General features: G+C 41.6%; 2 protein-coding genes across 3 annotated transcripts; one reads left to right on the top strand and one right to left on the bottom strand.

Moving 5' to 3' along the window:
* Positions 1-310: 310 nt before the first annotated feature.
* NCALD (neurocalcin delta) lies at positions 311-90108 on the bottom strand. Of its 2 annotated transcripts, none has more exons than XM_067537330.1 (4): positions 89806-90108; positions 32864-33260; positions 17524-17629; positions 311-10997 (listed from the first exon to the last, which is right to left on the bottom strand). In XM_067537330.1, the coding sequence occupies exons 2-4, from the start codon at positions 33239-33241 to the stop codon at positions 10900-10902; spliced, it is 582 nt and encodes a 193-aa protein (XP_067393431.1). In that variant the 5' UTR covers positions 33242-33260; positions 89806-90108; the 3' UTR covers positions 311-10899. The 2 variants fall into 2 exon arrangements, with proteins under 2 accessions (XP_067393431.1, XP_067393432.1); XM_067537331.1 differs by lacking the exon at positions 89806-90108 and adding an exon at positions 57267-57453.
* An 11314-nt stretch (positions 90109-101422) lies between these two features.
* On the top strand, positions 101423-101884 carry LOC137145315 (prefoldin subunit 2-like). Its single transcript, XM_067536009.1, has one exon. It carries the CDS (start codon positions 101438-101440, stop codon positions 101882-101884), a length of 447 nt encoding a protein of 148 aa, XP_067392110.1. The 5' UTR covers positions 101423-101437.
* The last annotated feature ends 42295 nt before the right edge of the window (positions 101885-144179 follow it).

Genomic DNA, 144179 nt, shown 5'->3' on the forward strand with positions numbered 1-144179 from the left:
GTGAGGGAGCGTGAGTTTCTGTGGCGGGATTTTTTTAACACTGATCATAGGTCATCTTATCATATTTCTTCCAGGGTGTGAGTAAGAAACAGTGTTTCTAATGGCAGTGCAATATTGATTCAGTACTTTGAACTAGTGCTAGTTCCAACTAGAATGGACAGACACTTGTGAAAAGTGAAGACAGAGACATTATTAGGAAAAGAATTCAGCGTAGATCTGGACACTGAGGTTTTTTTCTCTAAGCTTTATGGATAACTCTCTTCCATTTTTTCATCAGGAGCGATACAATAGCACTTTCCAGAAAACTGGCTGCAGCAGAATATTTATTAGTAGGCAGGAACATTTAGGGGCTTCAATGGGGAAATTTGTTTGTGAATCTTGGTATTCACCATACACTGATGTTCATAAAGATTATTCAAAGTTATGCATTTATATCAGAAAAACGTAAGTCAGAGTTCGGTGCAATCAGTAATTCCAGTATGAAAAAGCACCATGTCACAAAACAGTTTACATTACAAAATTCTTCAAAATCTAACATTTAAAAAACAATATTTGTTCAACAATAACAATATAATAAAAAACTCTTAATTCCCTTCAAACAATACTGTTTGGCACTGAAAAAGAAACTGTCAGAAATGTATCTTTTTTAACCACACTGCTGTTTTGTGCATTTGTATAACAAGGAAAACTATTTGCTAAATTTGTCATTTTTGCCAGGTGCATTTTACACTGCTTTCTCATAAAAACATCCATAAGATGCAGTGGCACGGTGTGCAAAATGGATCCATATTCCTCTCAGAAAATTTGTTAAATGTATAGATTGGCCCATGCCAAAATCCTGGATCCAAGCATCCTCCCAAAGTTTAAAGGAATGTAGAACTAAACATCATAACTGGTCTCATTTGGGTAATGGGCTGTATCTAAACCCTAGCTTGATCCAAACACCCTGATTAGAATTCAGACCCAGAGTTAGCAGTTCGGGCTCGCTCATTCTTATTTAAATTATACAGTTTTTAAGTCAGTTACCCCCATCAGCATGAAAAAAGGACTATGCGACTATGCTAGACTAAGCTGAAGTTGTGACCAATCAATTTTGTTTTGACATAGTCAATTAAAATATGACGGGAAAATGATAGCAAAAGTGTGACTGACTCATCACTCTGCCCTGTGGGGGTAAAAAGGCCTGAGTGATCTAGTCATGGCATCATGCCTGAAAAGATGAGCCAGCTGAACACTGCTCCCTGCTATTTCATCACAAGTGTTACATGGAGGACTATAGGTCTATAGCGGAGACTTCTGTGTCTCGCCCTCATGCAGACCTGGCCACAGCCATGTAGCACTGGGAGCAGCATAGTGTGTGTGATCAAAAAAGCTTGAAGCTAAGAGATAAATACACAAAATAAACTTTTCAGGAAGAGTTTGTGTGAGTTTTAAACTAACCCTTATTAAAACAAAGGATGCAGATTTTGTACACTATGTAAACTAATTGCATCATTATAATGACTGTTTGTAGCTGCACAAAGGAAAGGGTTGATTCTAGGGAACAGGAACATGCATGTCTTAATGCTGTTTCTATGAACAATAACAAAAGAAGTCAGTTTAAATAGTCTTTACATCTTACAACAAAGATGCCGGTTCTAAAAACACATTACCACACATTAGTACAGTTTTAAAAAAATGCAAACTAATGCTGCTAAGACTTCCATAGAACTGCATGTCATATATACAAAAGAAAATGTCTGACAGATTGGAAAGGATAGTCAATAAAGAAATAATCATTTTCTGAATAAGTCGCATAATACAGGTACATTAGCGGAATAAGAAAAGTTTAATCCTTTTACACTAAAAATTCCAGAAATGTCCTAAAAGTTTATAAAACAGCAAACAGTTATCATGCTTAGAGACACAGACTACATACACTGGTGCCTGTCAAACTGCTTCTCACTTTTAATTTAATTGTCTGGTTACCGGTTTGGTTTCATCATTGACTCTGGGCATTTCTAACACATACATATGAATAATACCCAGGGCCCAAATCCTGAAGTCTTTCCACAGGCCAAGCTCCCACTGACTTCACTTTCATTGAGTTTTGTCTGTGTAAGAACGGAGTAAAGTCTCACAAAATGACCAAATGAGTTTGCAGTAGAAACAGACAAAATGTGATCCACAACATTCTGATGTGTATATACATAGGAGACCAATGATTTCAGACATCTGTAATAAAACACTGCAGATTGAGCTAGTTTAATTAACATAGGCCCTTCTTTCGGAATTTAACATTTCTTCCTTGGGTTACAGAGATTAGTTTACAAAAGGTTAATCCAAGGGGTATTAAATGTTCCAACCTAAGAGACTGAAAATGCAAGTGCTCAACTTGTGGAAAGCTATTGACTTCAATGGGAGGTATATTTGTAGAGTGCATACATGACTGTGCCTTAAATTATTACCCTACCTCAAGATGTAGACCTGTGTGTTCCCTACTGGTAATGTTATTAACCTGATCAACCACAAGTGCTTTTGCCAAAGTGCAATACTGATCACCTGTTTACAGTTAAAGTTACAGTTAAATAGGATTGAATCTACAGAAACATAAAAGGGAAAAGTGAGAAACCCAGAGAGAGGTTGGCAGGGTGAATGGAAGAATTAGCAAGTGCTAATGCAAGAAACAAGTCAAACCAATCACAAATCCAATATTGCTAATATTGTGCAAACAAAAACCAAAAAACACAATCCCTTCCTCAGTTAAGAACTCCATTTCCACAACACCCTTTTGTTATTCAGGCAAAGCTACCACTGGGATGAATGTAAGTTTTGCAGGAGTAAGAAATAAAAATAAGAATAGCAGGACTGGGTCTAGTAAAGTGGATTTCATTCTCTTTCAAAATAACTGTGAGAAAAACATCACAATAAACTGCAATGTCAATAAGGAAATAATATTAAAAAAAAGAACACAGTCTTCTTAAGCATTAAAATGGGGTGCATGAGATGCAAAATATTTCATTGGCCTCTTTAGATCTTTATCAGCTTGAACCTCTGTTGTTGTTTTCTTCCAAGCACTTTCCTAAAAAGGGTTTGGCTGTAATGGAAATGCTAACAGTTTAATTGCAGGGGATACATGAGAAAATAAAAAAGCAAAATCTCCCAACAAATGATTGTGTAGGGATCCACTAATTGACCCACAGTGGGCATCCAGTTTGTAGGGCAAACACAATTTAGCTTTAAAGAGGATTTTCTCAAGCAATTTTACTAATCAACCTCATCCACCCCTTCAGTGTTCAAGGCAAACAGCAATCCAACAAAGTGACCAAAGAGCAAATAGGATGAGAATTCTCTGAAGTGCTCAATGTTGGCCTAACTCTGCCTTTGTTAAAATCATGAGTAAACTCCATCAAACTTCAACAGGAGTAGCGCTAGGCCCTGGCTGAGTACATTTGAAAATGCCATCCACCATCTTCACGTCAATGTTCTTCGGGGGGGAGGGGGGCGGGGAGAAAAGCAAAGAATAAATCTGTAATATGCAGCCTTGAGTTTGTGTCAAAGTAAATATTAGCATGTAATAATTACTGAAGGCTCTGAAGATGCAGTCACCATGCGGGCTCTCTTGCACTAGATGCTGACACTACAGCTATGCAACTAACTTTTTTTTTTTTTTTGGTTTGGTGTCTGAACTGAAAAATTAAAAAAAAAATGGTTTGGGTCAAACAAGCTGTTTTGTTTCAGCTTTGAGTTTATTTAGAGTAATGAAATTGTAGAGTCAAAATGAAAAGGCATTTTACACCCAAAAATCTAAATGGTTTGTTTCAAAAATGTCAAAACAAAACATAACATTTAGATTTTTTCAGATTTTTTTGTTGCTGTTTTTTGGCCTGAAACAGTTTGGCATAAACAGGTGAAATGTTTCAGTCATCCCAAATCTGTATTTTTCAGTGGAAAAAGTTGCTGATGAAAAATTTTGCTCAGCTCTAGCTGACACATAGGAAGCCACTGTCCCTCCCCTGAAGAAATTAATAATCTATAAGCCATAGGAATGGCTTACAAAACTGATTGGCTTCAGTTTGCAGCAGATTAATAGAAACATAAAGTAATCTAAACCACAATTTTTTTCAGATGATGAGAGTTTGTTGAAATATTTAATAACATTAGCTCCTAAACCTGTGTCTGCACAACAAAAACCCACCCCTAGAGATGCAGCAGTACCTGCACTTCCAGATGTCAAGGGGCACAGGGTTAGTGCCTCATATTCACTGCCAGGATGGGGGAGATTTTTCATACGGTTAATGGTAATTAAGTACTGTATATAGGTGAGAGCCCACACCCAGTGATTTGACACAGCCTAATATAGTTAATACTCTGAGTGCCTATGCTGAGGAACCTTATTTGGGATTACATGAAGTGGACAAGGGAATAGCCGTTTACTTCACAGTTAATGAACACAACCAAAAGATGGGCACAACTTTACCTCAGAATACAGAAATAACTAACTGACTCGAAAATTCTCCGATGTAAAGCTTTGTTGAGGGACACAGAATTATCACTTTTTGTACATTGAAAGACCCAGGAAAATCAGTCTGTACCTCACAGGGTGAAATTCATCCCTGGGCAAATGCTAGAGTTTAACTGGGACTGAAGCGATGCAAATGTTTGCCATCTGTCGTCAATTCAAGCCTTGAAAGGCAAAATTAGTATCAGTTCATTTTTCTGATCTTTTCATATTGTTCACTCTGTCTCACCACCAGCCTCAGCTCCAAAACTACCTCCACCTCAATCTCTTAGAAACCCAGCATCAACCAAAGTCACACTGAAAGGGATACTAAGTGAAATAGTCATATGTAGTATCGTCAGATACAATCTCATAGGGTGGGAGTGGTGGAAAGACACAAATCCACCTTTCAAAATGATCCAAATACATATAGAACATCTCCTGCAATATTCTTTTCTAATGTGTGAATGTATTTCATACTGATTTGCAGACCCTTCTTCACTTTTTTCCTTATGTTTTCAAAAATAGCTGTTCACTTACTTTAAGTGCAATATTTCTCTGAAATGTTTCTGTAAAATAGGCATCACAGGGTTTCATGTCTATTGCCTCACAATAATTTTATATCAAATGTTCTCAATTTACAATTAAAGATTTTGTCACATTGCCAGCCCTGAAAATTAAACCTGGCCTTCAAGCGTCAAGCTGGCTTCTTCCCATCTTGTGTATCATGACAGGGAACAAAGTTCTGCAGGCCAAATTATGCCCTCAATTACACCTGTGAAATGCCATTATCTTCCAATTACGCCCTTAGTGACATCTGCTAACCTGGCTGGAGTTCTAATTGGAGCACAGTAAACAACTCTGTTGATGATGCACATGAAGAAACAGAATCTACCTCCCTCACCGAAGAAAAAGGTATTAAAAACTTATTTATATCACTGCAATCAGTAGCTCTGACTCTGAATACACATGGGGAACAGATCTGTTCAGTTGGAAAGTACTACTTTTTACATAGTAATATCTAGGGTTGGAAGGATTTGATTTAAAATATATATATATATATATTTATATCAATAAGGAAAACTTAAAATAGGCAAAGTAAGAAAAATGCTGCTTGAGAATGTATTAGAGTTTGATTTAAAGATATTTACTTTTGACATGTGATGTTGACAATTTGTGTTTTTAACAGTTATAAAGCTTTAGCTTTTTGATTGTCAACATCTGCTCTCATTAAATAATTATTGCCTGGTCACCCATATTGTCTGATTCTCCCCTAATTTCCCACAACTGTAAAAATTTAAATAGATAGAAAAAAAATTGAAAAAAATGCTTAAAAATAAGCATTGATCAGTCAAAATTATTTAAAAAAATCAAAATTCTGCCAAGCCTAATTCCATCTCAATGCAAGACCACATTTTGGCCCTGATTCTCCACTGCTTTGCATCTTGGGTAGTCATTTACAGATGTGCAAAGTGAATGGAGAACTATACCATTCTGATCTGTTAGTAGTGTACACCCAGTTTGCACAGGTGTAAATGACAACACAATATTCAAGGCAGGGCCCTTTGTCTGTAAAATATCTTGTAAACAACCACACAAATATACCAAAAATGTGCCAGTGCACCATGGGAAAAATATTAGTGAAGCAGAACCAATTATCTCACTCTTCTCATGAGCACCTGCTGTGACCCTGTAGCTTGTTGGAAATACACTTGGTTTTGGTGTTGAAGACTATAAGGTTCCAACCTATTGTTCTACCTTTGTCCCTCTGCCCTTGAGTGTTGTTTGTCCAATGTTTGTAAAGCTTCTTTATGCTTTTATAATTATATAGTGTCCTTAACATTCATGAAAACCAATTTCCTCCTCTTTAAATATGTTAAATAATGTGTAAATGTACAGTGAAACACAGAGCAAAGAAAGATCCAGGGTACTTGGTAAACAGTGGGTAAAATACTTCTTTCAACAGGTCTTGTGCCTGTCACCTGACACTTCATCTTGCAGCGAAAAGACCAACCCACCAGAGGTACCAGCTGAATCAGCAGAGTTATGTTGAAAAGGTGGTTCTGTAACAGTGATTCATTAGAAAAATTACCCCAGCCTCAAGCTCATACTTCCACCAGCATAGATGTAGCTGTGTAGTGTTAGCACACTGGGCTGCAATATGAAACATCTAGGAATTATGGCTGGCTGGTGGCCTCTGCTACTAGTGTTTCCCTTACCCTGGTGTGCTGCTCTGCTCATGTTGCTGTGCTTTTTCTTGAGTTTATAAAATAAACATTGATTTTAAAAAAGGGAGACAACTCAGAGCTTACAAAGTTAGCTTTGAATGTAGAGGTTTACCTCAGAGACTTTAAGGTCAGAAGGGATCATTGTGATCAAAGTAGAGATTTACATTATAGACTTTAAGGTCCGAAGGGATCATTGTGATCATCTAGTCTGACCTCCTGCACATTGCAGGCCACAGAACCTCACCAAGTCCCACCTTAGCAAGTACACCACACTTGCAAGTACAAATGTACTGAGAAAGTGTGGGGGAAAAATTATGTTCTTAGATCATCATAGTATAATTGTCTCCAGGTGCACATCCTAAGGTGCACTTATTATACATCTTCCATTTAAAATAGTTATAGATGTAGTTTGCTGTTGTTTTACAACAACAGTAATGTTTAGGATATTTAAACATATGAGAGTAGAGAGGTCAATTGTCATAACTGAAAATATGGCAACTCAACAATGATGGTGAGGAATGTTCAAAAGTCATAAGTTTAGTAGGACGTATACTAAGACTTTACCTGAAGGCCTCCGGGGACCCCTAAATCCTTTGGATACATGGGATTTCGGATGTTGGAAAAGGGTTGTGCTTCAGTTCCCCTGAACCCAGAATGCCCCCAAAAGTCTGCCAACTGGCCTTATAGGGGCTGTGTTTCAAGTTCCCAATCTCAGAACTCAGTAAAGTGAACACTGAATGGCTTTATAGCTTGGCACCTGTAGTTTTTGTGCACAGTAGTCTGCACAGATGACTGGTACTCTCATTCAAGGGCGTGGCATCTGTACAGCCCTCAGCCAGGAACTACCGCTACTTTTGTTCACTATGAATTCAATGTAAATAAATAGAGTTCTAATTTATGTACTTTTACAGGTTAGGTCTACATGCTAGACACAAAACACTAAACATATTGGGATACCAGATCAGTCAAGTTTACCTATCAAACATATTCACACAAGTATTATTGAAAAATATATCCACAAAGTTACAATAAGTGGCATCAATCAGTCTGTGCTGTCTACAGTTCTTTGGACTCAGATATTTTAATTAATTCCCTTTACAATGGCTAAGCTGCTGTCACATTTTGTTTTGGTCATTCTTTTTTCGAGAGATCACTGAAGATAATAATGACAATTAGCAAGACAATGAAGAAATGCATACCGGTATTCAAAGTTGGTTTTTTTTAACCCATAAGCTGCAGATATTAATTTAACAAATTCAATTATAGATCATTTAAAAAAATATCTTAAAGTTTTTACTGTCAGAGTAAGAAAGGGATAGTTAATATTCTGAAACAAAATAAATTATCAAAGGCAGGTAAAGGAATAATCTTAATGCATTCTGTAAATGTTTATACAGTAACCATATCTCCAGTTATTTATGTCCTCTGCAGCTGTGGGTCACGTTCCTAGTCTTTCAGTGGAAAGAATTACAAATCCACTGGCCAGGGGTCGTATCACAGGTTGCATTTTCAAGCACTTAGTTTGAAGTATTAATACACAAACTGACTCTGTCAAAAAACAACCAAACACCAAACTGAGGAACTAGGTTCTGGGCCAAAGGATTCTCATAATACAAAAAAAGAGATGGAACACAGCTGCTTAAAAAAGGCAACATTTTAATAGTTTCAGTCACATGCAACTGCTTTCACTGTCTTTAAAACAAACTAATTGTAGGAGCTATCCACTTTGCATACTTTACTTCAACATTAATAAATGTCAGTTTTTCTGCTTTTGATCCACAAGCCTGCAATGGTATCTGGGATTGGAATTTTTCAATGTGTATTAGGATTTCTAAGAAAATTTACATTCCAATTTATTTTCCTATATAGTGGATGTGATGAAGTGACCCACAGAAGGGCTTTTGATACAGTGGCACTGATTGTTTATGTTTGATGAAGGAGCAAATCTTCAGTGGGTGTAAATCAGTGTAGACCTGTTAACCTTAATACAGAAATTTACAACAACCAAGGATCTAGCCATATTTGTCCAAATGAAAAATGACCTTCCAGGAAATAAGGAGAGCATTGACCTTTGACTCGGCATGAGGAGATCTCTACAGACTTCTTCTAGTGTCAGGGCCTCTGTAGGATCTATTTCTGGCGAACCAAGAAAATTATCTTGAAGAGCACAAGTTCTTTAAAGGTTCTGTTTTGTGCATAGTATCTCCAATAGGGTGAGGAAAGGATAAGACATGGATGGGAAATAGACAAAAATCATTTCAGCCAACCAGAAAATTTCGCTGTATGATTTCCAGTGACTATGCTAAAAGCTTCAATAGTTATGTATTGAAGCTTGCATCTGTGTATGTCTCACTCACACCACTCTGTCTAGTCTTTTAATTCATCTAGCAAGAGAATAACATCAATGGCATTTCTCTAACCACTTTAAATTGACTCAGGATAAGCCCTTTAGGTCATCTGAGACAAAGAAATGGGCCTGATGACCTTTTATTCAGGATTGCTTTGCCAGTTATAGTAAATTTAATAGAACTGATTAACTATGTTATCTATAATTAATTTTCATTGTGCTCCATATGTTAAGCATGACAGAGCAAAATGGTATTGAGAATGAAGTCAAGGATCTTTTTCCTTCCTAAATTATTGTATATATGTTCTCCTAGCTACTGAACAGCAAAAAACATTTTAATATATTTCACTGCTTTTTCCTGATTGCTAATCAGCATTTAACTAGTTTGCAGCAGCAGATATAACCTATTTTACTCAGTTTATTTTAAATTAAGGCTAGTTGGGGGTTAGCATCTACAAGGTCACTTAACATAATATCAACCTCACCTCTCATACGATTATAGTATAGCAGTCTCACAAATTCCTGATACTGGACAGTGACTGTAGTGATATCTTACCTACCATATCACAAAGCAGTCTCAACCAATGACAGGTTATCTCAAACTCAGCCAGCATAATACCTCCCGTTGCTAAGCTTTTTTGCTGAAGCAGTGCTTGCAAAATTCTTAAGAGATCCCAAATGTACACACTGCTTTGAATATAGTGACCCTGACCAAACGAAAGAATTTTGCAGCAGCAAGTTTCAGAAATCCTTTTGTATCCAAGTGAAAAGATAAACATTCAACAGTTCTCTCTTACATCTAATTTTTAAAAACATTTCATATATATAAATATATCATTAAGCGTACCATTTCCTTGTTTCAGTACAGATCTTTCAACCCTACTAAAGTAAATTCTACTATTCTATCTTTAAAACAGTTTGTGATAGTAGCTCTCCAACCTTTAGAAGCAGACACAGGAACTGCATTATCTATGTGGAGAGAGAGAGAGAAAAAAGTCCAACCTAGACAAAAACATTCATAACATTGGGTTTGTCTCAGTGTCAGCTGCTTAAGGTTGCATAATGTTATTTCTTAGCTCAACACCCAGTCTTCTGCAGAAGAAACTGCTTTATTACTAATCTGAAAAATCTTTCATTCAACACATATCTCCTTTAAATTTGTGTTCAAAACCCAATTTGTAATATACACAACTGCATTTACTGATCCCAAATGGCAAAAGGAACCATGTTAAATCAACCAGCATACACCTGGAAAAACAGCTGATCCTTTTTCCCCCTTCTCTACACACCTTAAAAAATGTTCACAATATTGAAACAATGTGGCATTGTAGGGGGATTGAAGTGGGCTAGCACTTGCTAATTTACTGTATTAACACTTCTTATTCATCCTGCCTGTAGTTTAACTTGTGCCTGTTGGATAAAAAAAGATTGTACAAATCAAATCCTGCACCTGTTGTACCACTTTGCACTTCAACCACTATTGTGCTTCAGATCCTGTCGGTGAATTTTTAGGTATTAAAGCAGCATTCTAAAATCTGGCAGTAATGTGTTGCTGCAGGTTTCTTCTCTCTTGTTGTTTACTTTTGAGAACAGACAAGTTAAACAAAACAAAATCTTCTAAACAGTTAACACCACAATGTCCATTTAAAACAGTATTCTGTCTGTGTTCTGGAAAATTGTTAAGAGCATTCAGCATTCTTATAATTAATCCACAACAAAAGAAGCTAAAAGATGCCACAAAAGAAGGCATAATTGGTCATGCAGAGGCAACACCACCATGAATGTTGTTTGGCAAAAACAAAACAAAACGAAAAGCAGATACACATTTCATCCAAAGAACGGTTTTAGAATTGCCCAGCACTGCTAGGATCACACTGAAGGAGACGGACTATGGATGGATCACTCTTAGCCCCTCGGATGAACTCTTCCAGAGAGAGTTTTCCTAATAAAAAAAAAAATGTGTTTAGCGTTATAAAATGCACTAATCAATCACAACACATATGCAAAGTTTTAACACTTTCCATAAGGAAATTTACAAATTGTCACTACAAGGAAAGCCTGGGAAAATGGTTAGGCTTTGCAGCCTCCCTGAAAGTAGTGAAATCTAGGCTCTGGTGGATCATCATTGTCTGGAGGGATTTTCAGATCTGAGGAAAATGCTCCCTCCGTTTAAACGTGAGGGCTCTTGGCACAAGTGCCTTGGCTGGTTGCAATAGTTACAGAATCACAGGAGGAGACAGACAGGCTCTAAACACTATGGGATTGCTCTGAGTACCTTTTCCAAATGAATGTTTGACTGAAGGACCCACATCTATCTATTCACCTGCGGTTTCTTTAGAGTGCCCATTATACTAGTAACTAGGTGCTGAGCAGGAAATTTGTAACTGCACGTTTTATCACTATGGGGCAGCCTCTATCTGAGAAGCTTAATTGCATTAGAGCAGATAGGAAATTTTTTCACTGGAATGGAGAATTGGTCTGAATTCAAGAATTCAGTGACGACAAATACAAAGTACTTCACTTAGGAAGGAAAAAAATGAAATGCACAACTACAAAATGGGGAATAGCTGGGTAGGTGGTAGTACTGCTGAAAAAGATCTGGGGGGTATAGTGGATCACAAATTGATTATGAGTTAACACTGATGCAATTTCAAAAAGGCATTGATGGGGCCTCATCTAGAATGTTATGTCCAATTCTGGGTGCCATTCTTTGGGAAAAATGTGGACAAATAGGAGAAAGTCCAAAGGAAGAGCAAAAAAAAAAAAAAGATAAAGAGTTTAGAAAACCTGACCTATGAGGAAAGGTTAAGAAAACCGGGCATGTTTATTCTTGAGAAAAGAAGATTGAGGGGGACCCGATAAGTCTTCAAATATGGAAAGTGCTGTTATAAAGAGGACAGTGATCAATTGTTCTCCATGTATCCCCTGAAGGTAGGATAAGTAGCAATGGGCTTAAGCTGTAGCAAGGGAGATTTAGGTTAGCTATTAGGAAAAAGCTTTCTAACTATAAAGGTAGTTGAGTTCTGTAATAGGCTTCCAAGAGAAGTTGGGGAATCCCCATCATTGGAGGTTTTTAAAAACAGGTTGGACAAACTCTTATCGTGCCCTCATTGCTAAGAAGGCTAATGGCATATTGGGCTGCATTGCCAATATTAGGAGCATTGCCAGCAGATCGAGGGAAGTGATTATTCCCCTCTATTCAGCATTGGTGAGACCATATTTGGAGTAATGTGTCCAGTTTTGGTCCCCCACTACAGGAAAGATGTGGACAAATTGGAGAGAGTCCAGCGGAGGGCAATGGAAATGATTAAGGGGCTGGAGAAAATGACTTATGAAAAGAGGCTGAAGGAACTAGGCTTGTTTAGTCTGCAGAAGAGAAGAATGCGGGGGAGGGGAGGATTTGATAGCAGCCTTCAACTACTTGAAAGGGGGTTCCAGGAAGGATGAAGCTAAGATGTTCTTAGTAGTAGTAGGTGAAAGAAGAAGGAGAAATGGTCTCAAGTTGCAGTGCGGGAGGTCTAGGTTGGACATCAGGAAAACTTTTTCACTAGGAGGATGGTGAAGCACTGGAATGGGTTACCTAGGGAGGTGGTGGAATCTTCATCCTTAGAGGTTTTTAAGCTGCAGCTTGACAAAGCCCTGGCTGGGATGGTTTAGCTGGGGTTGGTCCTGCTTTGAGCAGAGGGTTGGACTAGATGAGGTCCCTTCCAACCCTAATCTTCTATGATTCTATGATGATTCTATGAACTCCTGTCAAGGATGGTCTAGGTTTACTTTGTCTTGCCACAGCACAGGGGACTAGGCTTGATGACTTCTTGAGGTTCTTTCCAGCCTCACATTTCTATGATTCTGTGTCATTCTGGAAAAAAGATCAGTTTCTGCAAAATCAAAATTCTTTATGGAAGAATCTTGATTTTGCTGAAAAATTGACTTTCCATTGTGAAAAACTGAAATAAAATATTTCGGTTTGGGTTGAGTCAACCTGAATCAGATATTTTGTTTTGTTGAACTGACCCATAATGTTTTCTTTTGTTTAATAAAACATTGAACTGCATTTCCGTATCAGCACATTGCCTTATGGAATTTGTAGTTTGAGCCTCCATTGTCTCTTATGGACAGAGCTCCCGGTAGGAATACATCTCCCATAATTAGGCCCCTACCAATTTCACTACCCAGCCCTGGAGCTTTTTGCAGCAGGGAGAGGTACTGGAGGTGAGTCTGATCTCCTCCAGGGTGCTGTGAGCGCCCCAGCCAGGGGTCCATAGCTGCTAGTCCTGGCCGGGCTGGGGCACTCCCAGCAGCACAGGGAAGATCAGACTCACCTCCCTGCTGCCTTCAAAGCCCAGCTCTGAAGGCAGCTCAGAAGTTAGCATGGCAATCCTGCACCCTCCCTACACCAGGTTTTCAATCCCCCCTCCCACACAATCCCATTTTGGGTCGGGACCCTCACCATTACAACACCGTGAAATTTCAGATGAAAACGTGAAACTTCCCAATTTTCAAATCCTAAGACTGTGAAATTGACTAGAATGGACTGCAAATTTGGTAGGGCCCTACCCATAATATAATGTAGATTTATCTCTCACCTGAACTCTCGCAAGCAATATGCCACAATGAGAAATGCAATTTAGTGTTGAACTGACTTCAAACAAAGTATTACAATTTGGGGAATGTCAAAAAGTTTCATTTGGACTGAAAATGTCAAGAAGAAACATTTCTACATTTCCAAATCAAAACACTTCAAGCATTTTTATAGGAGACTATAGGGAGATAGTGATTTAGCTCCTACCAAACTTCCTTCAGCTACTCTGAATCCCCTAGTCCTGAGGAACCAGATACTCCTGGGTTCTAAACCCATCTCTCACCCTAGAAGTCTGCACACTAAGGAGCACCAGTACAAAATACTGCAATAGATAGTCTTCCCATCTGAAAAACAGTGATAGTATTTACTTTAGATTAACTTTACTAGATTTTGTGGGGATTCATAGTCAATGTTTGTAAAGTGCTATAAAGATGACGAAAGCTAAGCTGTCTAAGCCCTATGTATTGTTTTAAAAGAACCTCTTAAACACCGCACCTCTCTTCATGAAATGTTGTGTACATGATTTCCCTTTTGTAAACATTTCTGCAAATTAATTGAAAGAAAAATCACAACACAGGTTTCTAAGCAACAGTTCTCCAACATCAAGTCCCTTTTAAAAGTCTGACCAATTTTAGAACTGTTTTACTTCAGTTTAATGCGGTTACTTTTCCATAGCTATGGTACTCTGTGAATTTCCTTTCTTTAAAACAAAATCAAACCCTGAAGTCCTGAAATATGAAACATAAGATAAGGTCTGCACAGAGCCTCTTGGTTAGCTGTATAATTAGCAAAGAAGAACAAAATCTTTTCTTTGGCTCCTTGCAAGATGGATGTTGTAGGACTTCCTGAAAGCCGTAGCTGTCTGATAAGCAAGCACCATACAGAGAAAGTAAACATTAATATTATATTTACAATAAGGCAATGACATGAGTTAAATAGAAAAGGCTTTAGAAGTGACACTTTTCCAATAAGTAATGGCTTTCCATTCTTTATTACTTTCCTGACTTTGTAATGATTTTTTTTAACCTCAACTGCTAACATTTTAACACAACATGCATAGGATTATTTTAGCATAAAGAGACAGCATAGACTGATGTGATAGATATGCTCAAGAGATTTCATAACGTGATTCTTCACTTTCCTTCACCTTGCACAATTATTTATACCAGTGGAAAGTGGGTGTAAAATGCTACCATCCTGATATGGTAATGATTTACACTCACTTTCTGCTAGTATAAATGACTGCACATTGCTATATGGCTGTGGAGAATCAAGTCTCTGAACTCCATTCCCTATTCTAGTTTGAGGTGAGTTTGTGCTAGCAGCACAAGAATGGATTGATTTGTATTGATGTGCACCATGCCTCCGAGTTTAGAATCTGATCTATATATTTCATTAGGGACAGATATAACCAGAGTGAGATAGAGGGACAGACAGAGTGGTGGACTAAGAGAATGAATTACTGGCCTTTAAATTATATACAGCCCTGGTTAACATCTAGCCCAAAGACAATCAAGAACCCTTCTAAACAGATGCTTATAAAAGCCTTAAATGAAATAAATTTGCCTAAATCCTCATAACAAAATCCACTGCATATTTGGTATGATTCCCAAGGCTTCTTAGAGAAGACACTCAGAATTTGCTGCACAGAATTCTCTCTAGTCCATTAGAAAACGTCCCTCCAAGTTAGCCAGGGTAATGAGAAGTCTGCTCACCTGGACTTGCTAGGTGGGGTATGCCCTCAGTTCCTCACCCTTCACAGGCTTTGATACATAATCTATGTTTAACCAGTTTTGGAATGAGGTTTGGAACCCAAGTTACTTTGAAAATGAAATTCCTGCCTGCCCTGGCCGTACAAGACAAATATATGCTACTCGGCAATTACTGATCCATATATTCAGTTATGGCTGAGGACTGCACTGAAGTTTTCGGACTAATGCCCTTTGTGCTAGATAAGGAGGCTGTGTTTTGCTGTGCTGGTTTTCCAGCATAACATAGAAGGTTTGAAGACTGTTTCTAAATTACTGCAGCTACCAGTGGCCCCAAAAAGCACACAGGGTGTCCCAGACATGTCCTTTTTCTTCTGGCCATACCCATCAGCTGACAACAGGTTAGGGGTGATAGCATATGAGCGTCATTATTAGCTCTATGCCACTGTAGGATCCCCATATGCTGGGGCAAACTGCTCTAGCTATTATGTCCCAAATCTGCCAGAAGTGCAATGCCAAGCAACGACATCATACCCCTAGATCAGGGTCATTTATGGCTAGCTTCACAAAAGTACTAGGCAATAACGATCTCTTTAGGCACATTTCCAACATTTTAGGCATCACTGACATTCTTGAAACCACTGCTCAGCTGCTGCCTAATCTTGCGGACGCCTAAGTTTTGCCTGGCAGGCACACACAAAGCTGCCGAAGTCCTGACACTACCCCATAGCTCACACCAAAGCTCTACTGAGATTCTCAAACTAAACACCCCCTAATCTTGCCTATGTGGGACCTGATCCAGTTCTTCCAGGATGCTGACTGGATTGAGCCTCATGTAAAAGACAGCTGGGGGCGAGGACGTTGGGAATTTTTCATGTGTGTCTAGGATACCCAATAGCTCAGAGCACTCACACATGATGTGGGAAACCCTCTGCCTAACTTGAACCCACAACACCCACATTCTAGAAGAGTGCCCTAACCACTAGGCTATTGGAACTCAGGAAGTTTGCTCATCTCTCCTGCTGAAGTGTTGTACAAATAATGAACTACTGATTGGGTCAGAGAGAAAACCAGCCAGTGATTGACTTTAGACTATGGGTTAGGGTGCCCCCCTGGGCTGCGGGAGTGTCAGTTTCATGTCCCTGCTCTATTATTTATACAAAGTAGAACAGCTTCAACAGGAGAGACAGAGTGAGAAATGCCCCAGAATACCCTGCAGCCTGATGGTTAGGTCCTTCTCCAAAGAATCTGAGTCTCCCACATCCCAGGTGGGTGACCTGGCTACTGGCTATAACTGAGTGGGTTTCTTTCTCTCTCTGTGTTTTCACAAGAAAGGGCTGACCTGGTTTAGGCACCTAACCCCTAGAGAGGCTTTTAGGGCCAAAAATCCCAAGCAGCGAGAGGCATCTCCCTCCAGCTCATCAGTCAGGTGCCTAGAGGCCCTAAACCCTGCCCCTTTCTTCTGCATTTCACTCCAGGGTAGTTTAGGCAGCTCCCTGCTCAGCTTTCTGGCTTCAAAAGATCCCTCTGTCATGTGTTAAACTTTCCCCATGCACTGTATGGGGCGCCGGGGCACCTAATCTGGAGTGAGGGTTCCACCAATTAGCCTAGGAGTTAGGTTTTGCAGCGCCCAAGTCCCTTTGTGGATCTAGCCCTTAGTGTTTTCATCTTCAAGGAATTTTATAAATATTAACTAATAAACCTTCCTCAAACCTCTGTGAGTTAGGTCAGTGGAGAAACTGCGGCAGAGAGGTGAAACGACCAAGTTCTGCTTTCAGTTGCACTGGTAGAACCCAGGGAATCTTTGCTCTGAAGTCAGCAGAGCTGATAGCACATAATCAGGCAGAGGTGTGGGAACAATTTATACAGTGCGGGTGCTGACAGCCATTGAACTGTAAGGCCTGTATATAATGGAATCCACTTCAAGCTAGGTGCAGCAGCAACCCCAGCATCCCTAGTTCCAGCACCTATGTAATCAGGTCCTAAGTGACTTCCCCAAGGCAATAGAAGGAGTCACAGCTTTAAAAATCCTTAGGGGAGAGATTGAGCCTAGTGACTGTCTTGACATCAAAGTGATAGCTCTCTATTTACTCACTCAGCCTAGCTCTTTGATGGAGAGTGATCTGTCAATAACTGCAGAGTAGAGAGTGTTAAAGGGAAATGCGGACGATTCCTACCATCTCGATTGGTGTCCATCTGACGGAAGATTTTCTCAGTTCTTTTCTCTGGTGTTGACTCATCTTCTGGCATCTTCATTACCGAAGACACCATCTTATAGATTGCCTAAGTGATGCGACAGAAGCAAAGTGTTGATAATAGATATCTGATCTGTATAGGATGTGGTAATTATTAGATGCTGAAAATAACAAACATAGCATCACATAAACACCTCAGCCTGGATTCACATTACAGATTCCTAATGGGAATGATCGTGCACAGATCTACATACATTTGCTTTTCTACACTGGAGATTTTCTGATACATTTTGTTTCCTTGGCTAGTTGCTGTTGAATATAGTTCTGGCTTTGGACTGAGGGTGTATTTTTCCCCATTACAATATACTTCAGAACAACTTATCATACTTATAGCACATTAGAGATTTAGCAACATTTCTAAAAATCATCAAAACACATTAGATCAGTAAACTAATGAACGGATGGCTACAGATATAACATGATGCACACTGGACCACTTAGGCAACCCTTTAATCTTTTTGCAGCTCCCTTCCTCACCCTCCCACACCATTCCCATTCCCCATTAGTTACTTTGGCTATGTCTACACTGCCGCAGGAAGTCAACTTTGTTTAATTTGACTTTCAGCAGCTGATTTTTAGAAATCGCAGCAGCATGTACACACTACGCTGTTTGAACTGGCCTCTTGCGTTTACACTGACCAGCCTTAATTCAAATTGCAAAGCAGTTCAATATGGGTAGCTATCCCACAGTGCAACTAGCCATGGTGGCTGTTGGGACAAGTGTCATTGTCCCAGCATGCAATGCTGCTCCCCCACCCTTCTTCCCCCCCAAACAAACAGGAAAAGTATTTTTGCACTGTTTTTTTACTCCCTGCGATCGCCATTGCTGCAGAGACATGGAGCCAGCTCAACTCTGCACTATAATTGTGAGCGTGACAAATACATCGCGGCTTATCATTGATTATTTTAGAAATAGAGCAAGAAGCCGAAGCACAGACAACACCGATGCCACCGAGGCTGCCCTGCTACAAGCCATTGAGCAGAACAATTCCCGATTGCTGCAGGCTGTAACGAATCATCTGCATTCTGTGGAGCGCCGGTTCTGGTGCAGGGAAACAAGCACAGACTGCAGCTGTGGGATGATGATCAGTGGCTGCAAAACTTTCGTATGCAGAAGGCAACTTTCCTCGAACTATGCTCGGGGCTGGCCCCGTCCCCGAAGCCCGTGAATACTTGCTTGAGACAAGCTGTGACAATGGAGAAGAGAGTCGCCATTGCTCTGTGGAAGCTGGAAACCCCCGACTGTTACCACTCTGTTGGGAATCAACTCAGAGTTGGTAAACCTACAGTGGGCACCGCCATGATTCAAGTATGCAGTGCCATAAATAGACTTCTGCTACGAAGGATAGTGACTTTGGGAAATGTGCAGGTCATAGTGGAGGGGTTTGGCATGATGGGGTTCCCAAACTGCAGGGGGGCCATTGATGGGATGCAAATCCCTATCTTAGCGCCTGCCCACCTACCAACCGAGTACATAAACCGCAAGGGGTACTCTTCCATGGTCCTGCAGGGCTTTGTGGATCACAGGGGTTGTTTCACAGACATCTGTGTGGGATGGTCTGGGAAGATGCATGACGTGCGTGTATTTCATAACTCAGGGCTGTTCTCTAACATGCAGGCAGGCACCTTCTTCCCTGACCAAAAAATTCACATCAGGGGTGTGGAAATGCCAATAGTGATCCTGGGGGATCCTGCTTACCCCTTGCTCCCTTGGCTAATGAAGCCATACACCGGTCACCTTGACAGTGACAAGGAGTGTTTTAATAAGAGGTTAAGCAGTTGCAGAATGGTTGTAGAATGTGCCTTTGGGCGTTTAAAGGGTAGATGGAGGAGTCTCCTCACTAGGCTGGACATGACTGAGAAATACCTCCCTTCTGTGATATCTGCGTGCTGTGTTCTTCATAATGTGTGTGAAGTGACGAGTGAGAGGTTCCCCCAGGGTTGGTCTGCGGAGGCAGAAAGACTGGCTGCCAATTATGACCAGCCAGATGCCAGCACTACACTGAGAGCTAACCGCGGAGCGCTTTGCATTACAGAAGCTTTGAAAACCAGGTTCTGCAATGAGATGCAGGACTGATTTCTGTTCCTGTATGTTGTTTGCCTTTGCTGAAACCCCACCCCTCATCGATATCTCTGCCCGATAAATCACTCCTGAACAAGATATGATTTAATAAAGAAACGTGTTGAAATGATGCAAAACTTTATTTCTTAACATTCAAGTCATGGGGGAAGGAGGGGAAATGTTCATTCACTTTCTCAAGGGGTAGGGCGGTAGCTTGCTGGCCAGCTGTCAGCATGGCTGCCACTGCTTTCTGCTGGCCTCCACTGGGGTGGAGACAAGCACGTACTGCAGCCTGGACAATCTCCTCCGAGACCTCTTGGGGGCGGGAGAGGAGGAGGATGGCAAAGCCCTCGGTTGAGGAGCATTATGGAAGGGCTGCAGCAGGACTCTGTCCTGCCTCCGCTCCTCCTGAAGCTCCACAAGCTACTGGAGCATGTCTGCCTGGTCCCGCATGATTCACAGCATCTCCTGCGTGGTACTGCCATCATGTTCCATCATTTCTCGGCAACTCTCCCTGTCCCTGTCCATATTCTGGGACAAGATCAGTCTCCATGATCTTTGCTCTGTCTCTGTGGCAGCTGAGGCGTTCATGAGCTCGCCAAACATGTCATCTCTGCTTTTTTCCCCCTGAGACAGTCTGATCTGAGACAGTCTTTCCACAGCACTTCTTGAGGGTCGATCCAGTGCCGAGGTGTCTACAGAATGAAAGAAAAATAACAAAGTAGCCACTGTTAGCATAGTGAAGAAAATGATACAACTGTAACAATGTAGAAAATGAACCCTTGATACAATGTAGAAAATGATCGCCATGCAGTGCACAGGGCAACCACAGTATAGTCATCGAAACGCCTGAAATCCACTTCGAGCCCCCCCCCCCCCCCCCCCCCCCCCCCCCGCGCAACCAATGTAAAGCGAGAGAAATGCAAATAAGAAAAAAAACTCACCAGATGTGCCTTCCCCAGGATCATTAGTGCTGTCCTATGTGCTGCTGGACTGCTCAGGGTTCAAGAATAAGTCCTGATTTTCAGGGAGAACGGACAGCATGCTCTCATGCACCCTGCTCTCCTCAGCCTCCTCCTCATCCACGGAGTCCTCATCATTGTCCATGGACTGTGACCTACCGGAGGTATCGATGCTGCGGGGAGGCACCGTGGTGGGATCGCCACCGAGAATTGCATGCACCTCATCATGGAAGCAGCATGTTTTGTTCGGGGAGCCAGAATGGCTGTTATCTTCCCTGGCTTTCTGATATGACTGGTGCAGCTCCTTGATCTTAACACGGCACTGCTGAGCATCCCTCTTGTGTCCCTTCTCCAGCATGCCCTGGGATATCTTCCCATAAATGTCCAAATTCCTTTTGTTGGCTCTGAGTTGAGCCAGAACGGACTCCACGCCCCACAGCCCCATGAGATCTAAGACCTCTGGTCAACTCCATGCTGGAGCGCGTTTGGGCTTTGCAGTAACCATGCGGAGAACAGTGGCAAAGCTCTCTCCATGCTGGCAGCACAGGAAATGAAAATTCAAATCTTCCCGGGGCTTGAGGGGAGGGGACTTTTCCTGCTAGCGTGACCACTGAGCACCACAGCGCGACTGTCCAGAGCGGTCAAAAGAGGGCATTGTGGGATACATTCTGGAGGCCAATTAATTCGACTTAAGAAACATTGTGTCTACACTGACACTAAATCAATTTAAGAAATTCGATTTATGCGCTGTGCCACTTGCAGAGGTGGTCTTATTAAGTCAATTTTCCAGGCACCTTAATTCGAATTAACAGTGGTGCCAGTGTAGACGTGGGTGTAAGTAAGTCGACTTAAGTGACTTTAAGTCTACCTAAGTTGCCAGTGTAGACCAGGCCTTTGTCCCAATTCTGTTTCCTTTCCTCAATCTTTTGTCAGTTATTTTATCTGTTTATATCGTATCCTTTTCAGGGCAGGAGGACTCAACTTATTGCATGCCTGTGAAGTGCCTAGCACATTATAAATCAGATATTTTCCCCCACCAAGTTTTACATGTGAATATACTGATTTAGATAAAATAACCTCCTTTGGGTCATGCCACAGAGAAGCGAAGCCCTGGTGCCACACCAAAACTATATCTGTTTTCAACGTATTTTATGTATTATGTTACTCTGTCATTCCTCCTAGTAAGAGAGAGAGATTTAAGAATTTGAATCTAATGACAAAAAGAGTCATATTTCCTAAACTGGCTCCCTGAATTGTGCCTACAAAATGTGGGCATACTGATTGTGCATGCAAACCCTGCATTTGCACATGCAAACTGGTATTTTTGTGTGCAAAGCAGGTAATTGTGCACCTAAGTCCCTATTTCCACATGCACAAATACATGTTTTCCAGGTACCACGGGAGTGCATGCAAAATTTGTGACAGCCATTTTATAAATTTGGCCCCAGGCATCACCACTTTGGTTATTTCCTCTCCCCCATCTGGGAGTTTTTCATCCTGAGTGTAGGCCCAAGCTCACTTAATTTTATTCCACTTTCTAGCTTGCCATCTGTCCCTTCATGACCTTGAGGATCTAACCATCAAGTCAAGGGGGATTCACGGAACTGCTTCTGGAGCACAGCAACATAGCTTCATCACCTGGAGGATCCTGTTAAGCAATATGAGACACTTCCTTCCCAGTATTCACAAATACTTCTCTTTTGCCCGTTTAATTAAATATTAATCTGTTTGATGAATGCAATCAAACATCTGTCCCCTAGATTACATCACTAATATTATGGCAACAGACTGCACTGTGTGACCGCTAATAATTCCATGACTCAAGTTATAAAAATGACGGGAGTATCAGAAAAGGACTGTTCAATATTAACATTTGACCACTGAATGGGAAAAGTGATCAGCACCTGAGTCATTATCATCATGTATTATTAAAGTGCCCAACAGCCTGAATCAGGTTTGGAGTACCACAGTGCTGGGCAATGTCTAAACACAGAAAAAGACACAGTGCCTATCCCAGAGAGGTTACAATCTAACAGCCACAAGAACCGATGAAGGGATGAGAACAGGGGGATAACACACAAATGGAACATGGTGTCGTCAGGAATGGGGGCGTGAGGAGGAAAAGGAAAGAAGGCAAAGAAGGACAGTCACAGCTTACCTAGTTCTGGTCAGCGGGCAAGGTTTGCAGAGCTCACAGCAGCTCTGAGTCTTAGAAATCTGTCATTCATTAAATGGCTAAACTTTTATTTAGAGGTGAGGTCAGTCCATCCCAGCATGCTAGAGCACCATGTAGCATAAAGTAGACATTAGCTGGGATCACAACCACAGTTATGCTCATCAAAGTAACCATAGTAAGAAAATGAAGATTTTTAGAACAAAGTTGTTTAAAGATGTCCTCATCCTACAGGATCCTTTTAACTGCAGAGTGTTAAGATATTCTAGGAGCACCAGAGCATGATGGAAATAATATAGTTAATGTTCTTTTTGTGCTGAAAATGGTTACTCTGGTCAAATCCTTATGGCCTTACTCATTTGTTCAATGGGAAGCTTTCCTATGTAAAGGTCAAGTGGAAACAGATTAAGAAGCTCAGGATTTGCCCCTGTATTAATGGCATGTAACTATACTGGGCTTTTAAATGAGGAAGCTCTCAAAGGAAGCAGTTTTCTGTAATAACGTGAACATTTTAGGATAGTCTCTAACCCAGGGCCAAATGCTGCTCAAACCTCTACATGGGCACACAGCAGAGGTACAAGGAGCCTTCTCCAACCCCTTTGCCCTCTGTATGGGTCAGAGCCTACCAGGCGTCCATGGGCTCACGACACGGTATATTTAGCACCATCACTGGTACTAATCACTGCTGATGGCTGACTATACACAAAGGGGAGCACAGAAACTTTGTGCCATTGCAACCTCCGTCAGCGCAGACTGTCCCTCACAGGCCCCCGGTGCTTGTTATGGCAGCTAAAGTTTGTGTAAGCATGGAGTGAAGAAAATCATATTGGGGACCAAACTGAGTCCTGAGAGAAGCAGGTGCAGCTCTCTGTGAGATCAATGGGACATAGGCCAGGTATGTATTTTATAGCCTCATAGATTTTAAAAGCCAGAAGGTCCCATCACGATCATCTAGTCTGATCTCCTACATAACACAGCCCTTAGACCTTCACCCAGTAATCCCTGTATCAGGATGTGGGGCTGGTGTGCGAGGGGAGTGGAGGGGGAGGCACACCAGCTTTTTCTTACTCTGCTGTTGGCTGATTTTCCTGCCGAACTCTCTCCCTCATCTTTCCACATTTGCGTACACATTGCCGGGTGACACATGGGTGCACATTTCACTGCTTTGACACTTACCCACCTGTTTCTGACCAACTGACGCCCAGCATGCAACTGAGGCCACCGTTTGCTTCATTGCTGAATTTGACACAAAGCAACGTTCCTGGGGGCTGCACCTGCTTCCTGCATTTGACTAAGAGCCAGTGGTGGAGGTAGTGATGATAGCATGAATTTCTAGGGAATGTTTTTAACTGGTCTAAAATCAAAGCGAAAGCTATTCTTTCTATCTGCTGTTAGTGCAGCTTTAGTGCAGGGGGTCTAATGAAGAGAACAAGGGCAAGATCCACTCCCCACTGACGTCCCATTGGAAGTGTTGCTACATCTTTAAAGGGGGTCACATCAAACCCAGTTTCTCCCCGGCTTACAGATCAGTTAGCTCCGTAAGAGAGATGGCCAATCCCACGTCTTTTGTTTTTGTATTCAAGTTGGAAGTGCTACCCTAGTCCTTTGGGTAGGTATAGAGAAGGTGCCCTAATGGTTCCACAGGGTACATTGTGCTAAAGTTTTGCACTTACACCAAGGTTTAAATCTCTTCACTTAAACCCTTAATTTTAAACAGATCCTCAGCAAACTTGTACTAACTTGACAAACTCGAACTCTTTCGCTAGATTTCAGCTGTGGCTTGGCTGGAGTTGTATGTACTGTGGGTGGACTGGACACACACTGGAAGCGAAAAGGCGTTTGTTATGGAGGTGAGGAGTCTGAGAGAGCATTTGGCATTATAACATTTGTCTAGTCAAGCACTGTGATCCCGGTGGGAAGCTGGGATGGAAGGAACTTTTCCACAAAGCTTTGTGGCTGGCTCCATGCCTGCAACTGCACCCACGAGGCTTCGGCAGCCCAGAAACTTGCTGCGATCCTGCTGCAGGGTGGGGAATAGTTACCCCATCCATCAGCCCAGCCCCCAGCCCCAGCCCAGCCATGACATGCTGCCAACCTGCCATGCAGGGCTGGTGCGCCCCAGATGGGGTCCTCCAGATCATGCCACCACCTTAGAGGAAATTCAATCCAAAATTTCTTTGGGGGAACAAATGTTATGGGGATGTCAGTGACTGACAGAAGTTGTGACACTCAAGATTATGCCTCCAACTCCATCTTTAAAGCAAAAAAAAAAAAAAAAGAAGAAGAAGAAGCACTGCATCTTCTTAGTCTGAGACCACTAAAGGAATTCTCACTTACAAAGTTTATAGATTAAAACACGGCATTTTCAAAATATTCTTTAGAAACATCCGTCTGGTTTAATAACTCTATAGCTGTGGCGACTTCCAGAGTCTCTCAAAACAGGGCTTCATTGAGTCTCATGGAGGCGCTTTGTACAGGGGTGAATTTCCCCCTGTGTGAATCACTTGCTGTGTGCTCCAAGCAGCATGCGATAAATAGGGTTCAAAATGAGAAAATAGCTTTGCCAGCCAACCCAGTCGCCTGATGGGAATATGGAGTTTGACAGGCTGAACTGCACCACTAGCAGTGTTCACCACTTGGTGGATGGCCGCACAAAGGCTCCTTATGGCATGGGAGCCCCACACTGCCCCCAGGACAGGGCTGAACAGGAGTATCATGGGATTTCTGTGTCTAGTGGGAACCAAGGTGTAAGGGCACGCAAGAATATTGTAATGCGGATTCAGTTTAGCATGACAAGGCAAGACCCTAAAATCTATAACAGGCTTCATAAGTACTAACAGGCCCTTTATGGACCAGGCTTGAAAATATCCTTTACAGGCTAAGAGGAACTACCTTCCCTGGGTCTGGAGGGGCCCCGGCTGGTATCAGTAGCAGATGTCTGACCACAAGGTGTGCCTTGGAGATCAGCTTCTGCTAAATGCCTAACCATACAGCCAGGTTTAGACTAATTGTAGGGCAGCTTCTGCTAAATAAGCTAACCACATAAACCAGTTACAGGTCAGCTTCTGCTATGGGGTATTAATGTCAGCTTGTTGGGATGGTCCTTAGCCAGCTACCAATAGATTAATAGTAACCAAATGTCAAGGCCCAATCCCTAAATGGATTAAGATATACGTCATTTATTGCTGGGTAAAGCTCACTGTAGGGCTTAGAGGACAAGGGGTATATCAGGGCCCCGCCAGGCACCGCCCTGTTGAGACTCTCCGTGGATCCGTTGAGGTGCTAGCGGATGCCTCGGGTGGGCCAGTTCCCTGGTTGCAACTTGCTTCATAGGGCAGAGTATGGGTCTCCTCACCCTCGTGCTGGTAAGCGCCTAGATCCCTGATTTGTACTCCTAGCAGCCTGGATGTTGTAATAATAGCCTAAGATTTGTAACCCTCATAACTTGGGTGCTGCTTAAATAAACTGCTTGTTTGGGCACGTCCTGACCGCCTGTCTCTTCACCACTGAGATCTAAAAATAAGAACCTTTCGCCTTGGCGGAACACACAAGGTCAGAGAGTCCATGGTGGCTCTGAATAGGCTGAAACACATGGAATCACAGGCTTGTGGCAGGGCCATGAGATCAACGCTTATAGATCCAGCAGCCAGGAGCCTCCTCATTGGGGTGGTATATCAAGGAAGTGGCTTCTACTGCAGCACCAAGGCTGGAGTAGCAGCAGTGCTGGGGCTGCAGTATCGATTTTATTCTCCCTCCAATCCTGCATAGCTCCGCACAGAGCCTGCTAAATTAGGCATTTGCAAGGCTGGGGAGAGGAAAATGTCATCCCAAGATAACTGGCAACTGGCCACAGATGCTATTTACTTAGGAATTTATCATAACCAGACATACACTGTAGCTAAAATTATACCCCTCTCTTTCCCTGCTGGGTGTCACTTCAGTTTCAGCTCTGCTGCTGCTATTGGTAAATGCCTTCTTACAGAGCTTGTGCAAGAGCATGCATATGAGCGCCCTATCTCTCCACCCCAAGCACTGCACAAGACTGATGTCAAACAATACCACCACTGAGCACTTTTCACCAGTAGTTCTCAAAGCACGTCACACTCCAGGCCACATGGCTATTTCTACTCCCGCTAACTCGATGAGAGCTAGTGCGAGTATGTGTACACAGGCAGGGGAATCACACCCCAACATTATAGTGCAGACCCAGCCTAAAAGGCAGGTGTTGCAGCACGTAAGTCCCTCTGTGGATTTGCGCCAAAGGGATCTATCATGCACAAAGTCACCAGACTGAAAAAAAAGAGAAACTAAAGGGTTTGCCTCTACTTGATTTCACTTATAATCTATCCTGGGGCTCCTCGTAACAACAGTAGGGGAGGAAATTTCCAACGAAATGATTTTCAAATTGACGGTGTCCTTTTAAGGATTAATTTGATGCATTGTCACATGTAGAAAATCAGCCTAGAATATAATAAATCCTACTATATCAATATGCAAATGTATCACGGATAAGAGACTAGTAATAGGTTTCTGAAGGATATATCAATGATGCAAGCATAGCTCTTTTTTTCTTCCCACAAACAGAACGATCCTGATGACGTATATCCCATTTGATACAGTATCCTCTAGTCCCACATTAAAAAAAAACAAAACCCACAACTTTGCTGAATTACAGTTCAGAGTGTTAAAGTACATTTCTTATCAGCTCAACCACTAAAAATAAATCTCCAGTAAAACAACAAAACATCCACATCAATCTCAGTTTCACATACCGTTACCACTCAACACACTCACAGAGCCCTCCCCATCAAGTCTCAGCCCTCTGAAATATACAGATGAGAAGTGCTATATAAGTATTATTATTATTAAAGATGAGGCATGAAGCAAACTAGGGAAATGTAACTAGATTTAAATTACTATAAGGTGGGTGCACAACTGGCAGAAAGACCATACTCAAAATGTAGTTATCGATGGTTTGCTGTCAGATTGGAAGGATGTATCTAGTAGAGTCCCACAAGCAGCTATTCTGGTTCGGTACTTTTAAACATATTCATTAATGACTGGGATAATGGAGTGGAAAGAATGTTGATAACATTTGCAGATGACACCAAACTCGGAGGGGTCGCAAGCACTTCGGAGGACAGGATTAGAATTCAAAAGGAATTTGATAACTTGAAGAATTGGTCTGAAATCAACAAAATGAAATTCAATATAGACAAATGTGAAGTACTTCGCTTTGGGAAGAAAAATCAAATGCACATCTACAAAATGGGGAATAACTGGCTAGGCAGTAGTATTGCTGAAAAGGCTCTGGGGGTTATAGTGGATCACAAAATTAATTATAAGATAATAATGTGATGCAGTTGCAAAAAAGGCTAACATCATTTTGGGGTCCATTAATAGGAGTGTCCTATGTAAGACATAGGAGATAATTGTCCTGCTCTATTCTGCACTGGTGAGGCATCCGCTGAAGTACTGTGTTCAGTTTTGGACACCACACTTTAAAAAATATGTGGACAAATTGGAGAGAGTCCAGAGGAGAGCAACAAAAATGATAAAAGGTTCAGAAAACCTGACCTATTAGGAAAAGTTAAAAAAACTGGGTGTGTTTAGTCTTGAGAAAAACAACTGAGGAGGGACCTGATAGTCTCTAATATGTTAAGGACGGTTATAAAGAGCACAGTGATCAGTTGTTTTCAAAGTCCACTGAAGGTAGGACAAGAAACTGTTTTTAAGAACTGATTAGAGAAGCTCTTGTCAGGGATGGTTTTGATGTATTTGATCACTTCAACTTGAGTGCAGGGGGCTGGACTAGATGACCTCTCAAAGTTCTTTCCAGCCCAACAGTTGTATTGTTCCATGAATTGGAATGGACAAGGGGATACTTGCAGGCAAAGCTGCCAACCAAGCAGAATTTGTAGCTCCATTATATAGCAGGCCGCTTCTCTGTATGGTAGGCTTTCTTTAGTCTGTAACAGGGGAGCAGCTTTCAAACAAAATGTATTGGTTTTATTAGATTGGGACTCCCGCTGTCAAACCTTAGAAAGTCCCTCAAAATTTGGCAGGCGGGGGAGAGTTGGAAGCATAGAGACAGGTAGAATGAGGCGCAATCAAGATCTATACACAGGGGAACCAGATCATCAGGGCAAGGTGCCAATATTGAAAGGTTGCTGAATACATTAATTAATGGAATTTGTCCCCAAAAATCCAGTACTTTGTTGGTCTATGTGAGGAAAAACAACACAGATATGAGGAAGTAGTATCATATTTTAATGCATTTAATTTTTTTTCCACCAGTAATCTGATGTTGTGTCTTGTAGCAAAATTTTAAGTCTATGTGTTGCTACTGTAGGAGTCTGAAAGAAAAGAGAGGGGCCAGTCTGTAAAGTTACAAAGTAGGTCTGTGTAGCAAGGCGCTGTGGCCTTCCTCGGAGCCTGGGCCTGAGGAAGGGTCGCTCAGCCCCCGCTGGAGAGAACCAGGCCCTGCAGGCCCAGCCACCCAGAAGCAGAGGTGTGGAGCCAGGCCCAAGGCTGGCAGTATAAAAGACAGGTCCAGCAGCTCAGTTGGGGGAAGGCTGCTGTGGGAGGCAGATGTGTCTTCCCAGAGGGTGCAGCCTAGGCCTGATCCAGGCCCTGTGGCTGTTTGGCAGAGATGCCCCGCTGACCGGAGCCTCCAACCCTGGCTGGACCTGCCAGGCCTGAGTGACTGAAGGGGGCTATCCGACCCTGTTGACTGGATAGGGCCGCCCGGCCCAGAGGACTGGAGAGAGCTGCCGGACCCTGTTGACGGGGAAGGGCTGCCGGACTCTTGTAGCTGGGAAAAGCTACCCCCGCCTGATGAATGGGAGAAGCCCCCTGAGGCCGGCCCTGACCAGGAGGCCTGGTGTGGAGGACCCACCGGTGTGACCGACCCTAGCAGATCAGAGGAGCTCCTGTGACCTGGAGGAGCTACTGCTCACCGACGACCCCCAGGTGTTTCTGGACCGCCGCCAATCGATCATGAGGGATCGTCGGATGCCCGCTCACCACCTTCCCCAGTGACCTGGAGGGAAATATGTGGGCACAGATACTGAGGGACCAAGGGGAGGAAGTGGCCCAGGGACAGCCATAAACAGTGGCTGAGTCAGGGGCAAGACCCCTGTTGGCGTGTTGTGGCGGGAGCCCCGCCGACTCAGTGGCAAACGCCTTTGCCACTGCTGGGCCCTGGGCTGGGACGCAGTGGAGATGGGTGGGCCTGTATCCTCCTCCCCACTTCCCTAGCCACCCCGGGAGAAAGTGATCTCTCCTGCCATTGCAACCAACCAGCGGCCTAAGGGCCAATAGACTGCTTGCTCGCCCACCCCGCCTAAGGGCCGGGGCAATAGACTGCTAAACTGGCTGCTAATTCCCCTCAGTAGAGGCGCTGTGGCCTTCCTCGGAGCCTGGGACCAAGGAAGGATTGCGATGCCCCAGCTGGACTGTGCCAACTGCTTCTACAGTCTGATATTCAGTTCCCTCTGGTTTTAAAGGTAGGACGGTTGGATTCTGACACTGATTCTTGTGTGGTCATCTTGGCCACTTTCTACCCTATTCGTCAGTTTTTATTTGATTTACTGTTTTTTTTGTGTTTTGTTTATTTTGCCTTGTGGGCCACATTTTTTTTCAAAAGGAGTGAGGTGACCCCCAGGAGGAAAAAAGGTGTGCAGTCACAGGTATATGTAAAATTACTAGGTTGTACGTGCACCACACACAAGGGGTGGCAAACAGCCAGCCCAATTCTCCATCTAGCAGGTAGTCCATGAGTTTTCTTTAATTGTGGTTGCACAGTTGTACAAATTGATATGCACAAATGGGCTGCTGCTCTTTGGCCTTAAATGACCTGGTTTTACAAATGTTACATGAAGAGACACTCTTCAGCCAATATTCCTTCAGGTTTTGAAGTATAAATGGATAAAATCTGATCTCAGTTTCATCCCTGCACTGCCCCTTGATTTCAGTGGGGGTTTCCTGTGTGTAAATAGACCAGAATTTGCTGCCTATGTGACTAAAGAGGACCCTAAATAAGTCGGTGTCTAAGCAATCTGATTAGCAGATCTGTGGCAACTGAAAAAACAGTAGTTTCCTTAACAAGAAAACTACAAATAAATCCTGTAGTTAACAATCTTATTAGATTTGGCATGAACACATTTTGTGAACTACATTCTCCATATTTTTAAATCTATCTTTTAGAGTTTTATATTGTTGCTTATCATAATAGTGCCTGAGAGCCTTCCATGTCTAAGATTGGCAACTGTTAAGTCCCTAGTGTGCTTTATGGTGTTTCTTTGTCTTTTTTCCATTTTGAAGGATAGAAAATCTGTTTGGGTGAGGGACAATTTTTATTTATTTAGGATTTTTTTTGTTTTGTTCGTTTTTGGATTTTCATTATTTTACATAAGCAGGGGAAAATTTGTAAGGGGGACAATATCTTCTCACTAGAATATTTCATATTGTTTATTATGGCACATAGGCAAGGTTACGTATGTCTTTGAATGAAATAGTAGTGATTATCTTGGCTAAGGAAAGCATGTTTTATTGGTCCAATGAAGTGTAATGCCATAGTCCAATTTCAAAATAATCTTAGCAGTTAGTCAAATTCAGAAGAAGTGGCATATTGGTAAGCTGGTTAAAGTGACTATAATTGGTTCCAATTACACACTGAGGGCATGTAAAGAGAGGTGGAACCAGTCAACATCTCATAAGAGATGTAAGAAGCTGCAAGATAAAGCAGCATCCCTGCATCCACTTTTACGCTTTCCTATTAGTTGCTTTTCCTGCTACAGCTCTGCCTTTCTGTCCCCTCATCATGTATTTCTGTCCACTTGCCACTATTCATACCTCTTCTGAATGTCCCCTGTAAACACATGCAACTCCACTGGTGGTGGTGGTGCTGTATCATTTATACCAGGGCTGAATTTGGCACACAGTATTAAGATATTCATTCATATCCCTCCGAGTTAGCTACATGCAGTCCTGGGTTTTAACTCTTATACAAGAATACAAAATACAAAAAATAAAAGACAAAGATGTTTGGAGTCATGTATACAGTCTGATTGGAACAGAATGAGTACCATCATTGGTTACTATTGGGAAGATGTTCTAAGACAAACTAATAAAGAAGAGCGGGATGGCACACATTTGAATGATTTTTAACATATGCAATTAGCTATCATAAATTGTAATTTATGTACATTCCATTCCCTCCATTTCTGTCAGATCTTTAAATATGAATACTACTATATCTAATTAGCGCTTCAATATCTCCAGTGATGAGGAGGCAGAAGTGGATTACACAGATTAAAACTATGCAAGTACACTACAGTCAAAAAAAAACTTTCAATGGATGTGATGTGCTTTCAAGGGGAAAGATACATTAGAGAAAGATGAAAATGGGGAAAAACTCATAAGTGCAACACTAGAAAATATACCCGAAGAAGCCAGGCATGGAATCACAATAGAGAATCTTCGGGCTTATCTTCACTGGAAAATTATATTAACTAACACAATGTTAAGCACTTGGGCCATGCCTGTTTTAGGAAAAAGTTTTCAAACATTTTAGCTATTTCTTCTTACCCAATATGATTTTAAAGAGGACTTTACTCTTAGGTAGACAGGTCCAATCCTGTTTAAAAATGTGTTAGCAGGTCTTGATCAACTCAAAGGTCCCCACTAGGGTCACCCACTAGCAGCTGATACGTTGTTAAATATGACAGCCCTTGTCTACATGGAGTACTTTGTAATATTTATCTTCAGGTTAGTTAACATGTTCGAACTCAAGGTAATTTTCCAGTGTGAGGAAGTCCACGGAGAAGCAGCACGGCTTTTCAGTAAAGCTTTTAGTAGCTATAAACATCTCCCTTTTGACTCTGATATTAAACCTTTGCCAAATTTAACAGTACCTTTTTATATATAAGCAAACATACGGTAGATCAAGAACATGGGAGAAGATATCACAATAATTTCTATTAGAAATTCCACCAAAATTCACAATACTGCCCTACAATTTATTCAGAATGAAAAAGTAAAACCTTTCTGAACAGTACATACCTGCACTATCTCCAGCATTTCTGACTTACTGATGTATCCATTTCCATCCAGATCATACATGCTGAATGCCCACTTCAGCTTTTGCTCCAGCTTACCTCTAGACGTTACACTCAAGGCTATGATAAATTCTCTAAAGTCTATTGTTCCATCACCGTTAGCATCGAAAGTGCGGAATACGTGTTCCGCAAATTTAGAAGCGTCCCCATAAGGAAAAAAGTTCCCATATATTTTCTTAAACTCCTCCATAGATAAATGTCCACTTGGACAGTCTCTCAAGAAGCCTTTGTACCACTCCTGGATCTCGTGTTCTGTAAAGTCTGTACTTTCTAGCAAATCTTGCATGACCTCAGGGCGTAGTTTGCTGTTCTGTTTTCCCATCTTGGTGTCAAAATTTTATCTGCAGAGGAAAAAGAAAAACATAAATTAATTTTGTTTTATTAATAAATTTAGGGGAGGGAGGAAGAAGAACAAAGTGGGCCTGATTCTGAGTTTTCTGGCACTCTTTGACTTCAGTGCAATTACTCTAAACTTGCCAATTTAGAGTAGATCAAAATGTGAGGCTGTAAGTGTATTTATCTTTCCCCGGTTGAAGAATGCCAGTAAATACTGACCTATATGCTGATTTCAGAGCCTTTTCATAGGAATGACAGTGAAATCAAATTCAATTCTGACATCTTTTAATGCTAGTTCGCTCTAGAAGGAAATTCTGCTCTTGAGGTGGGATACCAGCCACGTTGCTGATAGATATCTCATAAACAGCTATCTTGCTGGGTATGGAAGATCTGGATAAGTCCCTTTTTTCTAGTTAACATTAAAATTATGGGGGGCGGGTGTGGAATTTAAACAGAAGCCAGGGTGGATTCTTTTGCATAAACTATTAAATGTATTTTTGATGCTCCTTTGTACCCAGGAATCACAGGTATGAGATAATCCTAAACTGATTTAGCTAAGGCCCTTTGAAAATCTCTTGGGGGGGGGGAAGGGAGGAGAGGGGAATCTATTGTCATCATTGGAAACTCATTTCCCTTAAATTAACAAAGAAGAAATATTCCTGAATACAACTCATATATCTAGTTTTTCAATTAAATCACCTTTGTTATGTTTTGTTAAAAGTAAATTGCTATGTACTGTATCATGTTATAGGTCCAGGAAGGATGAATGGCCTTTGGTTTTTAAATACTGTTTCAGAGCTTGATCATGCTACTCCAAAGGACAGCATCATTAATTTTACTGGAAGCTTAAAGTACATCTCCAAAAGAGAACTCACCTCATTTTCATGGTTAAAAGCTGTAATTGCTATGCATTAATAGCCAGGTTGCCCATCTCTGACTAAATTCCAGTGTATGACTGAACTGTGGGAAGTCATTCTTTACAAACAAAAATTAACACAAATGATCAGATTTGTTATGCAAATGAAAGCCATAAAACACAATTTATGAAAATGTAACTTAAGTGGATCATGGCTATTTGTAAAAGCCTTCAATATGGTTATGCCATAGTAGATTCACTATTTCATGGGGTAAAATTTGTGAAATTTATCTGTAATGGCTAATGGACTCCTAACAAAATATCCCTGCAGATTCAAGATACACATTTCTTCTTCAGTATTTAAAATTTATAGCAATAGTCAGTGGGAAATGTAATACTCGGTGGAGTTTACAACCTGCCTCTCCCCCTTCATCAGTGGAAAAAGGAGGTGAAAATTTAGGACCTGTCCTTGTTGGTGCTGAGTGTTTTCTGTGTGCTGCTGAGCATTTGCAATGCCTTCTGAAGTTAATGGGAGATACTTTTCAGGATTGGGTCCTTAAAATCCAATGTTGATAGACATGAATAACAAAAACAAACTGGCCTTTAAAAGAGAAAATGTCTGTAAAGCACTTTGAATATGGAGAATGCCATGTTAATGGTAAATATTGCTATCACCTTTCCTCACTCACCCTTGTCAAGTGCTGCATTATAAAGACCTAAAAGGATCCAAGGCCTTAATTCCTTGGAGATGGTGCAAAGGCTGTTGATTTAAGGGCCAGAGCTAATACTCATGAGGTCAGTGGAAGGACTCTCATTGATTTCAAATGGACGATGGGATTGGGTCCATAATGAACAACTTGGGAGTTTTCAGAGCAAATGGATTACATGAAAGCAACCAGACCTTTTCAGTCTTGCAAACTAGAGTTTATAGCAGGAAAAATGGCACATGCAGGTTTTGGTAGCAGCATGGAGGATGAAACAGCCAGGTGAAATGGTGTAGGTCAGTTTAAAGCAGTACTGGTTTAATTAAAAAACAAACCCACATACCCCTTTGGTGATTTAACACCATTCATTATTTAGCACCACCATTATTACCCAGTTGTGCAGGTTCTGCTACTTTCAGGACATTACACTGGAGATGTAAGTGCTACTCGCATTGGAGCTACGAGAACACTACACAAGAGAGCTGCAGGAAAGCATGTGTTCACATTTTCATTATAATCCCTAATTTGTGATATTAAATTATCTCTACCACTTGACTGAAACTTGGAAGGAACATTGTCACTCCAAAGGCTTTATGAAATCAAATGTTAATAAATGTAGAGAGTGGCCTTCAACAGATGGCTTTTATGACTATGCCTCATTGTGGGATTACAGACGTTCAAACATTATACTTTTATACATCTATATTAAGATGCATGTGAAATGGATTTACACCAGACAATAAAAAAAATAGCATAAAAGAGCACCCACGGAAAAAAGTTATAACAGTAATAGCTGAGCATCATGATTAGAACAACTAGCATTCTTCTGCAGGAGGCATGCTAAGTGAGTTTACTTGCTGAATCTTATTATAGAATAGAAAATGGGATGAAATCTATAGCTGATATGAGAGAGGACAATGTTGTTAAAGTCCATGGGATTCCACTGGATTATGTTTATAGTGAATGTGGACCAATGTTCTTTGCCCCAAAAGTTGCTTGCCTAAATAGGTCACCTCTAGAAATTAGTAATATTGGGATGAATCCTCCCTGTTTTATCAACAGGTGATAAAATCCCAGTCTGAGTACAGAATACACACTTGAAGATCCTTACAATTACTTCATATATTGCTGCCTACCTCTTCATAATGTCTGTTTGGCTCATCTTAGATTAATGCTAGAGTCACTGAGCTAAAACAATTTTTACAACAAGCAGCAAAAACAAAGATGTGGACCTGGTTGTATATATTTCTCCACACCTTCCCCCAAGGGTAGACCCCTTTAAATAATAAAACATTGCAAGGAATTAATGAACTAGGATCACTGTGACATTTGTAAAATAGTAAAATATATAATATATTGAAAAATAAATGCTGAGCCGGTACACATCAAAGAAGTTAAGAAAATTCTGATAATTATTTTTTCATAACATTTCTGCAGCAATAGTGATTCCTTTATCAGATACTATGGTGAATGGCATGGTATAAACAAACAGTCTCTTGAACGGGACAGCATAATAGACTTATGATATCGACATACTCTAAAAGTCTATGCAGATGATGTTGTGAGGTTAAAATAATACATCAATGACACATGGATGCCTGAAGAGTGGATATTGCTACAACCAGTAGCTCCTGCAGATCAAGAACGAAATATCATTACACGTGCTTATTGTGTTGTGTCAGACTATAAATGGTATGCACAGAGAGAAGAGATAAAGGAATGGAAGTTACGTCAAGCAGTGCTTGCTATGGAAAGAATCTGCATTTAATGACTATTATAATAAATATTCATAGGAAGTACAATATAAAGTGTATGTTTAGAGCTAGCCCTAAACAGATCCAGATGATGAATTTTTAAGATCAGATTTCTCTCTGATTAACAATAGTCTGTGACAATTCAGCACCCTAATAGTAGAGCAAATGATGGCAAAACTGACACCAAAAACTTAATGATGTTTGCTTTATGCAACATAGTGTGTGCAGATAGGATAGTAACACCTGGACGTATAGCAGCATCACACTCATGGGGGAAGAAGCTGGAAACGATGACAATGACCCTTTCTTATTTTATTTATACTCCTTTGTGGGTGTTAATTTACTGTAGCCAAGAGATGTGGCCTCCCTCTGAGATTGACATCAAGGGAGAGCCAAGGGAACCCAGGAAGGCAACAGCTGACCGGAAGCAGGTAGGCGGGGCTAGGCCTATTAAACCCAGGCCTGCCCACTCAGTCAGAAGCCAGCGGCCAAGGGAGAAGGACGCCTCTCCCTTGGTGCTCCCTTGGTTGGCCACATCCAACCGCGATGACCTGGAGGAGAAGCTGCCGGGTCTACCCACTGCGTGGGGCCCTGAGGAACTGGATGAGCTGCCTGAGCCAGATGAGCTGAAGGAGAACCCTGGATCCTACGACCTGGCGAAGGACCTGCCAGAGCTGCCTGAGGACCTGGAGGAGCTGCCTGAGCTACCAACCCCTGGTGAGCCAGAAGGGACACACAGACCCTGGGACCTAGAGCTGCCCTCCGCAGAGGACCCCAAACAGTTTCCGGACCTGTTGACGGTGAGGGACTCATGGGACTCCCACACGCCGTCTACTCCAGCGACCCAGAGGGAGACGACTGGCCACAGCTACTCTAGGGACAGAGGGGGAGGAAGCAGCCCAGGGAAGCCGACTACAGTCCGGCTGAGCTGACACTCGCTGTGAGTCAGCGTGTTTCGATTGGAGCCTCGCTGACCCAGTGACAGGACACCCCGTCACTGACAGGGCCCTGGGCTGGGACGCAGTGGAGATGGGTAGGCCTGCATCCCCCTACCCCGACCAGGGGTGCACACCCATTGAAGGCCAAAGTCTGTCCCTTACTTCCAGCCATGCCCTGCCAAAGGGCTGGGCACAGACTACTTACCCGCCCTGCTAAAGGCTAGAGACTGCTGCCCTGCCCTGCCCTGCCCTGCTTGAGGGCCAGGGCCTTGGACCATTTCCTCACCCACTTGGGCTATTGTCTGCTACTTGCCCTGCCAAGGGCTCGAGACTGCTTCCTCCCCTTGCTAACCTACCCTGCTAGAGGCTAGCCCGGAGATTATTGCCTCGCTCCGCTAAGGGCTGAAGGCTGCTTCCCGCTGCCGACCCGTCCCTGGCTGAGGGCCAGGCCATAGAGTGTTTGCCTTCCCTGTGAGGGCAAGAGACAATTACCCACTACTAAGGGCCGGAGGCAGCCCCTTTAAGGGGGACACCCTGAAGGACGTAGGTGCCGGGAGGCGTGGCCTCCCTCTGAGTTGACCTCGAGGGAGGGCCACCGGCGCCGCCCCCTACAGGGGATCCTCTACACTTACGGCCTAGTTCTGAAATATCCAGATAACAGAGTCCACACATGTATAGGCTGCATAATTTCCAGACATCAAGGAGTGGGGTTAGCTGCCTGACAAATTAAGCAGCTAAGAACATGCCACTGAACTGAAGCCAATCTATTGCCAATGAACAAGTTAATCCAAACATATTTCCCTTAATAGAATTCCAGGTTTGGAGAGGACAGAGGTAGTTAATGTATGCAAACAGATATGCCATGACTCCAATGACGTCTGTGACATCAGAGGGACAAAGGACATCACATGTGCATTTACCTGTCAGTGCTCATGACTCTCCACCTTCATGGCCATTATAAGGATGTTCCTTCCCCTTCTGCTAATATCATTCTAGTGGGTACAGAGGAACAGAGCCATGACCCCCTAAATTTTAAGGAGGGTAACTTAAAACTGGAGGAAAGGATAACGATGAAAGAGAGAAGGCAGAATATAATGAGGGATGGATTACTGGACTAAAGAGGAGAGATGGGATGCAGGCAGAATGGAGAGACAGGATCAGTGGGCACTGGGCATCTGACAAGGGAGATGTAAGTGCCTACAAATTTTTAAAGATGTGAAGAGCCAGTCTTGAGACAGGAACTCCTTGGAGTGTTTAAAGTGGGTATAACAAGGCAAATCATAAGAAAATTGAGACTTGATGAATAAGCCCACATTTGTAACAGCAAGGACTATTAGACTGTGGAAAACCTTCCAAAGAGTTTATGTAAGCGCCATTTCCCAATATACTTAAAACCAGAATGCACGAAACAAGTGAGAATATACTTTAGGGAACAATCCTTGCACCAATGGTGGGATGAACAACATAAATTAATGGGCTTTTTACAGCTTTAATTTCTACAATGCTTTGAATACAGGCTTTACGTACTGAGAGTTTCTGGTATGTGAAGGTGGAAAGTTTCAGTAACATGGTGCTGTGAAGAACATTTCCCCACCATATCTGAGCTGAAGGCATCTTATACAGAGGCCAGCAGCAATCATGGGATGGAACCACCTGAGTAAAAGAACTTGACCAGTATCATCCCAACTCAAAATCTTGTGGAAAATAATCATGAATCATTTCTCTTTTTATTATCATTTGCCTTCAGAAACCACTAACTCATGGTCTCTTAGGTACAATCTGATCTGTGTCCAAGGAAAATCCATTTGTGGGACAAGCTCTGTCTTTGGCTTGTCTAAGTTATATAATTTGAGAGGCTCACTGAGAAAAGCAGCCTGGTAAGAATACAATCTACTGCTAACCAATTGAATAAGATCCCGACAACCCCTGAAATGGGCCAAAGCTTAAGAGATACAACAGCATAATAACTCTTACAGGAGAATGCTATCTACCATCTCAAGCAAGCAGCACTCAGGCACCCAAGTCAGCCTCCTAGACCTGAGATTTGTCTATAACTGGATTGTTTTATTCAATATATATGGTTCTCCACTCACTTTCCCTTCTACTCCTTTTTCTCCACAGTATTAGTGAGGATTTGAGAAGCCAAGAGTTACAAGAATGGAGCCATGAGAAGTAGAATTTTCTAAGTTGCCTGTAACTTGGATTATCTGTGAAGTTGGAGGTGGATTTCTATTTCTCTCAAGTCTTGCAAGTAAGGAGACATTCACAGAAATTATTGAAAAGCCTATGAAGCCACCTAATCCATCCTTCTGTCACTGCTGCATGGCCCTCTGGTCTCTGTAATATAGTATAAAACACTTTCTCACCCCACAATTCCTTCTGTCTCTCATTACTTCTAGTAATAGCCCCATTTATCACCCTATAGCAGTGTTTCTCAATTGGTGTTCCGCGGAACCCCAGGGGTTCCGAGGAACACTGTTAGGGTTCCATGATCAGCTGTTCTCCGCGCCGCCGATCAGCTGTTCTCCGCGCCGCCGATCTGCTGTTCTCCGCGCCGCCGAAAAAGGGAAGATGTCTCGGATTTTCCGGTGGAGGGTATCCAGTGTAAGTGTAATTTAAGTGTAATTTAATTGAGAAATGCTGACCTTTGCTTATTTCGACATTTGAAGACTGTTAAGAGTTTGGGGGAGGTTCTGCAATTATTTTTGGAGTTCAAAAGGGTTCCGTGGCCAAATTTAATTGAGAAACACTGCCCTATAGAATTCCTTTCTTTCTATGACGCGAGATCCAAAGGAGGGTCTTTGTCCTGTTCTGGCCTAACCCATCCCTACAGGATGGGGCTTAGCAACAGGGGGGCTCAGTGTGAGCAACTCCCTCACCCCAAAAAACCCCAGGACGTGGATAATGAGAATTGAGAAGTGTCTGCAGCACTCTGTGGCTTTCCCACTGTCCACTTCCTCTCTTTGGAACAGAGGGGTGTCTTAGGGCTGCTGGCCTTATGTTTGACAGCTTCATGGCACAGGTATCAGCAGGTGCTGGGGAGAGAAGTGGAAATGTTTAGCCCCTTCATTGTTTGTCTGCCTTGTTTAGCTTGCCTACCTGGGTATACTGGGGAAGCACAACCTCCTTGTGGTGTCATTTTCCAGGGATCTCATTGCCATGCAAAGTGTGGCTGGGAATTCTGACCCTATTCCAGGGGAAGGGTGGCAATGGGGCACTCATGGACCAGGTCTGTAAGAACAATGCACAGCCAGGTTATGGCATTCTGCCTGGGGGCTCCATTTCCATGGAGCCATGGGGTCAGGATTTGTCTCTTGCGATCAACACCCTTCAGATATTTGTTATTACCCCTCACCCACACCTTCCCCAATTGCTGTCACTGCTCAGTGAAATTCTACATAGCTAATTCTTCCACTCTTTCTTCATGCTGTGTGTCAGGTCTCCAGTCCCTGATCCATTTTGTTGATCACATGCATGCATGTCTCTCTTCCGTTCCTCCTAAAATCCCTTGCAGGACACAGGAAGGTGAGTATTTATGTAAGCCAACCTATTAACACACACACACTTCTGTAAGACATGATTTCCTTGTAGCATCAGTTATTCATTTAGACCTTAATACATTTAACTACTAGCCAAGCTTTAGAATAATCAGGCTTCTCTCTTCAAAGAAGCATCTAGCTAAAATAACACATTTTCTTTCCATCTGCGTATTTTGTTTCTCTCTGTGCTCCCCATCGCTGATGGCTGGAATGTTGGTGTTGCCATGGTCTGATAATTAATGCAAATCCAACAGTAAATATGACAGTATGTGGGCTATGCGCTGTGTGTTATCTTGTAAATCACACACACGTCACAAGAGGCACCAGTTGCCAAGATAAGAGCCTGTGATCAGTAATTACCGCACTGCAGTCACAGAGAGCTCTGTAAATATTCACTGGTCTCTCCACAACAGATTACCCCGGAGCACTTTTCTTCCTCAACCACTCTCAAATTTCTCCATTTTTATCTTTGTGTCATTCACAACCTTGTGCCACCCTCTCCTCTTTCAGGTGCAGTTGGACTAAGGGGATGTCTACACTGCAATAAGACACCCACATCTGGCCCATGTCAACTGACAGGCTCATGGAGCTACAAAATTGCAGTGTAGCTGTTTGGGCCCAGGCTGGAGTTCTAACTCTGGGACCCCATGAGGAGGGAAGGTCTCAGAGCCAGGGCTCTAGCCTAAGTCCAAATACCTACACTGCAATTTTTTCATCCCTGCAGCCCAAGCCAGCTGACACAGGCCAGCTACAGGTGGTTTATTGCAGTGTAAACATACTGAAAGTGAACAAACTGTGAGTGAATACCATACACACTCCCAGCCTTGATGGACCAAATTACATTCTCAGTTCGAGGGATTTCACTTCTTCAGTAAATCCATTGGAATCAATGGAACTACTCAGACTTTATCCGCCTACATTTAAGAGCAAAATTTGGTTGGGTCAAGGTTTTTTCCACTTCACAATTCAAGGGAAAGGAGCCCCATAACCTCTTGGAAGCTTGTAATTTGTTTCCTTACTACCATTTCCATTTTGCATTCATACTGTTTGTCTAACTACTGCAGCAATACTCAGAAGTGCTGGGCAACAGGGTTTTCTTTTCTTTTCTTTTCTTTTTTAAAGCGGCATCTCTACAGCATTCATTTTGAAGGAAAAAACAACTTACTGGAAACTACACATGCTTTGCAAACAGCATGGGAAAAAAGAGATTCAGAAGTAAGATTTGGGCCTAGTTACCCTGACTATCTCCCTTTAAACTGTCAAAGTGCAAAACCTGCAAAATTCATAGGAAGGATTCATTAAAAAAATCTGATTCTTTTAAAGAATATCTATAAGCAAACAGAACTGCAATATAATAAAAAAGGCCACTATACAAAGAAGTATAATATGCAGAAATATGCTAGATAACACTAAATTGTATAATGACCAGGAAGTAAAAAACAGTGCATGAAGGAGGAGCAAAAAGATCTGCATACAGGAGCATTATTAAAATTTATTGTCCTTTGCTACTTAATAATCTATTCCCTCTTACAAAGCTCTTATAAAGCTGGTTTAGTGAGTGGTATCATTCTTTCATGGTAGCTTTGTAGTTTTATTCCAATGCCCTACATTTTTTGTTGTTGTGGAGTTTTTTGCAATCATATTTACCGTACTACACATAAGAAGCCTTCCCAAATACCAGGTGTCTGTCCTTCATTGTTATTTTGACAACAGTAGATTATGTGCTCTTCCTTCATATCACAGAAAGGCTGCAAAAGGTAAAGACAAAATTCCAAACCTTGCAGCAGTGTCCTGTGAGAGAGCTGGGCAGCCCAATAGGAACAGCAGCCGTACAAAGTTAATGTCTTAGGACTTCAGAGGCTCTTATGGTATATCAAACATCAAAAGAAGAGGCAGCCCCTAGTCCCTTTAGACGTATTCTGGCACAGAAATACTGCAGCTGCCCCCTGTTTCTCTTTGTCATAATTCCTTTGTACCACCTCTACCACGGCCGCTGGAGGGGAGCGGGGGGAGGAGAGGAAGTGGGGAGCGGTGGCACAAGGAGGCACTGCTCCTGTCAATACATTCTAATTTATTATCAGGATAGTCAGCATCAAGGGCAGAGATGCCAGAATGAAGTTGCCCTGATTCCATTGCGTTTCATGTAAGGATGATGGTTTGCACTGATAAAATATGACCAAACATGAATACTTATAGCACTGGAAGGAGGGGGACAAATCCGTATGATGCAGATTCATGCTCTGCAGAGCTGCATGTTCTACAGTGACTCCACTCTAATGCATGGTCTGCCACCCAGCCCATTCCAAAACCTGGTATCTGGGAGGTTATAGCTTGGTCATAAAAATACTGCCCAGGTGATACTTGGCATCTATCTATTGACCATTCGGAGACACTTACATTAACCCCACCTTACTATCTGACAGCATGTAAAATGGGAGACATTTAGGATGCAATACAGCTAGGTACAGAGTGCCCTGGGAGTGCCTTCTACATCACTTAAGGCCAAAATTCCTCTCCATAAGGAGCAGTAGATACCTGGGACCTACTGCATCACCCTGAATAGGCCTGGCAAAAAGGGCTGATGATGCACGTCTGGGAATGGGTTACTCGATCTGTACATACACCAATCCAGTGCCTCAAAATCCCACAACCGGGCCATCTGAGGCTGAAAGAGCAGATGTAGTTATTCAGTCTGTGACCTGCCCATACACTGGGAGTATGGATCCGATCTTGTCCCTCCAGTTTTATAGAGCCTAATTATTTTGGTTTTGGGTGTTTGGATGTGTGTAATTTTCACTCTATGAACATATAAGAAAAATTATGAAAAAAATGTTAGTTAAGCATTACCCAGATCATTTACTCCATGCCTAGTGGGAAGAGCTTCAGAGACATTGCACACCTAAGACATAATATTTTCCCCTGTTAGTTAAAAATAGTAAGATAAAATAAAAGCTAAAGGAAAATCAAAAAACAGAGAAAGCCCATGTTGCTAAAATCTGAGGTTAACTCACAAAAGCGGAGTCTGGCTGATATACCAAACCTGCCACTTGGGCATGTTATTTCATATCACCTTTCCCTCTTTTTCAAGAGTATAGTGAAGTCAAAATAATGTCAGTCTTCAGACTGCTTTTTGTTCTTTAATTATTCCAGTACAACACTGTTGAAGAACAATATTTTACCATAGGCTTTATTAATAAATGTGGTACAATATTCATTTAACTTATTAGAACCATCCATGGTCTTTAAAGCAGCTAACTACTTGTCCCAGAAGACTTTAAATAAGTCCTGTAGGAATGAGAGATGTTTTTCTACCTTTTGTGGGGTTGCATTTTGGAAAACAATAATTCTATAAAAAATTTATTTGCTGCCTCCTAACAATTATCGATCAAAATGGGAATAAAGAGTTTGCTAACACTGCACATTAGGATAGCCTTTATTCTAAGGGAAATTTTCCAGACTCCATTGCATTCAACTGTTTCACTGAGCATAGGGCATTCATAGTATTTATCAACACTGGTGTTAAGTGAACAGCAGAGGAGCTGGCAAAATCTCTCAACTGGTTCCAGCTGGGGGTGACTTTATCTAGTGGCATTCTTTCAGAAGGAGACCATATATTAAGAACATGATGACAGACGTTTTCTGCAGTGACCCTGGCTTCTATTATGAGAGTAACTTGGGAGCCTAAAGTTTCTTTGTTCAAAAAGCTCTGTATGGGCCAGATTTTCAAGTGCTCAGCATCCACAACTAGAGTCAGATTTCTCAAAAAGACACTCAGCTCTAATTAGGCACCTAAGTAAGGTCCAGCGTTTCATTAGCACCCAACATGCTGACATCCTCTGAACATCTCACTATTTATTTCTGTGCCTAAAGTGGGAGCTGAGCACGTTCGAAAGTCTGGCCCTACTAACATGTCTCTTATTTGAGATTTGTTCTAATATTCACATATCTAATTATATTAAACCCCTATCCTGAGACTTTTTTCTTTTATACAAGGAACCCTCTGATGGCAACAAAAACTACCCAAGCACACAAAAACATACCAGTCATTGGATGCATTTAGCAACAACTTGATCAGGCTTCTAATCTGACCTTCATCTAATTCCGTTCTCTTTGTAACCATGTATGCAATGAACTTGTTGAACAATGGTGGAGATTGAAACAGAATGTGCAGCAGAAACTGCCTGGCCCCAAGTAATATGAGAAGTCAATATTCCAGTGTGAATTCATGATCTCTTTTCTGTATAAATAAATAGCATGTGATTCTCACAAAGAGCAACATTTCTGCTTAGACTATCCCTTAAAAAATTGTTAACAGATGCTCTCTCCTTCCATAGCTGTGAATTAGTGTTGGAAAGTTACAACAAAAGCATGATATTGTAACAACTGAGACATTAATTGGCAAATTAAATATTTTAAAGAACGCTCTTACAATGAAAAAAGGTGTGAATTCTGAGGTTGCTACCTGGAGAGTAATGGATTGTCTTGCAGAAAATCTAGTGAAACTTTCTCATGAAAAGCAGACAACAAAAGAGTGATGTGTTGAGAGGTTTTGGAAGCCAGGATGAAAATCCTGCATGGGGGATATAGGCAAGATTCACTAATACGACACTGGAAGTTATAAATTCATGAACTTAAGCTCTCTGTGCCAGGAACTACATTTGTACAGATCAGTGGATTCTGACAAGAGCAATACTGTAATGTAAAATATTCAATAATAAGACAAGAATTTTAAAATAGTTTTCGGAAAGCAATTATTATAAAATATAGAAATACTATATGTAATACATGCATACTGAAAAACTATTTCCAAGAATTCTTAGCACCTTGAACTTACAAGCTGAGAATATTATATCGCTGGATCCTCAACAACTGATTGAAAATTTTGAATGGAACCAATTTTCAATCGGAAAATGCAGTTTCACTGAAATCAAATCATGTTTGCAGGAATGAGTTGATTTTAACAAAAAAGTCCCAAATAATGTTGAAATGAATCATTTCAACTTTATTATTGCACTCTGATAATGTCAAAATATTTTGGTTTTGATTTTACCATTTCAGTTTATTTTGTTTCAACTACTATATTAAAATATTATTTTGCATATATTATATTTCAACATGATCAAAACCAAAACAGTTTAACATTATTGAAATGATCTGCTGATTCAAACTCAAATTGTGGGAATTTTTATTCTACCAGAGAGTTTGAAAACATTTACTTTTTGCTCTGATTCAAAATGAAAACAAATTTCAAAATATTGGACTTTCCCACAGAAAGGAAATTCCAGTCTATGACCAGTTCTACTCATTAATAAAGTCAACTGCTTTCTATTAATGAGTTAGGGCAATATTCTGGACTGGCTGATATGCAGTGCAGCTTAAAGTCAATGCCATCTAGCAAGCCTCCAGCTCTTAGTAGTCTAGGTGAAGTTCAAGGTCACCCATTCTGATTGTACATACAGAAGTGCCAGATCATGACACAGAAGTCACATGTCAAATCCAAAACTCTGCTGAGAGTCTATGGGAAAATATCCTTCCAATAACTTGTGGCACAACCTACAGCTTGTAATAGTCTACTCCAGACAGAACAGCTGTCCATCCATCTATATAAAACATTCAGAGTCCCCAAACCATATGTACAATTAGTCACCATTATCTATAATTTTTACTCCACAAAAATATTAAAGTCAACCAATATTAAAAGACAATTTATCTGTCTATTACAAATTGTCACTTTTGTGCAGTAACTGCTGAATGACATTAAAATGGAAGATAAACCTATTTATAACATTTAATCTTATGACTGTCGAAATTATTAATTTACTCAAATGACATTCAGAATTGTGTATTTAAGCTGGTACATCATATTGACATAATGGAACATATGGCTAAAATGTGAATGATAGAATATAATAGAAATTAATTTAACACTATAGACTGTATGTCATATCCTGTCTGAATACTCTTTGCTGTCTTTTGAGATATGATCTATGTAAAGTTTACACAGAGCACGTAATTCACACTGTGAATTCAAGTACATATAGGAGACTTCACAAGAACATCAGCTTTTTTATCCTTCTACATCAGAATTAACTGACATACAACAATAGTTTGATTTTGTCCTGCTAACGTGTTTCACTAGGTCAACGCTTTAAGTGAGGCATAGTAATTAGTCTTTCTAATAATGAAATAGACGACTCATTCCTGAAAAATGCTAACACAAGATTTTTGTAATGTAAAAATGTTTTTTAAATTAAGTAGCAATTTCTTTTATCTATTAATTTTGAAAATAATGACATCCAGTTCTGATTTCACACACAAGGACAGGCACAGCCATGCATGTGCACGAGGGAAATACCTGATTTCAAAAGATATGCAGAGATATCTACCTGTGTGAATTGAGGTTTGGACAACATCCTGTGAGTGAATATGCAGATACTTGCAAAAAAGAGTTAATGACATTTTTACAAATTACTTGCTGTGCCTCTCTTTCTCTCTCTCTGTATGCAGTGTGCAGTGGTTTCTCTCTCTTTTACTTTTTACCATTAGATAATGGAATGCCAACACGCACGTGGGCGTGGGCAGTGAGGATCAAACCTGGGAGCTCTTGAGCTTAATGCGTGAGCTAAGAGACACATGTCTGTTAGCTAGGGATGTAGCAAGCTCATCAATCACTTAGCCACCACTAGAGGGGGATAGAGTGCTGCCTCTGAGCAAGCAGGGGTTACATACTGCCCCTGGGCAGGGAAACGTCCTCCAGCTTCAGAGACTTCCCAGATGAATTGCCTGAAATCCGAATATGGGCTACCACTCATAAACACTGACCCACACGCGGGCATTGGCAGGAGGGATCAAACCTGGGATCTCTTGAGCTTAATTCATGAACCTCTACTGCATGAGTTAAAAGATACATACATGTCCGTTAGCCAAGGCTGGTGCAGGCTCATTAACCTCTAGCTGGCTTTAATCACCACAAGAGGGGGACAAAGTGCCACTCCGAGCCAGCAGGAGTTTATAAGGTACTGACAGAATTCACCGGTCTAGGCACAGGGTATAGCTGCTCACACAGATTAATATTGTTTTACCTAATAGTATGAAGGTAAAATGAAACTTTCTAACTGCACCCATTCATAATTTAGACTAGTAAAACAAAGTATGGGTGATGTTTCAGACAAGAAACATTTACATATTGATAGCCGAGAGACAATGTGGGTGAGGTAATATCTTTTATTGGACCAACTTCTGTTAGTGGAAAGTACAAGCTTTCAATTATGAACTTAACAGGGACACTGGTTTCATGGCTCATTACAGTAATTTGTAACACACACACACACACACACTTTCCTGTTAACCTTTAAGGGCCCACTTCAAACCCCTGCTGCATAACAATCTGACCCTGACTACTCACATTGTTTCAGGTGGCCTCCTACAACGTTACCACTTATGCATAACTATCTGTCCCAACTTGGGTTTATCTCAGGCTATGGCTACACTAGCGAGCTTACAGTGGCATAGCTCCGCCAATGCAGTTGCGCCACTGTAAATAAGCTCTCTCATGTACCCACTCTAAACTGACAGGAGACTTAATTAATCCACCCCCAACGAGCAGCGGCAGCTATGTTGGCGGGAAAAGCTCTCCCACTGACATAGCACTGGCCACACGGGCACTTAGGTCGATGTAATTTATGTCCCTGAGGAGGATGACTTATTGACACCCTTGAGCGACATACATTATACCAACATAAGTGGAAGTGTAGCTATAGCCTCAGACTTTCTTCTGCCTTCCTCAGACCTGAAGAAGAGCTCCGGGTAGCTCAAAAGCATGTAGCTTCCACAAGCAGAGACAGTCCAATAAAAAATATGACCTCACCTTGTCCGTCTTTCCTATCCTGGGACCAACACAACTACAGCAATGCTGCTAACCATATTCAGAGCTGCTCAGATAGCATAATGATGGAAGCAGACAAAAATCTAGATTGACTATCTGATGTTTGCTCAGTCTTCATTGAATATTATTATTTTCCTCTAAACCAACCAGGATGCACTCATTTGCATTTGGTGGGTTAACATCATTTTAGTGTTCATTATTACTGACCTCTGAGGAAATGAACAGAAATGCATCAGATAACTGTTTTCAGACAAGCAATCCATGTGTTTCTCATGTAAGTAAACAATTTTTATTGTTGGTGAAAGTTTAAGTGGGAGAGCCAGAAAACGTTCTGACCCTTAATTCCAGGGTTTAGCTTTAGAAATGCCAGAATTTATTCAACATGACATAACAAATCTCATGTTTCATAACTCTCTAGCAGTCCTAAATAAATAAAAATGCTAATTCCAGTTATATTTTTGGTGCCTGTTTACTTTTTGCCTCCTTCCTGTGCTCCATGTGGCAGCTTCTCTGAAATTTCAGTTTGCTATTCTCCTTTTCTGTATCTGGATTTCTCCAGTTCTCCCCTATCTTTTCATTTCCCAGGGACTTTATGTCATTCTGTATTTTTATTAAACTCAAAACAGCTAACCCTGTTCTTTCTTTCATTCTTTATTCTCTCAACTTCTGTTTTTTGCTTCGTTTTCCTGCTCTCTCTCTCTTTTCCTAATCCTTTAGACCTAATCTCTTTTTTTTCCTTTGGCCATGTCCACTTTACTTTTTTCTTCTCCTCATTTTTTCTTTATTTTCTAACTCAGAATCTCAGTGTATGGTCTGTGAAGCTCCATTACTCTGCAGTGCCAGTTATGGTCATCCAAACAATGAAATATTTTGATAACCAAGCAACAGGATATTGGAAACTTTGGAGGAGAGTTCTTCTGTGGTAGCATCTCTCTTTAATGAAATGGTCTGCAGAAAAAAATTAGTGAAAGAACCCCTGCTCTGGAAGTCTTCTCTTTCCTCCCAACTACTTCCCTCTCAGTTATTTCTTGCTTCACTTCTATTCTGCTGCCATTGTCTTGCTTTTAAGTGGATTGCTGACTGGCTGGCAGTGGAAACAGTTCCCTATGATGGTTTTCACAGCATTATCAGTAGGGCTGCATGAAAGAATCAACCACTGCCGATCTGGTCTGTTTTCACTGGAAACCACAGGTGCCAAAGTTGTGTAACCCTTCTGCCAGTCAAAGTCAGCAGAAACAAGGGCCAAGTTCAACATCTAGGGTTTCTCTTCAACAATACAACACAAAACCAGCTTGAGCTCCCACCCAGTAACCTGGGACAATTGCATATCACCTCTTCGCTGCTTCTAGAGGCAATACTTCCCGCTCTTGCAAGCAAAGGGACTGAGTGTAGAAAAAAGACTTAATAAAAAGGGGAGAAGTAACCCAGTCTTAACTTGGGAAAACATCACAGGCAGGATTCACATGAATAAAACCATGAACAAAACATGCACCCCAGAGTACATTGGGCAGTTTCCTTTTGCTTCAGGTTCTTAAGTCCAGCAACAAGAAGTTGCTTTAATGTACCCCTCCCTTCACAGCATCCCACTCACAGGTGTTGCCCTTAGTCAGGGCAGACCCAGAGTCTAGAGATGCAGCTGCAGAGTTCACCTCCGAAGCTAGTTGTGGAGAGGGGAAAGAGGGCAACTTGCTTGCTCCACTGTCCCGCTGCTACCCTTCAATCGCCCTACTGGCCACCCTGCCACCCACTCCGCTCTGCTGCCCACCATCATCTTCTGCTACCACCTGCTTCTCCACAATGACCCCTGCAGGTCAGTCTCTTGAGGTTTCACTCAGCTCTCAGGGATTGTCAGCTCTTAGCAAGTGAACCTCAGTGCTGAAGCTGGGCAGGAGAGCTGCCCTGCACTAGATGATTTCGGCTTTAGCAAGCACTTAACAAAAAAAAAAGATTCTTAACTAGCTCTAACAACTTGAGTTCTGTAGCACTTTAAAGACTAACCATTTTAATTTCAGTAGGCATAAGCTTTCGTGAGCCTCAGCTCACTTCCTCAGATGCAGTTGGTAAAAATGATACAGCAAAATAAGAAACATAGAAAATATATAGAAGGCCACATTTATATATCAAAGGGCATAGATAACAATGGGGAAGCCGGGTACTTGAGGCTTGATGACAACCATTGAGTAGGAGGTGAGAATGGGTCATCAGAGCAAATTACTTGTTTAATGAGATAGCCATTCCAAATCCCTGTTTAAACCCAGTCTGAATGTGTCAAGTTTGCAGATAATTTCTAACTCAGCAGTTTCTCTTTCAAGCCTGTTTTTGAAGTTTTTTTGGAGACGTACAGCAACTTTCAGGTCAGCGACAGAGTGCCCTGGGAGACTGAAGTGTTCTCCGACTGGTTTATGGATGTTATTATTTTTTATGTCTGATTTGTGTCCATTTATCCTTTTGCGTAGCGATAGTCCAGTTTGGCCAATGTACATGGCAGAGGGGCATTGCTGGCCCATGATGGCATATATAACATTAGTGGATGTGCAGGTGAATGAGCCCCTTATGGTGTGATTGATGTGGTTAAGACCAGTGATGCTGTCATTAGAGTCGATGTGTGGGCAGAGTTGGCAGCGGGGTTTGTTGCAGGGATAGGTTCCTGGATTGGATTTTTTGTTGGGTGTATGCTTGCTGGTGAGTATTTGCTTCAGGTTGGGGGGCTGTCTGTAAGCCAGGATGGGTCTGCCGCCCACTGCCTGAGCGAGAGACAGATCATCTGGTTGTAGATCTTTAATGATGTGTTGAAGAGATTTTAGCTGGGGACTGTAAAATACCATCCTAGCCACTATGGATGTAGAAGCTCTCTACACCAACATTCCACACAAAGATGGACTTCAAGCCATCAAGAACATTTTCCCTGATGATCATATGTCACACCTGGCAGCTGAACTTTGTGATTTTGTCCTGACCCACAACTACTTCAGATTTGGAGCCAATCTATACCTCCAAGTCAGTGGCACAGTTATGGGCACCCGCATGGCCCCACAGTATGCCAATATTTTTATGGCTGACCTAGAACAACGCTTCCTCAAAACTTGTCCTCAAATACCTCTTCTTTACCTACGCTACATTGATGATATTTTCATCATCTGGACCCACAGGAAAGAGTCCCTCGAAGAATTTCACTGGGATTTCAATAATTTCCATCCCACTATCAACCTCAGCCTGGACCAGTCCACACAAGAAATCTACTTCCTGGACACTACAATAAAAATAAAGGATGGTCACATTAATACCACCTTATACTGAAAACTAACTGACCACAATACGTATCTTCATGCCTCCAGCTTCCACCCTGGACACATTACACGATCCATTGTCTACAGCCAAGCCTTAAGATACAACCGGATTTGCTCCGATCCCTCAGACAGAGATAAACACCTATGGGATCTCTATAAAACATTCTTAAAACTACAAGTGAAGAAGTGAAGAAACAAATTGACAGAGCCAGACAGAACCAGAGCCAGACGGATACCCAGAAGTCACCTGCTACAGGACAGACCCAACAAAGAAAACAACAGAACACCACTGGTCACCACCTAAAGTCCCCAGCTAAAATCTCTCCAACACATCATTAAAGATCCACAACCTATCCTAGCAGATGATCTCCGTTTCTCGCTCAGGCAGTGGGCGGCAGACCCATCCTGGCTTACAGACAGCCCCCCAACCTGAAGCAAATACTCACCAGCAAGCATACACCCAACAAAAAATCCAATCCAGGAACCTATCCCTGCAACAAACCCCGCTGCCAACTCTGCCCACACATCGACTCTAATGACAGCATCACTGGTCTTAACCACATCAATCACACCATAAGGGGCTCATTCACCTGCACATCCACTAATGTTATATATGCCATCATGGGCCAGCAATGCCCCTCTGCCATGTACATTGGCCAAACTGGACTATCGCTACGCAAAAGGATAAATGGACACAAATCAGACATAAAAAATAATAACATCCATAAACCAGTCGGAGAACACTTCAGTCTCCCAGGGCACTCTGTCGCTGACCTGAAAGTTGCTGTACGTCTCCAAAAAAACTTCAAAAACAGGCTTGAAAGAGAAACTGCTGAGTTAGAAATTATTTGCAAACTTGACACATTCAGACTGGGTTTAAACAGGGATTTGGAATGGCTCTCATTACAAGAAGTAATTTGCTCTGATGACCCATTCTCACCTCCTACTCAATGGTTGTCATCAAGCCTCAAGTACCCGGCTTCCCCATTGTTATCTATGCCCTTTGATATATAAATGTGGCCTTCTATATATTTTCTATGTTTCTTATTTTGCTGTATCATTTTTACCAACTGCATTTGAGGAAATGAGCTGAGGCTCACGAAAGCTTATGCCTACTGAAATTAAAATGGTTAGTCTTTAAGGTGCTACAGAACTCAAGTTGTTTTTGCTGTATACAGACTAACACAGCTACCCCTCTGGAACTTTTAATTAGCTCTATCTTTAAACAGTGCAATGGGGTGATTAAACCATTCCTGGGGCTTGTAAGAAGACCCCCCCACTTCCAGGCAGAAATACTTGTCCCCACACCTTATCAACCTTCACAAGCCTCTAGCATCCGAGCCCCTGGCTTAGCCAGTTTGGTTCAGATGATAGTGACCTTCAATCAGAACAGGCTAAGCGCAGTTCTGCTGCCCTTTGCTCATAGAATAATGGGAACAACATTTCATTATCCCTGTATTTAACACTGGAGTGATCTGTAACTCAACACCAGCCCAAGGGATCATTTGGGCAAAGCACTCCCATCATGCTGAGCACCTATGTAGGATGGGTGTGCTCATGCAAATGCAGTCTGGCCCTGATGCCTGTTCTCCTCCCCGCAGCCAGCTCTAAAGGGAAGAGCTCGTTCAGACCCTGCTTACAGTTGGAATATGGTGTGTGTGTGTTCATTTCATGAGTTACAGACTGGTGAACACTTCAGATACATTCAGCAAATGTACATAATCATAATCTCACCTACATCTGATCTTATTTCCTCCCTCTTCCTTTCTTGCTCTCTGTGCTACTCACAATCCTCTCTCTTTACTGGTCTCAATCTTCTTGTATTCTCAGCTTTACATCTTCAGCACTGCAGACCCCTTTTATTGGAACAATCTCTCATGCCTTGTCTGCCAGATACCCCCTAAAAACCTACTTTTTAGCAACTCTTCCTTGTTATTCTCACCACTAGTTTCTCCTTAGTGTCCCCTACCTGAACGTCCCATAACTTGTCTGGTGTCCGTGCCTTTTGTTGTAAGATTTTGGGGCAGAAAATGTTTTTTAATCTCTGATCCTGCTTCTCCACTATGTAACACCAATTTTATGCCAATGGAACTATTGAAATCAGTGGAGTTATGTCTGTTCTATACTGGTGTAACAGACTGGAGAATTGGCCCAATATTTGTAAAGGGCAATGTAAATTTACATCACTCTATAAATGACTTGCTAAATATTAGAAATAATAGATGCATATACTGTTCAACAGAACTCATCTGATGTTTTATGCCCTAACATTTTGATGACTTCTGTGAAAAGTCATATAAATCAGCAAGGAACACAGGACTGCCAAGGGAATCCAGCAAGAGAGAGAAAGATATGCGTAACAATTTCAAAAGAAAAGTAGACTTCTAGTTTTCTATGTACTTTTATTTATTAAAAAGCATTATTAATTAGGAACTTACTCATGAGACTAACCACTTCTGATGAACACCCATTCATACACAAAATACACAAGGAGTTTTGTACCATACATTAAGAAAAATACATTAAGGAAAAATACACAAGGAGTATACCATACATTAAAAAGCAATATACCTTTTACACATCAGTTATATACCACAGTCCATCTCTTTGTTAGTTTAAAAAGGGGAATGTGTCTACATTTTTTCACATTGTTCCTTCACTGAGGACATTCATTCATTTTTCAACCATTTACCAGTAGGCGTTCAGTTTAATCTCTAGATAGGTTAAAGATTTGTCTAATCTGCATCATCCCTCATCATGCAACATGCACAATTCACACTCATGTGATGTTCAATCATTCATGCTCAGATGAGCAGTTGTTTCAATGAACTGCTAATGATTTGTGAAATCAAATGTCACTAAATCTCGTTTGGGAAAGGTGAGTTAATGTGAAACTTCTGCTCTTCCTCATGTCATGGTCCAGTATTAAGTAACGTCTTAAATGTTTGTCCAAAAGTACAAGCCTCAAAGTAAAAATTAACATCAGAATGGATGCTTGCAATTGTGTTTGATCATTGCTCCTATAAAAATATTGTACAGATCACAATGCCTTATTCAGAACAGCATTTGTTACTATTTCCTATTTGTGTTAAAAATTTCAAAAAATTTCCTACCAAGTATTACACTCAAAGTAGAATCTAACATCTATGACTCATTCAACAACATCAGTATGAGTGAGGCCAAAGTTCAGCTAAAAGTAACTGATTTAAAATTATGTGATCCCCTCTAATCTGAGTTTTGTGCACAAAAGAAACCTAATGCCCTTTTGTAAATGCCTGCCAAATGACAGAGAACCTGAGTACATAAGAGGGTTGGATACATGCGTACCCATATGAGCAGAAATTAGTTAACAAGCCTTTTCTATTAGTGATGCAAAGTTTGTGTACCACTATCCAGTACCTCAGAGACAATTTTAAAGACAGAAGAGTTAATCACCATTGTCACATACTACCTATGTCTTCTTTATGCACTTTCTGATATATCATAGTGAAGTCGAGTGTGTTCATGAAGGAACCACGAAAAAAACCCATGGCTTCTATAGTGGTTCTGAATGTGGACATTTAACAACTGATGCCTGACTCAATTTGGAGGGGTCTTACTATTGCCAGCAGCTTGACAGGTTCAAGGTGTTTTTCTACATGCATATTTAACGGAAAGATTCCTCCGCTGCTTCACACGCAAGTCAGCCAAAATTTGCACATTTATGCTATCTGCCCCAAAAGCTTTTGGGGCCATAGCTCTGTTTCTTCCAAACCAAATGGCAGACCCATAAGCAGAGCACATAATGCATCTCAAAACAGGAGTCACTCCTCAATATTAGAGGCATTTTTGAAGTGTCCCAATTTCTCAGTATTTGACAGTCATCACATTATCCAGTTTTATTACTACAGTGTGTCCATCTTCAAAATCAAAATTCTCTGATGCAAGGCTTATGTTTGTCAATGGAAACAACTGGCACGTCCAGAAGATCAAACAGCCCATAATTATTACCAATTAATTTGTTTTCCAGAAGACTATAATATTCTGAGAGGTAGAAGCCTCAATGCTTGATAACTTGACTGGAGAAAGTACAAAAGAATATACTATAGGGAAAAATCCTACATTAGTAAGGGGCTGGACTAGATGACCTATTTGGGCTTTTTCATCTCTAATTTCTATGATTCACTCCATAGGCACATACTGCATTACTGACACACATTAATGACCATAGATTTAAAAAGATTAGTTTGTTTTAAATCTGTGTAATACCCTACTTTATTACACGTACACATACACTTTATACAAGGCCATAAGATGACCAATTTTTCCAACAGTGTTTCCAAATCTAATCTTTGGTTGTAAGCAAAGCAATGAAACAAAAAGCAAACCAAAACTCATCATTAAACTCAGTGTTATGCAATAAATGTGCTTTGAAAATAATTCCATACAAAAGAAAAATATTTGTTTTTCTTCAGAAGTATATCTAGGTAGATTACCTTCCTGCTACTAGGATATGACCAGATGAGAAAGATCTGAATCAAGAAGTCTTACACACACATTAGTCAGTGATTTAGTACATTCCAAAATCATTTACAAAATCAAAATCAGCTGATAACTCCCAAATAAATCCAGTTAAAATATATGGAAAGTGTTAATGCAAAACGTAGGAAGATGCTAAGGGCTACATCCATTAAGGAATTTAGGCACCTAACTGCCACTTTAGGCACCTAAGTCAAAACTTTAGATCCTCAAAACCCGAGCTCAGCTGCTGCCTAACCCTGCAGGTGCCTAAAGTTCCTTGTCACACAAGTTACTACAAGTAAAGTCCTCTAGGCACCTAAACTTCTACTGATGGGCATTCACAGAGCCACCTAAGGCCTGCTGGTGCCAAGATGCTCAGTGACTAAGTCCCAGAGGGATCCTCAAACTAGGTTTCACTCTGCCTATCTCACTGGTGGGACCCAATCTGGTAGGCATTCTCAGAGGACAGCTAAGAGCATGCCTACAAGATAGCTTCCCACACAAAACAGAGCCAAGGAGGAGGTTGTTCCCCTTCCCCCCTTGCATACCCAATATCCCAGTGGTTCAAGCATTCAACTGGAATGTAGGAGACCCAGGTTGAAATCTTCAGCCTGCCTGGCTCTAAGCAGGAATTTAAATAGAGACCTCTCAGACGAGTGCCCTATTCTGGGTCTGGTAGCTCTCAATATCTCCTTTTGAAACTATTCCACTTTGTCTAAAATACTTAGTGGCAGATGCATCTTGTTAAATCTAACCAGGAGAGAGCACTGGAGAAACTTTCAGTTATATAAAAGGTTTTACAGGTGTGTTTTGCTATTTAAGTTACTTATAGAATCAGCCTCCCCCCACGCAAAAAAAAAAAAAAAAAAAAAAAAAAAAGAGTACTTTTGGAATATATATAATGTATGTATATTCTCTTCAAAGCAAAGTGGGGAATTTTACCTGTTTACAGTTACACAATCTTTCATATTCTGAAGAGAAGATGACTGGTGATCTGTTGAGGTGTATAGCTTCAAAGAACAAGAATTACAAGTGAAAAAGTTCAATTGTCTTACCCAAAAAGACCCATCTAATTGAGGTCCCACTTGGAAACTTCCTATAAAAGCTTAAGGGATATGTCAAAAAGAAAGCAGAACTGAAAAACTGCCCAATTCTGTAGCAGTAAAAGATAAGCAAGACTAATAGAATTCAAAAGATGAAAGCACAGGCAATCTTAGTTCTGGCATTTCCTAACTTTTGAGTGCGTGACTCTGAAACCTTAATGTTAACTTATTTAAAGTAATAACATGCATAGATAGCACTCAGTGTATGGGGAATGCGAAGGTACTTTCACAAGCTGAGAAAACAGAATCCCAAACAGAATAAAAATCTAAAGTGCAAGAGAGTATGAATAACTTGGGTGAGAAATAGGTTCTGTAAATGCAACCTGGATTCCTGACTAGATGCCAAAACTAAGCAATAATGCTTTACATGTGTGTGAGGAGAAGCCTATGTGGCTTCTTTGCAAATCTCCTGGATAGGGGCAGATCTGAGGTTAGCAGCCAAAGCTGCTTTGAACAGAATTTATTGAGCCTTGACACGACCTTGAAGCTGCAGGACTGCAAAACTGCTGCAGTGAGGTGCAATCAGAAAGCCATTGCAATCAGACACTGTGACTTAATAATTTGCCTTGAGTAACAGGCAGCACAATATCTGTTCCATGGGTGGTGCAGCTATTTCCTCCTTACCCCAGGAAGCCATAATCTGATATTGGTCTATGCCAGGAGTAGATAGATTATTTCCCTCTCTGCAGCAATTCAGCTGTGCTGGAAGTCACTAGAGCTGATAAAGTTAGCATTTCCATTCTGCAGAACTCCTGAAATTATTAACATTTTGTTCCAAAACAGCACTAATAGAAGCATTTCAAAATTTCACATGGAAGAAAAATACACCCCCCTCCCCCCAAATTGTTTTGAAATAATTGTTTCATTTTTAAAAAATTGAAAGTAAATTGACTCTGGGGGTATTTCTACACTGCAATTAGATATCTGTGGCTGGCCTGTGCCAACTGACTTGGGCTTGCGGGGCTCAGGCTAAGGGGCTGTTTAATGCATTGTAGATGTTTGGGCTCAGTCTGGAGAACGGGCTCTGGGACCCTGGAAGATGGGAAGATCCCAGAGCTCAGGCAAAAGCCAAGCCTGAATGTCAGCACTGCCATTAAACAGCCCCTTAGCCTGAGCCCAAGCCAGCTGGCATGGACCAGCCATAAGTGTTTCTAATTGCAGTGTAGACATACCCTTCGAACCCATGTAGCAAGGCTCCCAGCTCAGCCAAAGACTGAACTGGGGTTAACTGAAACATTATGTGAATTCATGTCGAGTTCATTGATCTGTTTTGGACAATGGGGCGAAAAAATCCTGAAAAAGTAAAAAAAACAAACTGATTTTTTAAATTTGAAACAACTTTTCGTTTAGAATTTTCCTTCAGTTTTATTTTAAAAAGGCAAAAACCTCAAATGAGCTTTTTTCTTTCTTTTTTTTTTTTTCCAATTTACACTTTCATTTTGCCAAAAAAAGTTTTAAAAAAAAGTTGTGGGTTGACCTGAAATTTTTTTTTTTCCAATTTAGCCGCCAAACAGAGCGATCAATTATTCGCCCATCTCCTCCTGAGGGTCCCCAGGCTTTCCAGAAGCCCAGCTCCATGGCAGGAAACCTAGAAGTGCTGGGAGCCCCAGGTTTCCATGCTGCAGAGCTGGGAGCGAGCCCCAACTAGAGTCGGTGCCACTGGAGTCTCCCAGGGCTTTCAGGCTCCCACTCTTCAGTAAGAACCCTGGAAGCTCTAAGGTCCCTGGCTCCGGGGCAGGCCGCATGGTGGGGCTGCCACACACTCTGGAATTCCTGGGGACCCCAGCAACCCACCTGGTGAGCTGGCAGGAAACCAGGTTGGTCAGAACGATGTTGAATCAAATGTTTCCGAGAAGCATTTTGGTTTAAACTAATTGGAATTTTTCAGTGAAACTGTGCTCTAGCCCAACCAACCAGCTCTAGCCACCACACTTTCGAGGCACAATTCTGTAGCATCGCCTAATCCATATAAAATACAGTACAGAGAGGACCAGTCACTAGAGCCTGAAGCTCATTCACCTCTATGGGCTGAATTCACTGCTACTGGGAAAATGACCCTTCTAAGATGCTTCTGCATGGAATCAAGATGGGAAACTAGTGAATGGTTCAAGTATTATAAGTAGATAGTGCCATACTGAAAGGAGACTTTACCTACATTACCTAAAGTATATGCACAAAAGAAGGCTTTGCAGTACCAATGTATTACAACTTCAAGAGCTAGATATTATCAACCAAAATAAGGGAGAAAAAAGATATTAGGTCTCTGTGGATGATAACAGAATCAGAGACCTGAAGATCAAGCCAGACTAAATCCATACATGACAAAATGAAGCAGATGCTAGCTAGCCACTCCCCTTCCCTCTATTACTGTAAAGTTTACTGTCTGCCTGGCTACTGCTTTTCCCACCCAGAGGTGGCTCTGTTTCCGTGATGTTGTATGAACTATGTAACAGTTTGCAAAATGCTTTAATTTGCAAGTTGATATATACTGAGCACAACTCTGTTGTCATGGAATTTGCCACAGAATCCAGCCTTTACCAGGGAGTTATAAAGTTATAAAAACAAATAAAGAAATAAATAAAAATCACATCCACCTTGGGAGGTCCAAAACCCAAATCAATTCCTATGCCTTGCCCCAGATGTCCCTGATTCAGCTGTCAATAACCCTGGCTCCTCCTTCCTCTCTCAACAACTTCCAAAATGCAACCAGTACAAAAATATGTAATGCTCTAAACACTGAAAATATAGGGGCAATGGGAGCTCTTTGGGGCAGGGGCTGGGCCTTCCATTATGTTTTAAAATGCTTAGTATATTATAGGTACTACCAGGAATGCAAAATAGCAAACTATAATAATAGAATTACTCCAGATTTATGGTGGACTTATTGAACAGAATTTGCCCCATTGGGTTTAATATAAGAATAAATAAGAAATGGTGTTGTTTGAGCAGGAAGTTAAAAGAAACAACCCTAATTAAACAGAAGCTTCAAGATACGTGAATCACTTACTGAAAAAGAACAATGCGATTTCATTTTACTAATGTAACTTTGTCCTTCTACTTTCCCCACCCTTTTTGTTTGGTTAGATGTCCCTCATTTGCCTGGTTTAGTCTGCTATTAGATGGAAGGTCTCTGGTGTAGAGTCCATATCCCTCCTTATTTCCATTAAGTGCCTAACCACTTATGGATCCTCAAAAATAAGTAATAATAATGAATAATTATTTAATTCAGTAAAACCCTCTGTTTTGAGTGCACTTGAAGCTGTAACAGAATTTTCAGTTTGCTGCAAGGACCCAGCAGCAGAGCACTGCAGAAACAAGGGCCTTGTTGCAAAATTCAAGGTTCAGCTTCCTGCATAATACACAGGGCTATGGTTTGTAATATGAAAACTATTGTTAGATGAAGAATGACAGTTATCTGCAGTAGGACAAATTTCTTTGTTTTGTCATAAGGAGTTCCCACATTATTTCTCTATTTGTCTTCCCCTTTCTTGTGTGATTTATGTCTATGGTATGAGGGGACAGCCTAATTTGGCAATTAACTGATCTTTGACTACTAGCAGTAAATATGCCCAATGGCCCATGATGGGATGTTAGATGGGGTGGGTTCTGAGTTACTACAGAGAATTCTTTCTTGGTGTCTGGCTGGTGAGTCTTGCCCACATGCTCAGGGTTTAGCTGATCACCATATTTGGAGTTAGGAAGGAATTTTCCCCCAGGGCAGATTGGCAGAGGCGCTATGGGTTTTTCACTTTCCTCTGCAGCATGGGGCACGGGTCACTTGCTTGTGAATTCTCTGTACCTTGAAGTCTTTAAACCATGATTTGAGGATTTCAATAACTCAGTCGTAGGTTAGGGGTCTATTACTGGAGTGGGTGGGTGGCTTGCATTGTGGAGGAGTCAGACTAGATGATCATAATGGTCCCTTCTGACCTTAAAGTCCATGAGTAACTACTCTGTCAAAACCACCATCTGCTACATTTGATCATTTATGGGTATTGTCTGGGTTGATCTTCAGGTCACTATCATCTGATTTTTGTAGCTTATATCTGCCTCAGTGACCTGATATTATCTTTATTTTTATTTCGTTGACTGTTCTAATATTGCACTGAATGCTTTAATATACTGGTATTGTAGAGCCCTTTTGAGCGCATACTCTTTATATAAAGATAGGTTAAGTATCCTATTTTGCTTCTCTTGCTCTGTGTGCACTTTCTGTCTTTAAACTTCAGTGTAATAATTGTATTGTATAGCGGTTGTGCAGAAGTTACATAGTCTTTTAAAAAACAGTGCAAATAAATTATTTTTACCAAACCTTTCAGTATCACTTTTCAATAGTACTTCCTTTACTCTGGAATACTTAGCCAATTAAGAACCCTTTGTTATTCTTTCTGGGGCATGATGGCATTGTCATTTACCCTGGTCTATAAAAGCCATACATTACGATTAATAACCCGGGCCTGCTCTATCGAACACACTATAGCCACTATCATAAATTATATAGCATTTTAACACCAAAGACAAGGCAGCAACAGAAGAATTAAACCATAATCAGACAAAGGATACGTCTACACTTCGAGCTGGCGCAGTCATTTCCAGCTTGGATAGACACACCTGTGCTAGTTTTGATTGAGCTAGAACACTGAAAAGTAGAAGTGCAACTGCAACAGCATGGGCAGCAAGCTGGGCGAGCTGCCCTGAGTACAATCCCACACAGGCGCCAACTTGGGGTGGCAAGCCCATCCTGTCGCCCACGGTGCTGTGTGGCTACACATCAATTTTTAGCATGCTAGGTTGATCAAAGCTAATCCACATGTGTCTGCCTGAGATGGAAATTATCCCTCCAGCTCAAAATGTAGCTGTACTAATAGATGATAACTTCCAGCCCAATGCCAATGAAATAATGGGCTACTGGAGGAGGAAAGGCAAGGAGCACTGGAGTGGAATAACTGTCATTGGAAGAGAAAAAGAGAGAGGGGCTGGAATCTGATCTCGCTTACGTAAGTGCAACACCATTGATGTCAGTGGAAAAAACTCCTTATTTATACAAGCATGAGTGGTTGGGGTTGGTCATGCTCTGAGCAGGGGGTGGGACTAGATGACCTCCTGAGGTCCCTTCCAACCCTAATCTTCTATGATTCTGTGAGTGAACTGAGAACCAGGTCCTTATAGCCTAATATTCTGCTCCTAAGTTTTCCCAGGTGTAAATCTGGAACAACTCACGGACATCAGATTTAATAAAGCGTAGAACTTGCTCATAAGACTTTAAATGGGATTTAAAATGACAATTATGCTCAAGGCCTCTAAACTCAACTTGACCACAACAAGTAGGAATCTTTTTTCCCCTCCTGGTAAGTGCCATAAGCAGCTGCAGAATCAAAACCAATCTAATGTCTAAGCTAAAACAATGTTTCTAGCCTTTATGGTTGCAAAAAAAACCCCCCAAACGTGAACCAAATTAACGCAGCGCCACAGCATCAAGAGAAATTTGCCAGAGACAGAGGTGATGAGCACAGGAGCTATTCCCTCAGGAGGAGGGTGCAAAAATGCAAGAGAATGGTAAATTAGCAGAAAACTCACCGCCACCACCACCACCTTCTCAGTAGCCAGGTGGTTGGTTCTGGGTGAGAAAGAGAAAGGACATAGACAATTACTACAGAGTTACATAGAAAGCTGACTGACAATGTTACAATTAAATATAGCACATTACTGGCTCATTCTATTGCATTGCAGGGAGCAGGGCAGCACAGTTATTTTCATACTGGCTCATGAGTGGGCTTAGTCCTCAGGCTAACAGGCGGCAGGAAAAATTTTCAAGACCTTTCTATATTGTAATAATAATATTAGCACTATTACTATACTGTGTTTCCAAAGTGCAACACAAATAGCTCTACTCCTCCCACACCCTAATGGCATAAGAAAGTATTTTTACCTCTATTTTACAGACAGGGCAATAGATTTCTCTGTTGAAGTGGCTAAACCAAAACTATGCAGTAAATCAGTAGCAGAGACGGGATTATGATCTGAGATATAGCACTGTAAGTTTGGAGTAACTTCATTCAAGTCAGTGGAGTTATATTGACATAAAACTGACCCTACTTTCTAACCCAAAGCCTAGACAGTGCTGTCCATATATTTGCACATTCACCATGTTCAGTAGGAGCTAGTACACCAATATAGCCCACCTTAGGAAAAAAAAGGGCTTAAAACTTTTACATTCACAGGATCCAGAATGTCAGCAAATTAGAGCACAATATGAAAACAAAATAAGGCTGCCCCAAAACTATCGGATCATAAAATTAGAAGGGCCATCTAGTCTAACTCAGTGCCAAGAGGCAGGATTTGTTGCATCAAACCATCCAAAACAGATGGCTATCCAGCCTCCTTTTGAAAACCTCCAGCAAAGGAGCTTCCAGAAGCTCTCTAGGCATTTCTTTACATTATACACAATCTCTTTTTCTTCTCTCCCGGAGAAACCTCTTAACCCTATCTGACCTACACAAGGTACTTACACAGCCCCCACCTCACTCTCTTCATCTTCACAACAGTAGGGAAGTATCATCTGGGAAACTGAAGCCCAGGAAACTAAGTTACTTAACCAAGGTCACACATGAAATTAGGGGCAGAACAGGGAATTGAACTAAAGTCTCCCAAGTGCCCATCCTTTCCTCTCTCAGAGCACCTGTCTGGGGCTACAGGCAGCTAGCGTTGTGAGCCCCACCCAGATTTTTATTAACACAGATCCATTATCTGCAACAGGCGAACAGCTGCCAGACCCCACCTTGTAATAGGAAAGGAAGCAAAATGTCATTTCTGTTTCATGTCTGGCATTTTGGTCTGGGAAACCTGAGATGTAAGTCCAGTTCTATGTACGTCAGGTCTATGGCATAGAGAATGCTTTGTGTCGTAATCAGCAGACCTGATCAGCCTGACAACTGAATGATTTTTAAATAAATGTCTTACTTTACATAAAAATGTATGTAAAGTGTTAATGAAATACTAACCGCACAACAAAGATAGGGAATAATACAACACCAGAAGTCTACCATAGTCTCTTGCATAAGTGTACCTCATGTTGGGGTGTTTCAATGAGGCAGTTATGTCCAGGAAAGCCAAACAGACTACGTACAAGAGTATTATAAACACACATCAGTTAAATAAACCACTCAAACAGTGGCACTCCAATTACCTCTATATGTTCATATTGCTTTCATAGATCAAATGTCAATCCAAGGTAACGCATTTACTCAAACAAAACAAATGCAACCAAACAAATAAAAAGCACTCGAATGCTAAATAAAATTGATGGGCCTTAGGTTGTGCATTGAAGCTTGCCATGCTCAGATCTGGGAGACCATCAAGGGAGGGTTGTTCCAAAGACAGCACCTTCAACTGGAAAACTCCTGCCATAGCCTTCAAATTTACATTAGTAACTAAAAGAAGGGGTACCCCAACTTCAGCTGCGGTAATGGGTGATTTACATATGTTCTCATGCAAACTGTCTCAATAGTAACCCCTGTGCCTGTCAGGCCAGACTCACAGAACATGCAATTCTACCTCCTATGGATGTTGCATAGGTGCGGAGTTGCTGTTCGCCCTGCAAAAAGTCTCAGCCGATGCCACTGAGCATGCTCAGAAATGATTTTTTTCAAATCCATTTAAACTTTATTTTCAGTTCTTCTCCCCTAACTCCCACCTGAAACTTGCAACAAACTACTTCCTCATGGAGAACTAACAAAATGCCAAGTGTGGAGTTCTTTGTTCAGCCATTTTTTCAGTAATCTGTGAGGGAAAAAGTTCAGTGCTCTATCGTCAGAGGCTGTACATTGTCCTAGCAACACTGCAGTCTGACTCTGTTGAATTCAATTGAGCTAGGCTGATTTACATCAGAGGAAAAACTGACTCTTTTTTTCAGCTGAGAATTCCTCTCAACTCAAAAATGGCTGGTTTTTTATTAACCTTTCCAAAACTGTTTGCCTTTGGACTTAGGCCAAACATCAGCCCTGAAGAAGAATTTATTTCTGGGCATGTTGGGGCGGGGGGGAAACAGGGTGGTAATAGTCTAAATGCAGCTTTCTCTATTAAGAAAGCTCTAATGCAGTCACTGTATAGGCTGTGTAATACACTGATGTAGTAACATTATCTAAAGTGAATAGCAACAGACCAAGGGAAAGGTAAGTAAGCAGGGTGTATTATAATATTCCTAGTGATGAAATAATTTCCTTGATTATTATATCTGTTCATGCGTCAGTAATATCACATCCCAGTGGAGAAGTAGTTTCATACAAGGTCCCCATTTTTATAGACTTTAAGATTTCCAATAATTTATTAAACAATATTTTCTTTTCTGTTTTACTATTGGAATCACATCCATAAATGTGCTTCAGAGAGAAAAAAACTACTCGTAAAACTGTTCTTCCTCTCTTTTTTTAAATGTTTATTGCAGCAGCCTCCAGGAGTATGTCTACACTGCTGCTGGGAGCAAACCTGACAGCCCAGGAAGACAGACTCGTGCTAGCCGGGCTCAAGCTAGCATGCTAAAAATAGCAATGTGGACACCTCCCTTAGTTTGAGAGCCTGAGCCGCAGTGTTCACACTGGTATTTTTAAGTACACTAGCTTGAGCCCCACAAAGACGAGTCTTTCTACCCAGAACCTCGCTCCCAGCTACAAGATAGACCAGGGGTGGGCAAACTACGGCCTGGGGGCCGCATACAGCCAGTCTGAGCTTTTCATCAGGCCCTCCAGCTCAACCAGTAGTCCGCGAGCTCCATTCAGGTGGCCCGCGGAAAGATTGTGGAATAAGCTGTGTGACGCAGCAGCGGCTGCTTCCCCCTCCCGGCCTCACCCCTTCCCCCCGCCCCTCTTCCACCATGTGGGCCCAGCAGTGCCGTGGATGGAGTGCGGCGGCTGTTCCCCCCTCCTAGCCTCGCCCCTTCGCGTCCCCCCCCCCACACTTCTTCCACCGCGTGGACCCAGCGGCGCCCTGACTGGAGCCGCTCCTGGGGCATTAATGGCCCACCAGACAATTTCTATATCCAGCTGTGGCCCTCAGGCCAAAAAGTTTGCCCACCCCTGAGCTAGACATACTCTACAGGTCCCACCCAAGATTGGAGCCTCATTGTGCCAGGCACTATAGAAACACACAGTAAGAGACAGTTCCTGCTGTAAAGTGCTTCCCTCTGGGAGGGAAAACAGGGGCACAGAAAGGTCTAGTGATTTGCTCAGTCACGCAGCAGGCCACAGACCGAGACAAGAGCTAGGACTTATTCATCTGACTGCCAGTCCCAGTATCCTATTTATTAGGCCATGCTATTGGTTTTCTTCTCTCAGAAGGTGTATAGTTTTTCTGTGTTTGTTCCTCACCCCCATTTCCTTTTATACAGTGTATGAATTTCCTCTGTATGTGTTTGTCCTAAATGAATATCTTCCCATATCTGTTCCTAGAAAAATGATAAACAGTAAAAATGTTTTTTTTTTTTAACTGAAAAGGTTTTAGAAGTGTCAGCTGCAATTTGGTGGACTGAATAAGAATAGCATAATTATACATCTGCTCTCTTACTCATATTAATGAATGTAAAATAACTAGAATATTCTGAAGGTTGTAGTCATGGTAACAGACACACTAACCTAGCAAAAAGGGAAAATGTGCAGTTATAATTCAAGGTAAAAATCTCATTTATTTACGAAAGCTGGAAAATATCAAAGATTTAATGTATGCTCTTGTCCTTCTATTGTAATCTCTTTTAAAACATATGATGAATGGTTATTGTGAGAAAGGAACATTTTTCCACACAACAGTATCTTTCAAAGGCTGGATTTATTTCTCACTCTAACTATAGGGTAATTATAGTGTTTCTGATATAATCTTGGAGTAACTATTGCTAAATGCTGACTTGGAAAATAGTGATATGGTTTCAGTGGCCAGATCCTCATCTGATTTAAATTGGTGTAGCACCCTTTAAATCAATGGAGTTGTACAGTTTACACCAACTGAGGATCTAGCACTATAGGAATAAATTTGCATGGCCAGACATACTGGCATAGTCTATACGCAGAATTCCTTACTCCTGTAGAGGGAGTACTAATGGAAACCCTTACCTTTGATGATGTCATTAAGAAAACCACTGGGAAACTTTCAGGCTTCTTTAAGAATGTAATAAATAATGGAAAGTTTCCCCCAACTATACACCCTCACCTCCGAAACATCTGCGCTGTCCCTCTCGGCTTGTACTATACCACCCTAGACTACCCCATCAAATATTCTAATCCGAAGTGTAAATTGCCATGCATGCAGCCAGCCAATCGTGCACAACTGGAGAGGAAAAGGATCATTAATAAAATCAACTTTATCAATGAGAATAAAAGTTATAATGAAGAGTGACAAGAAGACTTCACAGATACTGGCAGCAGGTGACTGTACAACCTGGTGCTCGCAAAACATTTGGGATCAGGACTCATGTAAGTGAAAAATACTCACAGACAAAAGATTGTTGAAATTGGCCGCATTGAGGGAAAACATGTATGCTATCAACGGAGGCTAGAGAACCTAAGCCTGCTCAGGTATTGTATCAGACAGGTCTTATGCGCATAGTCTGTCACAAAACCTCTCTCTGACATTAATTGGCAAACAAGGTATATATTAAACAGAGAGTCAAGGTTGAAAGTATGTTTCCACAGAGTCCAGCTAACATCCAACCCAGTATTATACTTACTTTACCAAATGTGCGCATGCCTTTTCAAATCCCGAATGGCAGAAGGTCTAAGAATAAACAAGTAAGGGGAGCTGGGGCTGGTTACTTAAATATATACCTCAGCCCATACTCCTCAACTTTTTGAGAACATGGTATGTGCAACCAACTCAAACCCCAGCCTACATCTGAGCAGGCTGTGGATTAGTTGTGACCATTTCTCCAATATGGACTCAAGCAAATAAGTCAGAATTACTTGCTAGATAAGCAGGAATGACAGACAGTAAGAATGTAAAGTTTTGGGGTTCAACCCAGACCAGTAAGGGCCTGTGTGACTACCTCCCCTGCAACTCTGGGTGCCTTAAATGGCATGCTTCTGTGGCTTTCAGCCCTGATGCCAACTGCCAGCATCCAAGTCACACCCTGGCTTCCACCACCTACTTTCTTTTTGCAGAGTGAGCCCAGAACCCTCCCTGTTCCAAATTTCCCCAGAATCATCTGCCAGTGTGACAATCTGCTGAGGTTCCCAGAATTGTAAGTTACTGTGTTACTCCTTCAGCCTCAGCAAGGGAGAGTTTTGCTACCATTAAGCTGTGTGACAACACCTTGACACACCAGATTGTCTGCTTTGCCAGCAAACTCTTCAGGACTCCACCAGTCCAACCAGTCCAACGCTCCCCTTTCAGACTACAGACAGTGAACCCCCACTCCCAAGTTCCCCAGAGATGTCTCCCTGCAGCGTCCAACCCTCCCCTGTAGTTATTAGGCTTGTTGCTCCTTTAGAGAGGATGCTAATTAATTTAACTGGGGTTTGACAAACACTCCTATTTTAATCATAGCACTGAATTGGTTTATAATAGAAGTAAAATAAGTTTATTAAACAGAAAGTCACACGTTTAAGGGATACCAAGTATAGCGAATAAAGACAGAAAGGGTTTCAAAGCAAACAACAGTAAAAATACGCTTTAAGATTAAAACTTAATTTCAGCAAGTTACACTCTATGTCTAAGCAGGTTTTTCACCTATATTCAGTTCCCAGAGACTCCAACCCCCGTGCCTGAAGGACCGATCTGTCTCAGTTTATAAGAGCTCTGGCCCTTGGTGTCCATCCAGTGGTGGATAACTTAAATGTCTTTTTGCCTTCTTTATATCACCGCAAAGGTCACCTTCTCTGGGCTGGTTCACACTTACCGCGCGATTCGGTGGCAGTCGACGGGAGTTACGCAAACTATGAAGAGTAGTTTGCATAACTGATGTCGACTGCTCTGCTTCCCTTGTGTGTGCTGTTCTCATTGCGCTGAGCCGACGGGAACAGCATCCCGTCGGCTCAGCGCTATGCTACTTGAGGGGGTGGACTTACTCAGTCAGCTTCCTGATCGATTGAGCAGGTCTCACTGACCGCTCAATCGATTAAGAAAGATCGATCTGGCAGCAGCGATTTTGCTGCCGTCAGTCTGAACATAGCCTTTGTTTCAAGAGGCTGGAAGTCTTCTTGCTGTTCTTCCCTGCCTATGGTCTTCCTAGCTTCCTGCTAATTCATATGTAAATGGAGCTTCCACACTGCTTAATTTACATTGAAGACAGGTAGACAGCTGCCTTCCCTCCTGTCTGGGAGACAACTGGTCTCTCCCTCTGTTTGGGCGTAGACTTTAAAGCATAATTATCCATAATTCCACATATAGTATTAAGGCAGACATTTCCCAATGATTTTAATCACCAGTGTGTCAGAGGGATTCAGAAAATACTTTCCTTTCATAATAAAGTAATATTGTATAAAATCAGTTGATTCAATTGCTTATCATTTGAGGTTCGGATTCCCCATCTCCCCCATTCACTAGTGTGTTTATCTTTTATGTAAATGTCTCTTCATGGTCTCTTCCAGATGAGCAGGCAGGTCAGACAAACAAATACACAGTCCTTTGGCTAAGACAGACTGTGCGTATGTATTGCTTGCCAAACACATTTTAGGAACATAATTCTAGCACATATTTATAACTCTTTGTACACACTCTGTGCATATGTCATGCAAGCATATTAATGGTCAGTGAGTGATTGGTTTTCCAATGCTATATTACATGCCACCTTTTGGGTATGTATCATGACATTTGGGTATATATCATGACAACAGCGTGTTAGTTGTAGTGAGTATGCCAGACCTGACAAGAGTGGCTGACACAGAGTTGCTGCCAATGGGCCTCTGAATCACAAAAAATTTTACACTTCTTTTGATTTCCCCATGGATTGTGATGAGTTACGCACTCTCACACAGCTATATACCAGAATACTTCATTGGGATTCTGGTGACAATGAGATCATGAGCTTTATGGAAGAGGGAGGTTCTTTTATTGGAGTTTGTCATGTCAACAAGACTCCAATGGGAGCTTTTTAATGTGCAGTTATGTGTACACTGAACATTCGATCTTGTATAAAGGAAGCATAAACTAACAAATCATCTTATATAGCAAGATAGTTCAGATATAGTTCAGAACCGGTGTGAGAATAGTACCTACAAGGCATATTACTGAAGCCTATAACATAAATATTATCTTTTAAAATGTAATGCCAGCTGGACGGAAGGGAAAGTTCAGTTTAGCCTGCAATCAACCCAAATGTGGCCAAAACAGACACAACCACCAGCACCTGGAGGCCATGTCCTGTGCTTTTTACCAGCACTTCCCTCAGAGCCTGGCTTGATAAAGAGTTTAATGCCTTTAAAATTACAAATGGAAAACCAGGACTATTTACCACACAAGATAGTTGGATCATAGGTGAAAATAAATCAGCTATTAAGACCTGCATATATCTCTATAAAAGGGTAATACAGGGCCCCAAGAAATTAGGAAGGAGGGATTTTTTTTAAGCCACAGAACGTACATCAGATGGGTCATAATCTAAACTTAAATGCCCACCCCCTTTCCGCAGTCACCATCATCTACATCTAGCCATCTCCTTTCCCACGACATGTGTCTCTAGTTCCATTTCCCCACCCCTGTACTTGTGAGGCTCTGCTGAGGACAAGCAAGTTTGGCACCTTCTCTGCTGAGCTTTAGGCTGCGGTGGCTCAATTTGAAACTCCCAGCACTTTGGGGCTTTCCTGTCAATTGTATCCCAGAGTGCACAGCAGATCTCCCAAACCCCAGAATAGATAAGATTTAGATTTGCTCATGTTGAGTGCTCTGTAACTTCAGAAGCGTCCTTATTGTTTTGAGGTAGCCAATCAGAATTGGATCACTGCTCTGCCATGGATATTCAGGGGACAATCCCTGCCACAGTGATCTGCACAATATTTAGATCCATTAGTTATGCATACACACATTATAGATATACTTTTAACATGCACCAAGTATGCACAACAGTCCCTCATTCTGCATTGCAAATGAAGTGAAGTGGGGAATTCTTCAAGTACTGAAATCAGTGATTGCTCAGGGGCTTGGCCAGATGTTTTGTGTTCTCTGGATATTCAAATACACAAGAAAGGGGAAGTCAGCTGGAGCTGGTGTTTGGCAGATTAAAGGAAGTGAGAAGGACAAGGAAATGGATGGGAAGGGCAGGTGTAGGGGTGACTTTTTCTGAACTGAAACAATATTTCATTTTGGTTCAATGGGTGTATAAAGGTTTGGGATGATCATTTTGCTTGAACCATTTCTCTTATCCCTACTCAGTATTTACTTTCACATGAGGGCTGTGAAAAGTTTGAACAGATGTTCAGATGCAGGGGGAAAGAAGTTTCAGTGCTGCTCTATTTACTTCCTCTGGCAAGGTCTGCTTACATTTGCTCATGTCGTAAAGAGAACTTTCTAGCACCTCAACAGCTACCTGCGGGAGGTCTTAATTTACTATTCTTCTGAAGCATTATGAATTAAGAAAGGAATGTATTGTGCCATGAAACCTCATTTAACTAGAGCTTTTATTTTCCTCAAAATGAGGTCAGCAAATTTATTGGTACAGTAGCTTAATTTCCTACCACATTAACTATGCATATGATGGACTGAAATCTGAACTCATTCTGTCAATAAAGTAACTTTTTGAATCTTGCCAGATACAAAGAACTTGGTCTTTGGGGTTGATGTGCTAAGTAGTTTCACCCTCGTGTCAAAAACTCCAAATGACTAATAAAGGACAGCTACCATGTTTTGTTTCTGCTTTGCAATTCAACAAGATCTCAACACCGCAGTCCAGAGCATGAAATAATTGTCATTCTTCTATCCAAATTCTTAAAACACTGACCCTGAATAATGAGTTTAGTAATTTGAATCTAGAATTTAGCTTTATACCACCCCTATAACATAAGGAAGTATGTGGCAGAGAAAAATCCATATAATCTAACACCCAATTTATATGTCCACAATTCACAAATTTTGTTCAAGAGAGGTCTGACATTGAAGTTGCAGAGGTGTTGCTAGTGAGAACTGAAGTATCTTGGCAGAACTACCTTATATGGAAACCTCAACAGACCTTACTTGAAATAAGATTCAAATTAGTGCAATAGCCCTTCACTTTATTAGCTATAATAAAAACGTTTAGCTATAATAAAAACATTTTGAACAAAATTGAAGTGTAAATCCAAAGTCAACAATTGCCATGCGGGTGCAGGGGAGTGAATCTGACAGATGCCTCCTTTTTGAGAGCATGAAGTAGGACTTCCAAAAATAGCTAGTACCTTGCAAAACACGGAGCTATTCAAAGTGTCCAGTGTTTACTGCACCTAGAGCACAGAATATTACCAATATTCACTCCAAAGGCAGTAATGTAGCAGGAGTGTATTTATTGTATCACAACCGTCTGCAGTGGATAACATCAGATCATTACAAACCAATGCTTGGTTGCATCAAAAGTGTAAAACAGAATGTTATGTAAGAGGATGATCGCATGCCAAAATGAACTGGATAGGTCAAAAGACTCAGCAAGCTATGTCAGTTCAAGCATTAGAGAGCATTAGAAGCAACAATACAATTAGTACAAATTTTAATTGAAATTAGGATTTAAAGGTAATCTGGATTAAAAAACACAGCCAACAGACTTTAACCTTAAAACCAAGAGACCTTACTTAGCATGTTGTTCAAATATGTAAAACAGTATGTTTTCTCCATAAGTGAAATCATCTAATTTGCCATTCAGCAGCAATAGGACATCTAGCATTAATCTAGGCAATTCATTCTTCATATAAAATCTGTCTTCGTAAAACTGTTTCATTTACTTACATTATGGATTGCAATAAGACTATTTTGCATATATACAATTTAGCACTTTTCATCTGGAGATCTCTGAGCACTTTACAATGATTGGTAAGTGATATCCCCATGGGGGGAGGGAAAATGAAGCACAGAGAGAATAAGAATGGGGTTTTCAAAAAGCACCTAACTGATTTTCAGTCAATGGGACCTGTGCTCCTAAATCATTTTGGCCCAGATTTTCAAAGATGTTCATTCCCCAATAGGTGCAGATAGGCACTTCGTAGGATTTTCAGTTTGCGCAGTTAGGTGCCTACATACATATGAAAATGAGGTCTCTAGGCAATTTTGAAAACCTCACTTCAAGTTATTTGCTCAAGATCCCAGTAAGAGAACAGTAGTCATGCCTAGAACCTGCACCTCCTCACTCCCATGCCTGCACTCGAACTACAAGACCTAGCTGTGCCTAGCTTGCTGTTTCTGGGCCAGAGTCTGCTGTCACCAACTAGTGAATCCTTGTGTTCTTTAAATTTAGAAATGAAATGATCCCCAAGTAATTAATATTTGAAAAGTGCTTTGTAGATAGTAGTAATAAGTACATAGCAGAATATTCCATGTGTAGCACTTTAGTAGAGGAGCAAAAATGTTTACCTTCCCATGTGCCTTCTCACATACAGTATCCCTGAAATAATGTGAACACTAATTTTAACCCAGAGAGCCACTGTTATAAATCATTTAAATTCTTCAGATGCTGCTGCATACAGTCTATATGTCCAGCTGAGCTCTTTAGCAATCATGTGATTATTTACAAGTAGTTAGAGGTTAACCTACTTGAAGGGTTGCCATTGGTCAAAATAAGCAGGGCAGAACAACGCTGGGAAGGAGTTATAGCTCCAGGATGCAACCTTGGATTGAGCTTTTCATTCTGCCCCCTGAAATTCCCTGTCCTGGGTTTGAAATATCAGCACACCATGAGGAGCTAGTACGTGCTAGCAATGTATCTTCTGGTGTTTCTTTTAAGTGGAACACACTTCAAAAGTCTTCAAATGAAGACATACAGCTCTATTATTGGGACATGGGAGCAAAGCCTAATAAAATGAAACTGTTCTTTTCAAAATGAGATACTACCCATCAGCTGAACTCACTGCCCACATTTTGGCTATATTATGAATACCTTCCAGGCAGTAAAAAAGTGTTGACTCTTATCTGTTCAGTAAGAGCTGTTATCAGCAAACCTAAATGAAGTAATCTGATGCCAATGTCTCTGAGGGGAAGTGTAATTCGATTATCCAGTGTTCCCATTAGAAAACCTAAACCCAATTAGTTTTTGTAAGCATGTTTTCTGGAGAAGGTATATGTTGTTAAAACTTGTATCATAGATCTTGCAGTTGTTTACTTAAGAGTAAACTGATGATCTTTGGAGATTAGATTCAGTGACTTAAAATGAAATGCAATAAAGATTTCCACAGTGCATTACATTTTTCTTAACGTGTTTAACCAATTTAAAACAGTCTTTTAATGACACTTTTTCCTTGCAATGGGGGATTTTTTTTTCTTTTTTTAAAAGTAATGAATTTTTACAGACATGACAAACCATTCAATTACCAAGAGCTTGTCACGGCTAAAACAGTACCATTTTGAATCCTTTTGTCCCAGACACCAGTGGAAATTCTAAATATCTGCCTAAATGGCAGCTATTATTAAGTTTTGCAACAAGGGGAAAAAATCTTTTCCTAATCTAATCTTCATAATAACAGAAAAAAGCATGTCACTATTTGTTTACATGAACAAATTTAGAAGCACTGTAAAGTCTTGAACAAAATTACCCATCAGCATAATCTGATAACCAATTTAATTAGTAAGGACTAGTGAATTATGTGCAGTTGAGCAATGGCAATTTGGATAACATTGACATCTTAATAGAACAATCTTAGCAAAATACAAAGGCTAAGGAACAATCAGTACAAACACTGATGAAATATAAGGCCAGTTTGAACAGTGTTTATTACCAAATTTATCAGCTGTCTCATTGTGCAGTACAGGAGCACATTTTGTTTCCAGAATTTCACTCGTTCTCATGGAGCTACTCCAGAGAACTATAGTAGAGTAGGGCCAGAGGCTGTACTATTAATGGGAATGTAAATCTTAGGAAAAAAGTTTTGGCTTTTGAAGCACTTACCTGCCTTCTTTTGCTGCTTTGTGGAAGAAAAGTTTTTTTTTTTAAACAAACAACTGAAAATAACTATTACACATTGTCCATTTTCCTTGGATTTCATACAGACATATCAACCTTCCACCCCAAAGCAGTTGTGTTGTGTGAAAGACAATAAATATTTAATCACTGTAGAAAAATGACAGATGTTACTTCCAAAAATGTCCTCTAAATTAGTTAGAGGAATGCAGAACACTGCAGTTTCTGTTTGCAGGTGGAGGTTATGAACCTTTTCATTTTCATGGGTTCATGCCCCTAGTTTTGGTTTCAACAAACTTCAAAACTATCAAAATGTAGCTCAGCCAAAATCACTGACTTTCAAAAGACTTTGATTTAAAACTATGAATAAAAACCAAGAGCACCGACACAAAGTCTTCCATGCCACAGAACTGAAAGCACATGATAAAAATTATCATCTTCCTTTTACTGAAAAGTATACTGAGGTTAATTCACTGGTGTAAGGTCACAAAGCAAGTCAGGGTAAGAGCTGGAACTAGAACCCACACCTAAAGATACCTAGAATAGAGTCCTAGCCACCAATCCACACTACCTCTCCTGAATTCACCCCTCTTCATGCATCTTTACCAAACTTTTGATGACTCTAATCCAAATTTCCAATCTGCAAAGCTGCCTAAAACTAGTCCAGTTTTGGGACCTGTATGGTTAGTGGCATGTCTTCTGTAAAGGAGGCTGCCACACCTTTAGGGTGGGATGGGCGTGTCACTGGAGAAGGGTTGATTTTACTGGGAAACTTGAGGGAAGGGGAAAATGGTCCCTCTCACTTCTATGTCAAACATGGAATATAATCATGGAATCAAGCAGCCTTAAAAAGAGATCTGCAAGGAACACCAGTAGATAAGTGCTCACAACACAAGACTTTCCTTAGAACTATATTCAATTTAAGTTACATCCCAATGCTGAAAAATAAGGGTTGAGTTCAATAAAACAGAAGCAATGAGTGTAAATTGCAGCCAGAAGTCTTTTTTTCCCCTAACCAAAGCCATAGGAGACCATCTTGACATTACCTCATGGCATCCCTCCATGGACTGAAAAACAAAAATGGCAATGCATTGCAAAGACACAGCCATTATCATGTGCTGCACTGTGTCAAACTGTAGCCTGAGACATTAAGCCAATCTTTCATGTCATACAGTACGGACCAGTTGATCCATAGCAGGGAGATGTCAAAAAGTGGATCCTTTACAGTGTCTTAACAACTATTTTGAAATAAAAAAATTGTATCATGACAATCTATATTTAAGATGATTAATATAGACAAAATCCACACACTCATTCTGGAGCGATTACAAAAAACAAAAGAATGAGAGTTTTGTACACCTGTCTCTACACATTTTCACACATTTATAAGCTATTAAAATGGATATCGTGTCTTATAAACAAGAAAACTCTAAAACTGAGTGAAACCTGTATACAAAATAGAAGAATTCAATTATCAATAAACCTACAAAGTGGATAAATCTATTCTGCATAAGCTTAGGTCAATGGCGTACATGATAATATCCCCCCCACAAATATACCTGTTGAGACCACTGGCTATCGTATTGACCAATACTGTCTCATTGTTTCCTTGAATTCCCCCATCTCTCTTTATCCATGTAATGTCCCTTGTCTTCTATTTACAAGTGTCAGCGTTCAGGACAGGGATTAACTTTTTGTTCTGTGTTTATACAGTGCCTGGCACAATGGGATCCTGGTCTATGATTAGGGTTCCTAGATGCTAGGATAATACAAATTATAAATAATAAGAGTGCCAACTCATTTACAGAATAACTATCCTGAAATCTGTGTTTAAGTCATTCAACGGTTTGTAATTTATTCTAATTATGTTACATTCATCATATCTTTCACTTAATGCACATTTTAAAAGGGTCACCGCTATGTTTCTGGGGACTTGTACTGCCTCTCTTTAAGGCTTGCCTTGGCTTCTTTTATTCAAGTTGAAGGAAGTGGCAGATTTGCTGCTGGGCAGGCCCAGTAAGGAATTGGACCCACCTAACTGCTGGGTTTCAGGAAGGCTTGTGGTTTCTCTGAGGTTTCCCATTTTGCTGGCAGTGAGGCCCGTGGGTCTGAGGATACTCATCTTAGCAGTCAGGTAGTCTTTCAAGTGGAAAAAACAAGTAAAGGTGCATATTATCAGACCAAAGATACAGAGGATCATGTCTTTGGTGAACAAGTTTTATCCTCCACTATTTTTACTTCATATCAGATTGGAAATGGTGTCATATTATTAGCTTTACTTTCAATGCCTAAGGTCACGTTAGCTGGCCTGATTTTAGAGAAGGTCTTACACCCTGTTGTGAATGGTGGTGGAACCAGTGGTGGTGTTTTGGACAGCTCGGAAGAAAATGCCAGCAATCAGGGCTGTAAACATTCCTAGGGCTAAATTCCTCTCTCCCGTTAGCCAGCTCAAAGCCTGGCAGAAAAACCCAGCAGCAAAATATATGACAGGGGTGGAAGTTGAGGAGGTGGAAAATGGCCACAATTTCGTCTCTTCTGGGAGGAGGGAATGCTTTTGGACTGTACAACCCAAGCATGGGTGGTGTTGGCCAGGAAAGAGGCATGGCAAAGATATGTGCAGGTTCACCACATCAGCCTCTAATGGCAGAGATCCTGATGGAGCCTTTATCAAGAATTTGAGGCACCCTCCCCTGACAGAATCACTGAGGGAGGGTAGTCTAAGGGTATCATTCCCTGCCCTTCCATTGGGTGAATCCTCCCCTCCAGTGCAGTGCCTTGCCTGAGATAGCTAGATCAAAGCTAGCTCAGGTACGTCACACTTCTGACTGTGCTGTAGACATACCTTAAGTGAATCAACACTTCCATGACAGAAAGGCAGTAATAAAGGAAGGTCCTTTATACATGGGGATGGGAAGCCACTGCCATGGCACTAATTTTTTAATCTTTGGATCCTCTCTGGGTTTCAATGGCCTCCCTTCAGTATAGCTAGCTAGCAAGAATTGCTGGAGTACAGTATGAAATGGCTGTGTCTCCTCCTGTCCATGACACCTCCTCACCCCACTCGAGGGGCTCACGGAGGGGTGGCATACACTGGGTTTATGCTATCTGCGCACTCTTTTATAATGGGAAAACCCAGCTGTCCTATTAGGTCAGTTTTAAGAGGTATGAAGGAGATATAGCGAGAGCTGAAGATATGTTTCAGTAAGACATCACTCAGTGATGGATATGGGCCTGGCTCCATGGGTTATGTTTCTTTTCCACTATTTACACACACACGCACTCACTCTGTCCCTACTTGTTGCATACCATCAGCAAGCAATGGTACTAGTCAACTGTAAACACATAGGTGCTCTACTGTAGATATACATGACCCCCTGTGCAGACTCGCATGACATACAGTAAACAACTTAATTGTAGACTTGGGGAATGAGAACTATCAAGTTTATTCTGGGGATATGAAAGTTATTTATATTGCCCAAAATACTAAGGATGGCCACTCAGTTTATAATCTCCAATTAAAACTAAAATGACAGTGCAGAATTTTCCCTTATACTTACACACCAGGCACACAGCTGTGCAATTAGGCTATGTGGTCCCCTCTTCTTCAAGTTCAAGCAATTCCTTACGTTAATGTTATTTTGGAGAAGAAATGAGTAATGGGAAAAGTACTGTAAAAGCACAGGAGAATTAAGTGAACAAAAGGAATAAATGCCAGTTGGGAAAATGCTGTTACCCTTTACAATGTTAAATCAATGTTAAAATGTTACCATTTTGCTGCTGGTCCTCCACTCCAGTGGCTGTGCAATCAGCACCTATTAGGACCTGGGGAACGGGTGGGCACAAGCCCCTGCCATCTCCCCCCAAGCCTAAGGGAAGGAGCTACCAGACCCTGGTCTCAAGTAATTCCGGGGGTTAGCTAATAAAAAAACAGGGGTGGGAGTGAGGTTCACAGGGTCAAAAGTAGGGAGCCAGAGTGGGATCCTGAGCAGAGAACTCCAGACAGCGCCCACTGTTCTTCGAAGGCATCCAGGGAGCCAGTGGACATGGCCCAGAGGAACTCTGCCTGGATACGTGACCTAAAGGGTCCGTGCAACCAGCACACTGCTCAAGCTTGCAATATTCTATTAAAAACACAATGGAGCACTATACTGAAGTGCACCAAGAACAAGGTGCATCTGACCTTATGTACCTGGCGTGTTAGAAGCTGTACTATAACAGTTAATTACAAACTAAAATTTGCCTTTCATTCAGATCTTTTGAATAATGTGAAGCAGGGTTTCCCACAGTGTTCAGTGAAGGGCAGAGTGAATAGCCACACACACCAGCAACTTTTCTATCCCCTTCATTTAAAAATAACTTTGTTTTTTAATTAACATGGTTTGAGAGGCATATTGAGAGGTGGATGATAACACGACAGGCCAACTCACAGTCGTTGGTCTTGTGTGAACTGCAAAGAGAAGTTTTCCTTTCTTTGTACAGATGACACTTAGTCCAGAAAAAACTGCAGAATTTACTTAACTGTCTAGCATCCTGAACTTTTATTAATAACAACAAAACCCCCCTGGATCATGTGTATACCGAGTTCAGTGCTATTCCTTGAACTCTCACCTGCATTTGCCACCAATATTGCCAAGTGGTTTGCAAGCTTTTTTTTTTTTACCACACACACACACGTACATTTTTGACAGGTAGCAACTTCCTCACAGTTCTACCAAAAGAAAGTATATGTGACATTTGGGGATACTTTTGCTGGCCACCCTGCCAGAGAGGAAAGGCCCCAGCAAAGCAAAAAGAAAGTTTTTTCTTTTTCTTCTCCATGTTGTGGAGTTGCTCTAGGGATGCTGGAGGAGGAAGTACTTATGTAATGAGGTACTGCAGTTCCCCATCCTGAATCTGACCCCCTCCACCCTAACCCCAGGTGGGGCTGCACATGTTGGAACTGTCCCAAGTACTACAGGATAATGAACAACATTATCAGGGATTGGGGCATGAAGGGATGCCCGGAATGTTATGTTTAATGACACCAGCTAAACTTTGTGAGTTGGTAGATAAGGAATCCTCAGTCTCAGATCTGTTATGGGAGTTGAAAGCACCTTCCCCTTACTGCTAGAGGCTGGGAGGAGGGGGAGGGTTGGGAAGAGGAGGGTCTTCCTTAATCCAAGTAAGAGGCACTTCCTTCTTTTTGCCTCATCATTGTTTGAATGGAGGGGGAAATCTTTAGCATAGAAGAAATTGTAATCCAGGAAAGTCAGAGGCAAGACATCAGGGGGACACATCAAGCTCGCTATCCATGCCAGTAGCAGCTAAGGAGGATGTTAACAGCAGCTACCAAAGTTGGAATTTATTAAAATCATCAGGTCTTGATAACTGGCATCTAAGAGTTTTAAAGAAGATGACTGAGGAGCTCCCTCAACCATTAATGCTGATTTTCAATAACTCCTGGAACACTGGAAGAAAGCTAATGTTGTGCCAATATTTAATAAGGATAAAACAGGAGAACCTAATTAATTATAGGCTCATCAGCCTGTCACTGATCCTGGGAAAAATAAAGGAGCAGCTGATACGAGGCTCAATAAAGAATATAAGGATGGTAATATAATTTCTGCCAATCAACATGGGTTTATGGAAAATAGATCCTGTCAAATGTAATTGATATATATCTTTAATGATATTACAAGTGTGATTGATAAAGGTAATAGTGCTGATGTAATATATTTAAACCTCTGTAAGGCATTTGACTTGGTAACATAATATTTTGATTAAAAAACCAGAACAGTACAAAATCAACATGGCATACATTATATGAATTAAAAAACTAGTTAGCTGACAAGTCAAAGTGTAACTGTAAACAGGGAATCATCTTAAAGCAGGTGTGTATCTAGTGGGGTCCTGTAGGGATCAATTCTTGGCCCAGCGCTATGTAACATTTTTATCAATGACCTGGCAGAAAACAAAATCACTGATAAAGTCTGTAGAGGACACAAAAATTGGGAGAGTGGTAAATAATGAAGGGGTCAGGTCACTGATAATCATTTGGTGAGCTGAGCACAAGCAAATGGTTTTTAATACAACTAACTACCAAGCTACACATCAAGGAAAAAACAATGTAGGCCATGCTTACTAGACAGATGACTATCCTAGGAAACTGTGAATCTGAAAAAAACTTGGATGCTCCTGGTGGATAATCAGCTGAACATGAGATCCTAGTATGACACTGTGGCCAAAAGGGCTAATGCAATCCTCGGATGCATAAACAGGAGACTCTGAATTAGGAGTAGAGAGATTATTTTACCTCTCTATTTGGCACTAGTGAAACAGGTACTGGAATACTTTGTCCAGTTCTGGTATCCACAGTTCAAGAAGGATGTTTATAAATTGGAGAGGGTTCAGAGAAGAGTCACAGGAATGAGTAAAGGATTAGAAAACATGCGCTACAGTGATAGACTCCAGGAGTTCAATCTACTTATCTTAACAAAAAGAAGGTTAAGAGGTGACTTGATCACAGTCTATAAGTACCTGCAAAAACATTTTTTTTAAAACCAGCGAGTGAAATTAGTCATTGAAACGACTTACTCAGGGTTGTGGTGAATTCTCCAACAATGGCAATTTTTAAATCAAGATTGGATTTTGTTTTAAGGTATACTCTGTTCAAAAAGGAGTTGTATGGCCTGTGTTATGGTCAGACTAGATCATCACAGTGGTTCCTTCTGACCTTAGAATCTATGAATCAGTACATCCACCAAAGTCTCAAACTCAATTACTGTGGCAATCAGCCTGGGGAAGTTCTGAGGCTGCCCCAGGAAGTGTGCATGCCCATAATGATGCCAGGGGTATTTCACAGCTGCTACAGTAAATGATTGTTTGCACCAACACCCCTTGTAAGAACATCCACTGCTTATGAACAACACTTCCCCTGGGAACACTTTCCCTACTGTGAATTGTCAACACTCCCCATGACAGCAACAGCTGCTTAGGAGCAACATAGCAAAAGGGCACTGATGCGTTGCTACTAATGAGCGTCTACTGTACTGATGAGGAGTGATACAGGGGAGAATGTTTTCCTTTTGGAATAGGCAGCTTCTGTGGATAAATATTCTAGGAGAAGCTTGCTGAGCTTCTGTGGATCAACACCTGTGGAGTCTGGGGAGAATTTAATGTCCTAACCACCCGTTGAGGCCAATCATCATAAAGCACTTTAAGATCCTCAGATAGAAGATGCTGCAGGAGTGCTATTTATTACAATTGTAAATAGAAAACTCTCTCAGTACATATCAGCAAGACCTTCCAGTCCTCAACACTTGCTAAACAAGCAGGCCTTTTCAGAGAGGTAGTCAAGAGACTCCTCTATTAGAGCTCTTACAGCTTTTGACACTGTCTGCGGCAAGGACTTTCTGCAGAACTATTCACTGCTCAGTAATTCTTGGACAATGCAAAAATTAAACAACTCTATCAACATGTCAGAATTAAAGGAGATGTAGCATATAACGTGCTATGGAACACTGCTTACTCTGCTATGTATGTCTGGATTTTAGGATATGAAAGGCTTCCAGCCCAGCAGAATGAAACCGCAAGTTTCTGTAATATTTTGCCGTTCTTAGCACTTAGCTGAGGTCAATGGGTATTGAGGGTTCTCAGCACCTCTTAAGATCAGACCTACATGAGGACATACAAGCAAGGAGTAGACAAGCAAAATGGGTTTCAAGATTCATTCCAAGCCAGCTATAATTTCGTACACTGATCTCATGCAACACAGGCGATATACACATGGGAAAGTTCTACAAGGATGCAAATGAGCCCTTAACCGTCAATACATTAGCAGGCTCAGTATGGGTTTATATGTAAACTCACACATAAAACAGCTGTGAATAGATAACTTGACGGACATACACAGAAGACAGCAGACATCTCTGCTGAATTATAATTGCTTTAATTGGACCTGTGCTTATTAAAATGGCAAAGCCAGAGAGAATTCCTCAATCATGCTGCCAATCTACACAAAAGAACAGTGCTGTGAGAACAGGCATAAATGAGTTGTAGAAATAAACAGCTTCATGTTCATTTCCCTCCCTCCCCCCAACATCTTGGAGTTGGCCATCAGGAATATTCATAAAACATAAACACAAGTAGAATATTTCCTTTGGAATGAAACATTCTCAGGGTTGGATTGCTTCACGGTTTAAATCATTGTGAGTGTGCAGTTTAAGTTAGATACTTCAAGTGAGATGTGTCCACTACATTTTAGCAACTTTGGAAGAGCTGCAAATGAGGTCTCAATTAACTCGGAACAATTGTTTCATTCTGCTGCCTTCAGTGATTGAGGGAATCCTACCAGTAAAGAATCCAGCTGAGGTTTATTTTTAAATGTTTCTGCTTTAATTTTTCTTTGGAACACAAGTGCTAGCACTTAATTTATCTTATATGCTTGTCTCACAAAACCTCACTGATACTTAATTTTGTGTTCGTTCAAACTCCACTCTTTTATGAGAGCAACCTTGAAGTCCTTAAAGACAAATTCTTGATTCTTCATAGCACCTGCTTGTGTGTTTCTCCGGGCCCAGAAAAAACACTAGCATTCTATTTTACATATCTTCCAAAAGACAAACCAATCTTTTTTGCTATGTTTAAATTTGAGTTTCAGAAGCCTTTTGTTTTCCTGTATTTTTCAAACAGATTTATTCTCCTCATGGGATTCAGCAAGCCCGTAGCATGGACAGGGGTGGAAAAGTGTCCCATGGCTGTCACAGAAGCAGAATTCAGAATTCTATTCCTCAGAACACTCCATATTATCTATAGCTGCAATAGTGTCACCAACCACACTGGGCTCGACATATGCACATACAGCAAGTTTGCCCATTATCTGCACTGTCATGGATCTATAGGAACCTATCCTCACCTCTTCCATTCTTCTATCCCACCCTGCCCCATTTTTAAAGCTCCCTCTAGTGGAGCACAGGAAGTTTCTGTGAAGAACAGTAGAGCAGTGTGTGCACCATGGCTGAGCACTGAATGTGTTCCCCATTTTCTGGACCCCACTCTCCATGGAGTGAAACTGCACTGGCTCTGCTGTGTACCAGGCTGCCTGCCACCCATTAAAGTGGTGGGCAGAATTTGTCTCTTGAAGCAAAGGGATGAGTTGAGTAAACTCAGAGAGGATCTATCAAAATGAATCTGGATCTAAAAATACTTTGAACCTTCAGTATTTCATTTCCAGTTAATATCACCATAAAGGAGGGAGATCTTAAAAACAACAACAAAAGTTTCAATGAGATTCATGCAGTTACAACCTCACAGCATTGTGAATACTTTCTACTAAGTCTTAAACTTGCAAAAGCAAACAACTACTGAGTTAAGCCTGGAACTCCATCCTTTACTCATCCCACTGAGATTAGATGTTACTGGGGATTCCAGACATTGGGTCATTTTATGGCTTTGCCGCTGGGGCAGACTAAAGACAATGTTTTAGTCCAAGCTACAAGCTTCCTGGATTTTCTGGGTGCAAATCAGATTCTTAACATTATCTCAATGTCATGTTGTGATTGAAAAATATTCAGTAACTCACAGCAGTGTCAGGCCGAAATCCTAGAGGACAGGGATTGGGTACTTTTGCTTTAAATGTTTTTGTAGAAGTGAATCTCACAAAAAAATGAAGTTGAGCAGAAAGACAAAAGGAGAGCTAAGACCACAGAAACGAAAGGAACTCTCCAACTATATGTTCATATTTTCCAAATATAGGATTTCAACATCAGCTGAAGTTTTAACAAGAACAGCTTCTTTACTGTGCTCCCTTTGGGAAATGTTGCATTCAGTGATTTGAGCTGCAGTTTCTAATTATATTTTCATAGCGTAATGCTGACTGAAATGCAAATTTGATGACAGAACAATTTGATCCACGTAAAATAATCACAAAATTACTGTTTCTCAAACCTCAACTCTTACTCCCTGTTATTTAAGAAGATAAATTTAACAGCAGTAAGAGTGCAGCCAAAACACATTATTTTTTTAACTGTTATCTGACTATAGTTGTCTGCACAGATTTCAGCTTGTTGCAGATGGTTCCTTTTGAAATGTGAATACCAAAAACACTCCAGAATTTGGTCTTTGTACTTGAACTTGGTACAAACCATGGAGAAATCATTTCCTTTGCTTTCCCAATATCATATGCATGGCATCTATGTTTAGTTAAAAGGCAACCGTTAATTAAGAGGCTAAATCTCCTTTGCTGCTCAGTTGTCACTTTAACTGGTCATTGCTAATGGGGAAAAGACATGATCACGATTTAGTTACTTTTAACAAGGCTGAAACTAACTTCTGCAAAAATGTGCCTCCTGGTCCACTGGTTTTCCATGATGTGATTCCACTGACTGCAATGCAGTTATACCACCATAAAATCAGTATAACAGAGTGGAGCATGGGGTCTTTAAAATGCCAACAGAATTGGCACGCTAGAAAAGTTTTCAGATCAGTGTAAGAAGATTCAGGGTATTGCAAGTAGGAAGCTTTTATTAAAAATACTGTTTAGACAGTATTGGAAAGAATAGGCTTTTATTATCTTTCTAGTCTAAATCCGGATTGTCATTGTCCATCAACTTATGCAGATCAAGGTACAATACTCTAAAACTATAGTTATTTCTAGAGTAAATGTATCAACAATTTGCGTATGCTTTTTAATTTTACTAGTTGAATTCAGTTTCATAATCATCTTTATATTCCATTTTTAGCCAAGATCTCCCTTAAGGTGAAGTACTCTGATTCTGTGGTAATTACCAGTCTGTTCACTCTTCTTCATGGATAAAGAGACAAGATTGTAAAAAGGGATAGTCTTCTGATGTGTGCAAGGGACTGACGTGTAACTTGTATTAAGATTAATGGGAGTTACGCATGTCAATCCCCATACAACCAGATGAGGCTGTAAGGTCACTAAGGGTGTAAGTAATTCATTGTAAGTAAGATTTGTGGTTTTCAAGTGTAAGTAAGTTTCCATTTTAAAGTCAATGTCTCTGCAAATAACGCATGGGACAAAATATGGAGAAGTGATCTAAATCACAGGTTCTCAACCACCATTGGCTATATAGGAAAGGAATCCTGAATGCTTTTTCCCCTGTGGTAACACAGAGTCATCACATGGAAAAGTTTGAGTAATCAAATTCTAAATAATCTTATGAACTTCACAAACTCAGAAGAACATAAAGCGTTAGTCAGAAAAATGCTTCATAACATACAGGATTAACCAGATTTAAAATACACTGTCCCTGTGAGTTGTGCATAGTGTAAATGATCTTTGTTGCTTGCCATCTTCCTCATTTCACATGAAACAAGGATGTGTGCATTTTCCACAGTTTCTTCAGTCTGAACTCAAGGTCGGTCTAGCAAACAACCAACTTCCTCATTGTTGGATTCTTAGCAGCAGATTAAAAACAGGGCATTCTTCTGCTATTCATCTAGGGCCTGACTCTGAGAGGGGTTGAGTGTCTTTAGACCCCACTGAAGTAAATGAGAGATGATAGCTCTCAGCACCTTGCAGAGTTGGACACAACACTCTGTACTACAAAAAGTACAACACTTGTTTCACTTAGTTTCATCAATACTCTTGTACTTCAAATCTTTTGTAATACAGCCGGAACCATTTTGGTCAAATGGGAACTCTTTGTCTTCCTTACACAGACCTTTTACTAAGACTTGGTTATTATAGCTAAAGCAAAACAGATCTTTAAAAGATGGAACTGACGGGTCTATTTTAAATTATTTGTAATTAATGGCTCATGGGCAACCACTACATGAGTTATTTTTCACTTAACAGGCATTTCTAAAGATATTAAGCACAATAATCTATGGATATTTTATTCATTCCATAAATAAATGTGATTGTGCCTCAGCATTCATTATATGGCACTAATGAAACAATAAATAAAGCCTAGTGGATAATGGTTTACATACATGGGACAGATCCTGAAAATGTGAATACGAACAATTTATAGTCCTACTCAATTCATGTAAGAAACTGACTAGTGTACATAACTGTTTTCAGGTTCTGGCCCGATCACTATGAGTCAACATTTGTGCCTTTAAACATTTAGGGCTGGATTCTGCCACTTTTCCATTTGTTGTGTAGTAATTTACTCAATGAGTAAATCTCCTTGATTTCCAGTGAGCCAGATTTTTGTAATCTTGCCTCATACATGGATGTACGGTGAGCAGTAACTCAAAGAAGTGGTCTAAACTGCTCGTCTGTGTAAGGGGTTCACTATCTAATGCAACAGGACAACAGACAGAGTAAGATACTATGCAGCGTGAATAAGAATGGTATAAGAAAGTCTTTTTCGTTCTAAGGAGGAACAAACTTTCATATAAGATTTTAAATGATCTTGAAGTTAAAAAGAATATATTAACCATATAGTGTTTTAGAGTAATTGCAACATTATAGATCTTAATTAAATTTGTTTCAATAAAAAAGTAGAGTGTACATAATATCTGATGTTTCAACCGCTAGATGAACCAAAAATAAAAATGAAGTTTAAAAATATAGGTCATAAAAGGTTTGAATTTGATAGAAGATTTTAACTCCAAAGTGTACATTAAACACTAAGTACAAAATGTTTTAAGATTTTAGATACATTTATTTCTGGTGTTCTGTTTAAGCAAATTTACTCCAGACTATTAGCAACAACTATCTTTTCAGAGGTGCTTTCAGTCTTACTCCCTATTTGTTCACTTTTAAAAACAATTATTAATGCCACCATATTTGGAGTTGTATCTGTTTCTATATAGTTTTATCTTTTTCTAACTGCACTGCATTTTAAATTGTTGTGCAGGTCCTTGAATACTACAGCAGAGAGGCTGGTTTAAAATAAATTATCAAAGTTCAAATGTTTTATTGTTAGATAGGGAACAGGGAACTGTGGCATATAGACATGCTAGAATTGTCAAATGTATTTTTCCAGAGAAAAAAACCACACAACGTTTCATCTTTGATCTATTCTTAGAATGAATAATATATATGTACATACATATGTAGCCAATTATTTAGAACACTTTAAGAAGTGATGAATTCTGCTCTTTGTAACAATTTCCTTTCAAGAAATATAACTAAAACAAACAAACAAAAAATCTTCAGGAAAAAACAAGCCAGTGTAGCATTTTACTTTTCAATTAGGATTGCATTGTTCATGCTGCCATTCTTTTTTTAGCTAATCTAACCACTCTTCACCCCACAAAGAGAAACAGAAAAGCTCTGTGTGCGCATGTGTGGGGGAGAACAGGGGTAGGAGCATACACTGCAATTATTTTGGCATATTTCAGATTACTTTTCAGGAAGCTGCTGACCCTTTCCTCTGTAAACATTATGCAGTCAATCTATCACATGCCCCAAGGCTCTGATAAAGGGCTTTACCAATGCATGATTGCAATGTGCGCTGGGAGGGGAGCCTGCATGAACACAGATGATTTAGCAGAGAACTCAAACTTTTGGAGTCTGATAGCATAATGTTCCTATCTATCCAGGTCTGTGGTTGGCTTGTTAGACACTTCGGGAATTTTAAAGAGAAACAGTGAAGTGATTCTCAGTTTCATCTGAACAAGACAGCAATTTCCAAAAGTTCCAACCAAAACACAAAGCTCGTACTGATGCCTAACCCGACCACATTCCTCAGAAACCATCTGTGTGCGCTCCAAGAGGGACTGTGCTGCTGATGTTCCTCTATACTGCTGCGCAGTGGTTTAAAGTGTCAAGCGAGAACTACTGACTGCATTTTATTTTCCCTTCATGGGCCGTTCATCCAAATGCAACTTTGCTCGGCTGTCGGCGCATTGAATTAGTAACTGGAAGCCGCTTTGCAGTTGTCTGAGGCTGCTGCTCATCCAGGCGAACTTGCAGCCAAAGCCAACGCGCAGAAGGGAAACCCCAGCCCGAGGCGCTCGTAAAGAAAGCAATGGGAATACCTGATCAGAGCATACAGCCAGCTGCTCCCCTCCGGCGGCAGGAACGCGAGCGCTTAGTTCTCCATGCCCTGGCAGCCCCTGGGAAACGGCAGCGGCGGCGGCGGCGGCAGCAGCAAAGGGGATAAGTCCAGCATCCACCGGATTCTCCCCAGCCTTTGGGCTGTGTGTGGACTAAACCACAGACTCTGCCTCCGGCTGACGTCAAAGCCACTGTCACATGGCCAGATGAAAGCCAAGAGAGCATTGGTTGTCGTGGCAACCGCAGCCCGGCTCTGCAACGATTTCAATAGGTCATCTGTCAGGCTGCGTGCACACTTGCACCGGCGTGGGCTCCCTGACAACCCCGGACACCGAGTCCGCCCCGAGGAGGAGTTGGCGCCACCTCTTCTTCTGGGGGCGTTTTACTCGCGTCCCTGCAGGAGAAGGCACTCGGTTAGAAAAGGCAAATCCTCCTCTCCCAGCCCCGGGTTGATGCCCATCAACACCCAGATGAAAAGAGCATCTCCCCGCCCCCACCCCCCAAATAAAGCAGCTCAGCTCTTACTGCACGTGGAGACGCCGCCGTGGTTAGTTTACAGCGACCGCGCCTGCCAACGCTCAGACAAGGGCTTGCACAGCGTGGCTGAAATGCACACACAGCCCCAGGAACTTCTGGGTGCCAGCCTCTCTGGCCCGGAGCGCTCTAGGGAAGCCCCAGCTCGTCGGCAAAGTCACTGTAAAGCCGCAAGCAAATCCCGGCACCGATGCAGACTAGGTCTGGCGGTGTGGCTAATGCCCATTGTGTGAGTCTGAATGGGAAAAGCTGTAGGAGCCCAGCTAGGCTCGCCACTGAGATCCAAATGACTTGGGGACTGGACCCTCCCTCGCCATCCTCCGCCCACTCCAAGCACATTGTTTAGAGAAAAGAAATGCGGTGTCTTTCTTGCTGCGCTGGATAGACGTGTCGTGGGAAGAAAAGCACAAGAAAGCCTTACACACGCGGATCCCGTCTTTACCCACCTTCTAGAGCCCTATGGACAGATACAGCACCAGACTCAGATTTTGCTGTAACTTTAGAGCAGCTAAAATCAGCTCTTTTGCTCAGTTTGCCACTTTCCTCCTGTCTATACCTTGCCACACACCCAGAGCTTTGCAGCTGCTGCACAAGAAGGCAGGGTGAGAGCGACAGAATTTCGGCTTTGATAAGTGGTCAAGGAAAAAGAGGGGTTGCAACGAGAAATTATTTTTATACTCATCTAAATGAATGAAGGTGTCTGTCAGTGCACGAGAGCAGATTAAGACTAACAAAACCCCACATGCAATTAGGATGCATGAATGGATCAAAAATTGGGACAGAATACAATGCAGAATGGGGATAGCAAATCAAACAATGAAGTTAGTTTTAGCCACCTCACATTAAGAAAGGTATAGCAGATCTGGAAGAGACAGAAAAGGGTAACAAAGAGCGCTAGAGGAAAGGCTTTCATTCGTGTCCCAGGAGAGACTACAAAAGGTTGAGTTGGGGAAAGAGCAGAGCTAGAGGGGAGCTGACTGAAGTAAACAGAGTTATATGAAGGGACTGTTGAAAACTGACCAGTCCTCATTTTCACTCTGTTACAGAACAAGACACTTGATGAAATTAAAGGACACTAATCTCTAGGACAAAAAACAAAACAAAACTATTTTATGCAGCATATAGGGAACATGTGAATTTCACTTCTGGAAGAGGTGATCAACCACATAAATACTGTAGGTAGATCTAAGATACACCCAAATAATTTCCCTAAGAGAAATATTTGTGCAGTAGCTATTGAAAATGAGATAATAGTGAGTAATCAAATCTCATGCTTCAGGATATACATTCATTGCCTGCAGGGACCAGGGAAGAATCTCTCACCAAGAATAATAGTATGGCTTAACTGCTAGGTGCCTTCTCAAGGAAATGTTACCTTTCTGTTCAGCAATTAACATTAGCCACTACCAACGGGAGATGAGGCTGATCCAGTAGTTAGGAGGCTCCCTGGGGCTCAAGACCCAAGTTCAGTTCTTTTCCCTGCCAGTTCTTGTCCTGTGTGATTTTAGGCAAGTCATTTAGGCTCTCTGCCTCAGTTCATCTGTAAAATGGAGATAGGAGCACTTCCTTACCTCATGGGGCTATTGTGAGGATAAATACATTAAAGATTGTGAGGTGCTCAGATACTACAGTAACGTATGCCATACAAGTACCCATGAAATCCGGATAGTTAGGATATTTGACTGCATGAAACTATGGACTAGTCCACTATGATAAATCCTACATTCTTTTGTAAAGTGTAATATGTATTGCTGATTAGATGCTAAGGTGGGTTGTCACCTTTATAAATCCCTAGGATGGACAGACAAGTACAACCAAACCAGGCGTGGAAACTAACAGCAACCTTCTAAGCCTGTATCTATGATCTGTCCACATGTCCCTGCTATCCTATTGATATCATTAAACCCAAAGAAACAATGCAGAGTTTACATAGGTATATGAAATAGAATAAAAAAAATCCTTAGTATCATATCAAACATTTTACATACAAAATATCCATAATTAAGTGGAAACCCAGTGACACTACCAGCGCGAATGGAATATGATGTATTGAAAAAACATTGTATACTTTGTGTACCATACATATAGCAACATGTCATGCAGAGGGATGGAGTTTCAAAATTGTCATGTAAATTTTGCTACAGTTACTTATATTGCATATATTAATGCTTGCATAATCACAGGTACTTTGCAGTTACGATTTAGATAACAACCCTCCAAATACCATAGCACATGGTACTTACTAATTAGTAGAGCTTTCAACTTTTTTAAAACCATTTTTTAAAGTATTTGATAAATGGCATTTTTTTTAAAAAAAAAGGCTTTTCATTAAAAACTGGGGACGTTATCAAATTTCCTCTGCAAATATTTCAGTGACAAACATTTTATCAAATTTTATTCATTTTTATTTTTAAAAATTCAAAATTTGGAAATTTTACTAGCTTCAGTACAAATATGCACATTTTGTTAAATGAAAAATGTCAGTAATGGCTTCAATAAAAAGTTTAAATTGGATTCCCACTGAAAGCACATCAATCAATAAATCAATCAAGTGAATATATATTCCCCCATTCCTAGCATATTCTGTATGCCTTTTGGAGCCCTAATGGTTCACACTTTGTTGACCACTTTACACTCTTTTCCCTACCCCAGGCTTTGCTTTGTCAACAATGCCAGCCTTGATTATCCTGCTTCTCCAACAAGCACCTCCATCCTTTCTTCCATGACACCAATTACGTGTGTGTAGGGATCTGTGGCTGTCCCTCCCTGTCAGTCTCGGAGGGAGGCCATGCCCCGTCGCTACCATGTATTTAAAAAGGCAAGGCTCAATGGGAAATTAGAGGTCTCAGGGTCTCTAGCCCTCAGGGCAGGGCCAAGAAGTAGGCAGTCTTTCACCTGACTTCCTGGCTCAGGCAGACGGTAGACCAACACTGGCCTCTTGGCCTAAGGCGGGTAGGCAGCCACCTGAGGGTGGGTGACCGCAGGGGGGACCCAGGCCCACCCTACTCCACCAAGTCCCAGCACAGGGCCCTAATAGTGGTAGATGGTTCTGCCACTGGGTCAGCAGGGTTCCCACCGAAACACGCTGACCTGAACTCTGGCTACACAACTGAACTACTGCCTGGTGTCCCTGGGCTACTTCCTACTAACCCTTTGGAATGTCTCTCTGTCTCCTGGGATTCCTCACTCTCCCTGGGGTACATGAAGAGCGGCAGTCGCAGTAGCTCCTCTGGGTACTGGTCAGTCAGCAGTCGCAGCACCTCCTCTGGGCCTTGGCACAGCAGAACTCCATCTTGGGCACAGGGCTTGGGGCAAGAGACATCTGCTTCCTTCTCCAGCTCTCACACAACTGAGCTGCTATAGGGCCCACCTTTTAAACTTCCTGTCCCACCCCTCTGCTTCTGGTGGGGTGGGCGTAGCTTGCCTGGCTCCACCCAACAGGGGGTAAAGAGTGGTTCCTCCCTGTCAGTCTTAGAAGGAAGCCATTCCCCCTTGGTACAGTGTGGAATAAATTCCCTGTCAAAGTCCACAAATCCACCACCCCTCAAATCCCTCAGGACTTAACTCTGCATGCTGCCTACCAACCACGGTCAGCTGATAATGATTAGACTGGTGTTGAATGGAGACTTCTGTCTACTATAGAAAACATGCTTGTCCTCACCCCCTAACCACTATTTCAGCCACCTGTTGCATCTTGTCATAAACCTAGATTGTCAGTTCTCAAGGGCAAAGAATGACAATGACTTATTCCTTATCTGTACAGCATCTAGCACAATGGAGCCACTAGGTGCTATTGTAATACTACTACCTACTGGTTGAGGGAAAACAAGTCACTGATGCTGCTTAATCAGCTAGAGCAGGGCAAAGCGATATTCATGTCGACCCTCTCCCACTTTCCATCACCTCCCTCTATAGTCTCATTCCAAATACTTATCCAGATGCTAGAATAAGAGTGGGATAATTCCCTTAAAACCCTGAGTGTAGATCAGGCTTTATAGGCCTTTTAGATTTCATGATTATCACAGCAGCTCAACTCATAAGATGACACTTGGAATACTGTAGGGCTGTTGGTGTGTCTTAATTATAAAGAGTGTTCTGAGAAACTTGCAAAAAAGAACAGTTACTTACCCTACAGTAACTGTGGTACTTTGAGATACGTTGTTTACATGAATTCCACAACCCACCCTTGTTCACCACTACTATGGAGTCCTACTCCTCTGGGATGCTGTATTGGCAAAGGAACAAAAGGACAGTTGGACCTAGCCTGCCCTTATGCCCTCAGGTGCAGGGAGCAAGAAGGAACTTATGGGGCAGGCACAACCCCAACAGACACTGCCCCCTGTAAGTTTATTTTGTTCCCCGTTTGGAACACCAATCCCAAGACAGCCTCCCTGGATGCCCGGTCCCTTGCTCAAGGTGCCTAACACAGAAGTTAGCTCTCTGCACAGATACTATTGCGGAGAATGGTTTGGAAGAGTCATCTGAGGGAAGGGATCAGAAGAAGACCCCATCGATTGGAAGGTATGGCATGCATTGTCCTAGGGATGGGGGTTCCATGACCACCACTCCCAAGAAAAGGAGATGGGTGGTGGTGATTGGAGACTCCCTCCTAAGAGGAACAGAGTCATCCATTTGCTGTCCAGACAAGGAAACTCAAGAAGTGTGCGGCTTGTCTGAAGCTAGAATTCAGGATGTGAGAGAGTCTGTGAAGAAGAAGAATAAAGGAGTTTGAGGTGCAAGTGGTGTTCTTGTCCATCCTCCCTGTTGAAGGAAAAGGCCCAGGTAGGGACCATTGAATTGTGGAAGTAAACGCGTGGTTACGCATGTGCTGTCGGAGAGAGGGCTTTGGATTCTTCAACTATGGGGTGTTGTTCCAAGAAGGTTTGCTAGGAAGAGATGGGCTCCACCTAACACTGAGAGGCAAGAGCATCTTTGCAGACAGGCTTGTTCAACTAGTGAGGAGGGCTTTAAACTAGGTTTGCTGGGGATGGAGACTTAAGCCCTCAGGTAACTGGGAAGTTGATTATCAGGAGGAAGCACAAGGAGGAGGGTGCAACAGGGGAGGCCTCCTAATTTGTACTGAGAAAGTAGGGCAATCAGTTAGTTATCTTAGGTGCCTTTACATGAATGCAGGAAGCCTGGGAAACAATGAGGAAGAATTGGCAGTTCTGGCACAATCAAGGAACTATGATGTGGTTGGAATAACAGAGACTTGGTGGGGTAACTCACAGGAGTGCAGCACTGTCATGGATAGGTATAAATGGTTCTGGAAGGACAGGCAGGGGAGAAAAGGTGGTGGAGTTGCACTGTATGTAAGAGAGCTCCAATGTTGCTCAGAGCTCCAATATGAAACTGGAGAAAAGTCTATTGAGAGTCTCTGGTTTAAGTTTAGAGGCGAGAGCAACAAGAGTGATATTGTGATGGATGTCTGCTGTAGACCACCAAACAAGGAAGATGAGGTAGACGAGGCTTCTTCAGACAACTAATGGAAGGTTCCAGATCACAAGCCCTGGTTCTCATGTGGGATTTCATTCACCATGACATTTGCTGGGAGAGCTATACAGCAGTGCACAAACAATCCTTTTTGGAGAGTGTTGGGGAAAACTTCCCAGTGCAAGTGCTGGAGGAACCAACTAGGGGCCGTGCTTCTCTTGACCTGCTGCTCACAAACAGGAAAGATTTGGTAGGGGAAGTAGAAGTGGGTGGCAACCTGGGCAGCAGTGACCATGAGATGGTTGAGTTCAGGATCCTGACAAAAGAAAGAAAAGAGAGCAGCAGAATACAGACCCCGGACTTCAGAAAAGCAGACTTTGACTTTCGCAGGAAACAGATGGGCAGGATCCCCTGGGAGGCTAATATGAGGGGGAAAGGAGTACAGGAATGCTGGCTGTATTTTAAAGAAACCTTACTGAGGGTGCAGGAACAAATCATCCTGATGTGCAGAAAGAACAACAAATATGGCAGGGGACCAGTGTGGCTTAACAGAGAAATCTTTGGTGAGCTTAACATAAAAAGGAAGCTTACAAGAAGTGGAAGCTTGGACAGATGACTAGGGAGAGCATAAAAATCTTGCTCGAGCATGCAGGGGTGAAATCAGGAAGGTCAAAGCACAACTGGAGTTGCAGCTAGCAAAGGAAGTGAAGAATAACAAGAAGGGTTTCTATAGGTATGTTAGCAACAAGAAGGTAGTCAGGGAAAGTGTGGGCCCCTTACTGAATGTGGGAGGCAACCTAGTGACAGATGATGAAAAAAGCTGAAGCACTCAGTGCCTTTTTTTCCTCTGTCTTCACAGACAAGGTCAGCTCCCAGACTATTGCTCTGGGCAGCACACTATGGGAAGCAGGTGAACAGCCTTCAGTGGTGAAAGAATAGAGTCAGGACTATTAAGAAAAGCTGGACATGCACAAGTCTATGGAGCTGGATGCAATGCATCTGATGGTGCTGAGGGAGCTGGCTGATGTGATTGCAGGACCACTGGCCATTATCTTTGAAAACTTGTGGTGATTGGGGGAGGTCCTGGACAATTGGAAAAAGGTAAAAATAGTGCCCATGTTTAAAAAAGGAAAGGAGGAGGATCCAGGGAACTACAGACCAGTCAGCCTCACCTCACTCCCCAGAAAAATCATGGAGCAGGTCCTCAAGGAATACATTTTGAAGCACTTGAAGGAGAGAAAGGTGATCAGGAACAGTCAACATGGATTCACCAAGGACAAGTCATGCCTGACCAACCTGATTGCCTTCTCTGATGAGATGACTGGCTCTGTAGATGTGGGGAAAGTGGTGGACATGATATACCTCGACTTTAGAAAAGCTTTTGATACAGTCTCCCACAATATTCTTGCCAGCAAATAAGTATGGGTTGGATGAATGGACTGTAAGATGGATAGACAGCTGGCTGGATCGTTGGGCTCAATGGGTAGTGATCAACAGCTCGATGTCTAGTTGGAAGCTGGTATCAAGTGGAGTGCCCCAGGGGTTGTCCCAGGGCCGGTATTATTCAACATCTTCATTAGTGATCTGGATGATGGGATGGATTGCATCCTCAACAAGTTTGTGGATGACACTAAGCTGTGGGGAGTGGTAGATATGCTCACAGGTAGCGATAAGATACAGAGGGACCAAGACAAATTGGAGGATTGGGCCAAAAGAAATCTGATGAGGTTCAACAAGGAAAAGTGCAGAGTCCTGCACTTAGGATGGAAGAATCCCATGCACTGCTACAGATTGGGACTGATTGGCTAGGCAGCAATTCTGCAGAAAAGGACCTGGGGGTTACAGTGGACAAGAAGTTGGATATGAGTCAACAGCATGTGTTTGTTGCTAAGAAGGCTAACGGCATATTGGGCTGCATTGAGGGAAGTGATTATTCCCCTCTATTCAGCATTGGTGAGGCCTCATCTAGAGTATTGTGTCCAATTTTGGCCACCTGCTACAGGAAGGATGTGGACAAATTGGAGACAGTCCAGCAGAGGGCAATGAAAATGATTGGGAGGCTGGGGCACATGACTTATGAGGAAAGGCTGAGGAAACTAGGCTTATTTAGTCTTCAGAAATGAAGAGGGGGGATATAATAGCAGCCTTCAACTACCTGAAGGGGGGTTCCAGGGAGGATAGATCTAGGCTGTTCTCAGTGGTGGTAAATGACAGAACAAGGAGTAATGGTCTCAAGTTGCAGTGGAGGAGGTCTAGGTTGGCTATTAGGAAAAACTTTTACACTAGGAGGCTGGTGAAGCACTGGAATGGGTTACCTAGGGAGGTGGTGGAATCTCCATCCTTAGAGGTTTTTAAGCTGAGGCTTGACAAAGCCCTGGCTGGGATGATTTAGAGTAGGGGTTGGTCCTGCTTTGAGCAGGGGGTTGGACTAGATGATCTCCTGAGGTCCCTTCCAACCGTAATCTTCTATGATTCTACTTTTGTGGCTCAGCTGTCCACCTAAGCCAGCCCCACAGCTGCTGGGCCTCTCCAAAGGTACCCGCTAGCTCTCTTCTCAAGGGAAGAACTGGAGGTCCCCAACTGTCTCCCTTTCCCTGGGAGTCTTCTTTTGGGGCTCTCCCTCCAAGCCCTAACACAGGGCTCTTCCCCTATAGAGCCTGAACAGTTTCCTGTAGATTCCCCCTAGCCTATATTCCCAGGTCTTCCCCAGCAAGAGAAGCATCCTCCTTTTTCTCACCTGGGATCTACCTTCTTAGTTGAGCAGCTTCCTACTTATACTATTCAGGCAGTCTTCTTATAGAACTCAGCTGCTCCCATGCTAATTGACTAACCAGCCACCACCTAGAACATCTGCCTGCTCCCAGGTGTGGTTTATCAGGTTGTCATGGCCCATTAGCTCTTGATTCTCCCTGAAGAGCCACTGGTCCCATGACAAAGTCTTATTTAAATAATGACTGCAGGACAGCCCAACCAAAATGGGCATCTGACTTGGCAGCTTCTACTAAGGAATAAAGTCTCATAAATGTATGGACCAACTGCACGTAGCTACTCTAAAATTTCAGGTGTAGGGACATTCCTCAAACAGACAGCAAAGGCTGCCTGAGCTCTAATGGAATGAGCTTTAATATGGGTGAGATGGATATAACCTGGCTAACTCATAACATGTCCTTATACAGTTGGAAATCCACTTAGCTAACCTCTGTTAAGATAAAATTAAAGAGCAACCTCTACCAGCAAAAGCCATGAATAGTCTGAGCCATGAATAGTTTATATGATTTTGTTCTGTTGATGTAAGAAGACAATGCCCTCGCTGTATCAAGTGTTTGAAGTTTAGCTTCCCCTGGGGTCGAATGAGGTTTGGGAGAAAAAATTGGGAGGTGATGGATTGGTTGATATGGACCTGAGATAACCTTGGGCAGAAACTAGGGGTGAGGCCTAAGAGTGACTCTGTCCTTCTGAATCAGTTATTAATAGTCCAGGAGGATTAGATTTCTATCGGTAAACATCAGTAAGCATCAATTTCACTGTACACACACAAACCCATGAAAAATATTTCCATTGAGAATAATCAAAATTTACAAATAGGCAAGGTAAGAAAATTTCTGCAAAAGAACTTATTAGAGTTAAAATTGAGTGATTTGGATTTCTGAATTAGGCTGGTTAAAAATGGCGAATGAAATAGAGAATGAATTGTAAAAATAAGTATGATTTGTTGATTTAAAGATATTTATTTGTGTATTATATATTTTGTATGCATTTACTTTTTATATGTGACATTGATCATTTGTGTTTTAACAGATTATTAAACTTTACTTTTTTGAATCTCAATCTCTGTCATGAAATAAATGTCTGGCTCCCACCCCCCATAATTTCCTGCAACTGTGAAAATTTTTTTAAAAATTGATAAAAATCTAATACATGATTAAAAATAAACATCAGTATTATCCATTGAAATTATATACCAAAAAAATTAATTCTGCCAAACCTACTTAATAAGGAGGACCTGCCATGAGGGCCCGAATTTCATCTGTCCTTTGAGCTTATGTCACAGCTACCAGAAAGGCAGTCTTCACTGATGGGTGGTATAGCAAAATAGGGTGCTAAGGGCTCAAAGTGGGGACCCATCTCCCTGAAAATATGACATCAAGGTCCCAAGCAGGAGGGGACTCCCAAACTAAGGGAAAAACCATGGATGAGGCACTTAAGGAATTTTGCCACTGTAGGGTGGGAAAATACAGTATTGCTCCTGGATAGGCAGGTGCTACTAGATGGACCCTTATGGAGCTGATGGAAAGCCCAGAATGTTTCAGGGCCAGCAAATAGTCCAATATTGCTGAAATTGGTGATGTCAAGGGAGAAAGCCAGTACAGAGATGCCAAAATAGAAAACTTCTTCCATTTAGCTTTGTAAGTAACTCTGGTGGAAGGTTTCCTATTTTGGAGCAGAATGCTCTGAACCTCTGCTGAACAGCTTCTTTTGGTGGACATCACTCAGCAAATATCCAGGCATCCAGCTGTAATGAAGCTGGGCCTGAGTGTAGTTCTTCTGTGAGACTCGGCTGATGGAGCCAGAAAGGTGATAGGGGGCTGTATGGCAAGGTTCATCAGATCTGATACCTGCACTGCCTAGCCCATGCTGGGACTATCAGAATCATCACTCCTGCATGTTGCTTCAGTGTCCTTGATATCATGAGAATCAGCGGTAAGGCTTACGTCAGTCCTGCTGTCCAGGGGATCAGAAAGGCATCTGCCAGGGAGCCTGGACTGGAGCGCCCTCTGGAACAGAGCATCTGATATTTGTTGTTCTGGTCTGTGGCAAACAAGTCTATTTGTGGGAATCCCCATTTGTGAAGGATGTTCTGCAGGACTGAGTTAAAGAACTGCCTGCTAAATTGATCTGACAAGTTGTTCTGAAGGCTAGGAGGATGCAGAACCACCAGTGTGAATTGGTTTGGAATGAATCAATTCCACAGGCGCATAGTTTCTAATCCTGACAGAATGGGGATAATCTTGCTTCCCCTTGATTGCTGACATGACGCATATCTGTGGTGGTGTCTGTCAGACTTCTGTATTGTGGATCCTAAAAGAGGAGGTAGGAATGTTTGCATGCCAGGTGGATGGCTTCAAATTATAAGAGGTGAACTTCTTGAAGGGACCAGGGGTCCTGAATTTGAAGATAATCTAAATGAGCCCCCATACCGGAGTGGAGACGTCTGTCATCAAAGTCTTGATAAACAGAGATACACAGAAGGGTACTCTGTTGCACACATGTCTGAGACATGTTCTCACTGATTTTCCTCGGGTAAGCTTGAAGATGGTTGATGAGAACTATTGTCTGGTTAGGAGCTGATATACTCAGTGCCAGTGTAGAGGGTACCATGAAGTAGCTGGCACCAAGGCAGAAAGTACTGGGACTCGGATTATAGAGGCACTTGGTGCGGAGGTCAGTGCCAACAGATTGGTACCAAGGGCAGCAGTGTCCATCGATTTAGAAGGCACCATATGTGCTTACTTGGAAGTTGCTAGGCTTATGGCCTTTAGACAGATGAGTCATGAGTCTAATGATTCTTGCCTGTTTGCCAGATGCTGGACACAGCAACCTATACCTTGGCTCATGTCTGGAGCAGTGCTCCTTTCTGGTCAGAAGATGGCAGACAGTGGAAAGAGCAAGACCACACCGACTGCTCCATGCACCGGCAAAGCCCTGATGGCAGAGCAGATGGTGACTAGGTTCAATCAGCTGCAGCAGGAGCAACAGGACCTGGCCTCCATGGCAGCTGAGTTGGAGCGGGAGCTGAATGAGCACAGCTTGGTCATCAACACATTGCGAGAGGTGGGCCCCACCTGCAAGTGCAACTGCATGTTAGGCAGGGTGCTGGTGGAGCATACCATCAAGGAGGTCCTCCCTGCCTGCAAGAGCTACAAAATCATTGACCCTGACACAGCAACTGCAATTGAAGAGCCAGAGAGGAACGAGTTCTGGGAGAAGCACAACATCTGCCTAATGGGTGAGGATGACCAGAAACTGCTGCCCAAAGAGAGCTCCAATGGGGCAGGCACCAAGACCAGCTCCGCCGGGATCCTGGTCTCCTAGTAGTGAGCCCAGGGAGTGCTGAGGGCAGCTCTCCATTGTGAAGACCTCTTCCCAAAGGACTTTCCTCCCCCTCCTCTCTCCCTGACCTCTGAGGCTTACCTTTATTATTTGGTGTTGCTCTTGTACGGTACTAACAGAGAGAAACTGGCCGGATTGCTTCCTGTCAGTGTTTAAGGAAGCTTACATCAATCTCTTGTAGAAGAGCAGCTTCAAGTGGGCTCCCTTTACTCTCTGAGTGCCCTTGGAGAAAGAGCAACAGATAGATCATTGCTCAGGGATGAGCCTTCTCTAAGACACCGAGATTGCCTGTCATTAATGGGCATCAAAGTATTATTATTTGTTCAGGGAGTCCAACCTAAAAACACAAAATGGGTTGAACAATCGATTATTGATTAGATGAAAGTAGATTATAATGTTTAAACAAGCACTTATCTTTGAAAAATTTCATTGCAGCCTCCACATTTTACTGTAATTATATCTATTATTTTCTGGGGGCTACTACAATTTCATCTACTGTACACCAAGCATCACAGGTCTTTATAATAACAGAAGCTACAGCCACTGTCTTAAGGTGAAATTCACCTGTGTGTCGAAGACCAGCACAAGGCCTAGACTGCATTTAAATTCTGCTTAAGCCCTATTTTTCTGTCTCCTGCTCAACTTGTATGTCTCCACAGTCTCTTGCTATTAAAATGTAAAATGAACCCTCCTCACCCATCCCCATTCCTTTTTAAAAATTTATTCCTTCTGCATGTATTCGGAGGGAAGGCAACCTGCAGCAAAATTCTTTAAATATGGATATTGTTTATAAAGACATGCTCATTATATGTATGTGAAAATTATAATTATATTTCTATCAGCTCAAAGATGCATAAAAGTGCAGGGGGATTGGGTGGACATTCAACCACAGAAAATAACAGAAGCCTAAAACTCAACATTTCTATTTTACAAGGCTCAGCTGAAATCCCATCAGGCCTGCCTCCAACAATGACTGGAAAAGAGCTTCTCCACAGAACAATGTGACTGAAAGCTTCGCTTCTCCCCACTGCTTTATGTAATTCAAAACCCTTTTCCAGCAACACTGACAAGCTTTAAATCAGTAAAACACACAGAAAAGGAAAAGCAATGGAATTTACCCTTTGGAGAGCACAGAGCATATCTACTCGCTAAAACTGGCAGAAAAGCTGTCATTCTCCAGACTTCCTATTTTAACTTTTACATGGTAAAATCTCCAACTCCAGATCAGTTTTGCTCATAAGGTCAGCATAGCAGCAGCTGGATGCTAGGCAGCAAGAGATGTGACATAGGGGACTGGGAGGGGGGATGAAAAAAATATATGAAAACCAAATGTCTTTTTAAAAACCAGCTTCATCTAACCTGGCACCACGAACACTATGATGCTTTAAACATAATCATATGGTTATTGCTGGGTGTCATTACAGGGCACAGTTAAGGTTGTTTGGGTGCTTTATCTGTGCGTTTCCATACCTTAATGTGTTTGGCTTCCTTTTAATTGTAACCTTAGCTCTAAATTTCCTGAGCGTGGTTTTGGGATAATTACAACAGCCGTGTAATGGTTTTTACCCTTATGTTATTGATACAGCCATAACTCCACCATAACATAGTTTTTCTTCTTGGAATTTAGAGTGGGCTGTTAACTGTAGTATTTAGGTGCAAATGAAAGACAGTTGTAGTGATTGGTGTCATGACAAGATGTCAGAAGGTAGGGCTTTGGAGATGTTAAAAGGGAATAAAGGAATTAGGCAGGGCTTAAGGTGGCCTCCAGAAATATCAGGTGATCAGAAACTACAGGGATAGATACTAATGTAAGAACCTAGGCAGTCCCTGTGATAGAAGTTGATTATCTCACCACAACATTTTGGGGCTTAAAATAGTGCACTGAAATGTAAATGCCATCCCAAAAGCAACCAATCCTTCCAAGAGCCAACTCAGCGCTTTCCCTCAATTGTTCAGCTTGGGTCTGTGATGCTATGCAACTCACCCCACTTTAGCCCTTGGAAATAATTATATTCACATTTGTTCTGTGCTAGCAGCCCTTGCTGCCGCATATCTGCCATTTTGTATAAGATGCCTGGAAAGGCAGAGACTCGCAGTCAGAGGCTTCCAGACTCCACAACCATAGCTCCTACTGCAAGACTCCCTCCCCACACATTCAATGTGACTGTAGAGCAATTCCCTGCACTCCACCCCTCCAGCTCCGTGGGGAAGTGTCCATGATTCTGCCCAATCTGATTGTCATAGTAAGAATCCGCTCCCTGGAATATTGGCTCCCTGACATCCCAACAGGAGCGGGTGTGGGGTTCTGATGACAGCTGGGGAGAATGCAGTGACAGGGATGAAGCTAGCATATTGAGGTGAAGAAATCTAGCCCCCCACAAATAGGAAGAAGGGAAAGAAGACCCCAATACCTCAAAACCAAATTAAAGAGCTTGGTCCTCTCTCTTCTTTTTGCTGGAATAGTAGGACAGAGTCTATTGGATCAGCAGATTCCCACATCATAAATTAGCAAGGAGAAATGACATCAGGATAATTTGAGCAGATCTTTTAGAAAAACATCCAATCCATCATTCCTTGATTTGTGATTAACTGAATACACAAATTGGGCCTGCTGTATCATCCAGCCAGGAATCATTAATACAAGCCAGATCAGCCATCTCATGCCTTATAAGATCCTGGGTATTAGAGAGGTCTTATCTACACATTGGAATACCAAGAGTGGAAGGTCAGAGCATCACTAGAAAGCTTTTGTTTGCTTCTGTCATCAAAGATCCTGGCTGAACACAGTGCACAGACTCCAATGTCCCCAGGTTGCAACTGAATGAATTAATTTTCTAACTTCTGGTGCTGTAAACTAAACTTGTGATCTGTGTTCTTTCTGCCTTTGCCATCATCACCACCAATAATCAGATTCTGCAACCAGAGTTTAGCTGACTGTTGATGGTAAAAGAGGAGGAATAGAATCCAGCTCATTCTCCCATAGCTGAATAGGCTCTGCAGTGCTAACAATAGATAAAACTTACGTTGGCCATAAGCTAAGTAAAAGATATATAGGGTGCAGATATGTTGCACAAGATGATATTTGTACATACAGAAGGCCAGGGTAAACCAGCATAGCAATTTTTTACATCAATTTAAATCAGGGGAGGATCTGACACTGCCCCCTCTCCCTTTTTTATACTATAACCACAATTCTGCTGTTTTTAAGAAGCAAACAAAACAAAAAACCTTCAATACGTATTATTTTAATGCAACATACCAAAGCCGACACATTCAGCTTTGTATTTAAAAGGCCTGTTTATGTTCCTATTGGCAACAACAAAGTAGATACAGAAAGAGAGTCTGAGATAGCGCTCAGCAAATGTAGTCATGTTAACTTCTGCTCTTTTGACAAATAGGATGGACAAAACCCATGGGAAAAGGCATTTTATTTTTCGCACAGCTAAGAGGCATTAGAAGCAACGGAGGTTTTGAAATGAAAACCATAAAACAAAGTGGTTCACTACTTCCCATTCACGAATGATGGGCTAGTGAAAGAAATATTGTTCAAGTCAAATCAGGTGGAAGATGGTTTTTCATGAATGCAGCATTATAAGAAAATCCCAAGCTCTCCATTTTTGTTATAGCCGTTAGTACCAGTAATTTCTGTTCTCAAGGAGCAATAATGATTCAGTTCTCAAGAAGCAATAATTTGGAATGGTCAGATAACCCCAAAAGCTGTAATCAAAGTTTTCTATGGAGCGGCCTTTTCAAGCAGTGAAAAGACCCAGCAAATGTAACGTTTATAGTACGAGCAATAGCACCTAGTATTAATTCCCAAGATAAAGTTCTCTATTATGTGTTATAAAAGAATTGTAGAGAGCTCCAGAAACTCCAGCAGACCTATAAACTGTTTTGACGTAATGTCTCATAGAAGGGATTATTTGGTTAACAAGAATAATTCTAGCATTTTGTCATCACCTACCTTTAGCACTATTCAAATTGATTTATGTGAACAGATTGGGACAAATTAGGATCTGCACAATAGCAAAAATATGTAGAGATTTTGTCTTGCACCTGGCTGTGGTACTGTAAGCACAATTCAAAAGTTAGTGCATTTGAATGGCACAATTCAGTGTCTCTGCTCTGAAGCAGGGAACACAAGGTTAAAAAGCAGTGAGTTTTCTATTTGAATCATGCAGAACAGGTCAGATCACACTCTCAACTGTAAGTGATATTTACGGCTTTGCAATTTCCCCCTCTTTCATCCTAATAGTCTTGTACATTATCCTTCATTCTTTATGTTTTTATGTATTTGGTTTATTTATTTTGGTGAATTTAACCTACAGACTGCAGTATAGTTACAAGGATGAATCTGGTTTCTTATATTTAAACGGTGAGTTTTTTTATTAGATGAATTATCTTCCTCAGTTATGTTTTCAAAATACCCCATCAATCATTTTAATTTTAATTCCAGCCCTGCAGCTGAGACTTGTACTGGGATATGAAAACACAAACTCCACCAGCTTATCACTAAGTACCAAATTCTGCCCCCACATCTGTGCAAGGAAATGGTACAGTTACACTGCAGAAATTGGGAAGAAGGAATAGGTTTTGGGGGCCTCCACCAATGATGCTCTGCTCCAAGATGGTCTCTGCTCCCTAGCATACAGGGTTTTTTGCAGAGCATGACAGGGGAAAGACAGTAGGTCCATGACTATGCAAATACTCTATCCCTTCTGCCCTACAACAAGCTGCCCGGCTTCTACAGCTCTGAAGCTGCAGTGACATTTTAGAAGAGGCTCTGTTATTTCTCTGCTTCCAGGGGAGTGAGAATTCTTTCCTCCCCAGTCCTGCCCCCTGGAGAAGATCATTGCAGAGCCCTGCAATTAGGGCTATGCACTGGGTCAAGGGATTGGCCCTGGAGGAGTAGCAGCTGTGCTGAACTGGAAAGCACTCTTGCATGAATCCCACACTGCTGTTAACCGTAATACCAGGACACACTTTTAATATTTAGAACAGATGAAAAACCTTAGTACAAATTGCTGGGGACAATGCCATAATTTATTAGTGACGATCAGTAAATCCTATAGCATTATCCAAAATGCTTAATTCATTGCTGAATTTGGATATCCTTAGGGGTAATATATACAAGGTACATCTAGTATCTAGTTAATTACGTATATTGTGTTACAAGGAGTTTCAGGTACCACACTTGTCCCTGAGTCCTCCTGCCAATATTTTTATGGTTTTTCAATCCCATTTTCCAATTTTCTAAATATTTTTTTCTCCTGCTGTGTGGAAGACCCACATAAACAGCAGGGGAAACTAGGACCCTGATCCTGCAATCATCTAAGCACATGGATAAACTTATTCCCATTGGGACTTCTCACGTGAGTAAAGTTAAACAAGTATTTAACTGTTTGCAGGATCAGAATCTCACTGACTGTCAACACAATGGAAACCAGCTATACACAAAATGCAATCAAGTACACCAAAGAAAGAAAGAAACAAAACATTCATTCTTCTCTCAAATCTCCTTCAGTTACAATGATCTCAGGTGCTGCTTGTAACAAGAGATGGTTGAAAATTGAAAAAAAACAAAACCTGTCAGAATATTTTAGGTCCCAAGTTTCGAATAGGGACAATTTTTGTTTATTCAAAGTTTTCTGTAATTTTTTTAAGTCACACCTTCCGGATTGCAAACATTTTTATTTTTGAAAATTGTTTTTCCTTCCTTGCCACTGAAAAAGGGTGGAAAAAAGAGAGGGAAAATAAGAAACCCCCAAACAAAAAACAAGAAAACCTAAAACAAAAAAAAATCCCCATTGATCGACTGTACCACTGTATTCAGACCCTAAACATTATTGTAAAATCTTTGTACAAAATGTGCCTTATGAGGTATCATTTGAAAATTAATAACTCACTGGTCAATAATCTCATGGTGAAATGTGTGTAGCAATATTATATGTAATGAACATAAACTGAAATTATGACTGAAATGTGTTTACTAAACAAGTCTGGGGAGGGGGTAAATTTATTTTTCAAAGACAAAGAATAAGCTGACATCTCTAGCCAGATGTCATCAAAGTTGATTGGCAATCACCAGTCAAGTGGCCATTCTTTGGCAACAAAGGGGGGGCAGGAATAGATGAACCTGCATTTTAACAAACAACATGGACCCTCTTTCACCGCAAGACTTCATGCCTCCATCCTCACAGTGGGAAGGAACTTTATCTTGGGGTAACCCTCAAGAAAATGTCTTTCAAAGGGTGACTGAACTATAAAAGTGAGGGTCAAAAACACCCCAGGTATTCTCTCTTTCCTTCCCTATCTCTTTCGCTCTCTTTCACCTAAGACAACAAAAAGAACTGGACTTTAGACTTTGGGAGGGGTTCTGACCTGAGAATTTGGTTGCTGAGAACACCTGGTAAGGATTTTTATCTTGAACGGAGTCTAGTTTGTTAAGTTTTAGTAAATAGAAAGCGTTTATCTTTATTTCTCTGTGACTATTTCTGACTTTAATACCTTGTTCTTGTACTCACTCAAAATCTCTCTTTGTAGTTAAATAAACTTGTTTTATTCTTTAATCAAAACTAACTCAGTGTTGTGTTTAAACTGAACTGTTTGGGTAACTTCAGTTAAAGTAGCAAGCTGTTGAATATTGATCAACCCCTTACAAGGGCAACAGACTTCTAATATCTGAACTGTCCAGGAGAGGGCTGGACAATGCAGAACATACTTTTCTGGGAAAGTTCGGGACTGTGAGTGTGTTGGGGTCACCCTGCAAGTGTTAAGCAAGGCTGGTGGCAGCCAGAGTGTGACTGGAGTATTGCTGGCAGGCCACAGCTACACACGGACACTCTGGGTGTGACCTGCAGGCTGTTTGTGAGGGGCCCAGGTTGGGAGCTACAGCAGCAAAGCATTGTGAGACACCCCTGGTTGCAGGGCAGGTGGTGACACAACCCCTTGCTGATCTGGATTGCACCCCTGGAATGTGACACCCCCCCAATATATCTTAGGTTCACATATTCACACAGGAGCTTGATTTTAAGGTGGATGATGACAGATAATCCTCAGCTCAACTCAAAAACTTCATTGCAAGTATCTGCTTATAAATAAATGTAAATGGAACAGAGCTGGAAGTTTCCTGAGGTTGCTGCTGTCTACTCTTATACAGCTGATCTTATTCTAATAGCTGCTGTTAGTTAATATTAATTAATTAACTAATTAATACCAGGCATTTTTCTCTTTTGTTTTTTGGGGTTGTTTTTTTTGCCAGCATTGAGACCTCTCATATAAGGAACACTCTATATCATTGCTACATAAACTGGTTTATGAGTAGCCTGTTTTATTTTTGAAAAATAAGTTGACAGCATATTTGCCGTTATGTTTCATTGTCCACATTCAGAAAGCAGTCTATTGCATTATTTTTTCCCCTCTTGGAATTTTTTTGATTCTGACACAATTCTTTCCACTACACTGAAACTCTTAAAGGCAGATTAGCTTTTGGCAATGGGAACTGTTTTCCTTTGTAAATGACTGTAGTATTTTGCAACCCGTTCATGGGTGGCCAATTACAGCATATTTCTACACCCTTACTGGTAAAAATAAGATACAGAAAGCATCTCAAAGAGACAAGGCCCTAGTAACCATACAAAGCATGAAAAGTTAATCACAGGGTTCACACTGTTTATTTTAAATGTCATCTGATTTCAGTGCCTTAGTAAATGTAAGAAATGTAGAGCTGTTAATAAGGGTTAATTCTCATACAAATAGAAATGTCTCCAAGACAAATATTGAGTGTACCTGAACCAAGCTTCCTTTGTACAGTTGATGACGTGGCTCTTCCTTGTGACACAGGAAATTGATAAAGAGTATCCAGAATACCAACTGTGAACAATACTTGATTTTTTACATGTAACATTGGGCCCCATTGTCTGAAACTTGTCTATTGGACTAGCACAAGGGCAAGCAGTCAATCATCTCTACGTGGTTCTATGCTTTTTAGAGTTACCATCACAGAAATATGTAGTGTGTGAAAATCAGGAGGACCTCCAGATTGAGGAAATGGGTTAATTGCCCACACGCTGCTGACTGTCTCTCTCCCTTCCTCCACCATTCTCAATCCTCCCCCTAAGGTATTCTTTAGCTAAGGAAATTTGGACACAATAAACAACCAACTACTTACTTTCCCTGCTGGTAATGAGTATGACATCTCTGTATCTCTTACCTTCAAATCATTGTCCAACTCACTAGCAGCGATAATTTGTGCTTCACATGGTTGGATGGATAAACTCTAACTGTCAGATTAAATTGCCAGAGTTAGTTGTTTGCCTGCCCTTTTATTATAGGACAAGCACAATTCAGATCAGAATAAAAAGAATGGCTCACCAGAGAGGGTGCTGTCATAGTTTGACTCTTGGCATAAGACCGTGCTGTTCTAGTACACATTGTTATGCTGTATTTCTGGCAGATGCTTCATTAACTTTTTTCCTCCAGAGATAATAGAGAAAGGTCTCATAGTGTTAGTATTAGCAGAAGAGATGATATGAAAGCATCTGTTTTCTGTCTTAAACCAAACTTCTTTTCCCATTCTTTGGTAACATGCTCTTTTCTCCTTTCTCTCCCTCCGATACCCAAAAGATAACTGGTTGATCATGAAAAATTTGCTAAATTACAGTAGAAGTTTCTTTTAAAATGCACTGTAGGAGTAAGTTCAATGGGGTTAGCCATCATGGGGCTGATCCTGCTGCCCTGACACAGGCAAAACTCCATTGACTTCAGTAGGAGGTAAGGATTGCAGGATCTGGTCCTGTTTGAATTCAGGTGAAAAAGCCACTTTTTTTTTTGACAATTAAGTTTCTATTATTACCTTTTTACAAATCTTCTGAAATGGAACAATTACAGTCTTCATCTATAACAGCCTCAATCGCCATAGACAAAAACAGCCTTAACTCATCCTTTAAACTGCACACCCACCTTTTCACATACTTCAAAACATTGGTTTTTGGATGTCTATACCATGAATGTGTTTTATCTGTACAAATCCAAGCACAGAGGCTGCTTTCATGGTAGAACCTACAAATCTTGTATTGCCTTGACACTGGGACATAGACAACTACAATAGTAGCAACTACTATATCCCCATGAATTTGCAGCAAAAAACAAACAACATTGCTCCACAGAGAGAGAGAAAACAAAATAATTTGCCTCCTTTTCTTTCCCTCCCCACATCAGGAAAAAAAAAAAAAAAAAAAAGATTAAGGTGATAATAGGGACTATGGTGATTCCCTTCCACACTTTGCCAAAAACTTTACCAACATTAATCAGAAATATCAGAAATAATCTAGATTATATAGATACACAGATCTGCATGAAGGATCTCAAAGGGTGATATTTTGTGCCACTTAATATCTATCCCCCAAAAAAGAAATAAAATTCTGATTCATCTGCTGCGGTTGCCAGCGATATACACAATACAACTCTCCAATCCCATAAACACTTATGAACATGCATAACTTTACTCTGCATAGTCCAATTGATTTCAGTGCCTTAGTGGCTCTAAGTGCTCATTGTTATACCCAGAGAAATCAATGGGTATCCTTCTATTAGCTTCAGTAGGCCTTAGAGCTCGTCAAAAGTAAATGAAAGACAGCTGGCAGCAACCAGTGGATTTGCACTGATTTTGTAATATTTAATATAGAAATAATTTATACAGTGTACAAGTAATATTTATTACTCTTTTACCTGACTTTAACTGGGAACTGAAAACTATGTCATACGTGGATTGAAAGGGGGTCTGATTGCATTAAGAATCTTTGTGTCCCTTGTCAATATATTCAGTCAATCACAACAAATATCCTTCATCTCCCAATTGCAAGTGAAAACTGTAGATGGTTTTTCCACATTCTCCACCAGCAGAAAAATGCATGTCACAGAGCTGTGATAGATCATGGCAACAGAACTGTGCAAAACTAAAAACATAGAATAAATTATTAGTTGTCATTGTCACTAGGTTCGGAATCACTGCATGGAGATGCTACAATCTAGGTAAGTGGACAGGGAATAAGGAGACCAAAGCTCCATTTCCAGGGCTTATACTGACCTGCTTTGTGACACCAGGCAAGTCACTTAGAACAAAATTTTCCATATCGGGTGCCTGAAGTTACTCCTTGTGCTGTCCCTCTGCACAGCAGAGAATTTCATCTAAGGAGGCTAAGGACTACGTTATGGTAACACCAACAGTGGCATTAGCATCATTAAAGGATGTGGAGAGAAGACAAATGAGCTCTGTCCTTGCCCTCCCTCAACATTGACCAGTGGGGCTAAGCCCACAAAAGCCGAACCTTGCTGTGTCCTTTCACAGAATGTACAAGGAACACTTTGGCCAATATCTCTCTGGTGCTCCTAGAGGCAATTTATCTGCTTCACACACAATGCCATAGGGACAACAATTGAGGTGGTGCACTTTCACAAACACCTTACGGCTGGGCTGTGGCCTTACATCCACAATCTGCCTTTATTCTATTTAAATTGTGAAACTTCGCTTTTAATAATACATCATTTAAGTCTTTAAGAATGAGCACTGATTCCTTGGATCTATGGTCTATCATAAATTCATTCAAGAGAGAACAGTTCAAATATTTAATTTTTCTTATGTACATACAGCCTGTTGTACTTTGCCTCTTGAATAGTTCCTCTTTTGTTTACCAAACTCTACTTCTGTTCTGCAAAACACAAATTAATAAAAGGAAAGGTAGGTAAATTGTACTCTTTAATATTCTGAAGTGCAACATTTCATAACTAGACAATATAACACCACAATGGTACAAAACAAGACTGCATTCACCCACTGGAAAGTCCACACTGGAAAATGAATTCAATGAGAGAGAGAGTTTCATGTTGCTAAGAGGAAAAATTATTGGGATCTTTAGATGATTAGCAACAATACATTTGGAACAAGGAGACCACATAAAATAGGCAGGCTGAAGGTATACAGTAAACAGTATCCAAATAGCACACCAGCAAAATGAGTCAGCGTCACCCTGACACTGCCAAGCAAGCAGGAAATCTTATACAGCTATTTATAGTATGGGACTAATAGGAAAGAATAAAGGCTATGCTCATATTTATGCGTTATATTTGATTTTAATACTGGCCAGCTAAACAAAGAAGCAATTGAAAACCAAGATCCACACTGAAAACATACTTACTAAGGGAACACTGTCTAAAACAGTCTTTACGATCAATGAGGACAATTGCTTCTAATTATTGTCAAAGTGTTTATCTGGCTGTGAGAGGGGACAAACTAAATGGAAAATCTGATCACCTTTTTGCTATGAGTGCCAAAGCAAACTCACTATTATCTGAATAAAAAACAAAACAAAACTGCTGCACAAAAAATGTGTTCTTTGGCATTTGGAATAATGTGCGGCCAATAAAATTGAAACACTTTAAAATGCTAACCTAGCCATCTGTTTACAATGGCAAGAGTTTGGCCTTACAATTTGCCCAGCTACAAGAAACAGGAGGTTAAAAAATGAGCTATTCCTCCGCTCTTAATGTACAATACTGTAGAATCTCAGCCTATTAGCCAACTTGGCCAAATGGCTAATTTAGGATTAACTTGTGTTAATGGTAGCAAAATTCTATTTAAAATTCATTTGCAAACAAATTGAAATGATTTAAGAAATGCATTTCAACCTCATCTGAGGATAATTCAATCAAATTAGCCCATTCAAACTAATTTTTAAAAATTATATACTGCAGACCTGGCAGCAAAACTTTAAAATAGTGAGATGGCAAGAAAACACAAGCAGTTTGCCATTTAAATCAAATACGTGTTTGCAGATAGTATAACATTCACTGCAACTATTTAAAAGCTAAACACAAACAGCTAATATTAAACAGATACAAAAAAGCTCCTACAGTAGAGAATTTTGATGATATTTTCTAACATGTACTGCTCTGTCAGCTCCCTTACTCTTGCATTTGCTTTTTTGTCCCTCCATGAAATGCATAGTATCTTCTTTAGCTATCTGTGATGGGCTATCTTCAATCATTGTTTTTTTGTTGGCCACTGTCATTAGGTAAGTCTCTGCTCCATATAGTAGCATGCTCAATACAATTCCATGGCATAATCTGACCTTTAGTTTGGTGTGGAGATCTTGATTTGACCAGATGTTGTTCATCTTTCCAAAACTGATGTTTCTTTTTCCTAAACTCATATGAATATCTTTATCACAGCCACCATCAAATGTCATCACACTCCTCAGGTAGCAGAACTTTTCTACCTATTCAATTTTTTCTCCATCCATGTACACCTTTGCATTTTATGTCCAGTTTCTTACCTTCATAATCTTGGTTTTCTCTGCATTTACTTGCAGTCCAGTTTTCACTGCTTCTTGTTCTACCTCTGAAGTAAGGGCAATCACTCCATTCCATGTCATCCTTAGTAAAGCAAAGTTAAAAATAGACGAGGGACAGATAACACCCAATGAAATTAAAACAGCCATCAAAGGCCTTTGTGGTGGGCTGTATAAATCTACACTTTGACAGAAGGGGTTAAGAAGCAGTTCTGGCCACAGGTCACTATCCTCCACTGCACCTGCAAAGCCTGGTCCTCCTGGAGGAGAAGCTTAAAAGGGAGCCAAGCCTGTTCAGAAGGGGGGCAGACAGAATAGGAGGACAGACCTAACTTGATAGCTCCTGAGTAAGGGCACAGCAGAAGTCCTTACTGCATGGGAGGGAGCTGCAAGCGGTAGCTATCCCAGGCCCTAGAGGTGGGGACAGAGAAGAGACCCAGGTGAGAGGTAGCTGGGAGCTTTCTTTCTTGGGCTGAGAGGCTGAGCCCTGAGAAGAGAGGGACCTACAAGAACCCTGTGTGAAATCCTGGGTAGAGGGAGAGCATGATCGCCTTGGGCAATGGGAGTGGAACCCAGGAGCCTGGGCCAGTTTGAAGCTGGGACAAGCCTGCAAAGAAGAAGGTTACCAGCTGAGCCCAAATGGGTGGAAGATTCGGTTGTTTTTGTTATTTTCTGTTGGATTTCAAGTGAAGGACTTTGAAGCCTTGTGAGGAAGCAAGTAGTAGGAAGTGGCCAAGAAAGGCAGCCCTGAAACACTTCAGGGCATTTGCTATCACTGCCTCTCATAGAGCCCTGGTCTGGAGCCTAATGGAGAGGGAGGACTCAGGTTCCCCTACAAACCTCCCTCTTCTTAGAAGGGGCATAAAACCCTTCCCTCTACATTCTCCTAATGAGGAGGAGAGGATAGAGACAATATAAGCCCTGAGTCAAGGGTGTGCCACCCCCAGGGGTTGGAGGTGGGCTGAAGACTCTTTCTTTTGTGGGACTATTGGCTGTATATATTTTGTTGGACTCAAAGGGGGATAACTCAACTGATCATCTGGCCAGAGGGTTGAGTTGCTACCTACTGAGAGGTGGACGGAAGTACTGGGTTTACTATGGCACCAATGGCGCCATTGCACCAGGCCCACACACAGAAGGGGCCCACACACAGAAGGGGCCCATAATGACCTGACAGTGTCTGGTCAGGCACAGTAATGCAATCCACCTCCCAAGGGCGGGGAGAGGAGAAGTGGCGGTTCCCATCCCGGCTCTGGAGAAGAGATAGGGATCGTGACTGCTCATGCTCCATTGCCCCCGGCCAGCCCCCTGCTCTGGGAACTGACCTTCCCCCATGTGGCAATGCCCCCAGCAGGCCCCTCTCTCCGGGGACCGACCCCCCCATGTCATGTCTCATTACCCCTGGCCAGTCCCTCTCTCTAGAGACTGACCCCTCTGCCCTCCTGCACCAAAGATCATAGGTTGTAGCTTTACTAGCCTTCATAGCTTATTGTGGTATTATACTAAAAATTCTACATACACAGAAGTGAGGAAATTAAAAGTAATGGGTTTCATAGCAGCTGTGATGCCTCTGTGTTTATGTAATATTGTTATGTAATATCAAATGGTCAAAGAAAAAGCAAATACGGTAAAACAATCCAAGAATACAGACCTAATTAAAAGTGAAAGCATGGATGACAATGGCACCTATTTGTATAAAATCTGTGTTTGTAAAGATTCTGTGTCGATCTGTCTTTCACAATTCTTCCCCATGGGGGCCACAAATATGTTTGGCCCCCTGCCCACGAAAGGTTAATCTGGGCCTGGTGGACTACCATAGCATTGGAGTGATCAATGGTGAGGGACTCCGGAGACAGACGAGAATTGAGAGCCATTGACCTAACCACTAGGCCACACCACCAGTAACCCCACCCCTGTGTCAGCCTCAAACAGGGGAAAGCTCCTGGGTTTGAGAGAATTCAAGCAGAGGTACTAAAGGCAGCCATCAAAATTCTGACCTAGCAGCTAATAAAACTGTAACAAAATATGGGTGAAAGAGCAAGAGCCACAAAACTGGAAAGATGGGATCATCGTGGAATAGCCAAGACAGGTTGATCTGACACAGTGCACAAAGGGTAGAGGTACCATATTGCTGTTAATCCTCAGCAAAACATTGCTATGCTGAACAGAATGAAGAAGGTAATGGATGAAATATTACAAGAAGAGGCTGGGTTCTGTCCAGGCAGTTCATGTTGTGAAGAGACACAGCATTCTTCTGATTATCCAAATGGCATATGGGACACAGATTTTATTCGGATAATCAGGAGTTCAGATAATCAAGAGGGTAGGAGCCATTCAGCAGCGGTGTCTCCTCTTCCTCCTCGTAGTCCTGGCAGGGAGTCTTGGCTCTGCCCCACTCACTCACTCCCATAACAGCAGGGCTGAAAAGAGCTCCCTGTGCTGCTGCAGAGCCGGTGACACCTCATCCCTGAAGGCACAAGGTGAGTGGGGGAGGCTGTGGTCCTGGTCGGGCAGAGCAGAGACTCCGGCCAGAACTGCAGCCTTCCTTACCCTTTGCACCTGCAGGAATCGGGAGTCACCGGCCCCATTATCTTGGCCCTGCTCACTCACACCCATGACAATGGGGCTGCAGAGGCATCCCTGCATGGCTGCAGCAGCCATTCAGCACCGGGGTGGCCTCGCCCACAGCTGGGGTCTCCTCCTCCTCCTCCTTACAGTCCTGGCTGGTGATCTCTGCTCTATTATCCAAACACCCACATTATCCAAATCCTTTCCTCGTCCTCCAGCATGAGATACGTGGAGGATCGGACGACATGGTTTCAGATAAATGGGAGTATATTGTATTTATTTTTCGACAGATCATCGAAAAAGCTACTGCTTGGCAAAAACCCATCTTTATCAACTTTATCAACATTAAGAAAGCATTCAACAGTGTCCCACTGGGGACTATTGCTAGAAGCTAGGGGATACCAGGTATCAGACAAGCTGACCAGCATAAGGCGTTTATAGGATGGAAGTAGAGGCACAGTAAAATTGGATACAAGCCTGGGCGAGAGGTTTGATACTGTGACTGTTAGACAAAGGTGTGTGTTATCCCCAATCCTCTTTGCTTTACCAATAGACTGGGTGATGAAGCAGGCAAAATAAGGCATAGTGGATGATGAAAATGGGTTAGCGGAGAGGAGTTATGGGACCTTGATTTGCCAACGAGAATAAGGATGCCACAATGCACAGAATACTGAACCAGTGTGTTTGGCTATTCCAGCTAGCGTCTACTTAGAACATCAGTTCCTCAGGGCAGGGACAGCATCTTCCTATGTGCTGGCACATTTTGGGCATCAGTGTAATAACAATGGCACAAGTGGTGATGTCTAGAACAACAACACTATTCCACTTATCAGAGTATTTTTTAGATTGCAGTATTCTAGTACGAGTGACGTACGGGCCAGATTCATTCTTGTATGTTCATGGGGTACCATTTTTCACTGTCCTGGTCCCCACTAGACCAATTGTACAGGTGGGGGGACTGAACCCCAGAGGAGACTGGAAGGCAATATAGCCACCTCCTGCACTCCTGAGAGTTCTGCTAGAGAAAGATACAACTCAGGTGTGGCACTGAATCCAGTCCTGTATTCGTCTTAGATAAATATTCTCTTTTGTATTGGACATAGCAACCTTCAGGCCTCATTCTGCCAGGTGTGCAGCCCTTCCACTGAAGCCAATAGGAGTTTAGACCCCGCAGCATCTCACAGGAAGAGGTCCTTTAATCTTATGGGACTCTGAAAGAGCAAAATGGCTTGTAAATGAGACTATATTGCTGTAGGCCAGGCTAAATGAGTATTTGGTTGTTTTTACAGCAATCTTATCAGGTTAACCTCCTCCGTCTTGTGGGTGTTTTAGCCTCAGACTTCAACCTTTCTTTTGAAGGGGGCTTGTTACATTCACTTCTTCCTGACAACCAAAACCAAATGGAAGTGAGGTTTGGATTATATTGTTTGTATTGTATGGCGTTGCCAGAATAGCTATTGGAAATTAAAACTTCATCAAGCAGTTCCTGCAACTGCCATTCTAATGAAAGGTTAAGCCAGAAAATAAAAACAGGTCACAATTATAACACAACTCCAGGCCTGCAGACTCTGAAAGATTGATGCTCGTTCCATCACCAGCTGGAGCTCTTCTTTTGTGTTCATTACAAACCCTGCCTGCAGCTGCAGTAGCTTAAAACTGATATACATCATGCCCAGCTGGCAGCCTGTTTTAAAAAAGTTAACAGAGAAAGTGCTTTGATCTAGCTCAGAGGGCATTCTTGTTTGTGGTGTTGGTTAGAAGATTAGCTCCCATTATTTCTCTGCTAAACAAGATGTTTAATTTCACATTTGAAGTTAGAGTTTTTATCCTACCAGGTGTATTAGGAAGACTGGAAAGAGCTAAGGATCCTTACATATAACCATTTTGTTTTATTGTTTGCATCATAACCATTCAACTTCTAAAAATATACATACACAATTTAGAGCCTGATTTTGATCTCACATTACTTCAAATCAGGAGTAACTTGACAAAGTCAATATTTCACAGGTATGTAAAAGGTGCAAGCAGGATCAGAACCAGTAACAGTACCATAGTATTAAATTGTGTCGGTACTTTGATTAGTGATAACACCAGAGACCCTATTACATGTATATAAAAGAATGTAATGTAGCTCTAACACTGTCACTATGTCTGAAGTATCTTCAACACATACAGTTAATTCCTTCAGTTACTAAGTTTCCTTGAACAGTGCAGCTTGTCCAGCTGTAATCAATAATTAATTGAGAGAATTATTATGGGACAGAGACAAGACTGTTTTAAAGGATCTAATAACCCTTCCTTATGGCAAACAAAAACTAATTTCTTTAAATTAGTTATTTAATTTAGTTATTATTAGTAAATTAGTTAGTTAGTTTAGTAGTAAAAGATCAGAGTTATTTATGAGAGATCTCTTTATATGGTTAGTGTTTATGAGCAGCCTTTTAACAATGGGAAATGACCTGCTTTCCACAAACACATACAACATAGCAAATCAAAGCTAGGGACAGATTTTGGACTAGAGTGAATAGGGAACCGGTATAGGTACTTAGTCAAATCAGTACCAATTTCACTGCATTCATACCAATTATTTACCCGTACCCCCCGGCAGAATAGCAACATGCTGTTATATTATTTTACTATGTTCCGCACTTACTATACTTCTAGACATTATTGGCCACATTCTGCTATCCTTATTCACTCTGGCAAGGGTATTACTCCTCTACAACCTGTGAACCCTTTGCCATCCAAACTGGCATAAAGCAAGGTTGTGTACTGGCACCCACTCTCTTCTCCAAACAATCCAAAATAGTTTGCAAGAGGGTGTTGGTGTCCAATATTGGACTGACACCAACCTCTTCAACCTCTCTCGCCTCTGTGCCAGAACTAAAGCAACATCGTCAATAATAACCAAACTCCAGTATGCAGATGACTGGGCTGTAGTTGCACACTAAAAGGAGGATTTACAGACAGCCCTCAACTGCTTCTCTGAATCTTACAAAAGCCTAGGGCTAACCCTGAACATTAGCAAAACAAAAGTTCTCCACCAGCCTGCTCTCAGTCTATCATGAGACCCAGCAAGGAAGATCTACAATGACAGAGAGGAACTGGAAAATGTAGAACACTTTGCCTACCTTGGCAGCCATCTCTCACAGAGGGCAAACATAGACGTCAAGATTCAGCACAGAATCCGCTGCGCCAGCCTTGCCTTTGGCAGACTGTCTCACTGGGTGTTCAATAATCATGACATCAGAACACACACTAGACTCTTCGTTTACAAAGCGATGGTAACCCCAATTCTCCTCTACGGCTGCGAGACCACGATGACCTACAGAAAACACCTGAAAAACCTGGAATGCCAGCACCAACAGTTTCTCCGGAGGATCCTCAACATAAAGTGGGAGGATCACTGCACTAACAGCAGTGTCCTCACAGAGGCCAATATCTTCAGTGTTGAGGCCCTGATTATCCAGCACCAACTGAGGTGGAGCAGGAACTGTGTGCGCATGCCTGATGCATGCCTGCCAAAACAACTGCTATATGTCCAACTCACCAAAAGAGAAAGGAAACAGGGAGGCCATAAGAAATGCTTTAAAGACATCCTCAAGACAAACATCAAGAGATGTGGCATGGACATCACACACTGGGAAATAGTAGCCCAAGACAGGGCTAACTGGCAAAGACTTGTCAGAGGAGGAATGACCACTTTTGAGGAAAATCACCTCATCTTGGTTGCAGATAAACACCAGAAAAGAAAGGACAGACAACTGTCATGCAGCAATCGTGGCCCAGTCGTGCCTCCCAGTACCACCTGCAACATCTGCTAATGAGTCTGCGGCTAAAGGATCAGACTCCTCAGTCACCAGAGGACCCGTATAAAAGAAAACCTGTGAAGGAGATCATCCTCGACTTCCGAGGGATCACCAACAATTGGCCACATTCTGCTACCATTATTCATGCTGGCAAGGGTATTTACTCCTCAGACAATCCCATTGAAAACACCTGGAAAATTTACAGATTAAGGTGCCACTCAGCATGAGTGAGGGTGGCAAAATCTGGAGCATAGGAATTAGATCAGACACATGGTCCAGCTAGTCTACTATTCTGTCACCAACAATGACTAGCCCAGATACTTCAAAGGAAAGTACAAGAAACCCTGCAGTAGGCAGATATGGCTTAGTCTGCCTCCCAGGAAACCACTAAGAGATCTCAAACCCCTAAAAAATCCCTAACCCCTAGGGCCTTGTCTACGCTACAAATGCTCTGCAGGTATTCAGGTACAGTTGTTCCACTCAAGTCCCTGGAGTATAAAGGCAGCTTATGCTAGTAGAAGGTGTTTTCCTGCCAATGTAGTAATACCACCTCCACGAATGACATTAGCTATGCCAACAGAAGCTCTCTTCTGTTGGCATACCTGCATCAACACTGGGGATTTTGCTGGCAAAGCTATTTCACTTCAGGGGGTATGGTTTTTTCCCCACATCCTTCACTGACAGCTATTTTGACAAAACTTTGTAGTGTAGACCGGGCCTAATAGTCAGAGATTGCGTAAGCCCTGAAGCATGAGATTTTATATCCCTTCCTAACCTTTTAAAAATATTTACTATTATAACTCTGGTTATTCTTCCTTAGTCATAAAAATGTCTAGTACCTCTTTGAATCTTGCTAAATTCTTGACCTTACGGTTGTATTATTGCTTTAAGTTCTGAGACTTCACATCTGTTCTGGTACAATTCTTTCTTATATTGCTAGATGTGGAAAGTCCTTAAATAAAGGGTTTACCTTTTTCAGACACTGTCCATGAAACATTCTCCCACACGAAAAAGGACATTGCCTTGGAGAAATCTCAAACTCTTAGATGCATCAAACATTAATTCTCCTAAAAAATTATTATGAAAAGTTTCACTGGAAAATTATTTTGCTGTTTTGGAGATTATACCATGAAGAATGCTTGATACATAGATGTATTATCACAAATACATTCTTATCCTTTAGCAGGGCTGTCTCCTTCCCCATCCCTGAAGCAATCCTGTTGATGAATGGAAATATTACCCCACCCCACTATACTTCTTATTCTTGCTGGGATGGCTAATTTTTTAAATCACTGTTATTAGATTTTATTGGTATTGGTGCAGATGAGACATTACAAGACCTGAGCTTTTGCCCAAAAACTAACCAGCCCAAAGCCAACTGAGGCAATTAAGGGTCAGAAAATGTGGCTTTTTAAGTTTTAAAATGTGATCAGTATTCATTTTTGCAACTATCAGCCCAACCTGCTTCCAGATTGACCAAAAGCACCAAAATAGAAGAAGAATAGTAAGAGAAGGTTGCTCTTGCTGGATTCCCAGGCCAAATGGAGGCAGGAAGTATTTGAATGTCAAATCCCAAAACCTGTTTTTATGAGAATTGAAGGCCAATTTTGTAGACTTAAGCACTCATCCTGTAACTATTTATGCACATGCTCAACTGTAAGAACAAACCTGTCTATTGAACTCAATGGAGCTACTCACATGCTTAAAGTTAAACCACATACAAAAGTGTTTACGGAATGGGAGCCCTAAAAGATTTTCATATAAGGTTTAGATTCGAATCTGAGCTTCACTCTATAAAGGTATTATTGTTATTATTATTAATTATATTCTTATCATTTTGGGTGCTAAACTGAACCTGCAATCCTTTTTAAGGAGAGTCTATCATGGAGTAGTAAACAATACAAGGGTAAAGGGTTTAAAAGGGGATATCACTTTACAAATTTGAAGTGCCACAAGTAAGCAGCGCATCACTCGTGTACACCAGAATGGGAGGTGGACAGCAGCAAAATACCAGGGCTCAGCACAGAAGATGGATTATAATTTTATCACTATAATGTAGGAACTGGAAGGGGTGACTGGCTGGAAAAAAAATGAGGAGATTGCTAACTTCTACTGCCTACCTCTTCTGTGGCAAAGTGGTACAGTTACTCAAAATAGTTACGAGTCAGAGCCCTGGCATCAGATGCATGTGCAACACACCTTAGCCTTCTGACCGGGATCTTCTGAAAATGGTAAAAACAACAAACTAACCTTTATACTCCATATAATGTAAGGGTTTTTTTGGGGGGGGGTTTGTTTGCATTATAGTCATCAAGTTGTATTGCAGAACAATGTGCTCTCTATTTTACTTTTTAATGCAAAATATAAAGTTTTCCATCAAATTACAGGAAATCTTATAAATCAGTCACAGCTTAATAACTGTCGGAAACATTCAAACAAAACCAAATATAGTCTAACGATAGGACTGTGATAAACTAATTATTTAAAGCCAGTAACTGAAGAGTTACACTTTCACACATTTGCTACTCTTCAGGAAAGACTCGACATCTTTTTAGATCCTGTATTAGGCATTTGCCAACTCATGGTTCTGCCTATACACTACCAACTGCTGCTCAAGACAGCTGTCTCCAGTAACGTCTTTGATCTACTTAATCACTGACTTACATGAATGTTTTTGAGGCGCATAACAGAATTCTTTACTAATGTTTTCATGGGTCTGCCAACTGGACTGTAAGATTGTCTGTGCTTTATATTTATTGTTTTTATTTTGGTAGTCATGGATGAGAAACAATTATTATGGAAGAATCAAATAACCAAGAATGGGACCAAACCCAGTGTAATACTAATTAGATAATAGGCTTTTTTTAAAAAAATCCATGCAAGTCATATAAGTGCTATGGTATTTTAGGGCTTTAGCCAACTCCTACTGAAGTCAATACCAGTCTTTCTATTGACAATAATAGGAGTTGGATCAAGTCCTGAAGGATAACAAGTATTGTACAATATTTGAAATAGAGATATGGAAAAATATTTCTAAGAAAATGAAAAACTACTCAAAATGTTTTTGTGTTAATTAACTCAAAAATGTGTCCAACTTCACAGACATATTTGTTAAAATGCTGAAATTTGGCCTATTTCTGAGTGGAAAAAATGGCTCACCTGACCTAAGAAAAAACGAGTTTGCTAAAGTTTCAAATGAAAAAAATCATCAGTTGATCAAAACTGTAAATAAATACAGAAATTGGAAAGTGTTTAAAGCTATGAAAAACACAAAAATGTTTCATGTGAATTTCTAGAACCGAAAAAATTGTGAATTTGGCACTCTATAGATTGGAAACAGCTTGGTTTAGAAGATTCAAGGATGTTCAAGGTGTACCAGACTGTAATTCACCACTGATGTCCCAAAATAGATTTAAAACATTTTGAAACCTAGAAATAACTATTTTATGCTTCATAACTGACACTATAAATGTACTCCAGTGGATTTTGACCTTTTACTTGGACTGTGTATATTATAATGAAGAACAAACAGGTGTCTGGTTCTCAGTGTCTCCATTTTCTTGCGTCCATTTTAAAGGTATTGACCATCAGTTTGCTACTGAGAGGCAAAAAGGGAAGGAGTTGGTCAGTCTGGGGGCCACACGGAGACTTGGCTTATGGCAAGACTTTTCCAAATCACTGGAGTTTGAAAAGATTCCAGAAATAAGGTGCATAGTTTCCTAGGAGAAGCAGAAGGGAAAGGGAGGGACAGTGAAAATCCATCTAATGGCAGTTATCTTATAGATGACAGGTTGATGAGGAGAATGTAAGGGAATAGTGATTAGCTGTTTAAAACCCAACAGTTTTTGGACAAAGAATGGATTGGTCAGGCTAGATAATGCAAGAGAGATGCCAAGTCTGACGCCAAGAAGCTTCATCACAAAATAATTATGCTACTACTAATACATTATAATTATAATAATTATGCTACTACTAATGTCCAAATTATGGGACACAGAGGCACTAATTGCCAGAAACTTGGGGCCTGCAACTAATTTTGAATATATATTTACATATTTTAAAACTTTCTCTCTTGGCTTTCCAGATTTTATAGGAAATCAAATCAAATCAAATATAAATGCTTCTAACCATAAAATGTGTTTGTACTTTTACATGTCCTTTTCAGATGACCAGAAATTGCTTTGTTGGCTTCACCAGCACTAATACATCTGCAGTGAATCCACACTGTGTCTTCACTCTGAAGTTATAGGGTAAGGGCAGTTATAGACTACTTTTCCAGACTCTATAACAGGGGTGGTGAAACTTATTGACTCTCTGAGCCGCCTACAACAATCTTCAGAAGTTTGAGAGCCGGGATGCGCCTGCCAAGCCATAGGGCTTCAGCCCTGTGGCGGGGCTCAAGCTACTGCCCCGTGGGGTGCATCTGCTGAAGTTCCGAACCCCGGCAGGTGCCTCCCATGGGGCAGAAGTCACGAGACCCCCCCTCCCTGCAGTGTTGAAGCCCTGGCAGGCACACCCCGTGGGGCAGAAGCCCTGAATCCTGGCAGGTGCCTCCCACAGGGAAGACGCCCTGAGCCCCACTACCCTGTCACAGGGCTGAAGTCCCGAATTCCCCACCCTAGTCTGGTAGGCAGAGAATGGGAGGGCAGAGAATGGGAGGGCATAGAGGGGTCCACACTTTAACTGTAAAAGAGCCACATGTGGCTCCCAAGCCACAGTTTGGCCACCCCTGCTCTATAACCTGTACCAGTGGGTTCTCACAGTGGGGGGCGTGCCCCCCTGGGAAGGTGCGAGATGGATCATGGGGGAGCATGGAGCAGGGGACAGAGCCGGTCCAGCTCCACGCTCCCCGGAGACGGAAGCAGCTGCTACTGCTGCCACCCACCTCCTGCAGCAGTAGCAGCCCCCTACCACTGCTAGGCACGCTCCCCATGCTGCTGCTGCAGCTGCTGCCCCCACTTCCTGTGCTGCTGCCAGTGCTTGCTGCTCCCCGCTGCCGTTGCTCCCCACCTTGTTGCTGCCACGCTCCCCAGTTCCCGGGCTGTAGGCCCTGTTTTTTTCTGACAGGAGGGATTATGGGGATGGGAGGGGGGGTGCGATTGTTAGGGCCTACAGTGTGGGAAGCGCGCCCCCCCCTGTTTTTTTCCCACCTTTCAGTAGGGGGAAAGGAGGTGTGATTCGGCAAGGAGAGGGGGGGCGATTGTTAGACAAAAGTCCACGGGGAGGAAGGGGGGCTCCATTTAAAAAGTTTGAGAACCACTGACCTATACTTTGGGCACTTGTGCAATAGCCGGCCCTTGTTTCAAGATAGTCAATAAGACCTACGAACGCGTCACAAAAATAAGGCACAGAATGAACATAATAATGTACACAATACTGTATAAATACATCATGCTCCTCTCTTGAAGATAAGACTACTCAGAAATGGATGCCTTATCTTTATTTTCTGACCTACTGTACAATTTTCAAACTTTGGCCTTGCTACTCACACATTGGTTAGACACTTGCTTCACTGTTATTTCATGTATCTAAGCTGACAAGGACAGGGGAGATGAATGCAAATTTGGAAAGCTGTGCTCCTGTTCTCTTCATGAGCAGAATGCCAATATCAAGTTAACGAGTTTTAAGGTGCCATGTCAACAAAAATGGTTCACAAGATGTCAAATTTTTAGGATTTTGATGGCCAAGGTATATTATGGAGAATTTCTGGGTTGATTACATTTTTATAATTTAGCAAAATCAATATGCAGGAAATTTTGTATATATTCATACAGTAATAATGCCATTTCTGTTTATCATGACCACACTAAGAAGTAAAGTAATAAAACTACTAAGAACTGCTGCAGTGGCCCTGCCAGAACACATAATCTGAAATGTTGAATGTCAATAACATCATTGTCCTGACAGTGAAATTTAGGAGTCAGACTTCAAAACCTGGGAAGCGTGAGAGTTCTAATCCCAGTTCTATCACGGACTTGGTACGTGACTTTGAGCAAAATCACTAAGCATCTCTGGACAAAATTCAGCCCCAGATTAAATACGCACAACTCCAGTGAAAGCAATAGGAGTTGTGCTAGCTGGCCCTGGGGCTGAAATTGGCTCTCTGTACATCAGCTTCCACATCTGTAAAATGTGGTGATATGAGAATCAGTTAACTATTTAATTACAGAACAAAATTGCATCAGTATTGCCTAAGTACCCTAATCATCAATCCTAATCCCAGTAGATATGCAAATTTTGTACAAATTTGCATAAGTGAGCACAAAATTGCATAAATATATTTATATAAAACCAGAAGAGGTGATGGAGCAAGGTAGGGAGACAGAGTGAGATACCAGCATTTAATTGTTCCCTCCTCCCTCCTGTATTTTTCCCCCCAGCATTCACTCACTCACCAGCCCTAGCTTTTCTTTCCTTTTTTCTCTTCAAGTGCTACAACCCCAAGAACCTCTCAATAATTTCACACCCCACATGCAGATATCTTTCTCAGGCATTTCATTTTTTAGCACAGCCTTCCTGCACAATATCTCCATAGCATGTGTATGTGTGTGTCTCTCTCTCTCACCCACACATATACGCGTGCTCCCCCAGATATTTATGTTTTACCATCTCACCTCACTACTTTTAGAAGTCCAGCCAGAAAAGAGGAGGAAACAACAGGATCCTCATCTCCTTCCCAGGCATGGGTGGAGGCAGCAGCAATGCAAGATCCTCATCCCTTTTCCAAGTATCAAAGGTGGGCAAGAACAGAGAGAGTCATGGTTTACACCTAAAACTTAGGTCAATCTAGCTACACCGCTCATAGGGTGTGAATATTTCACACCCCCCGAGAGACATAATTAAGCCAACCTAAGCTCCCACGAGACACTGCTAAACTGATGGAAGAACTCTTCCATCAAACTAGCTACTACCTCTCAAGGGGATGGCTTTATTACAGTAATGGAAAAACTCCTTCCTTTGCTGTAGCAAGCCTCTACATTACAGTAGCGTAGCTGTGCCACTGTAACACTTGTAGTGTAGACATATCTGGAGCGGGAGTCAGAGACTGCTGCAGAGCCAGCAGGAGATGCACTGCATGTACAGGGGTACTCCAGCCCTATGCTGGAGGAGGGAGAGAAGGGAGAAGAAGGACCAGGAACTCTGCCAATTGCATCTCTGATTGGCTGCCTTTCCCAGGAAGGGGATGACAGCCAATCAGTGGGGATTCTTCTGTAGATTGATGAGTTTTCTCTGTAGATCCAAAGGAAGGTTGGAAAACTCTCAGTCTCTGGAGAAAACCTATAGTTTTGGCCGCCATAATACTGGAGTAAGGGATGTGGTGGAGGAAAGAAGGGGTTGGACAGAGGAGGTGGCAGCAGTGAGGGACTGGAGGAGACTCAGAGGTGCCCGTTGTTAAAACTCTACCACAAAGAAGCATGAGGCCAAAAGCAGAACACTATGCTTCTCTGGTCTCCCACCACTCACAGTTGCTGCTGCCTCCTCCCTTTAGCTAGCAGGTACTTCACCTCTATTACTGCTCTCTCTCTCTGACAACAAGAATGTTCTAGCCCTTTGCATTAAGAGAGTTCGGTTTATACCACATAAGTGCTAAGTGCTGTTATTATTATGCTTGGTTTTCATCATTGTATATAGATGGGTCATGATGCAAATATCACAGTGAAATTCCTGAGTGTCTCACCACATTATTCTGAAGCACTGTGCTACCCTCAGATGATCAACTGTCTATCCAGCTGTTAAAGGTTCAAGTGCCTTTGATATAAATGGTTTTAAATGGCAGAGTACATTTTAAAATGAAAAGGCCCCTTAAGCTCATGTTGGAGGAAATACGCAAAGTGTAGACCACACAGTGGACAAGAAACCAAGGAGAAAAAGAATTCCAAGGATGAAAATGCAAAGCAACCTCACAACAGTTTATATTAAATTGCGGTGTATGCCATTTACAATTTAATAACTGCATACAGCCAAAGACAGGTGTCACAAAGAGAAAGAGAGCTCAAAGTGCTCATTCAAAAAATAAAGCTAAATGAATATTCATTTCCCCATTTCCTGGAAAAAGTCACCTGCATCTTTCTTGGCGGGAAACTTCTTCGTAGGAGATTTGTTGCAAGCCAAAATACAGCTGATGTGTAGCATGAGAAGATCATTCTACCTACTAATAGGCAGAAATGGAACACCATATTGTGAAATGTTCAGCTGCCTCTTCTCTTCTGAGGAGACAATTAAGTCCCATCTGTCTAACTTTTCAGGTAGGACCTAAAAGTATCCTGATTAACTACTTTTCCACCAACCCAGCATGGAAAAAAGAAAAAGCCTATTCAGAGTTTATGCCCACACAGCTTGAATATCATGGGAGACTCCCAGGTGACCTCAGGTCACCATACAAGACATGCCAGAAGGCAAAAGAAAGGTCTTCTGAGAGAGCACAGTTCAGATGTTTTAAATGTGAAGGATATAATATCAGCCACTCTCTGGCATAAATGACAAGAGAGCATAATGGAGACACTAATATCAGATGTGTTTTAAAAGAATATTTCAGCTACTATTTAGATGGAAAGTTCTCCTGTGTGAAAGTACATTGCTTGAATAAAAGGAGCCGGAGTTAATCTAAACTGAAACTGAAAAGGAGCATTTTGAATTGTCAAACCACAAGGTACATTTCAACAGAAATGAAGGCTTTGGTGAGTGGGAGGGGCAGAAAGCATACATCAGTCCCAGCAAAGCAAATATCCCCATATGTGTACGTCATATAAAAAGAGAAATGCAAATGGAACTCTTTCCAAAAGAAATACCTGAACAAAATAAACACACCGTGTTAACATATTAAACATAAATAATGAGTAAGGTGCAACGGAAAGCCTCAATAGCCAGTCTTACAAAAAGCAATTGTTTTTCCTCTTATTCCATTTTCTCTTGAAAATGCAACCTAAATAAACAATATCACTTTGCAGTTCTAGAACAGTGGTTTTCAACCTTTTTTCATTTGAGGACCTCTAAAAATTTTCAAATGGAGGTGCAGACCCCTTTGGAAATCCTACACATAGTCTGCAGACCCCCCGGGGTTCTCGTTACCCACTGTTCTATGATAACAAGAATGTTTCACAGACCCCTTAGACATAGTCTGTGGACCTCAGGGGTCCGTGGACCACAGGTTGAAAACCACTATTCTAGAGGATCTTACAGTGCTTTTTAAAACAACTAATTAATTAATTAAGGATCACAATGTCCCTGCGAGGCAGTTAAAGGTTAGGAGCTGCACTATTTCAGTCATCCGTAAAATGTACAGCCACCTCTTGGGAAGAACATGACAGCTGTATATGTGCCTAGTTCTGAGAGGTGCTGAGCCCCACATTACCCTGGTCCTAATGGCCCAGTAACAATACACAATAATTTTAGTGCAAGAAGTGAAGTATCCAATTTAAACTGCAAGGTGGATTTAGGTAGAGAAAATATAATAAACCAAATCAGAATTTCAGCAGGATATCAAAATTAAACATTCCTACTCGCACAAAAAAGTTCTTCAATGGCCACGAACGTTCTGGATCTCAGCTTTCCATATATTAAAAAAAAACAGCATCTCCAGCTGTACAGTACCCATTTGTTGGGGCTCATTCAGTACATGCTCGGAGGGAAGTATGGCATCTATTATATGGCCATTATGTTTTCTGCAGTACCTTGACGCTTCTTGGGGTATGTCTGCACAGCAAGAAAAACCTGTGGCTGGCCCCTGCCAGGCGACTCAAGCGTGTGGGACTCAGGCTGCGGGGCTATTTCATTGCTGTGTAGACTTCCGGGCTTGGGGTGGAGCTTGGGCTCTAGGATCCAGCGAGGTGAGAGGGTCCTAGAGTTCAGGCTGCAGCCGAAGCCTGGAAGTCTACACAACAATGAAACAGTCCCACAGCCCAAACTGGCTGGCATGGGCCAGCCACGGGTTTTTCTTTGCCATGTAGACAGATCCTTGGAGGTCCCTCATCCAGCATAACCCTGTTTAACTTCTGAGAGTTAATGGGATCACAGCATGCAGTAGTATGGCTGAAATCACTCTTCATCTCTTGTTGCCATTTAAATGCGAGATTTAAACTTCCTGAATTGAGAATCCAGTAATCAAAACAAAACAAAACTTAGTGCATTCCTAGGTTTAAATGTCATGCATCCCCAAGTAGCAGTTTCACTCCCATCTCAACAAGGATATTTGCTAATGAATTGTGTTTCTGTAAATCTATCTGGTTGGTAAGGGTTTTCCCATGTACAGCAGACCAACTAAACTCATTAAGGGAGCTGGAAAAATGGTTATATTCGCTGACCTCTGACAAAAGTTAGATAAGGAAGAAATGCAAATCTTGTTTGACAACGTCTCATCCTGACAGAAGCTGCCAACATTATTAGACCCACTCAGATGCATGTTTTTAAATGCAGAAGAAAGCAGTGGGAGGGAAGCCACTTTAATAAAGATTACTTCCTAAAAGCAAAGTCTTATAAAAAGTTGAGGCTTTTCTGCTACTTCCTCTCTCCATTAGGGTGCTCGTGAGAGATGCACACATACATTGTATGACCACAGTAGCAGCAAGAGCAGCTCCTGTGGAAGCAACTTAGCTGATGGCTTCTGTTGTGAGTTGTAGAAGAGTCCCGTGTTCTCATTTTTCTCTCCAACAATGCAATATTGATCCTGTTCTGTGCGGTTTTCCCCTGACATAGCAATAATCCAAACAAGACTCATTGCCCCTTTCAAGGTATTTTTTTAAAAGTACATTTTAAAGACCATTTAATGCTGTGCTGGAGATTTAAGGTCTTTATTCATTCAAAGGACAGGCACAAATACAGACAGCAGCGCATCTTAGAACAACCTGTTTCAACCCTGACCTGGAGAACGACTTCAGGAGTGGGAGTACATCAGTCTCCAGTCCCTCTCCAAGAACCTCAAAAGGCATTAATTAAGAATTATATAATTCTTCCCCTAGGTTTATGAACTGTGAATCAATATACAATACAGTTGCTCACATAGGTTAGTGAAGTAAGTTTGTAGAACTTGGAGAATTTGGTACAGCAATTCTAACAGAAAGGGACATGTGCCTCATTATTCACTTTATCACTTTCATGTTAACTTGAGACCATTGCTCAAAAGTCATGCAATGAATGGAGATGCCAGATCTATCCACCTCAGGGCTTTTCATAGTGCCCATCACATGGTATCAAAGTTCCCAGCAGGAAATCCAACCTTTATTTTTATGGGCTGCCTTTAGCACCAGTTATTCTTCTATCATCTCTCTCCAGTAATAAGGTTACCTTTGCAACAAGCAACTTCAATTTGCCTGTTTGCATCATCTACAAAGGACATTGGAGATCCTGCTCTACAAACCAGCTATGGTCCTTGGGACAGTCTCTTCCTGTATGTATGGACAGTCCCCAACATGAGGGCCCAATCTTCATTGGAGCTTTTGTCTGTATTATGGTCACATCCAATAAATCATAATAAATTTGACTTTAGCTTTCCAGTGCATCAGAGGAACTAATTAGAGGCAAGACAGATTTCAAGCTTTGAGCGTAGGTAGGAACTTGTAAGTTAGACACCCAGACTGTTTGTTGCTTTCTAAAAATTGGCTAAAGAATTAAAGCACCATGAACATTTTTTCTGGGGTTGATCTCAGGCTGCAATGAATGGTTTATGAATAGATTTATTCTTTGCCTTTAGGGGTCAACAAGATACATTATGGTTTATACAGCATTATAGTCAATTGGATTACTCCTGGGACTACTCAAGGATTTCAGGATTCGGAGCTGTCCCTGTAAGCAGCATTTAGAAAAGCTAACTCTCCATATCTTGTTTGCCAAGTTAGCTAATGAAGTAGGTTAGTTTATTAATTCATTTTAATATAATTCTTCCTACAGCAGATGCCATTAAAAGAATTTATTTTACCATGATAATAATAATCACAATAAATCAGAATATTTTCCTGTTCCTAGAAGATTTTCATATCATGGTGAGCTATTTATACTGTAATCCAATAAGAGAGACTGCAACCCCTTTAACTCCCTGTTTACTGGGCAAACAGAGCCATCAAAATCACAAGTCTTCCAACCTGCTTTTCTCCTGATATAGATGTTTAACAACAGTAACCCATAAAACTGAGGTTATATCTTCTTTACCTCCATTAGAAAGCAATTCAAAGTGAAGAATGCTTCTCTCAGACATGTCCCTCATATCTCTGTGTGGATGTGCACAAGGCCAGACCCAATGTTTATTTCACCAGACTGGTTGATAAAGACATCTTTATCATCTTCTTTATAGTTTTCATTTTTGAATGTATTGTCTACCTTTGCCCAGATGTTTCATGTAAAACAAATAATCTTCTACTGTTAATTCAAATAAATAAATAAAAATCAAGAAACACAAAAATAACAGCAGTAGGTGATGACTAGGTTTGACAACAGTGTGTCTCCAATCAAGAGCTTAATTTGACATCCTCTGGTTAAAAATACTATTTAAAGACATAGATGTGTCAGTGTTGGACCTTCAGAAATAAATGTCAAACAGGGATTTTTTTTAAAAGTACAAACTCTGAATACAATACATTAGGAGGGAAGCCCTTTTTATTTTAAAAAAAACCATACTGTACTTTTTGATCCCTGCAAACAAAAGTAGACTTTAAAGGGAATGATTTAGTAGCTAGTCTGCATTAGAATAAACAGCACATTTATACTCACTGAAATACAACACTAAAGAAAAAAGTATCACTTGTTTAACTCTTTGTAGTAGGTGCTGATCAAGGAATCTGAGCCATTGCAGGCACCCTTGTTCAGAACCAATGTGCGTGCTGGAGATATTCTTTGTGGAGATATTCTGAGGCAGATAAAGCTGTCAACTTCATATACTATTATCATGTTCCCGAGGCGTAAGTTTAATTTTGCTAAATCCAAAAATGTGATCCAACTCCATAACATGGTCCATCCCCCTTTCAATTTTCAGAACAAGATTTTATATACCTGGAAATAAATGGCAAACTATCCTGGTTGAGCTAGACAGATGGCAATGTTGGCATTAACATGGTTGAATAAACTTGGTGTAATTAAAAAACATCCTTTCCCCCATCTACACTGCATCCTGCATGTACCCTGCTTGATGTATTCTGTAAAAATCACTCCATCTAATGAAGGACAGAAAAATGTAATGCAAAAGTAACTTCAACCTTCTTGCAATCAAGCAGGAATGAATTTCTATTTCTGAAATAACTATTATACAGCATCTGTCTACACCAAGCACTATTGTCTTTACTGGTTCTACAGTAATCAATTCTACTAAGGTCACCATCCCCATAGTATCTTAAGCATTTCACAAATATTAATAAATTTAGCCTCAGTAACACCCAGGAGGTAACGAATTATTATTCTTCCCATTGTCACAGGGTGTTGCTACAAGGTACTCATGCATAGATCCTAGTGTACCTATTCCAGGCCTTGCAAGTATATTCTGGGAGGAGTTACAGGAGGGATGGATGGGAGATGAAGTCCCAGAAGGGTCATATGACTGTACTAGGACCATATAAAGAGCTGCCTGGGCTCAAGACAGAGACCTGCTGGGAACAGGAAGTGTGGGGAGGCTTTCCAGCTGCATGATTCTGGAGTTTGCCTGTGGCAGTCTGGGGAAAACTCCTCAGGTGGTTTTCTTATGGAGCCTGTTAGGTGCTCAATGAAGGAGGCCTCAGAAGGATGGAGGAGTCAGGTGGCATAGGAAGTGGCCTAGAGAAGAGCAGAGAAGAGTAGATTAAGCAAAAGGGACACATCACATCAGCACTTTAAGGTTTCTGGGTTGCAGTCTGAAATTGAGAGAAGAACCAGGCTCCCCTACAAAATAGCTGTGCCAGCAGAAGGGTGAGATGATGCCCCCGGCAGGAAGGGCAAAGGCTTCAGAGCCCAGGGAGGGCAGTGACACACTACTTGTGATTTGGTACTTTATTTTGCTAATCCCCAAAAGAGATGGTCTTAAAGTGAGGATTGGCTGGACAGTTAATTGCTCAAACTCTAAATTGTCCATCCACGACGGGAAGATGGTGGCCCACCAGCCCAAAGAGGTGGGAAGCTGCGGTACAGTTGTGCACCTTGATGGGGAGGTGCAGCAACTCCATGACACCCAATTTACAGTTGGGGAACCGAGGGACCAAGAGATTAATTGATTGGTGCCCAACATCATACATGAAATCTCTGGTTGAATCAGGAAAAGAACTCAAATCTTGAGTCCTTGTCATCTTTCCTCATATTCACATAGTTTCTGGAAAGATTTTGAAATGAACAGAAAAATATATTCCACAGGACAAATCCGGACCCCTTCCTCATATCTTTGGAGGACGTTGTAGAGTTATCACAGTTGTTCCACTATGCATGGGGAGCAAGTATAGTGGGCTCCTCTGAGAAATGAAAAACAAATATAATGAATGGGACAGAGAAGGCAAATCAAGTGCTCTCCCATAATACATGAACAAAGAAAAACTCAATTAAATTGAAAGGCACATTTTAAACTGATAAAAAGAAATACTCTTTTTTTTTTTTTTTTTTTTTTTTAAACACAACATATATCTAACCTGTGGAACTCACTTTCACAAAATATCACTGCGTCCAAGAACTCAGCAGGACTCAAAGGATTGGACATTTACATAAAACTATGAATGTTCTCATTATCCATTAGATAGGACTTAAACAAATATAGAATATAAGCTCTTATGCTTCTGGGCCTAAGCCAACTTCCTACAGTTAGGGATACATTTCATTTATAAGCGAGCAGGTTATTCTATAATTATCCCTTACTAGGATACTAGGGCCTTCTGGAAACATCTGGAAATTGTCACTATTGAGAACAGGATCCTGGACTAGATTTATCACTACTCTAAAGCTATACGGCAACTTCTGTTCTTAATATTGTGCATATATATTATACAAACTACAGCATCATTGGATAAGCAGCAGAAAAAGGTTTCCTCAGCACTTGAATTTAGAATCTTTGTATTTGTGGGTTGTTGTTGCAGCCTTATTGTTATTTTAATGGAGAGTTTCTGCTTTTAATTTCCTTAGGGGTTTTGAACAGTAGTATGATATAATATGGCATCTGTTTACTGGAATAGGAACCAAATGTAAATACTGAGAGCTCTAATAAAGAATACTTTAAATTTAGTACTTCACAAAAAGGCATTAGAAATCAAGTCCAAAAAGAGTTTACAAAGCTCTTTTAAAGAGGCTTGGTGAGCCAAATTCACCCTGACATAACTCTGCTAAAATCGCTAAAGTTACAGCTGGGATGAATGTGGTCCAAGGACATTAAACAAAAGTGTGGGAGGAGGGAGAACAAAAAACTACTTTTGCATCTGGTTTTATGTCTTTAATATTCTGCTAGGACAACACAAACAGCCACCTGAACATAAATGAACAGCTGTAGAAGAGTCTTACGCTGTTTGAATTCTTGTGCCCTTTGCCCTGTTGTGTTTGGGCTGTTTGAGTGACTATGACCATAATGGGATACAAATGTCAGTGAAAGCTTCTGGATAAGACTTTCATTACAGTTGTTTTCCTATCAGCTACTGCCTAAACTTAGAGGAGAAAAAAAAAGTGTGTGTGTGGGGGGGGGGGGGGGGGAGGGGGACGACGACACGACACGGGACGACGACTTAGGGCTTGTGTACTTCGGGAAATTGCCCAACACAGCTACGTACCAGTATAATTATTCTGCTATATTAACATGGTGTAAGTGCCTCAGTGGACACATTTATTCTGGCGTGAGTGCTTTTTTATGGTTAGTTTATGTCGCTTTGAAAGTAGTATAAAGAAAATTGGCAAAAGGCACTCTCATTATGGAATAAGAGTGTCTACAGGGGGACATATACTAGTATAGTTCTAGAAGTACAGTTATACTGGTTTAGTCAGACTAGTACATTCTTCCATGTAGACAAGTTTTGTCTCCTTTTGTTCTGCCCATATATGGAGATTAATAGGAGCTCTGTAAGCATACCAAGAGACAGAGGAGTTTAGGTCAGAGTGCATTTTGCTAGTTTTCACAGTGTATAGTGATTTTTATACTCAAAGCCAAGAGTGCTTTTTTTCTATGTGTTCTTATCAGGAGGTTGGGACCTTTGTCTCTGGATGAGCACCTCCCCATAGCTATTTATCCTTTTGGTCACCTTCAGAATGAATTACTGCAGTAGACTCTATCTAGGCTGAAGACCACTCATGAGAACCTCAGCCGCCACAGGATGAGGATGCCTACTTGCTTTGTGGGCTTCTCCTTGACAGTATATGACACTAAGCTCCAGAGACTGCATTAGCTTCCAATTTGTCATCATGTGAAATTTACGGTACTGGTTTTGATTTTCAAAGCACTTAGACCTATTGTTTGGTCCCTGTGCCTCGGATGCCAAAGCTGACACCCCTCTGAGGTGTGCATCTGTGGGTGGAGGGCCCACTAATTCTGGACACAGGGCTCCACAACCCTGGATATAGGGCCTCAACTCCTCTGGAATTCACTCTCCTATTGGTGCATCAGAGCCCAAGTTTGCTAATTTACAAGTCATATCCTATGCCAAATAAGTGTTGCTTTTATCAATAACTGGAATTGATTGTAGAAACTTACATTGCAGACAACTGCTGTTGGATGCCCAAGAGTGAAAGAAATTCCCTTCTAACCTTAAGAGAAGCAGGCACAATCCTAGAGTAATGGTGTGGACTGTGGGTACTTAGGCAAGGACATTGCTATTATTGATGATGTCTAGCTCGTATATGGTACCTTTCATTCACAGTTCTCACAGCTCTCTACAAAGAGGGATAATTGTCATTATCCTCCTTTACACATAGGGAAACTGAGGCACCAAGAGATTAAGGGTTTGTCTGCAATGAGGATTTTTTCACTGGTGTAACTATGCTGACGTAGCTGCCAACTCTTAGGCTGGTCTTCACTAGGAAAAACCATGTGCTCTCACCTGGCATTAGCTAACAGGAGGTAAAAATAATACTGACGATTAAGCACCTTGTTGCTCTCATGCATGGTAAATGGTCGATATAAAGATTATGAAGAAGCTAGGCTTTACCTTGACCTGCTAACAAATGTTTTGTCTTTACATACTGACAAACTGCATTGTCTTTACTAGCATTTTACCTCATGCTAGTTAACATGTGTTAGCTAACACAAGGAAAGAACATACCTTTTTTTCATAGTGAAGGTGCTCCGTTTGTGTAGACCTGCTGCATGGGGACAGGCTGCTTTTTACACTGGTGCAGATGCACTGCAGTCAGAGTTTATATCAGTATAGTTACACACGTGCAAAAATCCCTGGGATAGACAAGCTCAAAGGGACTTGCTTAAGGCCATACAGGGAGTCATTGTCAGAGCAAGGGACTGATCCCAGATAACCTGAGGCCCAGTCCAGGGCCCTAACCACAACAGCAGCCTTCATGAGAAATGCCAGTGGTATGCAATCAGCAGCTGGTCAACTAGGGCTCCCAGTGTCATTCATGGAAGTAGAGCTGAACTGTTGTTGAAATCATAGAATCCTAGTAGATTAGGGTTGGAAGGAACCACAGGAGGTCATCTCCTCCAACTCTCTGCTCAACCCCAGGACCAACCCCAACTAATAATCACAGCCAGGGCTTTGTCAAGCCGGGCCTTAAAAACTTCTAAAGACAAAGATTCCACCGCCTCTCTAGGTAACCCATCCCAGTGCTTCACCACCCTCCTAGTGAAAAATATTTTCCTAATATCCAGCCTAGACCCCCCCCCTCCCCCCACTGCAACTTGAGACCACTGTTCCTTGTTTTGTCATCTGCCACCACTGAGAACAGCCTAGCTCCATCCTCCCTGGAACCCCCTTTCAGGTAGTTAAAGGCTGCTATCAAATCCTCCCCTCATTCTTCTCTTCTGCAGACTAAACAAGCCTAGTCCCCTCAGCCTCTCCTCATAAGTCATGTGCTCTGGTCCCCTAATCATTTTTGTTGCCCTCCTCTGGACTCCAGTTTGTCCACATCCTTTCTGTGGGGGGCCCCAAAACTGGACACAATACTCAAATATGGCTTCACCAGTGCCGAATAGAGGGGAATAATCAATTTCCTTGCTCTGCTGGCAATGCTCCTACTAATGCAGCCCAATATGCCAGTAGCCTCCTTGGCAATAAGGGCACACATTGACTCATATCCAGCTTCTTGTCCACTGTAGCCCCAAGGTTCTTTTCTGCAGAAATGGTGCGAAGCTTTTCCAAAATGTCCCAATCAGAGGTCAGGATTTAGTGAGGATGTGGCTTTAGGGGTTACTTGCAACAATAACATGAACCAAGTGTTCATATGGAAATGTGAGGTCAAATTGAGAGTGCCCCCTTTAATTACACTTAAGCCAAAGGAAAAAAGAAAATGGTTTTCCTTTGGAGTTTATTGGACAATCACAGAAGAGCTGAAGAACTGTAGGTAAGTAAGGGAGCAGAAAAGAGGAAGTACCTTATGTTATGGGAACTGGGAAAAGGAGAGATGTCTCTAACTCAAATCTTAATATTGGGTGATTTTGAATTAGAAAGATGGAAGCACCTTCAGGCTGGTTCCATTTTTCCTAAATGTATTTGCCCATCATTTTTGTTACTGTCTGCTGTACCTACTGGCTATTTACAGCATGAAATTATAATGCAGTCTAGCGTACTTCAAAAGTGTTCTGCAAGAACCTAATAGAGTGCAAGGTACCACCAGTGGGAGGGTTATAACATTATGGTGTTTCTAGTCCTAGAGCTGTAGGTTTTTGTTTTGGATAAACAGGCTTAAAAGTGGGAGCATTTAATAGGGCCAAGCCAGACTTTGAAGTCAGCACTATATTCACATGAGTGGGGAAAGTTCATACTTCACTTCCACACACCTGGCTTCACAGCAAACAAGACTGTAGTGTAGTGATCATCAATACAAAATTTATCTGACACCTACAAATTCAAGGACTAAATCCATTGCCTGGGAGAAAGAGATCTGTGCTGCTATGCCCAGAGACTCCAGTCACTATCAGAGCCCCACAATGCCAGACACTGTACAACGCAGTAGATGTTGTCCCTCCCCCAAACAGCATACAGTCTGGGGCTTGCCTGCATGGGGAACTGAGCAGAATAGCTGCTGAGGAACAGCTCCCCCTGTGAGCACTGCATTTCAGAATAAAAATCCACATGGGCAGCTATGCCAGAAAAACTACAGCAAAATAGTTTAGTCCACTGTGACTATTCTGGTCAGTTTCCCCATGCCAACAAGCCTTTAAAAACCAAGTAACATACAAAGATGGAGAAGAGGTGAACACCCAAATACATACAATTGTTTATGTATAAATACACTTTTCCCCTTTTCCTTCCCCCCAACTCACCACCAAGCCCAGCTGTCGCTTGTTGGCAGATTTCTTGCCAATATCACTGCCGCTGACTAGTCTCTGGTCAGTTTTTATGCTCTTGCAATTTAGGAAAGGCAGAGCAGTGGCAGAGGCAATGAAACTGTCTACAGACTGGAGCAAACAGCCCTATGTTAGGTCAGGTTTGGAAGGTTTTCTCCTCAGACAAACTGTCTAAGCTTTCATTTAAAAAAAAAATTCTAGACAGTGCTGGGGTTGATAGCAATTGCCAAGGGAAAATTCTTACAGGCCCTGGGCAAGCAAATTTTTCAAGTCCTGTGTTTACCTATGTTTAGGTCCTGCAAAATGTAGATGCTAAATCTTCAAGTAGGGAATGTGTCTTCAGAAATGTCTTCACAGCATCTAGCACGATGGGGTCCTTATCCTGACTGAGGTCTTTTGGCACTGCTGCAAAATAAATGTGACATGATAGGACAGCCATTTCATCATGTCCTGCTACATTAGGTGCTTGTCTACACAAAGACTTTACTCCTGTTTCAAAGCAGGGTAGATCAAAGTGCATTAGGGAACTTTCAGTCTGTAGCAGCAGGGTCCGCACAGACAGTTAGCATGTAGCAGGCTAGTACCATGTAAATTTACACCCCAGCTTGCCATGGCCTAGTAACTGTTCATAGATTCATAGATTCCAAGGCCAGAAGGGACTACTATGATCAAGTCTGATCTTCTGAGTAACTGAAACCATAGAATGTCTCCAAAATAATTCCTACAGTATATCTTGCAGAAAAACATCTAATTTGAATTAAAAAACAGTCAGTGATGGTGTAGTAAGGCAGAGTGGCCTACCTCCAAACTCAACAGTGATGGACCACTACCCTTGCCAAATCCACCCCACCTTCTCATCTGAAGTCCCAGGGCAGGACAGGAAGTATAAAAGAAGAACTCTTGAGCTTTGTTGGTGCTGGGCCACTGGAGGAAGCAGATATCTCTTTCAGGGAAGGGAGTCCTCCGCAGGATCCCAGACCAGCCCCCAAGTAGAGCAGCGCCCTGCTGTTGAAGGAGACAGGAGGGAGTAAAGTGGCCTCCACCCAACTGTGAGGCGATGAGACAAAGGCACCCTCTTCGATGAAGCACCAGCAACTACTTAGGGTAGGAAGTAGCCCGGGAGAGATGGACTTAAATCTGGTTGAACGGCCTAAAAGAGAGGCAGTGTGGTTCAGTGGTTTTCCCACTGACCTAGTGGCAGAACTGCCCACCTCTGATAGGGCCCTGGCTGTGAGCTGGTGGAGTAGAGTGGGCCCGGGTCACCCATTCCCTCACTGCTGCCATCCCACACCTGAGGAGGCTACAAACTCATTCTAGGCCAAGACTGTAAATTGCAGCCTGCCCCAATTTGTTTGTGCTCTGCCCTGCTCAGAGGGCTAGAGCACCCCTATAGATTGTTAATAGCTATCTGTCCCAGCCAGGAAGCTATGAGCTAACGACTATTTGTGCTCTGCCCACTCAAAAAGAGGCCAGAGTTTCTCCCATATCCAATTGATCACGGGCTGCCTATAGTCCATTCCAAGGCTACTCCTCCTCAGCCTCCCTCACCACTCAAGAGTGAGGGACTTTGACTGATGGCAAATCCACCACCACCCTTGGTAAATTGGCACAATGGTTAATTACCCTCACTGTTAAATTTGGACGCCTTGTTTCCAGTCTGAATTCGTCTAGCGTCAACTTCCAGCCTTTGGATCATGTTATACCTTTTCTGTTAGATTGAAGAGTCAATTATTCAATATTTGTTCCCCATGTAGATACTTAGACTAATCAAGTCATTCCTTAACCATCTCTTTATTAAGCTAACTAGATTGTATTCCTTGAGTCTAGCACTCTAAGGTCATGTCTACACTACAAACTTAGTTCGACTCAAGTTACGTCGACATACAGCCACCACAGTTAGCACATCACTTGTGCATATGCATACTTGGCTTCATGCATTGGCAGTGCACATACTCACCAGGAGTGTTTGTATCAGTGCAGTACACGATCGCTAGGCATCCCACTATGCAACTTGCCAGCACACTTCTTGGGATGTTTTGGCACTGCACAACAGGGCTGAAATGAGTTATGCAGGGGTGACTGGGAGCATGGGGTCAATTTCCCAGTTTACAACTGTTTCCATCCCATAATGTTATCTATATCCCATAATTTTCACACCTTTTTTCAAAATGCCACAGAGCAGTGAGGTCCTGCTTGCTGTCCATCATCTCTGACAAATGCATGGAGCCTGCACAGTTCTGTACTATTGTCATGCACATTGTAAGCACAGAGCACACGATCCTGGAGTATTTGCAGAGCCGCAAGCCCACCCTAAAGAGTAGGGGGATGTGATAATTCCTTGGAGGACAGATTGCTGTGGAACACGGCAAGAACTAATTCAGGGCTGTTGGTGGAATTCACAGAGCAGCTGCAAATAGTGTAAGGTCGTTTACGGGGCTGAGAAACAAGCACTGACTGGTGGGATCGCATCAGAATGCAGATTTTGGTATAAGGTCCAAAGTGTTCTTCTGCAGTAAAAAAACAGCCAAGTTGCAGAGAGCCACATCCTCACGTTCCATCATTTGCACCAGACTAATGTAATATCAGGCTGTTACGAAGGCTTACCTGGCGTAATAGGATCCACCATCGCCAGATAAAGAAACAGATCTTAAGTTGTTTAAAGAAAACTTTGTTTCATAACTTTCTGTCTGGCAAGAAACCACTTATCAACAGTTGTGTCTGTGAAATCTATACTTAGCTATTGTTTTGCCTTGATGGACCCTACTTCTCTCTTTTTTTTTTTTTATCAGTATGCTCTCTGTCTGATTCTTTAAATTATTTCTGTCTGCTGTATAACTAAATTCACAAGATTTGAATCAACTACAGTGGTAGGGTATGGTTGGTTAAAGAATTGTTTCACAATGTGCTAGGATTGGTTAAAGAATTGTTTTTGTAATGGACTAGGATTGGTGAAAATACTGCTTTGTAATACTTTAAAACGATTGATTAAGGCTTAGCTAAATAGGACCCAAGTTGTAACTATATAAACTGGAGTCCAAAAGGAAGTTCTTTGGAACTTACCTCTGGGACACAGCCCAAGATCAGAGCTGCCAGACCTCAAAACCCTGCCAACCACTGGTTTCACTGGTAAGAGGCCCCCACAGACACACAGAGCCCTGAGTCCACTAGAAATGGATGTTACCCTAAGCCCATAGAAGGGTAGAGTTGGGCCCCTTACTCCCTGAGTGCCCACAAGGAAAGGGAGGGGAGGTGGGAGCCCCAAATTGTAACAAGGGATGATGAGCAGTGGCTACAGAACATTTGGATGCACAAGGCCACATTTCTGGATCTGTGTCCTGAGCTCACCCTAGCCCTCCAGTGCAGAAACACCAAAATGAGAGCTGCACTGATGGTGGAGAAGCAAGTGGTGATTGCACTGTGGAAACTTACAATGCCAGACTGCTATCAATCAGTGGGGAATCAATTTGGAATCAGGAAATCCACTATGGGGGGCCTTTGTCATGTAAGTTTGCAGGGCCATTAATCACCTCCTACTTTGCAGGACTGTGACTCTGAGCAACGTGCAGAACATAGCGGATGGATTTGGATGGATTTGCAGCATTGAGGTACCCGAATTGCGGTGGAGCAACAGGCAGCGCACACATCCCCGTTTTGGCACCAGACCACCTTGCCACAGAGTACATCAACAGAAAGGGCTACTTTTCTGTGGTATTGCAAGCACTAGTGAATTACTAGGGACCTTTCACAGACCACATGGGCTGGTTAGGGAAAGTGCATGATGCCTACATCTTTAAGAACACAGGACTGATCAGAAAGCTACAGTCAGGGACTTTCTTTCCTGACCAGCAGATTTATTGAACACTTCAGTCTCCTCTACATTATTATTGATAATTCTACTATGTCCATCTAGTAACGGACCAGTACCATTGTCAGGATTCTTTTTAGTCCTAATATATTTAAAAAAAATTTTTTTTATTGTTCTTAATTCTGCTGGCCATAGATTTCTCCTTGTGTTCCTTTGCTTCCCTTATCAATTTTTTACAATGCCTATGTTCTGATTTATATTCAACTTGATTTATATATCAACTTCCCCTTTCTTCCATTTGTTTTTTTTTTTTTTTTTTAAAGCTGCCTTCACTTCCACTCTGAACCATGTTTATTTTTTTAAAAAAACCAGCACA

Source organism: Emydura macquarii, unplaced genomic scaffold (assembly GCF_026122565.2).
Source record: "Emydura macquarii macquarii isolate MOO-44397 ecotype Brisbane River unplaced genomic scaffold, CSIRO-AGI_Emac_v2 contig_383, whole genome shotgun sequence".
In the NCBI taxonomy this organism is placed as follows: domain Eukaryota; kingdom Metazoa; phylum Chordata; order Testudines; family Chelidae; genus Emydura; species Emydura macquarii.

What these genes read in the sequence shown, in the direction of transcription:
- NCALD (XM_067537330.1), bottom strand. Translation starts at nt 33,241, where the DNA reads ATGGGAAAACAGAACAGCAAACTACGCCCTGAGGTCATGCAAGATTTG. An exon ending in AAATGCTGGAGATAGTGCAG is followed by an intron (nt 17,630 to 32,863) that starts GTATGTACTGTT and finishes CGCATCACTTAG; the next exon opens with GCAATCTATAAGATGGTGTC. An exon ending in GATGGACACCAATCGAGATG is followed by an intron (nt 10,998 to 17,523) that starts GTAGGAATCGTC and finishes TTTTTTTATTAG; the next exon opens with GAAAACTCTCTCTGGAAGAG.
- LOC137145315 (XM_067536009.1), top strand. Translation starts at nt 101,438, where the DNA reads ATGGCAGACAGTGGAAAGAGCAAGACCACACCGACTGCTCCATGCACC.